General features: G+C 35.8%; 6 protein-coding genes and 1 long non-coding RNA gene across 8 annotated transcripts in view; 4 read left to right on the forward strand and 3 right to left on the reverse strand.

The window, feature by feature from the left end:
- Positions 1-1337, forward strand: part of LOC105345279 (hypoxanthine-guanine phosphoribosyltransferase) — an 8497-nt gene extending 7160 nt beyond the window's left edge. The window contains exon 8 of the mRNA XM_034462451.2: positions 1-1337. This exon is cut by the window's left edge and continues 148 nt beyond it. The gene's annotated coding sequence lies outside the window, so the exon portion shown is untranslated.
- A 2797-nt stretch (positions 1338-4134) lies between these two features.
- On the reverse strand, positions 4135-9390 carry Secernin-1 (secernin-2). The gene is made up of 6 exons (XM_034462448.2): positions 9263-9390; positions 7265-7411; positions 6744-6925; positions 6115-6311; positions 5061-5288; positions 4135-4957 (listed from the first exon to the last, which is right to left on the reverse strand). Exons 2-6 carry the CDS (start codon positions 7403-7405, stop codon positions 4509-4511), a joined length of 1197 nt encoding a protein of 398 aa, XP_034318339.2. The 5' UTR covers positions 7406-7411; positions 9263-9390; the 3' UTR covers positions 4135-4508.
- LOC136272089 (uncharacterized) lies at positions 4858-6742 on the forward strand. Its single transcript, XR_010709995.1, has 2 exons — positions 4858-4988; positions 6670-6742. It is a non-coding gene; the product is annotated as an uncharacterized lncRNA (long non-coding RNA).
- Positions 9391-13086: 3696 nt separating the features above from the next.
- LOC105328869 (citrate synthase, mitochondrial) lies at positions 13087-24261 on the forward strand. Its single transcript, XM_034462447.2, has 10 exons — positions 13087-13227; positions 13918-13968; positions 16061-16168; positions 19101-19316; positions 19656-19826; positions 20432-20631; positions 20991-21120; positions 21808-21909; positions 22329-22538; positions 23519-24261. The coding sequence occupies exons 1-10, from the start codon at positions 13180-13182 to the stop codon at positions 23687-23689; spliced, it is 1407 nt and encodes a 468-aa protein (XP_034318338.2). The 5' UTR covers positions 13087-13179; the 3' UTR covers positions 23690-24261.
- An 11497-nt stretch (positions 24262-35758) lies between these two features.
- On the reverse strand, positions 35759-45094 carry LOC105328870 (kinetochore protein Spc25). The gene is made up of 7 exons (XM_034462446.2): positions 44975-45094; positions 42583-42753; positions 40754-40819; positions 39962-40108; positions 38817-38921; positions 37381-37479; positions 35759-35906 (listed from the first exon to the last, which is right to left on the reverse strand). Exons 1-7 carry the CDS (start codon positions 44991-44993, stop codon positions 35776-35778), a joined length of 738 nt encoding a protein of 245 aa, XP_034318337.2. The 5' UTR covers positions 44994-45094; the 3' UTR covers positions 35759-35775.
- A 63-nt stretch (positions 45095-45157) lies between these two features.
- On the forward strand, positions 45158-51252 carry LOC105328871 (ras-related protein Rab-18A). Its single transcript, XM_011429908.4, has 7 exons — positions 45158-45300; positions 45757-45812; positions 45904-45965; positions 46331-46403; positions 47583-47701; positions 48311-48436; positions 49994-51252. Exons 1-7 carry the CDS (start codon positions 45227-45229, stop codon positions 50096-50098), a joined length of 615 nt encoding a protein of 204 aa, XP_011428210.1. The 5' UTR covers positions 45158-45226; the 3' UTR covers positions 50099-51252.
- An 8017-nt stretch (positions 51253-59269) lies between these two features.
- LOC105328883 (disintegrin and metalloproteinase domain-containing protein unc-71) lies at positions 59270-97801 on the reverse strand. Of its 2 annotated transcripts, XM_034462444.2 has the most exons (25): positions 97613-97801; positions 92649-92785; positions 92455-92537; positions 88046-88112; positions 83389-83471; positions 81209-81269; positions 78697-78751; positions 78251-78336; positions 77258-77326; positions 76821-76892; positions 75119-75285; positions 74265-74434; positions 74055-74081; positions 72079-72130; positions 71022-71133; positions 70735-70806; positions 70492-70587; positions 70319-70399; positions 69889-70115; positions 67822-67938; positions 67444-67615; positions 66716-66944; positions 65626-65725; positions 64880-65002; positions 59270-64125 (listed from the first exon to the last, which is right to left on the reverse strand). In XM_034462444.2, the coding sequence occupies exons 1-25, from the start codon at positions 97695-97697 to the stop codon at positions 62481-62483; spliced, it is 4188 nt and encodes a 1395-aa protein (XP_034318335.2). In that variant the 5' UTR covers positions 97698-97801; the 3' UTR covers positions 59270-62480. The 2 variants fall into 2 exon arrangements, with proteins under 2 accessions (XP_034318335.2, XP_034318336.2); XM_034462445.2 differs by lacking the exon at positions 74055-74081.
- Positions 97802-144179: the final 46378 nt, after the last annotated feature.

Raw genomic sequence — 144179 nt, forward strand, 5'->3', positions numbered from 1 at the left:
TCAACCATTTTATGGAGGGAAATATAAATGATACTTACAGATTTAGGAAACAATTTATCACAGAAATATTCCCAGCACTATACTGTGGAAATCGGTGTAGAACAATAAAAACTTTATAAATAACAGTGGAATCATATAGACAAAAAAGTCAGATTTTGTTCGTGTTCTGTAATTACAATTATTAATGGGAAAAATGTCCCAATTAGCAGCTTTGTAAGTGCTTATTGCTATTCCATGAAATTTTGGCAGTGATTGGAAGAAATAATGCCCAATTGTTTATGATGATTTTCACTACATAGTTTTTTTATTATCATGATTTTCATTTGTTATATTATATTAGATAGGGGAGTTGTCATATTTTGTATACTGGCTAATACTGCTATTAGATTTGTTCTGTATTCATAGGATTTTATGCCAACATAGTACGTCAATGTAGTAATCTTGGCGTAGTAACGTCAACATAGTGATGTCACCGTAGCATGATATGTCAATTGAGTTATGTCAAAATATCAACATAGTAATGTCGGCATAGTTATTCCAACATATATGGAAGATGACTGACATAAAAAATCTGAGGAGTTTATTTATAATTATTGTAAATCTTAAATTGAACTGAATATCATGTTTATAAGGAGGCAATGTCTTTGTTTTGCATTTAATGCACCATTTTATATTTTTTTACATGTTTTATGACTGCCAAATTCCAATTCTTTCTTAAAGTATATCCATTGTCTCTTCTTATAACGATACATTGTATTATTCTCTGAGAATTGACATCATTCCATAATTATCATAATAGGGACTCTGTTTTCTCCAGTTAGCAGAGAAACTCTATGATTCTACAAGAACGGTCATTTATTAGATTACTAGACGTATCTCACATACTGTTTGCTGGTATCCATTGCTTAGCAGAGAAATTGTATGATTCTACAAGAACGGTCATTTATTAGATTACTAGACGTATGTATTTCACATACTGTTTGCTGGTATCCATTGCTTAGCAGAGAAATTGTATGATTCTACAAGAACAGTCATTTATTAGATTACTAGACTTATGTATTTCACATACTGTTTGCTGGTATCCACTGCCATTGTTAATGGATAACAGGAAAACTGGCAGTTTCAAACGGGAGTAAATCTAGCATCCATCTACCATCCTTCATACTTTTTGGGGGGTTGGTTTTCAGTCATGCACGAATTTAACTATCATCATTGAGAATTAATTTATCACTTTGTGAATTTCAATGCATTTCATGATTTTATTTCTATTACAATGTAAACACGTAGTCAACCTGTCCATGTAAGATGTGATTGAGAACTAAAGATGTCAATCGAAACCCCCATTGTGTTGTGGTCTCTTTTGGAAGTCGAACTCATGACTTACAGATACGTAGGTAACGCTCTAACCCCGGGCTTCATTGGATTGGATCACGCCCAAACCAGAATTATCACCTTATAATACTAAAAGAGTTATTCGTTATTTCTTAAATTCAATTCATTTCAGCGTATTTATTCATTATTCATTACTAACAGTGAATTCAAAGTGAGTGTTACTGTACAGTGAAGTACTGAGTATTGAACAGTTGATAGGATGTGAACCATTTTGTGTGGAACCTTGACATCAAACATCCGGCTTTCTTTCAGTTGAAGTAGGAGAGATGGTGAAATATTTCTAGTGATTTTCACTTCTTAACTTACCACGACATAAATCCATGGTAAAAATAAAAATGACGGTCTTGATAACCATTGTGACGTCGGAATGATGGCAGACTGTCTCAAGCTGGGGGAAAATGGGATGGGGGAGGGTGTGCAATATTTTGCAGATTTGTCGATATCCCCCTTAGAGGTTTAGATGTGTTGCTTTTTGACTTTGTTGAATCACCGACAGTCTTCCATCTGTTGACTGACTTTCTCGTTCTTGCGAATAATCCATTCTCAGTTTCGATTTTCTTGAAAGAAATTCCGCAAATGGCGTTAAGGTGGTATGGGACACTTCCATATTGTGACGTATTTCCGATCGAAATAAACAATAAAATCAAGCATAATTTGATAAACTTTTTCTTTCCAGAAATTGTTACCTAAAGGTGTAGCTCAATGGGTTAGAGCGTTACCTACGAATTTGTAAGTCATGAGTTCGAATCCTGTTAGGGATTTTATAATTTTACCTTTCCAAAACATTTTAAAACATATGTTTTGGTCAAATATTGTAAAATTAGAAAATATTAAAACAGTGAAAGTATTTTGATAACAATGTACTTTTATCCACATTAATATTGACAGGTGTCCCATACAACATTAATTTCTTAGCAAATAACTATATTTTTTGTAAGATGGTCTTTGTTTGTGTACTTTAGAGACTTAAGAGTTGGTGGACTAATTGAAAATGACTTATAGTTAGGTCTACGGTGGACTAATTGAAAATGACTTATAGTTAGGTCTACGGTGGACTAATTGAAAATGACTTATAGTTAGGTCAACGGTGGACTAATTGAAAATGACTTATAGTTAGGTCTACGGTGGACTAATTGAAAATGACTTATAGTTAGGTCCACGGTGGACTAATTGAAAATGACTTATAGTTAGGTCTACGGTGGACTAATTGAAAATGACTTATAGTTAGGTCCACGGTGGACTAATTGAAAATGACTTATAGTTAGGTCTACGGTGGACTAATTGAAAATGACTTATAGTTAGGTCTACGGTGGACTAATTGAAAATGACTTATAGTTAGGTCTACGGTGGACTAATTGAAAATGACTTATAGTTAGGTCTACGGTGGACTAATTGAAAATGACTTATAGTTAGGTCCACGGTGGACTAATTGAAAATGACTTATAGTTAGGTCTACGGTGGACTAATTGAAAATGACTTATAGTTAGGTCTACGGTGGACTAATTGAAAATGACTTATAGTTAGGTCCACGGTGGACTAATTGAAAATGACTTATAGTTAGGTCGACGGTGGACTAATTGAAAATGACTTATAGTTAGGTCTACGGTGGACTAATTGAAAATGACTTATAGTTAGGTCCACGGTGGACTAATTGAAAATGACTTATAGTTAGGTCCACGGTGGACTAATTGAAAAAGACTTATAGTTAGGTCTACGGTGGACTAATTGAAAATGACTTATAGTTAGGTCTACGGTGGACTAATTGAAAATGACTTATAGTTAGGTCCACGGTGGACTAATTGAAAATGACTTATAGTTAGGTCTACGGTGGACTAATTGAAAATGACTTATAGTTAGGTCCACGGTGGACTAATTGAAAATGACTTATAGTTAGGTCTACGGTGGACTAATTGAAAATGACTTATAGTTAGGTCTACGGTGGACTAATTGAAAATGACTTATAGTTAGGTCTACGGTGGACTAATTGAAAATGACTTATAGTTAGGTCCACGGTGGACTAATTGAAAATGACTTATAGTTAGGTCCACGGTGGACTAATTGAAAATGACTTATAGTTAGGTCGACGGTGGACTAATTGAAAATGACTTATAGTTAGGTCCACGGTGGACTAATTGAAAATGACTTATAGTTAGGTCTACGGTGGACTAATTGAAAATGACTTATAGTTAGGTCTACGGTGGACTAATTGAAAATGACTTATAGTTAGGTCCACGGTCAATAGGCTTATGTGAGACCGACCAATGTATGATTTCTGGCGATAATGCTAATTATGAAGGACGTTGTGTTAGTACTTATTTTAAAAAAAACGGAATTCGCCGGGCCCTCTCCTTGTCAATATGAATCTAAAAGATCCTATCAGTGACCTTTAATTTTATTTTTAGATATGTTTGACTACATATGAACAACCGGTAGTTGATCTAAGTTTAAGGTGGTCAAGCGCCGTAACACCCCCCCCCCCCCCGTTTTTCTTTCTTTCTTCGATCTATTTAACCAATAATTTTATTTTTAGATATGTTTGACTGTATGAACAGCTGGTAGATGATCTAAGTTTAAAGGTGTCAAGCGCCGTAAAATTTCCCCCGTTTTTTTCTTTCTTTCTCCGATCTATATAACCAATACACTGACATATTATATACAAATTTCTTTATCTTTTTCATCTCTCTTTCCACAAATGTACTTTCTTTACTCCTTTTTCTCCCTTTCAATTTTCAAAGAACATGCGACAGTTTTATCAATAGCTTTATTTTCTGTCATTCTGCTATAAACTTTGTCTTTTTTCTGAAATTATAAAGCAGAGAGCAAAATGCACATCCAGTTTCGCTACTTTGAATACACTAAGGCCAAACAAAAATACGTTTATAGGCACCCTATTATTCCTTTAGTTCGAAAATGTATGAAGGCCATTTTACAAAGCGTTTGTATAAGCAATGCATGTTTGCTATGTCCTGGATAAATTTACATGAAGCGTTTATAGCTTTACTTCTAAGCTGCGGGTCTTCAGTGAGTTTTTGGTAAAAGTGTGGTCTTTGTCAATTATTGTGTAAGCATAGTTTGTCACATCTTCGCCAATTATTATGTAAGCAACGTTCAACAAATCAAAGATAAAACTTAATCTCGGATTCACAAATATCCTTGAAAAGTTCGTCCACATCTGAAATATTTTCCACAGAAAACTGCTGACAGAATTCATCCATTTCAACAACACATTTTCCTTCCAAACTCCTCATAAGTTGAGACAGAGCCTCGCCCTTGGGTGACCCACTAGCCATTAACTCTCGCGCTTTCTCGTGATACTTGTAGAGAACATGGCGCTTGTCGTCTTTGGAAAGAGAGCGGGTGTAATCACCAATGTCTACATTGTCAGAAAACATGAAGGGTTTGAAGACGGATAAACTCGGACAGGGAGTACCTGTGAACCAATGCCTGTCGGGTAAACCAGCAGACGACAGAATAGTCACGTGACTTCCGGTTGTTTGTAGCAGACGACTGTCCTCGATCGCCATTTTTCTTAAAATTTCAAACATATCTTTGGTGGAAAACGATCCTACAAAAACATTTGTATTTCTTAATATAAGGTACATTTTCAATAGGATGTCGGTAGCCATTTTAGAGTACTGAAATTATATATAAAGGATTTTGATGTTTACCTTGGTTCGCGATATTCTTCAGCAGGTCACTTCCGGTACTGCGACGTTCTGTGGGGTTCGTACAACCGATCTCAGTTGGGGGGTCGTCTCCAAACGCGACAGCAAAATCTACTGGTCCCTTTTCTGAAGACCAGTGTCCCGACGTCACGCTTTGTTCTTGGAGGTTTGATGACGTCATGGTATAGTCCGTAGATATTGAGAGAGAATTTGAAATAGTGCATGTGCCCTCTGGTAAAAAGATTAAAATTAATTAGCTCCCCTATAAGCTTATAACGGACTGTCTGTCTGGCATAACTTTTAAAACTTATCTTTATTTCAAAGGAATAATTTTCTATCCTTCTAGCGGAAGTTTTACATTTTATTTTAATTTTACATTGTGCATGAAATTTGGTTTCGTCTGAGTGGAATAATTCCGTAACAACGTATAACAATTACCGATATTAGAACAATTTTACCAAGACCTTGGACTTTCAGTAGGACGTAACTATCAATTAGAACCATTTTACCAAGACCTTGGACTTTCAGTAGGACGTAACTATTATCAATATTAGAACCATTTTACCAAGACCTTGGACTTTCAGTAGGACGTAACTATCTATTAGAACCATTTTACCAAGACCTTGGACTTTCAGTAGGACGTAACTATCTATCAATATTAGAACCATTTTACCAAGACCTTTGACTTTCAGTAGGACGTAACTATCTATTTCTTGCGTCAAAACAAGTTAAAACTGACGCTGGTTTCATGTGAAATATGCACCGATTGCGTAGTCTTTGCTCAAAAGCCAGACAAATCTAGCAATGGCAGAGTAGCCTTCAATGAAATAGACAGGCCTACGCCACATTGCTGCTTGCAGCAACTACCCAAAGTCCAAGCTCTTGTTAAAATGGTTCCAATATGCAAAGGAATTCTGTAACAGCAATGGGGGGAGGGGGGGGGGGTCAATGTACGGTAAGCTAACTTTTTGAATTTAATAATAATACTTTTCCCGGGATGGGACCGGACTGCCCTAACGCCCCTCTCTAGATCCGCGCCTGTTACACCTGCATTCACCTGTGATTTGTTTTGCGACCCATGACTTCCCGGCACAATCCACCACCCACGCCTCGTCTCTGTCTGCGATCAGGAAAACGCCACAGTAAGGCCGGGGGTTGTCTACTCCAAACCTCCCTCCCTGCCCATTCTGATCTATCAGTGACGTCACAGTCAGAACAGCGGACTTAGCGGAACCCGATCTTTCTAGAATCAGTCTGAGAAAAAAGTCTTCGTTTGAAATCATTGGTATTTTGAATGTAAATTTGAATACAAAATCCACTGAAGTTTAATAAAAACTATAAAAATTAAGGAATTTGGACACTGTAATTGATCAAATTCATAACTTGTCAAGACACGTCTCACGCGTCTAGTGATTGATAAAATCAACAAAATAAATACATGTTCTTATTTGGCAGAACTGATGTACATGTATAACATGTGTTTTTATAACTTTATATTAAGAATAAGTACTTGAAGGATACAAGTATTAATAAAGAATAATACTGACACTGTGCGTTTCTAAGAGGTTTCTACACAAACTTCTTAATGGATTATTTTTTATTTAAAACATAGAATTGGTGAAGTATTCCTATATTCCGTAAAGAAACACAAAAAATGACCAAGTTCACCGGAAGTAGACTGTTCACCTAGTAAGATCGGATGGAGTCAGCATGTTTCCTTCTAAGCTGGATAACTTAGTGAAAACGGAAGTATATCCTGCGCAGACTCCCTGGTCGTTGGCTCCCATTTCCGCTCCCCATGACCCCGCCGTCTGGCTGAGAACGCATGCGTGGGTTCTACTGACTTGGTCTATTTCTAACATTGTCGTCTTAAAAATTGATTTGTTGGAAAATCATTTAATGTGATATCTCATGTTAATTATGTTTAATCATGTAGTAAAACATGTGTTATCATTATTGTAATTGTATACAGATAATACTACATATTCATAGCGTTATCATGTCAATTATTCTGTTAATTGTACCGAAATATATATTTATGATAAACTTGTTTTCATTAAGAAGGACATATCTGACGAAAATTTCCTCTTTATTTTATCCTTTTATCAACGAAAGAACAAAAAAAAATATTAAAAACATAGGAATAAATAAATATGGACTATGGTGATGATAAAAAATGCCTCTCAGTTTTGCTTGGAAATATAAACCTTGACTTTACTTCCGGTTGTATAATCTGCGCCTGCGCAGTAGATGACTTGTTGTACGTCCGTTGGTGGTTGATTGGCGTTTTTTCCAAATATGACGCAGTCTTTGGTGAATGGGGTGAGCGCCACAAATATGTCGGCCATCTTGATCTGCAAGGAACACAAGAAAATTAAATCGCATTCAATGACAACTTGATATAGAATCCCCTTTAAATTGGCGGAACAATGCTTTCTGTAAGACAACTGTATAATTTGACTGGGCAAAGATAGAAAAACGTATGTTATATATATACTCGTATGTCACCGGGTTCACAGGTGTGTGACTGTCTGTCAGTATATCGGGTCTCGTGCAATAGCTCAGTGGTTAGAGCGCTGGCACGGTACGCCAGAGACCCTGGGTTCGAGTCCCGATTGAGACTTGACTTTTCACCACCTGTGACATTTGGCGCCCAACGTACAAAATCCCACGGTCACTCCCTCGGAACATGTTTCACAACATTTCCTTAACTCGTAGATCGAGTTCTACTCGTAAATTCGAGGACGAATTTCTACCAAGAAGGGAAGTATGTCACCGGGTTCACAGTCAATATATCGGGTCTCAATAGCTCATTGGTAAGAGTGCTGGCACGGTACGCCAGAGACCCTGGGTTCGAGTCCCGGTTGAGACTTGACTTTTCACCACCTGTGATATATCTATACGGTGTAAGTCGAACGTGTACACTGTCAGCTTGTTACCTTTTCAATCAATTGTTAAATATTTGGCATTCCGTACATAGATAAATACAACCCCTTCCCAAATAAAAAAAATAACACAATTGTTTGAATATTCGACAGACGTATATATGTACAAGCTTGTACAACGACTTATTACACATCATGTACGTTAATTGTTTGTTTAACGGTGCTTAAGCTAGCTTTATATATATATATATATATATATATATATATATATATATATATATATATATATATATATATATATATATATATAATAAAAAATAACAGAAAGCCGATTCAAAACTCTACCGGTTTCATTATAATCTTCAGGAGTATAAACTCCTGAAGATTATAATGAAACCGGTAGAGTTTTGAATCGGCTTATAATGAAACCGGTAGAGTTTTGAATCGGCTTTCTGTTATTTTTTATTATTTAATACTTGTGTGGATTAACTTTACTCATTTTGGATTATATATATATATATATATATATATATATAGCTTAAGAAATAATATCTTAAAATATTAGACAGATCTGATGATTTGTTTCTTGACCATCCGGACTCCTTTTATATCTCTGTTTGTCTGTCTCTCTGTCTGTCTGTCTCTCAATTCTCTCTCTCATTTATATCTCTCTCTCTCTCTCTCTCTCTCTCTCTCTCTCTCTCTCTCTCTCTCTCTCTCTCTCTCTCTCTCATTCTATGTAGTACTTAATTGTATACGTTTGAAGCAGCATGCCCGATTTCAGAAAAATCAATCCGTATAATTATATTAATCAGTGCGAGCCCAGACTGTAAAGATCGATATATTTATGCTGTGTCGGTCCTACACAATCTAGACACGCTGAAGTGAACGAAGAGTGCAGGTGCCCAAGCTGTCTGCCCTAAGCTTGTTCTGTTGAACATTTTACAACGAACGACCTTATGAAATATCGCGAATTCCTCTCAAATTGTTGGCACAGTGAGAGAAGGCGCGTGTTGGTGGTGGTGGTAATGGGGGGGGGGGGGGGGCTTTCCGGGGCTATCGATGTCTATAGATACCCCCCCCCCCCCCCTAGTTATCTCATCATGTCGTATGCTAACAATATGATAATAAATGAATTGATATCAAATACATCCCATTTCTGCAACAACAAAAAAACCCCAGTTCATTGATTCAACAAAATATGTCTACCTGTTCACACACCTGAAATGTTCATTCACCAGGTGAAAATGAGTGGTTAATTCAATATCTAAATCTCTCCCGTGATGTTGAATATTAGCAGATATAAGTATATATACTTACGTTATGTAATCTTCACGACAGCTGTATGTTAATTCTTTCCCGACGAACTGCCGCAGTCAGAACAACGCATGCGCCAGTGTTGTGTATTGATTGTAATTTTACTAATGTTGATATGAGAGAGAGAGAGAGAGAGAGAGAGAGAGAGAGAGAGAGAGAGAGAGAGAGATACATAGTTAAAATTTATTGATTTACGACTAAATTGTTTTTATTTTTTTTGTTTTGTGCTTCGTGCTTATATCATATTATGAGTATTTGGCTATTAAAGTTATAACGTGATTTTGCATTAGGTTATTCTTTCGTAATTTAATAAGTTTTTTGGTTCGGCTATAGACAATCAAATATAGTAATATTATATAGGAGTATTCGTTGTTAACTACATTTCACTGAAGTTAGTATTTTTTCTATGGCAGCACCTCGCCTTTTTAATACGTACTATAATATAATGACAATACAATTATATTACATTTTAATGTTATAGATAATATTTGTTTTTGATAATGAAAATATTTTTATTTTCCGAGTTTTTTCTTCGCCTCCGAGATTGTGTAAATTATTATGTCTAATCACCGCACAGTTTAGTAATATCATTAATTTTGATAAATTCATAGATCCCTTAAGTTTAATTCATTATTTAACTTGTGCGTATTATTAATCTTTTTGTCCTTTACCAATTTTTAATCTAAAGGTAAAAATTATTCCATGACAAACCAGACATGTAATAATTTTTAAATTTAGATTACAAAGTTACAAATTAGTAAACGACATTTTAGTAATTGATTACTAGAAGTTTCTGAACATATAGACCCCCCTCCCTCTCCCTATCTCAATTGATGTAAATTCTGATTTAGAAGTGATGTAAATATGATATATATTGCATGGTTTGAATAGTATTATCACCTTTTCTTTGAATTATGTAAATGCAAGAAATAATGTATTTGAATTACTTTTTAATAGGCTTTAAGAAACAAATTTAATTAATTCACATTTGCTTCTTTTGAATAGTGGCAATTTGTCTTACAATATACAAACTGCTTTATTTTTTCAGCAGTCCAAATTTGGAAGATTTAATATTCAATTTTCTTTTGGTATTGCTATTTTTATACTGTATTTCAACACTATTTACTAACGTCATAAATTCGCAAATACTTTGTAAATGCATATTTATGAATATTACTATTAATATATTACTTTTAATATATTGTTTATTTTATCATTTTAGGAGGGGAACATGTAAGTTGTAAGATTAACTTGTTTTCAATCCTCAATGAAATTTGTTCGAATCAGTAGGTTTCGTAACACACGAATGTGGCGTCTTGGGACAATCGGGTGTTTATAATTTTTTCTTAAACTTAAAATGCTTATTTAAAGCCATTTTTAATCTTAATAGTATAACTACCTGCTTAGAAATCGCTTATTTAACAGAATTCTGTGCGACGACCGTACTTTATTTCTTATAAACAACACCCTATCAATATTTGATTGAAGTAATCCTCTTCGGCATCGATCCGTTCTTTATTTTTTTGAGTAAGCATGTGGAAAATTAAAAATGTACATAAAGCAGTATCGCTAAATATACAGATTTTTAAGGTATTTTCTTCTTTATTTGTTAATATTTACATTTTCAAATTTCTTTGTCTATGATAGCATTATGAATCCATCAACCCCAACACCCTATAACTTCATAAAATTTGAGTGACACAAAATGGTTGTCTTATAGCATAACCGAAAAATAGTCTTGTCTGTGCCGCGTAGTAATACATAGCATGTGCCTCATAAAAAAATACTGGTTTTAAAATAATGCTGTTTTAAAGTGTACAAATTGGAAGTAATATAAATATAAGTAATGAGGAATCATTCTCTGAATATTATGAGGTGGTAATTTCAGTCGGAGCGTGGTCAAATCTATCATAAAGCCCTTCAGGCTTTATTGGATTTGACCACGCCCCTACCGAAATTATCACCTTATAATATTCAAAGAATGATTCCTCATTCCTTAAAGAAAATCGGTTGTAGTTCATAACGTTTTGAACTGACAGGCCGAAACCTATGCGAATGCATTCGTTTTACTTTAAAAAACTTCTTTCAAATATATCTTGTTTAGCTGATTAAAAGTAATGTACTAGAGTACCCTTCACATACATGGAGAAATCAGCTGGTCCTTCTGTGTTCCTTTCTAGTCGACAATATTGGTAATTTACGTATTTTAAATAACTTTTTGTGGATGATTTTAAATGATTCATTGTTTTAATGTTTTCAAGAATTGAAATTCTATCACAAAAAAAAAACGTGAAAAAGATTCACATGAAAACCAAAATGAAAATGTACATTTTTTCAAAACTTTCCTAAATATGATCTTGCATAAGTTATTTCTGCACTAGTGCCGGGTGATGTAGGGCACCCATTAGGAGACCACATCAATTAACACGTCAATTTGAAAGACTAAAATAGTTTCAGAATTATTGAAACTTCAAAGAGATAAGAAAAATCCCCAAAAATTCTTTATTATAATAGCTTCTCGGAATTTGTCTGAATATATATATTTTTTGTTTCTTAGGTGACCTTTTCTATTAAGCACAGACGTGCGTTCCCTTTGTTGGAACCTTGTTAATTAAGGCTAAAATTTATACAAATCATTCTTATCAAAACCAAAACGCTCAGCAATGCGTAATGTGCACTCTAATGTTGAAATAGTAGTAGCTATTGACGAGATAAATGTTGCATTTTACTCGCGGAAAATGTCCAAAAAGTCTTTGGTTTTTTTTTTTGACGAATATGGTTTTGAGAATTTGCTTAATGTGGAATGAGACACATCCATATTATGACGTACTTCATATCTAAATAAACAATAAAATCAAGTATAATTTAATAATGTTTTTCTTTCCCAACATTGTTACCTAACGGCGTAGAGCGATGGGTTAGAGCAGTAACTACGAATGTGTCATGAGATCGAATCATGGTGGGGCTTTTAAAAAGTTCACCTTTCCAAAAGTTTAAAAAATATATATTTTTTGCTCAAATATTGTAAAATTTTGAGATTCTAAACCGATAAAAGTATTTTGTTTATAACTTACTCTTATTCACATTTCATGATATCGACAGGTGCATGTAATTTACCACCTTTCCTCCTTTTTGTTTGCAATAATGTAGCACTCTCCGAGAGGGGAGGTTACATTATTGCAGCTAGGGAGGGTGAGGTGCCCGGGATGGGTCTCGTGGTTTTGGTTTCTCCCGACCTAGAAGAATGTTCTATACTCAGACAATGGGTTTGCGAGTTTTCTTCTCGTGGATCCATTCATAACTTTAACAAATTAAAAAAGCTACCAAGGAATATTGTAAACGAACCAATAATTTTTAAAAGCAACGCTCAGACCCAGATTTTGTTTGGAACACGTGTGAAGGACACGTTGCTGATTTGTTGGGGTGCCGCCGCAAATGATCTATTCTTCCATGCTGTTGTCCAATGATCTATCCCTCTATTCTGTTGACAAATGATCTACATGTATCCCTCCATGCTGTTGACATCTACTATCAGGATTTGCGTTTAACTTGGCACCACCCCCACCCCCACTCCCCCAAAATGAAATAATTCAATTCAATTATTGACCATGCAATTAAGGACCCTTAAAGGGCAACAGAAAAATTGTACATTGTATGTTCATATTTCTCAATAAACACATGTATACACAAGAGGGAAAGAGTTGTATGATACTTATCTTTAAAATTATGAGAGGAGATGCTAAAAAACCCTTTAAAACCAAACAATGTCAGACATCAAGAAAATAAAATAGGTCAGGGTTTCCAAATGGAGACCCCAAAACAATTTTTTTCGGTCGGGATCGGAGTAGGCGATAGATCACGTGACTGTGACGTCACAGTAGTGGTGTCGACCTTGGTTAGTATCCGATCCGGTGAAGATTATGTCGATGTTTCGGACGGTATCCTCTCGTCTGCTCCGCCAGCACAAGGTAACTTAAGCCACTCATTGAACAGATTCTTGTTTCTGTTTTAATTTGTTAATAAACTAAATTGAAAATGGCAACAAAAGCGACGAAAAACGAAAGTATATCTGAGATCCAATGTTGTAGAGTGCAAGGTGCGATTCTTTCAGGTTGTTTTCTAAAAGTATTGACCTGTACACGTTGATAACACGTTGATTATGATTGATGTCCACGATGGGTTCGAAAACTGGGATAATACAATTTGCTGTTTTCGTGTAAAACGCGAAAACATATATAATGAGTTCGAATTTCCTCAGCTTCAACTCGCCCATTATTTTTGCATCATGTTGTTGTTTGTTTGTTTTTGGAAAGGGTGGGGGATACCATAATGATTGATAATGTGTCTTTGAAGTGTTTAGTAATGTCCCTGCATAGAGTTCCCCATGTGTCTGTAACTGACTTTGAACCACAAAGCCTTGGTGAAGGGTGGGCGATTATAGAAAATGCATTACCATTTGTTTCATCTCTTGAAATTAAAGAAATATATCTTTCAGTTATATTAAACTGTTAATGAATTTTATCTTCCAGTGATATTAAACTGTTAATGAATTTTATCTTTCAGTGATATTAAACTGTTAATGAATTTTATCTTTCAGTGATATTAAACTGTTAATGAATTTTAACTTTCAGTGATATTAAAATGTTAATTTCTTTCAGTGCGTGCATCCAGCATGCTTCTATGGAACACAGACTTCTTCATCGTCAACAGTAAGTAAAGAATTACAGTGGTTTCATTCATATTCAAGGGTATCAATTTTTGTGGATAAAAGTGAAAATCACAGTTTCAAGTATACGTTAATTAGTGGCCAATGACCCTATTAATCAATACAAAATGTTCATGGAAATTGCACTTCCATGAACATATAATTTCGTGGATCAATGAAATCCACAAAAATTGATATTCAATGAATATCGATGAAACCTCAGTATTTACCATTTTATTTAAAAATCTCAACTTGTGCTGTAGAGTTTTTTTTACCTCAGTCTAATTATCCCCCTTTTGCTGACACTTGATCTCGGTGAGGATACTGAGAAGTAACAGAAAATTTAACTGGGAAAATAACATTACCACTACAAGCTTTAAAATCCTTGTAAACAAGTCAATAACGCTTTTGATAAATTATATGTATCATCTTAGGCCAGCATTTTTTTATTTTTAGGTTTACAAACCCGCCGCTCGGTTTTCTGAGTTTTTAGAAAAAAAATAAAATTACAAAAAAGATCTTTTTTTTCTCCCCGACAGCAATTTTTTTCTAGTAGGAAAAGTGTATCGTCATTGTTATCACAGAGGTATAAAATCTGCTCTTTTTGTGTCATGATAGCCTAAAAATTTCTTACGCATCTTTTTCTCGTGCTACATTCTTCAGAGAAGCTTCTACAAACACTCTGCTGTAAGTTTCATACTTTGAAGTTTTACCGACAGTGTTGACCAGTGGCTAGACGAGATAGTCACACCTCACTGAACATGGCTTCGATAGTTACCTGTGCAGCTGTTTTCAAGTACATCACTGTAAAATTATTCCCTTTCTTTTTGTGTTGAATTGGCCCATATGTATTCATTGGCTTTTTTAAAAATTTATTTTACAGAGAGAGAGAGAGAGATGTATTAGAGATATTCTGCAGTAACTATTCTCATGAACACATTTTAAAGTAACCTGCCTAGTGAATTAAAAAAAAAATCATATTATTGTTTGTGTATTTTCCGTTATTTTCAATTAAAATTTACCATTACATAATTAATTGCATAGTTGTACTTTGTACATGGAAATTCAACAGGATAAAATACATGCACACATATAGTTGCAGTGATTTTATAGAGTCTGTTCACATTCACAATGTTATGTTTGAGTTTTCTCACATGTAAACACCCAAACCAATTTTGTAAAAAAAAAATGTGAGAGATCAATGAAGTTGAATATTTTTTAACTGCAGAAAACATGAAAGTAATAAATATTTTGTATATTAATAATTGAATACTAATATCATACACGGGAAAACATTACTTTATGTACATAAAATTTAGGTTGTTTTTTTTTTTAAATGAAATGTTGACATGTCCTACAATAGTTTGACTGGTAACTTTGAATCTTGGGCTAGTAACTTTGTGGTCAAATTTTGTAATTGCACACCCCTGACATTGCTATATGTACATGTAATATTAAAGCTGTATGTCTAATATTCTATTGTACTATTTCAGAGATATGTTACACAGATGACATACTTTTCACATGCTACACTTGATGCAGTTACACACCACTATCATGAAGTTGTCATTCATTATATTAATATTAGAATAAAGATGATGTCATAAAAGGTTTTTTTCTCCTACACAACTTTACAATTTTGTGGTTCGTAAACCTAAAAGTAAAAAAATTGTAGGTCAAAAGAGATTTTTTTTTTTATTTTTTCCTCCTCCTACGGAACTTTATCATGTTGTGGTTCGTAAACCTAAAAATAAAAAAATGCTGGCCTTATAGTTTTGATGTATCATCATTTGCAAATAATCCTGTTCATATATTGATGATTTCAACTACAAAAAGATGTTATTTACTGGTATATCAAAGCCTAAGTGCTGAGAAACTGTTTTACAGAAATTGAATCTAGAAAGTGTGACTTGAAATACATGAATTGATAATTTCATGTATAAAAAAAGAAAGATGTTGAAAGTAATACTATTCAACTCTGTCTCATTAAATCTCTACTGATAATCATGATAATCTTTCTTACATGATAATCTTACATTGAATATTGCATTGCATGGAAAATTTTGAGAAATATTTTTTACAAAATGCTTTTACAGAACCTTAAAGAAGTCTTGACGGTAAAAATTCCTGAAAAACAACAGGAAGTGATTGCATTCCGCAAAGAGCATGGCAAAACCAAGGTCGGGGAGGTCACAGTGGACATGGTGAGTGCAGAAAGGTCACGTGAAAAGTTTGAATCTTAATTATGTGTTGCTGACAGTATACACAATTTAATGAGGAATATATCCTGCTAATTTCAAGGTTTTTTTTTTTTTTTTAATTTTCGCTCACATGTATGCATAACTTCAGATAAATAATAAAAGGTTTATGAGACTTAGAAAATAATAAAAGGTTTATGAGACTTAGAAAGGTGTAACTTTGATATCACAATTTCAAAATATTTTGTAATGCTGCTGATTCTTTGAATGTAGAGGACACATCCTAGCAACTGTGTTCATTTCAAGCTGTGCAGTTTCCATATGTCTGACATTTTTTCTCTTCTGGCCCAACAACTTTCATAATTTTAATCTTATGAAGTTAAGTTAATGTCATACAGCATTTATTTTATTACCAATCTTACTGCTAAAACTCTGTTTAACAGAAGTTCAGCTTTGAAGATTAGATACTGGTGTTTGTAGCGGAGTTACCCACCACATGGATTTTTCCCAATTTGAGTTGCCTCCAGTAATTACATTGAAAGCAACGAAACAAAAAAAAAGAAAAAAAAAACCAAACCAGCAACCAAGAAAATCACACAAAAAATTTATGTTAACACATTTATGGCATTTTTTTTACTTTTATATTACAAAATTTGTATTGGTAAGCAAAATCCTTATCTTGAACACAACCAATAAAAAAAACTGTGCCACGCCCCCTTTATTTCCCTGAGTGTTCTAACAAAATATCAAAGCTTTTAAGGGTTAGATATCTATTATATGCATACACACAAATTATATTCCTGTCAGGTTAAAGAAGGTAGAGTAAGAAATAAATTCTTCCTGGGATTCTGCACTTCATCAATCATATCTAATGTATTTCATTTAATTTTTATGCAGGAATATAAAAAATGCCCTGCTTATTACATGATATGTGTTTTAAAAAACAATTTTAAATCATTAGAAGAGTTTGACCAACATATCCTAAATCTTATTATATGGAAGTGTAATGTTTAGAGAGGTCTTGTAGTTTTGATATTGTAAACATGGACTTTTTGACAAGACACAGGGTTCTGAATAATTTGCGGTGTCAGACCATTTAATTAAAAAAAAGAACTTTACTGAGCTTTGTCCTATAGTCTAAAGTTTTTTACTTTAAGTCTTAGAAAGAAATGACTTCTGGAGTTCCCAATTTTTTTCTGTATACAGGTGACACTCGATGACTTGAACTTCGATCGCTCGAAGTTCTTGATCTCTCGAAGTGAACTCACGGTCCCCATTTTTTTCTCTATATAACTAAGCAAATTTGCTCTTGATCTCTCGAACTCCGATCTCTTTAAGTTCTTGATCTCTCGAAGTAAAACCTGGGTCCCGTTTTTCATATTTCATTGTTTTTCACCCTTGATAACTCGAAGTGGTTGCTGTGTTCACATGCGGCCGACAAAGCGTATAATTATAGCTCCGCGTGGACCTTACCTGGATGGTTGAGTGAACTCCTGGGGGCTAGCGTGGTAGTGTTAATTGGTTGATTACGTAATTGACACTACTCCTTGCCTCCTCCAAAGGGTAGATAGGTAATTTGTAACTGATCTATTAATTTCAACAACCTGTGAAAGTTACGGTAAACTGCTCTGTATTAAAAATAGTCTAACGTTATGATTAAGAAAACATAATATGCTTAAAAGTTTTTTAACGTGAAAAAATATAATTAATAACCACACAACTAAGTTCTGTATTGTTTAAATTGAAGTAATGTAGCAGAAAATACGATTGAAATCATGTCAGACTATCCTTCCATGTTATAAATATAAATTTCCGGCTACTATAATTTTAGAACCAAAATGACCAGAACAAAAATTTCCGGATTTTTTTAAAACTTTCTATCTCTCGAACTCTTGATCTCTCGAAGTTTAATCATGACCCCCTGAAGTTCGAGTTATCGAGTTTTACCTGTATTAATAATAAATCAAAGTACTGAAGAACTGACGGGAGTTGATTTTGTCGATGTTTATTAATTTTAAAATCAATGATATGTTATTTTGCATGACAAGTACATGTTTACGTAGTTTCTAATTTGAATTACGCATATTTTTATAATACGAATTTTTGAACTTTTTCGACTAGAATGTCGAGAAACCTCCATATGAATCATGTTAAATAAAATATTTAAAGATAAAATTAATTCAATCAAACTATGTATCAGTGGTAGAAATATTTCTCGAAAATTGTATGGATCCAAGCAATTATTTTATATTGAACTCTAGTCTCGTTCAACCAAACGCTCGGCAGACACCGTAAATCTCCGACAAGGGTTTACGGAGACAGCCGAGCGTCGAGTTGAACGAGACTATATTGAACTCTGGCGTAGGAATACATACGACTACAAAAAATATTTAAATTGTTCGTACCATTTAAAATCTGACTATTTTTAAGGTATTTGTAAATAAGTTTCCTTGAAAAACAATACTTTAGCATACATTACATCGAATTCATCAATTATTTTCAAGAACTAAGTCTTGTCAGGAGCAATGATTTATGCTCAGGTCCAAACAATGTTTCACTTTCGGTTTGTCCGAGTGACTGCATAGGAGAGTTGATTAAAAATCAACTCCCAAAAACCAATCATATCTGGTATACAGGAACCTTTAATGCCTGGCATACCTGTATCCTTGATCTGCATACCAGTGTCTTCTTACTTGTATCCTTAATCTTCCTATCTGGATCCTTGATCTTCCTATTTGAATCCTTAATCTTCCAATCTGTATCCTTAATCTTTCTTTCTGGATCCTTCATCTTCCATTCTGTAGATACATTTGACTGTATCCTGTATTATTTTATCTGTATCCTTTAACTTTTTATCTGTATCCTTAATCTTTTAATCTGTTTCCTTAATCTTATACCTATATCCCTAATCTGTATGGTTCCCGTGTCTGTTATGTAGATGTACGGAGGGATGAGAGGAATCCGGGGACTGGTCACAGAAACATCTGTCCTTGATCCGGATGAGGGTATACGATTCCGTGGTTACAGTATCCCAGAATGCCAGAAACTGCTTCCGACGGCCAAAGGAGGAAAGGAACCTTTACCGGAGGGCTTGTTCTGGCTGCTAGTGACCGGGGATGTCCCGACCCAGCAACAAGTGGAGGCCATCACTAGGGTAGGTACTGTCACCTGGAGGCATCCACGATATGAGACTGATTGAGGCTCTTTTATCATGAGAATTCAGTAGTCTGTTTCCTTGAGACCAAGGCATTTATGTTTCTGTGCTTTGTGAAGGGTGAAGTTGAATTTCTTGTTGTTGATAGATATATCTCTAAGAGAAAGAAATGATCTATAAATCTTCAGTCAAACAAACAATTGTTTGTGATTACTTTTGTTGCAAAAGAGATCAAGTGTATCTGTGGTAGTCTTCACCAGTATACGAAATGTAGAGCTATATTTGATTCAAAACATCTGCTAATGTAGTAATGTACAATATTTATCTCGTTTCTTTCAGGAGTGGAATGAAAGATCTCCTCTCCCCAACCATGTGATCACCATGCTGAACAACTTCCCCCACAATCTCCACCCCATGACCCAGTTTAGTGCCGCCATCACCGTTCTGAACAGCGAGAGTAAATTTGCCAAGGCTTACTCAGAAGGAGTCAACAAACTGAAGTACTGGGAGGTAAGACTGTTAAACGGAGGATTTATCTTCTTTTAGTCTACTGGTAGTCAATGTTTTGTCTACTGGTAGTTAATGTTTTGTCTATTGTCTACTGGTAGTCAATGTTTTGTATTTACTGTCTCCTGGTAGTCAGTGTTTTATTTACTGTCTACTTGTAGTCAGTGTTTTATTTACTGTCTCTACTTGTAGTCAGTGTTTTATTTACTGTCTACTTGTAGTCAGTGTTTTATTTACTGTCTCTACTTGTAGTCAGTGTTTTATTTACTGTCTCTACTTGTAGTCAGTGTTTTATTTACTGTCTACTTGTAGTCAGTGTTTTATTTACTGTCTCTACTTGTAGTCAGTGTTTTGTCTATTGTCTACTGGTAGTCAGTGTTTTGTCTTTACTGTCTCCTGGTAGTCAGTGTTTTATTTACTCTCTCTACTTGTAGTCAGTCTTTTGTCTACTGTCTACTGGTAGTCAGTCTTTTGTCTACTGTTTGTCTGCTCTGTTTGAAGTCAACTGTCAACTAAGTCAATTTTTTGTCTACTTTCTGTGTATTTGTAGTCAATATTTTATTTACTGTCAGTCTATTTCTAGTCAATATTTTATCTTCTATTTCTAGTACGTTTACGAGGACTCAATGGACCTAATCGCCAGGCTGCCCACCATTGCTGCCATTATTTACAGGAACCTGTACCGCGCCGGGACCTCCGTCGGTGTTGTTGACATGGACAAAGACTGGAGCTACAACTTCACAAGCATGCTGGGATACGATGAGCCCGATTTCACTGAACTCATGCGTCTTTACCTCACCATTCACAGGTGTGAGAGAGAGAGAGAGAGAGAGAGAGAGAGAGAGAGAGAGAGAGAGAGAGAGAGAGAGAGACAATAGAACAGTTACAGCTTGGTCACTGAGTGATATATTTTATATAGACAAATTCTAATAAAGCTGCTTCTGTATTTATACAGTCATTGAAAGATAATTTTTGTTTTTTTATTTCACGATTTTTAGACAATAAAATGAAGTCTTTTTTAAATGATGTTTTTGTTTTCCAACTCAGAGGGAAATGGCTTTCCACTGTTAAATCATTCTATATATGTACATTGATGTTTGATTAAAGTAACAACATTCTATATAATTATTCCTGTCCTGCTGACTGTATATAGCTGTTTGGTTTCAGTGACCACGAGGGGGGTAATGTGAGTGCCCACACCACCCACCTGATCGGTAGCGCCCTCTCTGACCCCTACATCAGCTTTGCCGGGGGAATGAATGGCCTCGCTGGACCGCTCCATGGACTGGCCAATCAGGTGAGAGGTTACATATGACATTGGAGCAGACATATTACTGTTTGTTCAATGTTCAACATTTGTCAAGAAGACCTATATCATATTTTATGGCTTTAAAACTGAAATGCCATTATTTTACACGTTTAATGATCTACTCTGTTTTGCAAAAACCTAAGGATCCTCCACACACCCGCGGAAAATTTTGCATACAAGCCCGTTCTTTTAAAATACTTGAAGATATGGATTTTTAGTTTGTGTTCAACTTGAAAATGAACACAAAAACTTTCAATTTTGGGGGGAAATCAACTTTTCAAATTTTACCGCTCTTCATAAAAAATAAAAATTCCTGCAGTATTCGAACTCGGGACCTGGGGTTGGTAGTCCGCCGGTACATCCGTTACGCCACGGAGAAGGTAATCAAACTTTGGCGATATAAACTGTTTCTGAATGCATTGAAATCGCCAATTTGTGATGTACTGTCATAAAAAGTAGAAGTCACGGGGTGTCGAGGATCCTTAATACATGCTATATGTTGTTTTGTAATGATGAAGATTATGAATTTGATTAAGAAATACACATTAAAGAGGAACTTTACTGGTACATCAGCAAAGAAAATTGTTAAATCATGTAAATAAGGAATAACTTGATTGATAAACTGTAGAGTCTGTAACGTCATTTATTTATAACCGTGCCCGGCGTTTGTTACAGGAAGTCCTCGTCTGGTTGACCCAGGTCCAGAGAGAATTGGGAGACTCTGTGTCCGACGAAAAACTCCGTGACTTTGTCTGGAACACGCTACAGTCAGGAAAGGTAACCCTGTTTTGTTTTGTTGTAAATGAAAACTTAACATTGTTAGTTGAAGTGAATACTTATCAAAGAACCCATTGTATTTCCTTACACATTGGAAGTAGTTAAGCATGTTTTACAATCATTCGTGTTCTCTGATTTAAAGACTTGCTCATATATTAGAAATCAGAGGGAAGATGAAGCATACAAGAAAAATAAGAAGTGAATTGTTTTACATGAGAGAACACTAATTTATGTGCACCAGACATGATAGATTTGTTTACAGTATCAGTACATAATTGACTCCTGAAAAGATGGCTTGCTTTTCAAATGAAAAATTGAGATGAATAGAGTTTTGCACAGCTATTTGTTAATGCTGTGTTACAGGACTTGGAGAAGCGTTATAACTTAATTGTACATATTTTGCTGACGTCTCCTTACAGGTGGTTCCTGGGTACGGTCACGCGGTGCTGAGGAAGACAGACCCCCGCTACATGTGTCAGAGAGAGTTCGCTCTACAGAAACTTCCCAACGACCCCATGTTTAGACTTGTCTCTCAGCTCTATAAGATTGTCCCCGACGTGTTGTTGGAGCAAGGAAAAGCCAAGAACCCCTGGCCCAATGTTGATGCTCACAGTGGTGTCTTACTGCAGGTATGTTGTCTCGTATACTCACAGTGGGGTCTTACTGCAGGTATGTTGTCTGGTATACTCACAGTGGGGTCTTACTGCAGGTATGTTGTCTCGTATACTCACAGTGGGGTCTTACTGCAGGTATGTTGTCCCGTATACTCACAGTGGGGTCCTACTGCAGGTACGTTGTCTCGTATACTCACAGTGGGGTCTTACTGCAGGTACGTTGTCTCGTATACTCACAGTGGGGTCTTACTGCAGGTACGTTGTCTGGTATACTCACAGTGGGGTCTTACTGCAGGTATGTTGTCCCAAAGGTTCTGGAATGGGTTGTCCTGAGGGTTGTTTCTTTGTTAAAGCTGTTATGTTTAGATAAGGTTTTTGTGCCTGGACATAAATTGGAATTTGTTAAAGCCATAAAGTCAGTATTGATTTAAAAGAAGTTCACATGTAGAATTTGATCCTTAATAAGATAATTTCAAGATTTAATTGCCTTGTAATTCCTTATATTATGCGAGTACCTAATTCTTAGATCAAATTGTTTTCTATCAAATCACAAGAATATAAAATCGCAAATGCGGAAATTTTCTCTTATATCTTTAAGTTTTCAACTCTCTGAAAATAATGGCAAGATTTTAGAATCTGCAAAAGGTGCTTCTTGCGATTTTACAATAATATTAATTCCTGGCATTTAATTAGGAATCTAGAGTATCACTGCATTGCTTAAAATCTTAAATGCTAACCTAAGTTAATGATAATTATTCATACTGTAGTATAGAGTTTATTTAAATGCTTTTCTCATTAGATAACTATTCTATAGTAAGACTCCACAGCTGATGTTTGTCTTCATCTAGTGAAGTCGCCATGCGCCAACAATTTTACATTGTTATCTTTATCTTGATAACTATGCAAATTGTGAAACATCTTATACATAAAATAAACTTGCAAAGCAATTGCCAATTTTTACTTTGTTGCTACAATCTATTTTGTATTTATTACAGCACTATAAGATGACCGAGATGAACTACTACACAGTCCTGTTCGGAGTTTCCCGCGCCCTCGGATGTATGGCCTCCTTAATCTGGGACAGATCTCTTGGACTGCCGATTGAACGTCCCAAGTCGTTCGATACCCCCTCACTTAGGAAACTAGCCAGCCAAGCTGCCAAGTGATGGACTAATTAATCAATTAACAATACAGGGAGTGATTGGGGGGGGGGGGGTGTAAGGCCTATGTTTGATAGGAATTGTTAATGTATTTTGTTAACTCTTCTTTGATATTTATCTGTGTAAAGCTGTACATTTTCTGTTCTTTTGATAGTGTCTGCAACAAGGTATGGAACAATCTGATAATGTGAATATTTACAATGAACTAGAGAACCTGTGTATGTCCCGTTTGTTCAGTAAATGGATGTAGATTACCAATCAGTCTGTATGCAGTGTTTGTTGATTTGTGGCTTTACAGTCTCTACACACCATGGCTATTTATTGGAATTCACGATCTCAGGACAAAGATGTTAACTTCTTCGGATGTAATGAATACCCATGATGTGTGTCGGCTGTGCTATCTATCAAAACAAGCTTATGTGCCATGTAATACAGAGTCATCTTGTAGCTTAACATTAATTTACTAATTAAAAGAGGACATACTTTTACATAAATATGCAGATTATCATTTTAAGTTAACATTACCATCCCTATAGTGATAATGATGTGATTACGAAAGAAGAAAAACCTTTAAAAAGCTTTGTTGTTTTGTTTTTCAATAATATTAGTCTGATACTCAAATGTGTTCACACAATGGAAAATGATGCCCTTGTCATTTACACTATGTAGGAACTTGTTCTGGTGCTGGACACTAGAGATAGCCTTAATCATCACTAAAGATGTTCAAAACCAGAACACGGTAAAATATGTTCAAAACCAAAACACGGTAAAAGATGTTAAAATCTGGACCAAATTAAAGATGTTCAAAACCAGAACATGGTAAAATATGTTCAAAACCAGAACACAGTAAAAGGTTATCAAATCTGGACCAAAGTAAAGATGTTCAAAATCAGAACACGGTAAAAAGTGTTCCAATACTGCAACATGGATAAAGGTGTTCATTACCAAAACCCAGTAAAAGGTGTTTAAGACCAGAGAACGGTAAAAGGTGTTCAAAACCAGAGAACGGTTAAAGCTGTTTAAAACTGAGAGTAAACCAAAAGTAAAAGCACAATAAAAGAGAACCCAGTGAAAGAAGTTATGATCTTTCTTACAGTAAACACATATTTTGGTAATATTACAGAAGCTTGCCAATTGTCTAATATTTTGGCTACAACAGTATTTAATAATTTTCCATGCAAACCAGTTATCTTAGAAACTTATTTAACCCAGCAGAATTGGTCCCTTTTTAAAGATAGAAGTAAAAAATTCAAAGTAAAAAAAATATCTTCTGTATGTAATTACAAAACAAGAGGCCCATGGGCCACATCGCTCACCTGAGGAACAATAGGTATGATAAAATCAGCTCAATGGAGTCATAATACAAACTATCTGGACAATATACAATATATTCATGTAAATCCTGTATAAATAAAATCCATTTTCCCCTGGATATTCTTATGTTTAGTCCCTTTTCTAACAGGATGATTTTATAGTCATATCATGTGTTGAGTATTGCAGTTCTCAAAAAAATCCCTAACAATAGTTTATATATGGGATATAAACGTACAGTAAACTCTCAACCTTCTCGTGAGGCCAAAGAATTGTCCTGGGGCCAAAGTCTTAACAATTATAAAGAATCATCTGGCTGATTAGTTTCTGAGAAGATTTTTAAAGATTTACCCTGTAAATTCCTTTGTTAAACTTTGACCCCCCCCATTGTGGCCACACCCTACCCCTGGGGATCATTATTTTCACAACTTTGAATCTACACTACCTGAGGATGCTTTCACACAAGTTCCAGCTTTCCTGGCTGATTAGTTTCTGAGAAGAAGATTTTTAAAGGTGACTCTGTTTATTCCTATGTAAAACATCGACCTCCCATTGTGGCCCAAACCTACCCCCAGGGGTCATGCTTTCCACAAATTTGAATCTACACTAACTGAGGATGCTTCCACACAAGTTTTAGCTTTCCTGGCTAATTAGTTTCTGAGAAGAAGATTTTTAAAGATTTACTGTATATGATCATATGTTTAACTTCAATCCCCCATTGTGGCCCCAACCTACCCCCAGGGGTCATGATTTTCACAACTTTGAATCTTCACTACCTGAGGATGCTTCCACACAAGTTCCAGCTTTGCCTTCGAATTAGTTACTGAGAAGAAGATTTTTAAAGATTTACTGTATATATTCCTATGTTAAACTTCGATCCCCCATTGTGGCCCAACCCTACCCCCGGGGGTCATGATTTTTACAACTTTGAATTTACACTACCTGAGGATGCATCCACACAAGTGTCAGTTTTCCTGGCTGATTAGATACTGAGAAGAAGATTTTTAAAGATTAACTGTGTATATTCCTATGTAAAACGTCGATCTCCCATTGTGGCCCAAACCTACCCCCGGGGGTCATGATTTTCACAAATTTGAATCTTCACTACATAAGGATGCATCCACACAAGTGTCAGCTTTCCTGGCCGATTAGTTTCTGAGAAGAAGATTTTTAAAGATTTACTTTTTATATTCATATGTTAAACTTCGACCCTCCATTGTGGCCCCACCTTATCCCCAGGGGTCATGATTTTCATATCTTTGAATCTACACTACCTGAGGATGCTTCCACACAAGTTTCAGCTTTCCTGGCCGATTAGTTTCTGAGAAGAGGATTTCTAAAGATTTACTCTATATATTCATTTGTTAAACTTCGACCCCCCCCCCCCCCCATTGTGGCCCCATTCTCAGGTGAGCTAAAAAGTTAAGTTTACAATTCAATAAGTTGGTTTCTGGAAGAACAGATTTTGAAAATTTTCGTAATAAATATTGACAATTTTTTTACTTTTTAAAGCGCTAAGCATAGCTCAGCCCTTTATTGTCGTTAGACATCAACTTCCGGTGCATCCAATAACCGCCCCGTCTAAGCAAAAGTATACATCATTTAAACTGGTTAGGGAACCAGGTTCAGGGGTTTATGCACATAACTGCACGGGCTATTGTGAATCTAATTTACGGGTTATTGTGAAATTAATGTACGGGGCTTACATACATCATTGCAGGGACTGTCATGCAGTGATGAGGAAATATAGTGCGTATACAGAAGCTGAAATGCTATATACATATATCTGTTATATACATACAGAAGCTGGGTTAGCGCTTTTCAGTACTATCAGTACTTTGATTTAATCTTTAGCTTTTAAGATCTGTGTACAAACATAGAATTGTTAGCAAATCTCTGTATCTTGCTTATAATTCGAAGCAAACACTCAAAAATGGTTAGTAAATAGAAATTGTTAACAATTAAACACAAGAAACATGCACTACATGTATAACAAATAAAGAACACAATTTATTTTTTCGAAATGAATCATATATATACATGTATATACCTACATATTTCCGTAAGCGATATCAAACTCTATTTAAACTGAATAAACTAGAGAAAATGCCGAGCATCTCAACAAAAACCTATTGCATTAATCTACCATTACGCAAAAAATAATGCCGAACTACCGATAGAATGAATTGTATTTCAGTACTCCTACATCAGATTTTGCGCAGGTAAACAGTTAACGTAACTGTTTGATTTACCGAAGTCTCTGTTTGATTTGATACGTAAAAATCACGAAATACAGACGACAGTTTCCAGGTTACAAAGCATAAATAATGAAAACGAAACGAAAATCAGAACAAGCTAACATCAACGTCATGTGTGAAAACTGTCAACGCATTGAAATATTTAGCCTCAATTTACTTCACAAAATCGGCACCAATATATTTTTCATGTTTCAAAAATTTCCCTTCATACGCGAACTGTTGCACAACAAGCAAATTCATCATAGTCAGATCGACCCTTTTTCGTATAATGTCATGGCTGCTTTAAACAAAGAACCTCGTTTTAGAAGTATGGAATACGAGTCTTGGTAAAAGGGGTAAGCAAAACCGGGCCGTGGCAAAATAAAAGCCGGGGCAGATCGGCAATCGTCAATTCCAAATACGCATTATTTTGCAGCAATATTTACAGCAAATACATATATACTGGTCCATCAAATATCCTGAAATTTTAATGAGATTGGCAGATTAATAACTGCTTATCTTTTGTTTTGCCCAGGCCAAGTCTTGTCTACCCATTTTACCGGATGCCGAATCCGAGGCTATTAAACTGATTGAAACACGCCTTTCCTTTATTATTATTTTCGTAATGTAACGTTTCTGAGTTCGATATGGGATTCGGCTGCTCTGCCTGAGCAAATCAAAGAGTGAATTAAATGATCTATTTCCTCAATCACAGATTTAAATTTGAAATATGTACAAATAATATCCCCCGGTTCTCTGTGGCGCACGCACTTCAAACTACGATTGCGTATGCGCTGCTCGGAGACAGGAGCGCACGCGCCGTTCCGGGACTGTAGCGTACTAACTACAGTCAACAAGCTAATTTGTATATTTATTACTCCAAATATACACCTATAGTCTCGAAAGCCTATTACAGGCACGTAAGACTACAGACAGGTTATTCTTACCAACCTTAATTTCCTTCCTGGCTTCGATGTGTTGATGTCTCGGCCGTCGAACACAGACTTCCCGATCCTACTGATTTTCTCGGCTTATATACCCTTCGGGTATCACGTACGTGACCAGCTGAGGATCGAATGGGATGAGTACATGAAACCGGAAGTCAGTCAGCACAATTCTACCACAGGGAACTGAAGGGATATTTTCGATTTTGATCATAACTTTGCTTCACAACCCACACCTCCGAGAAATGCGTCCCGCATTCTCACAAATCAATATCAAAAAGGAACAAGATTAAACAACACTATACATTTTTTTTTTAAATCAATTTTCTGTTTATCTAAGACAGTAACATATATTTTCAGATGCACTACATCTAATTTTCAAAGCAAACATGTAAGGGTTAATAGTAACAACAGTGCAATATCTTTGCTCTCTAGCTTGAAATTGACCAAAAGTCATCTTAAAACCACTCTTCATCTTCATGAACTTCTATCACCGATTCTCCACCAACTTGATACGATTTCTGAACTCGATCTAAGCGCCTCCTCTTAGTTCCTTCTGTCTGCGTGTCAACATTTACTCCCGTTGAAGTCAAGGTCTGGGTAGATGCGTCCACGGTAAGTATACCAGCTTGAACAGCAACGGCCCTTAAGGTGCTTGGTTTGGATGCAGAAGCAGTAATGGTGAGGTCTTTAGCTGCTCGCTCACGTGGAGTTATCATCGGAGTCGCAAAAGGACTTGGAGCAGTTGGAACAACGGCATCAGGGCTCACTATGGCCTTTGCTCTAGGAACATAAACTGGAAGTGGTCTCGTGGGTTTCCTCTTCGTCACTTCAGGGGTAACAGGGATTGTGCGCAGGATGTCAGATTCACCTACGACGTCAGAGAGACTCCCAGGATCCAATGATTCCCACTCATGATCAGACTCGCTTTCTGCTTGTACGGTTCCAGAACTACCACCGTGCCGTGTTCTCTCGTGTCTCTGCATATCACTCTTCTTGTTGGTGGCGTAATCACACTGCGTTCACTCAAATCTTTTCTGGCGACGCTTCCTTCCACACTCTATAACATGTTTTTCCCAGGAATTCTCTTCCATAATGCGCTCATTGCACATACGACATCGGTGTCCCTCTTTTCTAGCAGTGGTCTTAGTGTTAACCATTTCCTACAACATAAAATAACAAAACAAAACATTGAATTCTGTCTGCTCACTATTTACACAATTTAAACAATACAGATATTATAACTGAACTATATTTTGTATTCTACCACAAAATCATCATGCCAAGCAGGTGCGCGTTTCTGGCGCAGGGGTCTACTTTTAAGGTCTGCGCTCGCGCTTTCTAAATCATTATCACACAAATTCGCATTGTCATCAACAGCATGCAAGTTGTCAGCCTCACACTCTATTTCATCTCTCTCTACTGACAGTTCTTGTTCTTCACCTGTCAATATCTGAGATTTACACTTTCGCATGCGATCGCAATGAATAACACCACTCTTGCCTCGAAATCTGCATGCTACTATGTAAAGAAAATCAGACAACTTTTTCTCTATGACAAAAGGACCTTTCCAAAACGATGTCAGTTTTGGCGAACAGCCGCTTTTTCTAACCGGAAAATACACATAGACCTTTTCACCGGGTTCAAATATTGACCATGCTACTTTCGCATCATGATATTTCTTCTGGCGTAGCATCTCTTTTTCTGTATGTTCTCTAACAATTTTGTGCGCGGTTTCCAGGCGTTCACGCAAAATCCATACCCACTGATTAGAAGGTATGTCTTTTATATCAGATGGCATCTCGTACATCAGGTCTAACGGAGTAGTCGCCTCTCTACCCAACATCAACATGTTTGGGGAGAAGTTAGTTGTCTCGTGCGCTGTGGATCTGTAAGCCATTAATAAATAAGGGAGATACACATCCCAGTCACGCTGGTTTTCTTGAACATAGGTACTGAGCATCGAGAGCAGTGTACGGTTAAATCGTTCCACCATACCATCTGATTTCGGGTGATAAGGTGTGGTACGTGTTTTTCTAATACCCAATAACCGACACATTTCAGAAAACAGCTTGCTCTCGTATTGGCGCCCTTGATCAGAATGCAGAACTGATGGTACGCCAAATCTGGCTATAACTTGCTCCATGATTGTGCTTGCTACGGTTTCAGCATCCATACTTTGTAGAGCGAAAGCCTCTGTCCACTTTGTAAAATAATCGGACACTACAAGTATTTGGCGATTTCCTCTGTCCGTCTCTGGCAATTCGCACAATATATCAGTTGCAATCCTCTCCATTGGAGTACCGGAACCAGCAATTTGCATAGGAGCTCTTTGCTTTGGATTTGGATTCTTGCGCATGGTGCATTTTTCACAACCGGAAATATACTGATGGACATCTTTCTGAAGCCCAGGCCAGTAATACTTTTGCCTTATTTTGGCCAAAGTCTTCGTAACACCTAAGTGTCCTGATGTATGGCTGTCATGGCACATATTAAGGACTCTCCGACGCTCTTCATTGGGGATAATAGCCTGGAATGTTTCCTTGTCTGAGGGTAGCAGTATCCATTTTCGCATTAACAGCCCTTCTTTTATGCACAGGCGATCAAATTGATTCCATAGTGATTTCACTACAAACCCTTGCTGCGTTATCTTAGAGTTACAAGGTCTTTTCCCACTTTCAACCCAAGAACGAACCAACTGAATGTCCTTGCTTTCACTCTGCGCCTCTTTCAAAGTAAGGTCATCTTTCTCGCTCGAGTCTAGATTTGCGTACACAGTTCGAACTTTTTGCACTGTTTCAGGTTCGAAACCACACTGGGGACATGGTATTCTACTGAGTGCATCTGCGTTACCATGCTTTCGACCAGGGCGGTGCTCAATCTCAAAGTCGTACGTACTGATCACTTCCAGCCACCTCGCCATTTGACCTTCCGGATCCTTAAATCGTAACAGCCATCTCAGTGATCCGTGGTCTGTCCTGATAAGAAAATGACATCCATAAAGGTAGTGTCGAAAATGCTTGATGAAGTGAACAACCGCCAATAATTCTCTCCTGGTAACGCAATATCGCTTTTCAGCTTTAGACAAGGTTCGGCTTGCATATGCAATCACGCGTTCTTTATCATCAATTTTCTGCGAAAGCACAGCACCGATTGCCGTTCCACTGGCATCCGTATCTAGTATAAATTGCTTTGTTACATCAGGTAATGCTAAAATTGGCGCACTGACCAATCGATCACGCAACACCTCAAAAGCTTCTTGGGTCTCTTTCGTCCACTGAAACTTCCTTCCCTTCTCAGTGAGTCGATGCATGGGCTTGGCTATGGAAGCAAAGTCTCGTATGAAGCGCCTGTAGTAGCTGCAAAGGCCAAGAAAAGATCGAATTTCTGAGACATTACTTGGTATCGGCCAATCAGCAACTGCTTTTACCTTTTCCGGATCAGTAGCAATACCATCCTGAGATATTATATGCCCAAGGTACGAAACCTTCTTTGCAAAAAGGTTGCACTTTTTAGCCTTTAGTTTGAGACCTGCCTGTCGCAAACGCTTGAACACCTCTCCGAGATTTTCTAGCATGTCTTCAAACGATTTCCCGACAACAATTATATCGTCCAGATATACCAAGCACTTGTCCCATTGAAGGCCTGCAAGCACTGTCTCCATGAGACGTTCGAAAGTGGCAGGTGCGCAACACAAACCGAAGGGCATAACTCTAAACTGATATAACCCTTTGCGCGTAACAAAGGCAGTCTTCTCCTTGTCTCCTTTTTCCATGCCGACCTGCCAGTACCCACTGCTGAGATCTAGTGTAGAAAACATAGCATGCCCTGAAAGATGGTCAAACGCTTCCTCTATCTTTGGAAGTGGATATGCATCTTTCACTGTAACTTCGTTTAATCGACGATAGTCAACGCAAAAGCGCATTGTCCCATCTTTCTTACGAACTAGGACAACGGGTGATGCCCACGGGCTGATAGATGTCTCGATTACCCCTTTATCAACCATTTCATTGACTTGCTTATCAACCTCTTGAGATAAATGTAGAGGGATTCGTCGAGGCGCCTGTTTGATAGGACGAGTTCCTAGTTCAGTATTTATCTTGTGTTTCACAACATGTGTCCGCCCTAAATCATAGTTCGATGTTGCGAACAAATCCTCGTTTTTGTGCAAGAATAGTTCTACCTTCGAAAACTGCGCAGGAGACAGATTAAGTTTGCACCTGTCAAACAACTCCCGCAAATCACTGCGTAATCCCTTAGCACTATTTTCAGCCTCACCAGCGGAAGCATTTTGTTCTTCCACTGCAGTCGTTTTTGCAATCAAAGTACCACCATGAATTTGCTGAACGCTCTCAGTGATATTCATGAGACAAACTGGCACAATATTATGTCCCTTTACCAAAGTTCGGCCAACCAATGCGCGTCCACTCTCAAGAAACTTTGGCTCGGCCTCTACCAAATAGTGTGCAGAACCAAATGTATTTTCTCCCGGTACCTTAGCCTGAATTACAACTTCACTTCTCGGTGGCAGGCACACATCCTTATCCGCCGTTACCCTATAGCACCCTAATGTACCTTCCCATGAGAAGCAACACTCCTCGTTATTCAATTTCAGAGAACTTTGTTCGAAGTTTATATCTCCTTTGCATGCTCTAAGAAAATCAAGACCCAGTATCCCGTCTACACTAATATCCGCTACCATTAGTTTCACCGTTTCCCTTGACCTTCCTATCTCTATAACGAAATCGGCTTTTCCATACTGACAAAGTCTTGAGCCACTGGCACTCGTTATAACTTGTCTACTCTCCTCTAATACGGGCTTGTCTGTTAGTTTGTCATATATTCTCTTAGATAACAAAGTCAGGGATGCACCAGTATCAATGAGAAGTTTTGTTTTAAGGCCGTTTACTTCTGAATCTATAAAAATACCTGCTTCCTCACATAGGTTGCTTGCCCCTACATTTCCTTTAGAACTCTTTCGATTTTTTCGCCCCTGCTTACCGCGAATTCGACGCGCATTCCCCTCTTTAGGCTGCTCACTGCGTCGAGTACTACTGTCGCGCTCTCTCTTCAATTTGGGACAATTTCTACGGATGTGTCCTTCTTCTGAGCATTTGTAACACTTCACTTTCCCGCTTCTTTGTGTATTGGCAAATCTGTGACCTTCAAGAACGCTTTGATTTTTACCTTTCTCCTCAATGCGCTTCTCTAACGATTCTATCTTATCCTGAAGTGTCTGCATCATTTCAAATAAATCTTTGGACTGCGATTCATTCTCACTAGTGGGCTTTGTGAAGTTCACACTGTGCACATGGCTTCTCTTTTCAGTCTTATAATATGCGTCCAACTCAACTGCTAAGCGTATTGCTTCATTTAAATTCTGAGGTCTACTTTGCTTTAAGCGCAATCGCATGTCGGAATCTACCAGCGCATCTATAAATGCCTCTTTTCCAAGCGTTTCTCTTACCTCCATTAGTACTGAAGGATAAGCCAGACAAGTAAGTCTCCTAATTGCTTGACCTAGTTCTGTCAGTGTTTCCGAAGCTCTCTGTCGTCTCTCTTTCAATTGCGGACGGTAAAGCTCAGTTTGATTCGGCGGCGCAAATCGCTCCTCCAGTGCTTCAACCAACAGATTATACTGTTGTCCCGTCTCTGACGAGACATTCCCAAGCACCCCTTGCGCAGCACCTCGCAATGATACGGCTAAATAGAGTCCTTTCTCTCTATCAGACCAGTTATTAATGGCCGCACAAGCGTCAAAATGAGACTTGTAATCAATCCAAGAATGACTACCGTCAAAAGTCGCAGGTTTTATATTGCATTTTGTTGCATTCCTGTCGGTGGTGATTGGCATTTGCGTAGGCGGACGACTGTTAAAACTCCTTCGCGCAAAGTCGTTATTTCGTCTCTGGCCCACACAATCTGTAACTGTACTCAATTCACCTGTAGCTAATTGTTGTTGCGCTTGTGCTGGCACTGGTATCTGCGAATGCACTTGCAGTGGTAAATGGTGTTGCGCATGCATACGATTTTCTTGCGGCGCACTCGCTGTTTGTAGATGCGCATTTGATGCGTTTGATAGCCTATCAGTCACGGCTACCGGCGCATCCGCTGAATACTGTTGCGCACTTTCATAATGTGCATTCTGTGCAGAAGCAGGCTTTCGTTGTGCCGTTTTTCTTAAAGTAACACCATCAATGTAACTACCCTCCGCCTGAGAGTTTTCCGTTTGCCTTAAATTCACGCTCACCACTGTATCATTCGCAACTCCTTCTGGTAAGCATTCCCGAACTACAACTTCCTTGGGTATAGTAGCAATGCCAGAATCGCGCATCGATCTATTTCTCACTACTGGTGTCGACTGCTTTTCTATTTCAAGGCGCAATCGCTCACAACTCTGTTCAAGGAAAGAGATTTCCTCATCCAGCATTTCATCCATTGCGCTCATCATTTAACAAATAAAAGAGAAACAAACAAACAGTACTCTATTTTAACAACTAATTTTAAATGTGATTATTTCTTTTATTTGCCGAATCCCACCGCTCGCTGCCACCAAATTTATGTAACGTTTCTGAGTTCGATATTTTATCCTTTTATTTCTGCAATTTATATTTGCCCTCCCATAAGGATGCTTTGTGCCAAATTTGGTTGAAATTGGATAAGCGGTTTTAGAGAAGAAGTTCAAAATGTAAAAAGTTTACAGACGGACAGACAGACGGACGGACGGACAGACGGACGACGGACAAAAAGTGATCAGAATAGCTCACTTGAGCTTTCAGCTCAGGTGAGCTAAAAACAATTGCATTGTGGGAATGTTTAAAATAGGGACCAGTTCGGTTTCGTTTTCCGATTGATTGACAGCTGGGTTCATTCAACCTGCTATTATTCATCAATTTTAAACTAGACAAACCACAGGACTGGAATAATAAAAATATATACCAAGGTTTTATTATTGATTAGCCAAAACAATTTGAATTTAATCCGTTTTTTTATAATTTTTTTTATAGCGAATGTCAGTCGTTATACGATTATTCCCGGTATTTCCCACCTTGATGTTGGGGCAAATCATAATAAACATTACCATTTTATATGTAGTATGTTTTGTTAACAAATTTTATTTATCATTTTGCCTTAGGAATATGGCTTAATTTACTAGAAAAACTATGACATTGCCAATTTTTTATACACATTTGAAGTAAAACTATTGTATAATAAATGGGAATAATAAATGAGAAGATAAAATTTTATAACAATTGAGTTCAGTCCTTTTTGTTAGTCTGAACAGAATGCACATCGTTTATGAAGTTCAAATAGGTAACTTCCAATATTATGTCATATTGGTAAAGTATCAAGGCTCCTTGATATTCATCATTTAACTTTAATTCATACTATAAAATATGTTAGAACATGTTCAGAGATTTCTGCCCATGTAGAATTTGAGTGACTTTTTCCGGGTGTGTTATTCCACCTTAAAGAAACCGTTGATTTTGTAAAAAAAAAAAAATTTGAAGTAGTCTGTAAATGAAGTGGGTATATTCACAATTCTCCGAAAAGGTCTATCATATGACATTCATTTAAAAAAGTGACAGTTTTCATAGTTTTATTTTGAAGGATTCAAAGCTTTCACAAATTTTTTTCTCACTGCTACAATAAAAGATCGCAGATCATTGGTTGAATTCAGTTTCTCTTCAAGTTCTTGGACACCATCCAGCTCAGGCGAGAAATCAGACACTGAAAAAAAAAATATGTGTCATCAAAATCCTCAGGAATATTGACACAGAAATGAACCAACACTTTTACAGAAGTATTGAATAAGGTATAAATAAACCTTATTCAATTGTGTTTATCCTTAAAGACTTTATTAAATTGACATGCTCATATTTTTATTTTGATTTTAATACAGGTATCATGATTTAGCGTTTCTAACTGTTTATTGTATTCCATAAATGATCCTATGACAGCAAAAACTTTTTAATGAGTCATGTTTCTGACATCACATGATCACTGTGCGCATTATAATACATATAGAGTTATTGTGGTTTGTTTAATATTCGTGGGTATCAATTTTCGAGGATAAATTGAAAATTGCTGTCTCAAAGATACTTAAATTCATGGCCAATGATCCTATCAATACAACATGTTAGTAAAAATTGTACTTCAATAAACATTTAAATTCAATATTGATGAAACAACAGTATATGAATGGTTTGTCTTTTATAAACATCAATATAAACCAACAGAGCTACCCGGCTTGGTATTCAAACCGGTCTAAACAAAACATTAGTGATACACTCAGCAATGTTTCAAAGTTTATCAGGATATGAAATTGGTTGATAATTAAATAATCTTCTGTAAAGGACTCATGGCTTCACAGGTTTTGATCTTACCTGTGTAAGTTAACACAGTATACACGTATACCTGAATAAAATGTCAATAGAATGATTCATCTACAAACTACAATAATTTTTTAACTTATACTTGAAGTGTACAGTTGTTCACTCAATGATTTACCTGTACAAGTTGTTCACTCAATGGTTTACCAGTACAAGTTGTTCACTCAATGGTTTACCTGTACAAGTTGTTCACTCAATGATTTACCTGTACAAGTTGTTCACTCAATGGTTTACCTGTACAAGTTGTTCACTCAATGATTTACCTGTACAAGTTGTTCACTCAATGGTTTACCTGTACAAGTTGTTTACTCAATGGTTTACCTGTATAAGCTGTTCACACAATGATTCACCTGTATAAGTTTTACATACAATGATTAACTTGTACAAATTGTTCACACAGTAATTTACCTGTACAAGTTGTTTAAACCATGATTTACTTGTGTAAGTTGTTCACACAATGATTTACCTAATGATTTACATGTACAAGTTGTTTAAACAATGATTTACATAAATAAGTAATTTATCTGTATAAGTTGTTAACACAATGATTTACCTGTTACAGTACATGTTGTCAATTATATACCTGTACAAGTTGTTCAACCAATGATTTACCTGTACAAGTTGTTCAACCAATGATTTACCTGTACAAGTTGTTAACACAATGATTTACCTGTACAAGTGTTTAGCACAATGACATACCTGTACAAGTTGTTAACACAATGATTTACCTGTATAAGTTGTTAACACAATGATATACCTGTACAAGTTGTTAACACAATGATTTACCTGTACAAGTTTTTAACACAACTTACCTGTATAAGTTCGGTCACCATTAATCTTCAGACAGAAACAGCAGGTTACATCAGGATTCTCTTTATCCACAGAGGAAAAACAATACTGCAGACGTCCACCTGTATCATTAACAGACAGAAAGCCAATGTTTTCTCATTCATTGACACAATAATGATGTCAGGTTGTTTTTGGAATCATGAAGTAATGTATTTTATATGTTTCTGTTTAAGTTATTACATGTATCAAGGCTGTCTTGGAATTTCATGGACCTAATATTCTTCTGCTACTACGTGGACTGGCTTTGATACTTCTGTTATTGCATGGACTGACCTGATATCTTATGTTATTACATGGACTGATCTGATATCTTATGTTATTACATGGACTGATCTGATATCTTATGTTATTACATGGACTGATCTGATATCTTATGTTATTACATAGAATGACCTGATATCTTGTTATTATATGGACTGACCTGATATCTTCTGTTACTACATGGACTGACCTGATATCTTATGTTTTATTATGAACTGACCTGATATATTATGTTATTATATGGACTGACCTGATAACTTCTGTTATTACATGGACTGACCTGATATCTTTTGTTATTACATGAACTGACCTGATATCTTATGTTATATTATGAACTGACCTGATATATTATTACATGGACTGACCTGATATCTTTTGTTATTACATGGACTGACCTGATATCTTATGTTATTACATGGACTGACCTGATATCTTATGTTATTATATGGATTGACCTGATATCTTCTGTTATTACATGGACTGACCTGATATCTTATGTTATTACATGGACTGACCTGATATCTTTTGTTATTATATGGACTGACCTGATATCTTGTTATTTCATGGACTGACCTGATATCTTCTGTTATTACATGGACCGACATGATAACTTCCGTTATTACATGGACTGATCTGATAACTTCTGTTATTACATGGACTAACCTGATATCTTATGTTATTACATGGACTGATCTGATATCTTTTGTTATTATATGGACTGTCCTGATATCTTATGTTATGACATGGACTGACCTGATATCTTACGTAATTACATGGACTGACCTGATATCAGTCCTGATATCTTTTGTTACTACATGGACTGACCTGATATCTTCTTTATTACTTGGACTGACCCAATGTCTTCTGTTATTACATGGACTGACCTGATAACTTCTGTTATTACATGGACTGACCTGATATCTTCTGTTATTACATGGACTGACCTGATATCTTATGTTATTACATGGACTGACCTGATATCAGTCCTGATATCTTTTGTTACTACATGGACTGACCTGATATCTTCTTTATTACTTGGACTGACCCAATGTCTTCTGTTATTACATGGACTGACCTGATATCTTCTGTTATTATATGGAGTAACCTGATATCTTGTTATTTAAATATATGGACTGACCTGATATCTTCTGGAAGTGCACGTCCAGTCGGTCGCGGTAGAAGCCCAGGGCCTGCTCGAGCTCTTTGTGGGTTTTCTCTGTGTCTTGGGATGTTCCTTTGAGTGCTGCAAAAATATTTTAACTTACTTTCATTCATTCAAAGTAAGCGAATCAAACTTGCCTATGTATTCTCTTTGACATAAAAACAGGCTTATAAATTCAGATTGATTTGTAAACAATACACAATGCTTAAAGCAAGTCATGTGATCAGTTTTTGTTAATAATTGCAGAAGTACATGAAATATGTGTGCCTTTGGAAATCTATAAAAAGAAAGTATACTCAAACCTTGTAATCTGAAAATTGACAAAGTTAACAAAAATAGAATTAAGTACAAGCCTTATCATAAACCTTAGGTTGTTGTTCATGGCTCAGTGCAGTGTAGAAAGGGTCGTTAAGCAATGCGCATGTGTTAATTTAGATTGTCTGAGGTCATCAAATTAGTACATTTCATCTGATAACTACAACTGTCTTAATGGGACTAATACTAGTACATTTCATCTGATAACTAGAACTGTCCTAATGGGACTAATACTAGTACATTTCATCTGATAACTACAACTGTCCTAATGGGACTAATACTAGTACATTTCATCTGATAACTAGAACTGTCCTAATGGGACTAATACTAGTACATTTCATCTGATAACTACAACTGTCCTAATGGGACTAATACTAGTACATTTCATCTGATAACTAGAACTGTCCTAATGGGACTAATACTAGTACATTTCATCTGATAACTACAACTGTCCTAATGGGACTAATACTAGTACATTTCATCTGATAACTACAACTGTCCTAATGGGACTAATACTAGTACATTTCATCTGATAACTACAACTGTCCTAATGGGACTAATACTAGTACATTTCATCTGATAACTAGAACTGTCCTAATGGGACTAATACTAGTACATTTCATCTGATAACTACAACTGTCCTAATGGGACTAATACTAGTACATTTCATCTGATAACTACAACTGTCCTAATGGGACTAATACTGGTACATTTCATCTGATAAAAATCTTTTGGTGAGAAAAGAAATTATGCAACTTTAGAGGTATCCAAACAGTCTTGCCATTTTATCTCCATAATAACAATACCTTCGTTTCTATGGTGGATGTTTTGCTGGGTGTTGGAGATTTCTGAGTGGAGTTGCTCCCCCTGCTGTAAAGCTGACTGGGTCTGAGTCGTTAGGATCTTTAGCTCCTGTCTGAGATCTGTCAGTCGCTGAACCTGGTCCTCGAGGGCTGTAATATACAATAGATAATATCAACCCACAACGAACAATACAACATGCTATAAGATATAGATCTGTCAGTCGCTGAACCTGGTCCTCGAGGGCTGTAATATACAATAGATAATATCAACCCACAACACAACGAACGACAAACCATGTCAGCATACATCACAACTTGTCCAACACATCACAACTTGTCCAATATATATCACAATTTGTCCAATATACATCACAACTTGTCCAACACATCACAACTTGTCCAATATACATCACAACTTGTCCAATATACATCACAACTTGTCCAACACATCACAATTTGTCCAATATACATCACAACTTGTCCAACGTACATCACAACTTGTCAACATACATCACAACTTGTCCAATATACATTACATGTACAACATAACATGTCAACACAACAGCCAACACAAGCTACATGTACAACAAGACACAGATCTGTTTGACACTGGGCCTGGTCCTCCAGGGTTGTAGCAATTCAATATTTAAAAAAAAAGCATTATGAAGCCAGTGATGGACTTTGGTCATGGTTTGCTGCCATGACATTTAGAGATAGACATTTGAACCTTTAGGTTTACTGACTGACAGCACATATGGATATGATAAATAATGCCTGGCTTCCTTAATAACTTACCTTTTTTGTTGTTTTTGGCTAGACCCTGGATTTTCTTGATGTTGTTTTCATGACTGCCAATCTCATCTGTATTTAAAACAATTTTTTTGTTCATTTTAAAACAAAATTCAAGCAAATCAGAGTGAAATATCTTTGATTATCACAGTCATGTGAATTCAACATAATCTACAGTACAGATAAAGTTAAATTGCTAAATTGTAGAAATATTATACAATTGTTGCACGATAGTGTGGATAATAATATTCCCTTAAAAAAATCGGATTTCCAGAGGACATCTGTTAGTACATACCTTGATAATGCTGGACCTTCTTCTCTCATTGATACCTTTGTTTTACCTGTATGTATACATACCTTCTTCTCTCATTGATACCTTTGTTTTACCTGTATGTATACATACCTTCTTCTCTCATTGATACCTTTGTTTTACCTGTATGTATACACACCTTCTTCTCTCATTGATACCTTTGTTTTACCTGTATGTATACATACCTTCTTCTCTCATTGATACCTTTGTTTTACCTGTATGTATAAATACCTTCTTCTCTCATCGATACCTTTGTTTTACCTGTATGTATACATACCTTCTTCTCTCATTGATACCTTTGTTTTACCTGTATGTATACATACCTTCTTCTCTCATCGATACCTTTGTTTTACCTGTATGTATACACACCTTCTTCTCTCATCGATACCTTTGTTTTACCTGTATGTATACACACCTTCCTCTCTCATTGATACCTTTGTTTTACCTGTATGTATACATACCTTCTTCTCTCATTGATACTTGGTTTTACCTGTATGTATACATACCTTCTTCTCTCATTGATACCTTTGTTTTAACTGTAAGTATACACACCTTCTTCTCTCATTGATACCTTTGTTTTACCTGTATGTATACACACCTTCTTCTCTCATTGATACCTTTGTTTTACCTGTATCTATACACACCTTCTTCTCTCATTGATACTTGGTTTTACCTGTATGTATACACACCTTCTTCTCTCATTGATACCTTTGTTTTACCTGTATGTATACACACCTTCTTCTCTCATTGATACCTTTGTTTTACCTGTATGTATACACACCTTCTTCTCTCATTGATACCTTTGTTTTACCTGTATGTATACAGACCTTCTTCTCTCATTGATACCTTTGTTTTACCTGTATGTATACATACCTTCTTCTCTCATTGATACCTTTGTTTTACCTGTATGCATACATACCTTCTTCTCTCATTGATACCTTTGTTTTACCTGTATGTATACACATCTTCTTCTCTCATTGATACCTTTGTTTTACCTGTATGCATACATACCTTCTTCTCTCATTGATACCTTTGTTTTACCTGTATGTATACAGACCTTCTTCTCTCATTGATACCTTTGTTTTACCTGTATGTATACAGACCTTCTTCTCTCATTGATACCTTTGTTTTACCCGTATGTATACATACCTTCTTCTCTCATTGATACCTTTGTTTTACCTGTATGTATACACACCTTCTTCTCTCATTGATACCTTTGTTTTACCTGTATGTATACACACCTTCTTCTCTCATTGATACCTTTGTTTTACCCGTATGTATACACACCTTCTTCTCTCATTGATACCTTTGTTTTACCTGTATGTATACATACCTTCTTCTCTCATTGATACCTTTGTTTTACCCGTATGTATACATACCTTCTTCTCTCATTGATACCTTTGTTTTACCTGTATGTATACATACCTTCTTCTCTCATTGATACCTTTGTTTTACCCGTATGTATACACACCTTCTTCTCTCATTGATACCTTTGTTTTACCTGTAATGTATATATACACTGTACCTTGATAATGCTTGATCTTCTTCTCCTGTTCCTGATCAAGTCTCTCCAGGTGACCTTTTAACTCCGTTCCGATCCATTTCTGCGACAAAACACTGTATGTTTCATCTAGGTTGCTGCACAAGGTTGTCAGTTCACTCTGCAGGAAATCTTGTAAGCTTTGTCCAGTCAGATCTAACAATATTCAATGAAATCTTGTAAGCTTTGTCTGGTCAGATCTAACAATATTCAATGAAATCTTGTACGCTTTGTCCAGTCAGATCTAACAACATTCAATGAAATCTTGTAAGCTTTGTCCAGTCAGATCTAAGAACATTCAATGAAATCTTGTAAGCTTTGTCCAGTCAGATCTAACAATATTCAATGAAATCTTGTACGCTTTGTCCAGTCAGATCTAACAACATTCAATGAAATCTTGTAAGCTTTGTCCAGTCAGATCTAAGAACATTCAATGAAATCTTGTACGCTTTGTCCAGTCAGATCTAACAACATTCAATGAAATCTTGTACGCTTTGTCCAGTCAGATCTAACAACATTCAATGAAATCTTGTAAGCTTTGTCCAGTCAGATCTAAGAACATTCAATGAAATCTTGTAAGCTTTGTCCAGTCAGATCTAACAATATTCAATGAAATCTTGTAAGCTTTGTCTGGTCAGATCTAACAACATTCAATGAAATCTAGTAAGCTTTGTCTGGTCAGATCTAACAATATTCAATGACCAGCCAGATCTAAGCAGGTCCAGTACAATCACTAGATTTAGCTATGTACTAAAAGCATTTGTACTAAAAGTCGCACTAAAGTGCAGCAGTAATTTTCAACTTTCAACTGATCTGAAAATAATTTATAAAAAAATCACTCTTAAAACTGCTGCTCTTTTTGCGCAAATGCAGTCAAAGTTTTAAAAATTTTGGGGCTATGTATAACTGTTTATGTGTAAGCAAACAGCTATTTTCTAAATGGAACAACAAAGAAGAACAGTTCTGGTTAACATGATGATTGATTGATAACTCAGCACAATATGAAGTAATCACACTTATTCATGCCTCATCGCACACAAGGTATCATACAGTTAATCAAACAATAGAAATGCATGTGTTTCTTAAAACTGCTCAAATGCAGCGATGTTTTAACTATTTTTGCTCTGGGTTGCTTTCATAAAACTACACAGTACAAATATAGATTGACAGTTCCTTGCGACTTTTTGTCTGTTTTACATAAAATGCGAAATTGTATGAAGGTAGCTAAATATACCTACTTCAGGTTGGTGAATAAAGCTATGTAGGAAAATCAAGCTACGTAGCTAAATCTAGTGATTGTACTGGACCTGAAGTACATTTAATTAACAGATTAAAACTTCTGCATATTTATTACCCCCCCCCCCCACCCCCACCATTACACTCGTATTTACGATGTAAACGGGCCGGTATACGAACATCTCGGCCCAACGACACCTCGGCCAAGGGCGTTTGACACCTCGGCCCAGACAGGTCGGCCCAAATTTATTGACACGTCGGCCCATGTAAAAGACACCTCGGCCCAATGAAACTTTCGGTTGTACTAAAAATAAATATAACTAGATGCTGTCATTAGACAGTAATACCCGCACCATGCGTTTGCCCCTAAATAACACTGTTTTGTACCAGTTTAATTAAAAATGAAGGCTATATGTAATCATTGAAAGGATATATATGGACTTTGGTGATTATCGTCTTATAATTAACTGCACGTAATTAAATCTTCATTGTCACCCGTGACACGCGTTTGCGACTCCAAAGGAGAGTGCTGCATCCTCTTGTTTGCTTAAATATTTAGCGTCATTGTTGTTGTCGAAATTGTCGTCATTTTCTTAATTTTACTTACTTGTTTGCTTAACAATTAGAACTTAATGGTCTCATTTTTTTTTATTAATTCAATTTCATTTACAAGTATTTGATATGTAATATTTTGATAAAATATATATGTAAATAAAATAAAAACATTTAAATCAAATATATTTTTTTTTAATTTTGCTTGAACCGAGATGTCTTTTACGTGAGCCGAGGTGTCTCAAATTTTGGGCCGACCCGTCTTGGCCGAGGTGTCCTGGGGCCGAAGTGTCGTTGGGCCGAGGTGTCGTTGGGCCGACATGTCTGACATTCAACGGGCCCGCCCCTGTAACGACAAGCAGTGCGAGAGCTCTGGAAGAGCTTTAAAATTAGAGAGACATTTAACACCTTAAAAAAAGTTAATCATGCTCAAATCAGAAACTTAAACATTAAGTTTTGTAGCCTACAACGCTAATTTACACTCAACTCAGTAAAGTACACCTTTTGAGTTGAAATTAATGCGATTAACAATAACTATATAAGCTAAAAAGGTCAGAAGATTGATATGCCGATACAAAAAACAGCATACCTTGGTTTATTGCATCCATTTCTTCTGTTTACTAATTACTACTTCGGTCAAAACAACCGCCTTGATACTGCTTCCTGTTTCTATCTTCCAATCAAATTGCGCGTACTTTGTTTTTGTTCGGAATTTGAATATACGCATTAACTGATGACGTGTAACACATTCAGTGTCATTAACTGCGCCATTGACGAGTGACTGTGACTCACAAAATAAAGAATAAATCGAAAGTTTGATCGTAAGAGTTAAATCTACTTGATGATGGGGGATACGGAAGTCCTAACTACTCTGAAAATTCTCATAATAGGAGAAAGCAGTGTTGGAAAATCCAGGTAAACAGATTTATTCCCCTCTGTCCTGCCATGTTTACATTTCTCTTGTCGTCAGCGAAGCGGAACATCACAACAATTGATCTGTACTCTGCCTAAGGACATGAGGAATATTCGATACTATAGTCTGTCCCAAGATGTTAAAGTCGCACATTTATATGATTTTTAAAAATAAAAATACACAGTTGTATACGTGAAAGAAAATCTAAATGAAAGGGAAAATATCCAAGATAAATTCATGCACACATTATAATATTTGTGTCTTGATATACTAGTACTATAACTTGAAATAGTGTTTTTTTTCTGCCAGTTGCCTTATCCAGTTAAATGCTGCTGGGACTGACTTTGGGAGGGGGGGGGGGGGGGCGGAGTGCTCAGCTGTTTGTAAGATGACATATTGTGTACTGTATAGCCTTTAACTGAGATTGTAACCATATGTTATTTGATTTTTGTTTTCAGTCTGCTGTTACGATTTACAGATGATACTTTTGATCCAGAACAGGCTGCCACTATAGGTCAGTATGTATAACAATGCTCCACTGTAACTCTGTTTGTACTGACCCAGTCATGTTTGGATAAATCTTTAAAAGAGTTTTTGGAATTTAGGTGTTGATTTCAAAGTAAAAACTCTTCAAGTGGATGGAAACAGGGCAAAACTAGCCATCTGGGTAAGTGAGCATTGTGATTGATAATAGAGATTAATAGTTGGTATTCACTTTCATGTCTTAAATTTCATTTTGTCCTGCTGTATTTTACATGTGTAGCCTATATTTATAAATTGATGGTATCTGCATCAGTTTGTCAATGCCTGCTGCTTTTCTTTTAAAATTGAACTTGAGGAATAATCTATTGGTGGAGTATTTTAAATGGACTATCCAGTTATTGGTGACAACACTCTAGTGAAATGTAGTCCCACTGTAGATGTTAATTTAAATGCATAGATTGATAAGCATTACATGTATATGATAGTGCTTCATCATTTATTTATTTATTTAATATTGCGTTACTATTTAATCATTAATAATTTATTTAGGATACTGCTGGACAAGAGAGATTCCGAACACTGACACCAAGTTACTACAGAGGAGCACAGGGGGCTATTCTAGGTAATCTGTCACTAATACTCAAGTTACAACAGAGGGCACAGGGCTATTCTAGGTAATCTGTCACTAATCCTTAAGTTATTACAGAGGGCAGAGGGGGCTATTCTAGGTAATATGTCAATAATACGCAAGTTACGACAGAGGACACAAGGGGCTATTCTAGGTAATTTGTCAATAATACGCAAGTTACGACAGAGGGCACAAGGGGCTATTCTAGGTAATTTGTCCTTAATTTACAAGTTACGACAGAGGACACAAGGGGCTCTTCTTGGTAATCTCTCACAAATACACAAGGGGATTTGTCACTAATACACAAGTTACGACAGAGGACACAAGGGGCTATTCTAGGTAATCTGTCACTAATACTCAAGTTACGACAGAGGACACAAGGGGCTCTTCTTGGTAATTTCTCACTAATACACAAGTTACGACGGAGGACACAAGGGGCTATTCTAGGTAATTTGTCACTAATACACAAGTTACGACAGAGGACACAAGGGGCTATTCTTGGTAATTTGTCACTTATACACAAGTTACGACAGAGGACACAAGGGGCTATTGTAGGTAATTTGCCCCTAATTTACAAGTTACGACAGAGGACACAAGGGGCTATTGTAGGTAATTTACCCCAAATACACAAGTTACGACAAAGGACACAAGGGGCTATTCTAGGTAATTTGTCACTTATACACAAGTTACGACAGAGGACACAAGGGGCTATTCTAGGTAATTTGTCACTAATACACAAGTTATGACAGAGGACACAAGGGGCTATACTAGGTAATTTGTCACTAATACACAAGTTATGACAGAGGACACAAGGGGTTATTCAAGGTAATCTGTTATTAATTTAATAATCAAATTACTATAGAAGGGCACAGGGGGCTTCATAGAAATCATTTGTTTGTAAAATATGTCACTATTTGACATTCTGACATTGTTGACAGTGTATGTGTACTAATAGATATTCTGATTTTGTTGACAGTGTATGTGCATGAAATAATATTCTGATTTTTTATCGTGTATGATGTGACTCTAATTGACATTTGTCTGGTTTTGTTGATAGTGTATTTGACATTTGTCTGGTTTTGTTGACAGTGTATGACATGCCACTATTTGACATTCTGATTTTGTTGACAGTGTATAACATGCCACTATTTGACATTCTGATTCTATTAACAGTATATGATGTGACAAACAGAGCCTCCTTTCAGAAGCTTGATGTCTGGTTGAATGAACTGGAGACATTCTCAACCAAACATGACCTGATTAAGATGTTGGTTGGAAACAAAATAGATCAAGTAAGTGTGAAAGTACAGTAGTGTAATAAAGTGGGCAGTTAATATAACGGCAGGCCAAGTATTAAATGTAATAAGCTGGGCAGTTAATGTAACAGCAGGCCAAGTATTAAATGTAATAAGCTGGGCAGTAAATGTTACAATAGACCAAGTATTAAATGTAATAACCTGGACAGTTGATATTAGAGCAGGCCAAATATTAAATGTAATAACCGGGGCAGTAAATTTTACTAGTAGGCCTGATGATCTAAGCTATGTCTATGAACAGTCACCCAAATCTGTCAATTGTAGGGTGGAAATGATGAATATTTACATTCAGTATACCCGATATACATGTATATCTCCCCATATGTTTAGGTTGGAAATCAGCAACTTTCAATTTCCTATGGAAACACTTGGTCTATTCACAAAACATGAGCACAAAAAAAAATACTTCATACAAATAAACAACAATACGAATATAAATATAAGCATTGAATGCTTATTTTTGGATAAGGCGGAGTACTTAACTTGTCTCATAGCCTTGGTGTGTGAAAGTAAATTGATACTAAAGTATAATTATGTCATGATGATTTAGTAAAGGACTTGTTAAGATTATTAATTTCTCTGCAGGAAAATCGCGAGGTTAGCAAGGAGGATGGACTGAAGTTTGCGCGGAAGCACCACATGCTATTTATAGAAGCCAGCGCCAAGACCAGGGAGGGAGTGCAGTGTGCATTCGAGGAACTCGTGGAGAAGGTCCGTACATATACAACTCCACAATCAAACAGTACATGAAATATTTCATCACTCAGTAATAACTCTACAATGGAACACTGTATGTAATATTTCATCGCTCAGTAATAACTCTACAATGGAACACTGTATGTAATATTTCATTGCTCAGTAATAAGTCTACAATGGAACACTATATGTAATATTTCATCGCTCAGTAATAAGTCTACAGTGGAACACTATATGTAATATTTCATCGCTCAGTAATAAGTCTACAGTGGAACACTATATGTAATATTTCATCGCTCAGTAATAAGTCTACAATGGAACACTATATGAAATATTTCATCGCTCAGTAATAAGTCTACAATGGAACACTATATGTAATATTTCATCGCTCAGTAATAAGTCTACAGTGGAACACTATATGTAATATTTCATCGCTCAGTAATAAGTCTACAATAGAACACAACATGAAATATTTCATCACTCACTAATAACGTACAATGGAACACTACATGTAATATTTCATCGCTCAGTAATAAGTCTACAGTGGAACACTATATGTAATATTTCATCACTCAGTAATAAGTCTACAATGAAACACTACATGTAATATTTCATCACTCAGTAATAAGTCTACAATGAAACACTACATGTAATATTTCATCACTCAGTAATAAGTCTACAATAGAACACTATATGTAATATTTCATTGCTCAGTAATAAGTCTACAATGGAACACTATATGTAATATTTCATCACTCAGTAATAAGTCTACAATGAAACACTACATGTAATATTTCATCACTCAGTAATAAGTCTACAATGGAACACTATATGTAATATTTCATCACTCAGTAATAAGTCTACAATAGAACACTACATGTAATATTTCATCGCTCAGTAATAAGTCTACAATAGAACACTACATGTAATATTTCATCGCTCAGTAATAAGTCTACAATGGAACACTATATGAAATATTTCATCACTCAGTAATAACTCTACAATCGAACACTATATGTAATATTTCATCGCTCAGTAATAAGTCTACAAAAGAACACTACATGTAATATTTCATCGCTCAGTAATAAGTCTACAATGGAACACTACATGTAATATTTCATCGCTCAGTAATAAGTCTACAATGGAACACTATATGTAATATTTCATCGCTCAGTAATAAGTCTACAATGGAACACTACATGTAATATTTCATCACTCAGTAATAAGTCTACAATGGAACACTACATGTAATATTTCATCGCTCAGTAATAAGTCTACAATGGAACACTACATGTAATATTTCATCGCTCAGTAATAAGTCTACAATGGAACACTATATGTAATATTTCATCCCTCGGTATTAACTATTCAAACACTACATTTATTGTTTTATCACTCATTACCTGCAGTTTTATCACTTTATGAAGTTTTCATCTTTTACATGCTGTAAAGATTTACCTGTGTATAAATCTATAATTCATCATTACCTGTAAGACACAAACCCTTATATACACATTTATTACATGTAAGATGCAAATGCAGATGATAATAATGTTTGTTCGTTTGTTGTAGATCATCCAGACGCCCGGTCTGTGGGAGACCAGTAATCGTGGAGTTGACATCAGCCAGGGGGGTCAGGCTGCGTCCGCCTGTCAGGGATACTGTGCTGTCATTTGATTGGACAATATGTGTCACATGACAGCAGTGGTTGTGTGCCAACTTACAAAAGTCTTTCAGAGTGAACTCCAGGACTGAAAGAAAAACACACCTGGAGATATATGTACATTATATGTGGATATTTTTGGTTCAGGATAAATGTGTAATGGATTATTTTAGGAGATATCACAGCATGGAAAAATGGCCAAGTCTGTCTTACTAGATTATGTCTGAAGCACTGAATTAGTGTCATGTGATTAATCCAACCAATGACAGGTCGGGATAGACTTGAATTTGTGCATCACATTAACAGATATTTGACTTGTGTGATGTCAGATTCAGGCCAGAAACTTAACAAAAACATCAATTCTGACTGCTTATTAATTAGAACAGGACCAGGTCCTGCTTCACCATTTAAGTTATCTATAATTGTAAGTTATGCATTAGCTTGTATTTACAGATTTGTTAGAGGTATGTACCTTATATAATTGGTACATTACCCAATGTTATTGCTGTGTTACCTGTGTATCAAGGCTGATGCTTGGTCTGTCCCTCAGACATGTAGGGGTTGGTGCCACTTTAGAGACTTGATCTGTGTTGGGTCGGTAGATTGTAGGGGGAAGGGAGACTTGATTTGTGTGGGGTCAGTAGATTGTAAGGAGGGGGGTCAGAGATAGGTGGGTAGGGCTTATGTATTATTCTGTATAAAACCTTATTTGTACCTTTAGTGAGCAAGTGTGTGTCTGGTATGAAAGACTTGACTTTTTGGAGGGGAAAAAAATAATGCATCAATACTTGTAGGAAAGGTTCAAGTTAAACGTGTGGTGTTGTTTTGCTGGTTTTTAATTATTTCAAGTTGGTATTTTAAGTTACATGACTGTGTAACAATTTATATAAAGACATAGAAATTGAACATACTATAATACAGATATTCACTGTGTGTGACAGAATGTAACTCTAGTTCCATTAGGGGCATCCTTTAAGTTTGTAGCAGATGTACTATTGACTGACACCAGAGTATTCTCTCACAGGGAACTGGACAGAGTATTTCCTCACAGGGAATTTGGACTGTACATCTCATTCCTGGAGAAGAATCTTTTATCATGTATATCTTTATTGACCGTTTGATTTTACATGTATGTGCAATTGAATGATGATAAATATTTTAAGTAAGAGTCTAGTGTGTTGATTCATCAAGATATTTGGACTGTGAACAGATTTACTTATGTTAACTTATCTACAACATGTTAAACCTCTGAACTATTGTAACATATATACATGAAATAGACCAGTACATTTACTGGAATACTATTGTTATACATGAAATAGACCGGAACATTTGGTAAAATATACTGGATCAAGGGTAACTGCATTTTCCTTGCATTATCCATAGAACAAACGTATCAGTGTATTACATGTATAACATTAATATGTACTGGTGTATTACATGTGTAAAATTAATATGACTGGTGTATTACATGTGTAACATTAATACTTACTGTTGTATTACATTTGTATCATTAATACATTCTGGTGTATTACATAAATATATACATGTATAACAATACATACTGCATGCTGGTTTACATTAATACATACTGATGAATAATGTATATACTGGTGTATAACATGTAGTACATTAATAAGTACTGATGTATAAAATGTATTACACCAATAAGTACTGGTGTATAACATGTAGTACATCGATAAGTACTGGTGTATAACATGTAGTACATTGATAAGTACTGATGTATAAAATGTATTACACCAATAAGTACTGGTGTATAACATGTAGTACATCGATAAGTACTGGTGTATAACATGTAGTACATTGATAAGTACTGATGTATAAAATGTATAACACCAATAGGTACTGGTGTATAAAATGTATTACACCAATAAGTACTGGTGTATAAAATGTATAACACCAATAAATACTGGTGTAAAACATGTAGTACACCAATAAGAACTAGTGTAAAACATGTATTACACCAATAAGTACTGGTGTATAACATTAAGTACATAAATAAGTACTGATGTATAAAATGTATTACACCAATAAGACTGGTGTATAACATGTATTACATCAATAAGTACTGGTGTATAACATGTATTACATCAATAAGTACTGATGTATAAAATGTATTACACCAATAAGAACTGATGTATAAAATGTATTACACCAATAAGACTGGTGTATAACATGTATTACATCAATAAGTACTGGTGTATAACATTAAGTACATAAATAAGTACTGATGTATAAAATGTATTACACCAATAAGACTGGTGTATAACATGTATTACACCAATAAGTACTGGTGTATAACATGTAGTACATTAATAAGTACTGGTGTATAACATGTAGTACATAAATAAGTACTGATGTATAAAATGTATTACACCAATAAGACTGGTGTATAACATGTATTACATCAATAAGTACTGATGTATAAAATGTATTACACCAATAAGACTGGTGTATAACATGTATTTCATCAATAAGTACTGGTGTATAAAATGTATTACACCAATAAGACTGGTGTAAAACATGTATTACATCAATAAGTTCTGATGTATAACATGTATTACACCAATAAATACTGGTGTATAACATGTATTACACTAATAAGTACTGGTGTATAACATGTAGTACATTAATAAGTACTAGTGTATAACATGTATTACACCAATAAGTACTGGTGTATAACATGTATTACATCAATAAGTACTGATGTATAAAATGTATTACACCAATAAGTACTGGTGTATAAAATGTACTACACCAATAAGTACTGATGTATAACATGTTGTACAATAATAAGTACTGGTGTATAACAGGTATCACACCAATTAGTACTGATGTATAACATGTAGTACATTAATAAGTACTGATGTATATAATGTATTACAGCAATAAGTACCGGTGAAGTACACCAATAAGTACTGGTGTATAACATGCATTACATCAATAAGTACTGATGTATAAAATGTATTACACCAATAAGTACTGATGTATATAATGTATTACACCAAAAAGTACTGATGTATAAAATGTATTACACCAATAAGTACTGAGGTATAACATGTATTACATCAATACGTACTGATGTATAAAATGTATTACACCAATAAGTACTGGTGTATAACATGTATTACATCAATAAGTACTGATGTATAAAATGTATTACACCAATAAGTACTGGTGTATAACATGTATTTCATCAATAAGTACTGGTGTATAAAATGTATTACACCAATAAGACTGGTGTATAACATGTATTACATTAATAAGTACTGGTGTATAACATGTAGTACATTAATAAGTACTGGTGTATAACATGTAGTACATTAATAAGTACTAGTGTATAACATGTATTACATCAATAAGTTCTGATGTATAACATGTATTACACCAATAAATACTGGTGTATAACATGTATTACACTAATAAGTACTGGTGTATAACATGTAGTACATTAATAAGTACTGGTGTATAACATGTATTACACCAATAAGTACTGGTGTATAACATGTTGTACATTAATAAGTACTGATGTATAACAGGTATCACACCAATTAGTACTGATGTATAACATGTAGTACATTAATAAGTACTGATGTATATAATGTATTACACTAATAAGTACCGGTGAAGTACACCAATAAGTACTGGTGTTTAAAATGTATTACATCAATAAGTACTGATGTATTACATATAGTACATTTATAAGTACTGGTGTATAACATGCATTACATCAATCAGTACTGATGTATAAAATGTATTACACTAAGAAGTACTGGTGTATAACATGTTTTCCATTTTACATACTGGTGTATAACATGTATAACCATAATTCTATTGTTTTTGAGCTGATTGTGAGCTTGTCATTTATAGAAGTCAATGATAAACAACGACCCAGTGTTTGGCAAGTGTTTATAGAGGTCAATGATAAACAACGACCCAGTGTTTGGCGAGTGTTTATAGAAGTCCATGATAAATAACGACCCAGTGTTTATAGAAGTCAATGATAAACAACGACCCAGTGTTTGGCGAGTGTTTATATAAGTCAATGATAAACAACGACCCAGTGTTTGGCGAGTGTTTATATAATGTTTGGCAAGTGTTTATAGAGGTCAATGATAAACAACGACCCAGTGTTTGGCGAGTGTTTATATAATGTTTGGCAAGTGTTTATAGAGGTCAATGATAAACAACGACCCAGTGTTTGGCAAGTGTTTATATAATGTTTGGCAAGTGTTTATAGAGGTCAATTATAAACAACGACCCAGTGTTTGGCAAGTGTTTATATAATGTTTGGCAAGTGTTTATAGAAGTCAATGATAAACAACGACCCAGTGTTTGGCGAGTGTTTATAGAAGTCAATGATAACAACGACCCAGTGTTTGGCAAGTGTTTATAGAAGTCAATGATAAACAACGACCCAGTGTTTATAGAAGTCAATGACAAACAACGACCTAGTGTTTATAAAAGTCAATGATAACAACGACCCAGTGTTTATATGAGTCAATGATAGACAACGACCCAGTGTTTATATGAGTCAATGATAAACAACGACCCAGTGTTTGGCGAGTGTATATAGAAGTCAATGACAAACAACGACCCAGTGTTTATAGAAGTCAATGATAAACAACGACCCAGTGTTTATATGAGTCAATGATAGACAACGACCCAGTGTTTATATGAGTCAATGATAAACAACGACCCAGTGTTTGGCGAGTGTTTATAGAAGTCAATGACAAACAACGACCCAGTGTTTATAGAAGTCAATGATAAACAACGACCCAGTGTTTGGCGAGTGTTTATAGAAGTAAATGATAAACAACGACCCAGTGTTTGGCAAGTGTTTATAGAAGTAAATGAAAAACAACGACCCAGTGTTTATTGAAGTCAATGACAAACAACGACCCAGTGTTTATTGAAGTCAATGACAAACAACGACCCAGTGTTTGGCAAGTGTTTATAGAAGTCAATGATAACAACGACCCAGTGTTTGGCGAGTGTTTATAGAAGTCAATGATAACAACGACCCAGTGTTTGGCAAGTGTTTATAGAAGTCAATGATAACAACGACCCAGTGTTTGGCGAGTGTTTATAGAAGTCAATGATAAACAACGACCCAGTGTTTATAGAAGTCAATGATAACAACGACCCAGTGTTTGGCGAGTGTTTATAGAAGTCAATGATAAACAACGACCCAGTGTTTGGCGAGTGTTTATAGAAGTCAATGATAAACAACGACCCAGTGTTTGGCGAGTGTTTATAGAAGTCAATGATAAACAACGACCCAGTGTTTATAGAAGTCAATGATAACAACGACCCAGTGTTTGGCGAGTGTTTATAGAAGTCAATGATAAACAACGACCCAGTGTTTATAGAAGTCAATGATAACAACGACCCAGTGTTTGGCGAGTGTTTATATAAGTCAATGATAACAACGACCCAGTGTTTGGCGAGTGTTTATATAAGTCAATGATAAACAACGACCCAGTGTTTGGCGAGTGTTTATAGAAGTCAATGATAAACAACGACCCAGTGTTTATAGAAGTCAATGATAACAACGACCCAGTGTTTGGCGAGTGTTTATAGAAGTCAATGATAAACAACGACCCAGTGTTTATATAAGTCAATGATAACAACGACCCAGTGTTTGGCGAGTGTTTATATAAGTCAATGATAACAACGACCCAGTGTTTGGCGAGTGTTTATAGAAGTCAATGACAAACAACGACCCAGTGTTTGGCGAGTGTTTATAGAAGTCAATGATTATTAACGACCCAGTGTTTGGCGAGTGTTTATAGAAGTCAATGATTATCAACGACCCAGTGTTTGGCGAGTGTTTATAGAAGTCAAAGATTATCAACAACCCAGTGTTTGGCAAGTGTTTATAGAAGTCAATGATAAATAACGACCCAGTGTTTGGCAAGTGTTTATAAAAGTCAATGATAAACAACGACCCAGTGTTTGGCGAGTGTTTATAGAAGTCAATGATAACAATGACCCAGTGTTTGGCAAGTGTTTATAAAAGTCAATGATAACAACGACCCAGTGTTTATATAAGTCAATGATAACAACGACCCAGTGTTTGGCAAGTGTTTATAGAAGTCAATGATAACAACGACCCAGTGTTTATAGAAGTCAATGATAACAATGACCCAGTGTTTGGCGAGTGTTTATAAAAGTCAATGATAACAACGACCCAGTGTTTATATAAGTCAATGATAACAACGACCCAGTGTTTGGCAAGTGTTTATAGAAGTCAATGATAACAACGACCCAGTGTTTGGCGAGTGTTTATAGAAGTCAATGATAACAACGACCCAGTGTTTGGCAAGTGTTTATAGAAGTCAATGATAACAACGACCCAGTGTTTATATAAGTCAATGATAACAACGACCCAGTGTTTGGCAAGTGTTTATAGAAGTCAATGATAAATAACGACCCAGTGTTTATAGAAGTCAATGATAAACAACGACCCAGTGTTTGGCGAGTGTTGATAAAAGTCAATGATAACAACGACCCAGTGTTTGGCGAGTGTTTATAGAAGTCAATGATAAACAACAACCCAGTGTTTGGCAAGTGTTTATAGAAGTCAATGATAAACAACGACCCAGTGTTTATAGAAGTCAATGATAACAACGACCCAGTGTTTGGCGAGTGTTTATAGAAGTCAATGATAAACAACGACCCAGTGTTTATATAAGTCAATGATAACAACGACCCAGTGTTTGGCGAGTGTTTATATAAGTCAATGATAACAACGACCCAGTGTTTGGCGAGTGTTTATAGAAGTCAATGACAAACAACGACCCAGTGTTTGGCGAGTGTTTATAGAAGTCAATGATTATTAACGACCCAGTGTTTGGCGAGTGTTTATAGAAGTCAATGATTATCAACGACCCAGTGTTTGGCGAGTGTTTATAGAAGTCAAAGATTATCAACAACCCAGTGTTTGGCAAGTGTTTATAGAAGTCAATGATAAATAACGACCCAGTGTTTGGCAAGTGTTTATAAAAGTCAATGATAAACAACGACCCAGTGTTTGGCGAGTGTTTATAGAAGTCAATGATAACAATGACCCAGTGTTTGGCGAGTGTTTATAAAAGTCAATGATAACAACGACCCAGTGTTTCGCGAGTGTTTATAGAAGTCAATGATAACAATGACCCAGTGTTTGGCGAGTGTTTATAAAAGTCAATGATAACAACGACCCAGTGTTTATATAAGTCAATGATAACAACGACCCAGTGTTTGGCAAGTGTTTATAGAAGTCAATGATAACAACGACCCAGTGTTTGGCGAGTGTTTATAGAAGTCAATGATAACAACGACCCAGTGTTTGGCGAGTGTTTATAGAAGTCAATGATAACAATGACCCAGTGTTTGGCGAGTGTTTATAAAAGTCAATGATAACAACGACCCAGTGTTTGGCGAGTGTTTATAGAAGTCAATGATAACAACGACCCAGTGTTTATATAAGTCAATGATAACAACGACCCAGTGTTTGGCAAGTGTTTATAGAAGTCAATGATAAATAACGACCCAGTGTTTGGCGAGTGTTTATAGAAGTCAATGATAACAATGACCCAGTGTTTGGCGAGTGTTTATAAAAGTCAATGATAACAACGACCCAGTGTTTATATAAGTCAATGATAACAACGACCCAGTGTTTGGCAAGTGTTTATAGAAGTCAATGATAACAACGACCCAGTGTTTGGCGAGTGTTTATAGAAGTCAATGATAACAACGACCCAGTGTTTGGCAAGTGTTTATAGAAGTCAATGATAACAACGACCCAGTGTTTATATAAGTCAATGATAACAACGACCCAGTGTTTGGCAAGTGTTTATAGAAGTCAATGATAAATAACGACCCAGTGTTTATAGAAGTCAATGATAAACAACGACCCAGTGTTTGGCGAGTGTTGATAAAAGTCAATGATAACAACGACCCAGTGTTTGGCGAGTGTTTATAGAAGTCAATGATAAACAACAACCCAGTGTTTGGCAAGTGTTTATAGAAGTCAATGATAAACAACGACCCAGTGTTTATAGAAGTCAATGATAACAACGACCCAGTGTTTGGCGAGTGTTTATAGAAGTCAATGATAAACAACGACCCAGTGTTTATATAAGTCAATGATAACAACGACCCAGTGTTTGGCGAGTGTTTATATAAGTCAATGATAACAACGACCCAGTGTTTGGCGAGTGTTTATAGAAGTCAATGACAAACAACGACCCAGTGTTTGGCGAGTGTTTATAGAAGTCAATGATTATTAACGACCCAGTGTTTGGCGAGTGTTTATAGAAGTCAATGATTATCAACGACCCAGTGTTTGGCGAGTGTTTATAGAAGTCAAAGATTATCAACAACCCAGTGTTTGGCAAGTGTTTATAGAAGTCAATGATAAATAACGACCCAGTGTTTATAGAAGTCAATGATAAACAACGACAAGTGTTTATATAAGTCAATGATAAACAACGACCCAGTGTTTGGCAAGTATTTATAGAAGTCAATGATAACAACGACTCAGTGTTTGGCAAGTGTTTATAGAAGTCAATGATAACAACGACCCAGTGTTTATATAAGTCAATGATAACAACGACCCAGTGTTTGGCAAGTGTTTATAGAAGTCAATGATAAATAACGACCCAGTGTTTATAGAAGTCAATGATAAACAACGACAAGTGTTTATATAAGTCAATGATAAACAACGACCCAGTGTTTATATAAGTCAATGATAACAACGACCCAGTGTTTGGCGAGTGTTTATATAAGTCAATGATAACAACGACCCAGTGTTTGGCGAGTGTTTATAGAAGTCAATGACAAACAACGACCCAGTGTTTGGCAAGTGTTTATATAAGTCAATGATAAACAACGACCCAGTGTTTGACAAGTGTTTATAAAAGTCAATGATAAACAACGACCCAGTGTTTATAGAAGTCAATGATAAACAACGACAAGTGTTTATATAAGTCAATGATAAACAACGACCCAGTGTTTGGCAAGTGTTTATAGAAGTCAATGATAAAAACGACCCAGTGTTTGGCGAGTGTTTATAGAAGTCAATGATAAACAACGACCCAGTGTTTATAGAAGTGAATGATAACAACGACCCAGTGTTTGGCGAGTGTTTATAGAAGTCAATGATAACAACGACCCAGTGTTTGGCGAGTGTTTATTGATTGTAGCTGTTTGTTTACAACCTGGCTGTTTTTGGTCTCTACATCAAACTGACAAATCCAGCAAAATAAATTCTGTCTTACAGATGTAAGAAAACCACAGACAGTGACACATGGCATGCTATGTATATAAGATCAATAAGCAGTACATAGAGATAAAGACCATAACAGATTTACTGTAAACATCAGTTATCATACAAGTACATATCAAAATGTCATGGTTTACATGAGACAGCCAACTTTATTAAAAGTGGTCAAGATCTGACTACTGAATACAACGCTTTTTACAGCAATGATTACAAAGACACTGATCCGAGTTCATCCTCACAGAATACAAAGCTATCAGAACTTTTCACAAACTCCTGCAATGAAAGCTGTGTACATAACCAGTTATTGTAAGCAGGGGAATCCCCACCCCTTTCGAAGTTAATGTTGCTTCCAAGTCAAAAAGCTAATTTAAGATGGGCTAATTGACGATACAAGTCTATGAACAATTACTTGATATTTAAAACTTGACAAATCTTTGACAGGTGTAATTTGTTGAAAATAACTCCGGCAAAAATACCAATAACCTTCTGTATACTTGAAGTACTGTTGTTAGAATAAGACTCCATCTTATTATACTTACAAGAAATTGTACTTGATAGCATCACACATATTAGACACACATAGCAATGGTTTCAACACAAGACTACATAGTCAGAATACAGTGTGGATATTGTCTCTTTTCACAACACACAGGGCAAGTCTGAACTCTTCAGATTTCTGACAAAATGATTGTAAACATCTTGAATACGGTTCTAAAATAACATGGCATCTCTGAGACAAAAATTACATCTCAACTCTGAGACTAAAAAAACTACATCAATTATTTGTGAGATTAAAAAAAACATGGCATCTTTGAGATTAAATTTACATCACATATTTTGTGACTAAAAATCTGCATGTACATGGTAACAAAATCAGAAAGCAACAAGCACCAAATCGTGTGTAGGCAAAAGAACAAGAAAACACACAATGGAAGTGTTATAAGAAAAACGTATAAAAACAACCTTATTATATCAGGGTCAGGAATTGCTCAAACTCCGACGTACAAAATGTAAAGAAATACACAGAAGCCATTAAATGTTGGAGGAATACCATCTTCTTCATGAATGACATTGTTCTGGTACAAGTACATAAAACCACACACACACCAAGCAATGTAAACTGATAAAAACTTCACAAATCAGACCCAGCTAAATCTACTCTAGACTTGTGCACATGAATTTCATGTATGATACTAAACTGCAAAATTAAGCCAAATATAGCACCCCCGAAAAATCCAGTTGGTACAAATACCGAGATTGCCTTATCTGGATATAGGATAACTAAGAGTCAGCTAGGAAACAATTTTCATTGTATACATTCAGTGTCAGCTATTAAATTGAAGTTCACTTTGCTAGAACCATTTTCACTACATACATTGCATAAATACAGGATATACAACATACAGGCCTTACATTTACACATAGTACATGTATAGCTATACTGGCACTGTACCAGTTATCGGCTATAATTTTACGTTTCCTTTTCGTGTTTCCTTATTTCTTGATATATTTGGATAAAACTTGACATATTTTAAATGGTGAACTCCTAATCTATCAATCTGTTAGATTATATTATCATTTAGAACCCAAACATATTGTTTTTGTGCTATTTAGCACGCTCCGAATTTGCTGAGTTTTTATGATTTACTGTACCAGTTATCGGCTTCGTGATAATAACACAGTAAAATCCCTTTGCATGTTGATTTTATATTCTGCAAAGTTTAAAATTGAATTATGTCCCTTGCGGGGTCAACCTATAGGTCGTAGGGGTTACTATACATAAACAAAACTCATAAAATTATCCGTTTATCATCATACGTTAATACATAAAAACGTATGCTGTTCAATACATAATTGTGCAATCAGGCGTTCAACTGCACCATGAATCTCTCAGAATTTAGTGAATTTCTTTTGTTTAGAAATTTTATATGTATTGATATTATATGTCAAATCAAAGAAGGGATATAATAACGTATCACAAAGAGGTCATATTCTATTTTTAACTTATTACGTCACTTTTCCTTTAGCTGAAAGTGCAAAGATGTAAATCAGCGGTAAACAATGATCGTTAAAGCTCATGTTTAAAACATATTCAAGAAAGTTTTCAAGCAAACTTACTTTTCTTTATACGAAACAGACGACTGAATTAAAAAATCTCGGATAGTCGCATGCTATAAACCCGAACCCTCAGTTTAGCCGATAACTGGTACAGTACCAGTAGACAAAATGATTAACAATTACACATAGTATAGCTATAGATGAAATGATTCATGTAATGGAGACTGTGGAGATATACAAATGATGACATTATACATGTACACACACATTAAATAGCTTAACGGAACTTAGCCTTACATCGGGACATTTCAAACGAACAGAGGAGAGAAAACAAAGGCTGAATGAACATATCACAACTACTGTACAATAATTCTAACAGAGGAGAGAAAATAAAGGCTGAATGAAAATATGACAACTACTGTACAATAATTCTTCATAAAAGACAAGAAAAAATGCCTCCAAATATAACATACCAAAAATTGATTGTAGAAATTGCATAATTAAAACATGGCAATAGAATGTCTGGTAATAATTTATTCTTTTAGAAGCTATATGATTGGTAGATAGTATGCAAATTAAATAAATCACAAATCCTCCTGTTTAAAACAAAAATATATTCCAATAATAAATTCCGTTTTGTATATTTAGATTTAATTAAATTAAAGACATACATATTGCACATTATCTCCCATCTGTCCTACGTAAAGATATAAACAATGAAATAAAATGATAAAATACATTTTTTTTCAAAATGAAATGTATAAAATAAAAGCTTGCAATGGTGTCAAAAATAATACTTAAAAATTTGGTCTCACAACCAGTAAATTAAACTTAAAAAATAAACGCCTACAAAATTCACAAAAAAACCCACACAAACCAGCTGATTCACTACAGGTGTAGGTTAATAAAATGTCAACAACAAAAAATATGATCAAATCTAGAATAAATAAAACAATGAGATCTAACATGCTCTAACACAGTAAGATACTTCCTCCAGGAAATTCAACTTCTTGAAATCGAATGTTTCAACGGCACACAGTTGGTATTCATGTTGTCATAGCGACAGAGTTTGGACTGTCTACAATATTGCGTGTCTGCTCCGCCTTCCTCCGCCCCTGCTTCTTGCACTGTTTCAGCGTGTGGGGGATCGACTCCAGACTGCAGTCAATACACGGACCACTGTCCATGTCAAGGTCATTCGTATGACCTTGACATTCACTGCTTTTACTCATTTTCTGGAAAGCAGAGTCCTTCTGATTGTCAAACATGTGAGAATTATCCGAGGCCTCTCTTTGAATAAATTGACCTAATTTTTCGGCCATATCTTTTGAGTAGCCAATCAGAGGGAACCTCTCCTCTGAGTTATTGATGTCACTGTGACCTACATAAGATGTATCAGAGTTTGTGAGGAGAGGGCTGTCCTCCTTCGTAACACTGGAGTCCTCTTTCACATAAGACTGACATTTGCCCGCCTCTTCCTCTGGCCCGTGTTTGTTGTTGCTGATTAAGGGGCTCCGTTCGTAGGCACCTGCGTCGATCCTGGGGAGTTCACGGAGAAGTCGCTGTAGACTCTGGTGGTCGTCCAATCCACTCTCCTGAAGTCTACGCACAGGAAGTAGCTTGATCTGGTGAGGTCCGCTACGAAGCACTGCACTGTAGGCGGGGGGAGAGGCAGACCCAGCCCGAGACCCCGGGCCCGAGTCCAGACTGAACCTGTCCCCAGGGTCGTGCTCGCTGCCGTACCCAGAACTCTTCTCATACCCGCACCGCGAGTTTGTGGTGCCGTTTATTGAGCACCCGTCCATCTGACTCCCTATGGGTGTGTCATTAAACTCGCGACCCAGTACTCCTCCTCCCATGTTGGAGAAGTTGATGCTGCGTAAGTGTAGTGGTGACATGGGAGGGGGGAAGTTCGGCATGGAGGAGTCGATGTCATAGAGGGGGGTGGAGCTTAGCTTGGCCCAGTGACTGAGCGGGAAGTAGGTGTCCCCCCGGGTACTGCTACTGGTCAGTGACTGGGGGCTCGGTCCAGCGGTGTAGGCAGGGTCATCTGTGGAAGAACTCCTGACCTCCTCCGATGTGGTGGGGGACACCTGGGCAGTGAACTCGTCGGGGGAGGGAGACAACTCCACCGTGCGGTGTCTGTCTATCTCTTGCATCAGTTCATTGAAGTTCATGCGTACGATCTTTGACTTGGGCGGTGACAGTTTGGGGCTGTTCTTCCACAGTGTGGGGCGTTTGGCTGCTGTGCACGGGAAGTCATACATGTGATGTTTTCGTGGAGATTCCGGTCTGCTCCCACCCAGTCCAGGGTTTGGGAGAACAAAATCAAAGCTGGAGGTCTCCTCCGCCAACTGATCCAACATTTCCATTGACTTCTCGGGGTCAAACAGGTCGTTACCATGGCGACTGAGTATGTCCCTGACCTCTGTGGCCTCAGCGTCGTCCTCGTCCTCGTAAGGCTCACGCTCATCGTCATGGTCACACGTAGACTCTGAGCGCTCTGTCTGTGAACTACTTGAGCGTCGCTCGTCTGAGCTGATTTTAACCTGCAGGTTTTTAAGGATTCCCCTCTCCGGTCGGGCACTGTCTGGGTCACACACGATGATTGGTGGAGGAGGTAGATCTAGGTCACTCTCCTCCTCACTGGCCAGCGACCTCTTCTTCCTCCTACCGAACAATCCGTCCGACCTGGAAGTCCAAGGGAAATTATTGATTAAAACCCAACCATCCAAAAGTGATTTATTCCCATAAACAATGTTCATATTAAGTCAGTTTAAAATAGTAGTTTGAAGATGCAAGTAGCTATTTATGTACATATTAGGTTGATAAACTTTAAATGATATACCTCAATATGATTATTCTACATAATACGACATTTGATTGGTCTAGACAGTCACGTGACATGACAAACAAAATGTCTCGATCCCGGGGAATAAATATCTCATTCTTTATATTCGAAAATCTCGTGAAATTTAATTCCAAAGGTATGAAAACGCCAATTTGAGTATACGATGTAAAGAAATATGATTCAATCAAAATTATTCAATAATTAGAATTCTCTTTATATCACAAAAACCAATTTAACTATCTATGATTCAAATTTATGAAAGGAAAGAGAGACAATAATATAGAAAACCAAACAATCACAACACTGTTTTTGAAAAGTCGAACAATTACAAGAAATCGTCCTATTTTGTATAATCATATGTTGTATTATAAAATGTCTATTGCATGAATGCTCAGGATTTATCTCCCCAGAAAAATCAAATTTCCTCGAGCAAAGCGCTTGGGAAATTTTTTTTTGGTGGAATAAATCTTCATATCTCCCTCACCATCATGCAAAAAATGTATGAAATCCTCAGACTGATTGAACCATTATAAATCCATTTGACGTCATTTACTTTAATCATGACCATGCCCCTTTAATTGTTTAATTCCTTACTTATAGGAGGGCATGGATCCAAACTTCAGGTTTTTATTGCTCTCTGAGTTGTCTCCCTTTGATTTCTTGTTAAAGCCCAGGAATCCTCTTTTTGAGCCACTCAGTTTGACTGGGGTCTTCCTTCTGCAAATTTCCCAAAAAAACAATCAACCAAAATGAACATCAGATAGAGAATCAACCAGATCAGATCGACCTATATCCTTATATCAGATAGAGAATCAACCAGATCAGATCGACCTATATCCTTACATCAGATAGAGGAGCCTTGCATTAGACAGAAAGAGATTCTGGTTACCCGCTTCTAAATGCATTGAATAACCTTGATAGAGATGATTTGTAGTTATTCATTAAAAAAAAAGGTGATTTGTAGTTACTGTGGAATAATTATAATTCGTGGTGGCTTAATTTTCGTGGTTTTCGTGGGTAGACCTCCCCCATGAATTAACGTCCTCCGCGAAAACAAGTTTTGTAAGAGTTAGTTTCCTTACTTAAACTGAAAACAAGCACACCCACGAAATTACATCCCCACGAATAAGCAAAATGCCAACAATCCACGAAAATTGGCCCCCTTGAATTTAAATGATTCCACAGTATTCATTGATAAAGAGGTGATTTGTAGTTATTCATTGATAAAGAGGTGATTTGTAGTTATTCATTGATAAAGAGGTGATTTGTAGTTATTCATTGATAAAGAGGTGATTTGTAGTTATTCATGGATAAAGAGATGATCTGTAGATAAGAATTACCTGTAACACAGAAAGGTGAACACCAGAAAGAAGACGAGGCTGAGGACCACGGCCCCCAGTATCACCATCAGCCACTGCGTGCTCAGTCCTCCCTCCTCCGCTGTAAACAGAGACATAGATGTAAGTTATTAACTGAAGTTATATGTACATCAGTACATCAGTACAGGTAGACATTCAGGTAGAAATACAGGTACATCAGTACATCAGTACAGGTAGACATTCAGGTAGAAATACAGGTACATCAGTACATCAGTACAGGTAGACATTCAGGTAGAAATACAGGTACATCAGTACATCAGTACAGGTAGACATTCAGGTAGAAATACAGGTACATCAGTACATCAGTACAGGTAGACATTCAGGTAGACATACAGATACATCAGTACATCAGTACAGGTAGACATTCAGGTAGAAATACAGATACATCAGTACATCAGTACAGGTAGACATTCAGGTAGAAATACAGGTACATCAGTACATCAGTACAGGTAGACATTCAGGTAGATATACAGGTACATCAGTACATCAGTACAGGTAGACATTCAGGTAGAAATACAGGTACATCAGTACATCAGTACAGGTAGACATTCAGGTAGATATACAGGTACATCAGTACATCAGTACAGGTAGACATTCAGGTAGAAATACAGGTACATCAGTACATCAGTACAGGTAGACATTCAGATAGATATACAGGTACATCAGTACATCAGTACAGGTAGACATTCAGGTAGAAATACAGGTACATCAGTACATCAGTACAGGTAGACATTCAGGTAGAAATACAGATACATCAGTACATCAGTACAGGTAGACATTCAGGTAGATATACAGGTACATCAGTACATCAGTACAGGTAGACATTCAGGTAGATATACAGGTACATCAGTACATCAGTACAGGTAGACATTCAGATAGATATACAGGTACATCAGTACATCAGTACAGGTAGACATTCAGGTAGAAATACAGGTACATCAGTACATCAGTACAGGTAGACATTCAGGTAGAAATACAGGTACATCAGTACAGGTGAAGGACACATGTACATGACCTTGACCCCTAACCCACATTCACTGACAGTACTTACCAACATATACAGCAGGCACTGGGTTGTCAGGGGTCACTGCCGTCTCTAGGGGAACCACGACCGGCGGTCTCTCTGTAGTGGTGGAGAGGATGGGGCTGGGTTTGATCGTGGTCCTGGGAGTGCTGGACAGTGACCACACCCCTGTCGTCATGGTAATGGGAGCTGGTTTAGAGCAGTCGGTACCGGTTCTTCCTGGGCGACAGAAGCAGGTGCCAGCCTTAGTGCAAACCTTGATGATTAAGAAAGTTTGATAAGTGATATAAATTAAATCTAGTTAGTAATAGTGGCAATAGATTTGACCAGCTATGTTAAAACAGCATGTGTTTTTTTACCCCAAGCATAAACTACAAGTGTTTTTTACCACAAGCATAAACTACATGTATTTATTTACCTCAAGCATAAACTACATGTATTTTTTACCTCAAGCATAAACTACGTGTATTTATTTACCCCAAGCATAAACTACATGTATTTATTTACTCCAAGCAGAAACTTCATGTAATTTTTATCCCAAGCATAAACTACATGTATTTATTTACCACAGCCATAAACTACATGTATTTTTTATCCCAAGCATAACCAACATGTACATGTATTTATTTACTATAAGCATAAACTACATGTATTTATCTACGCCAATCATAAACTTCATGAATTTATTTACCCCAAGCAAAGCATAAACTTCATGTAATTTTTATCCCAAGCATAAACTACATGTATTTATTTACCCCATTTCCAGAACATGCAGCATTTCCTTTAGATCCTGGACAAAACAAGTTTGGACTGGTAGTCATGGCAACACACTGCTTATTACGACAAATTTTTCCTACGCCACATTTTGTGCCCTCTTGTACAAGTCCAAAGTGAGGCAGGGACATTACCGCTGGTCCATAGATCGCTCTACAACAACCACAAATGACTTAAAATAATAATACTACAACAACAATAAAATAACACAAAATAAAAAATTCTACAAACATAAATAACTCAAATCCACTAAACATGATATATTTAGACTAAGGATTCCCTAGACATTTCTGATGCATTCAGACTTACTTGCAGTCATACACTTACTTGCAGTCATAGACTTGCAGTCATACACTTACTTGCAGTCATACTCCTTGCCATTACTGAAGACGGTGGTTTTGGAGAAACTCTTGTCAAAGTTCAATAAAGGCAGCTTATTGCCGCCCTCACAATGGAGAAGTCCACACTGAATGTTCCTGATGATGAAAAATGGGATATTTAGACTGTACACAATACAGACTGTCAATTCAGGCTTATTTACAATGAAAATAACATGTTTGTCATGTCTTGTTTCATTCAGTGCAGTAATCCTTAGCTCAAAATTCAGATGAATAAAGAAATTAAAAAAGGATATTTCAAGAATCCTAATAAAACTTTACTTAGGTAGCAAGGGACAGTTTCGGATAAAGTACCCATCAATATTTTTGTAAAATTGAGAGCTGCTGTACTTGAAGGCTTATGAGTGTTGCTAAAATTCATGAAATGATTTTTAATGATTATCATTAGTTAGAGGGGTGTCTCTTGTTGAAATTGATATGCAATATGTAGGCCCCATATGTTAGGTACATGAGAATCAGAAGTAAAATGCCAAACCTGCAGCTATGACTGTTGTGTTGACGTTACACAGTGAAATTGCAAGTTACAGACGGAAGGGTAAATAACACAATAAGTAGGTGGATGGGACATTGTAAACTATACACCGGTAAGTTTCTGACATGTGATAGTGCAAACATGCACGCGGTACAGAAGGTCAACCCTCTGCAGGGAATTAGCTGGGAAAGATCTAAAAAGCTGAAAAAGTCATGGAAAATGAGCAAAATATGAAAGGGTCAAAATCTAATAAAATCCAGTATGTAGATAATTTTACAGGTTGTGACTAGTAATTTTCTCCAGAAATTGGTGATTGGCCTTATAAAGAGTGAATTAAAGTTATTTGTGCTGAATGGGAACTGAGGAAATTCTAGTTACAGAAGTCCGAAGACATGCATCCCTTGGCTGCAATGAATTGTATAAAAAAACTGTCCCGTGCCACCTGAGCTCCATCACATTGCCCTGACATTAGCATGAGCTGTGACAGCTCACTTAGTCCTGACATTAGCATGAGCTGTGACAGCTCACTTAGTCCTGATATCAGCATGAGCTGTGACAGCTCACTTAGTCCTGATATCAGCCTGAGCTGTGACAGCTCACTTAGTCCATATATCAGCATGAGCTGTGACAGCTCACTTAGTCCATATATCAGCCTGAGCTGTGACAGCTCACTTAGTCCTGATATCAGCATGAGCTGTGACAGCTCAGTTAATCCTGATATTCAGCATGAGCTGTGACAGCTCAATTAGTTCTGATATCAGCATGAGCTGTGACAGCTCAATTAGTCCTGATATCAGCATGAGCTGTGACAGCTCAATTAGTCCTGATATCAGCATGAGCTGTGACAGCTCAATTAGTCCTGATATCAGCCTGAGCTGTGACAGCTCAGTTAATCCTGATATTCAGCATGAGCTGTGACAGCTCACTTAGTCCTGATATCAGCATGAGCTGTGACAGCTCAATTAGTCCTGATATCAGCATGAGCTGTGACAGCTCAATTAGTCCTGATATCAGCCTGAGCTGTGACAGCTCACTTTGTCCTGATATTCAGCATGAGCTGTGACAGCTCAATTAGTCCTGATATCAGCCTGAGCTGTGACAGCTCAGTTAATCCTGATATCAGCATGAGCTGTGACAGCTCAATTAGTCCTGATATCAGCATGAGCTGTGACATCTCCTCAAGTCCTGATATCAGCATGAGCTGTGACAGCTCAATTAGTCCTGATATCAGCCTGAGCTGTGACAGCTCAATTAGTCCTGATATTCAGCATGAGCTGTGACATCTCCTTAAGTCCTGATATCAGCATGAGTTGTGACAGCTCACTTAGTCCTGATATTAGCATGAGTTGTGACAGCTCACTTAGTCCTGATATCAGCATGAGCTGTGACATCTCCTCAAGTCCTGATATCAGAATGAGTTGTGACAGCTCACTTAGTCCTGATATAAGCATGAGCTGTGACATCTCCTTTAGTCTTGATATCAGCCTGAGCTGTGACAGCTCACTTTGTCCTGATATCAGCATGAGTTGTATCAGCATCAGAACGGAAGGACTTACTCTGGCTGACATTTTGAAAACCACCCAGTCTTCTCATCTCTTCCACAGTGTCCATTAAAGTTTCCTGTGGGGTTAAACTTCTCAAAGCACTGAATGTCTGCGCCCTTGGACTCCTCCCCCCAGATGTACTGGCACTGCTCCTTGAGGGTGGGGCAGATTCCACTGATGCAGTAGCCAGAGTTGTTGGCACAGGGGTAGCCATCAGCGGCATAGTTATTAGCTGGACACTGAAATATAACACAAAAGTAGGATAGTTATTGACAGAATACAGGGGTATAGTTATTGGCAGGACACTGAAATATAACAGTTATTAACAGAAAACCATCCTTCCATGACATGATAGTTGACTGGATGATGCCATATAACAGAGAAGAAGAGGTTCATGGGCCCCATTGCTCACCTGAGCAACATAATATAAAACAGTACTCACCTCGCCACTATTTCCTGGACACATTTCTGGAACATCACAATCCGTGGATTGTTCCCGACACACATAGTGATTGGGTAAAAACTGGAAAAAATAAAACAGCACAGTTCATATCCAAAACAGTCAGCCTGCATTTGTTTCTTCTGATGGTTCTATAATCAAGTTCAAGGACTTACTGTACAGTTGTGACAGCATGAACCACTTTTACACTGAGCCCAGGACTTGAGCAGACAGGTGCTGGGGTCACAACACGGGTCAGACATCTCACATTGCTGAAACATCAACACTCAAATCAGTTAACTTCTCAAGATCCAACATACATGTAAATACTTAGTACATGTATCACATCGAAAACAATTATCAAGAGGATTTTAAGGAATGATAACTCTGATATTTGACCTTGACCTAGAACTACTGACCTCTAGAGACCCACAATCACATTCCTCTCCCCGCTCCACAATCAAGTTCCCACAGTTCTGACTGAAAGTTTCCTGCAAACAAAAAATGTAGACTAGAACTGAATGTCAAGTGGATACCGGGAGAAAATTGGGTAATCGAAGTTACTACAAATATACATTTAGATACAGTGGGAGTATTAAAATTAAGTACTCTTAGAAACCACACAAATAAATATAATGTTAATTCTCTATCTCTTTTTTCTCTCTCTCTTTCTCGTTCTCTCTTTCATGCTGTATACTAGCTGTACCTCTTTTTCTGCCTCTTCATCCAGACAAGAGGCAACATCTACACTCAGAGCAACTTCTAGATCCTCATGGCTACAGGAGGAGAATTTACGGGACTGTAATCCATTTCTTGTCCTGTGTATATAAAAACAAAGACTGAGATAACTGAGATCTTGTTTTTACCCTGTGTAATATAAACAAAGACTGAGATAGCTGAGATCTTGTTTTTACTATGTGTAATATAAACAAAGACTGAGATAGCTGAGATCTGTGTATTATAAACAAAGTGATAGCTGAGATCTTGTTTTTACCCTGTGTAATATAAACAAAGACTGAGATAGCTGAGGTCTTGTTTTTACTATGTGTAATATAAACAAAGACCGAGATAGCTGGGATCTGTGTATTATAAACAAAGTGATAGCTGAGATCTTGTTTTTACCCTGTGTAATATAAACAAAGTGATAGCTGAGATCTTGTTCTTGTCCTGTGTAATATAATTAACCTGATTGGCCTGTGTAATATAATTTACCTGATTGCCCTGTGAAATATAATTTACCTGATTGGCCTGTGTAATATAATTTACCTGATTGCCCTGTGTAATATAATTAACCTGATTGGCCTGTGTAATATAATTTACCTGATTGCCCTGTGAAATATAATTAACCTGATTGTCCTGTGAAATATAATTAACCTGATTGGCCTGTGTAATATAATTTACCTGATTGCCCTGTGAAATATAATTAACCTGATTGGCCTGTGTAATATAATTAACCTGATTGGCCTGTGTAATATAATTAACCTGATTGGCCTGTGTATGACAAAGTACTAAAGTTGGTTCTAAAGTTTCACTTGTCTGAATGAAAACATACAAGTTTATCTGAAAAACTGTGTATGAACAAGTAAGACTGTTTACATTACTATGTGTGTCTTTCAGAGACTGTACATTTTCTAGCACTACCTACAGACTGACAGGCATTTACAATACACAGTGTGTACTTACAGAACATTTACAGACATCTATACTACAGTGTGTACTTACAGAACATTTACAGACATCTATAATACACGGTGTGTACTTACAGAACCTGAGTAGACATGATACATCCAAACTCATCCTCACACGAGCAGCCTCCTGAAAACAACCAATACATACTGCTAATTAAATGTAGAACAAGAAGTAAAATTAATGTAAAAATGAAAATGGAGTATGTATGGTGTGATACATTGCATGCAGAGCCATCTTTAGAATCAATTTCATCACAACACACAGAGGTAGGAGGAGTTATGTTATCTTAACCAAACAAGGGAGGTAGTCATGATGTGCCAGGGCCATCAAGTGTCTAAATTACAGACCCCAACAAGGACTGATATAACATTGAGTTACAAGGGAGGTAGTCATGATGTGCCAGGGCCATCAAGTGTCTAAATTACAGACTCAACAAGGACTGATATAACATTGAGTTACAAAGGAGGTAATCATGAGGTGCAAAGGTCATCAAGTGTCTAAATTACAGACCCCAACAAGGACTGATATAACATTGAGTTACAAGGGAGGTAATCATGATGTGCCAGGACCATCAAGTGTCTAAATTACAGCCCCCAACAAGGACTGATATAACATTGAGTTACAAGGGAGGTAGTCATGATGTGCCAGGGCCATCAAGTGTCTAAATTACAGACCCCAACAAGGACTGATATAACATTGAGTTTAGGCCCAAGGGCCATAAAACGTAGACTAGCTCACTTTTGTTATCAGTCTCACATTGACAAAGTAATATACAGTGATTGGAAAGTCTAGAGGGCGATCACAAGTGAGCATGGTTTATGGCCCTGGTGACAGATGGTTTATGGCCCTGGTGACAGATGGTTTATGGCCCTGGTGACAGATCACAGGGTCACATACCTTCATGTTTTAGTTAATTAACTTAGAGAGTCACATACAATTCTAAAAAATTTATACAGAGAAATATATTTGGTTTATTAATCCCTTAGACAGTGTGGCAAAGTCCGTAGTCAGTCAGTAACAAACCTATAATCAGTGCCAAGATATTTATGCAGCACATTTGGGCAATTTTAACAAAAATACATATATTTGTGAAGGAAGTGCTATTGAATTGATCAAAGGGAAATATTTAAGATATCTTCATTGACAAATTATCATTTTTCACTCCAAACATTCACATCTAATGGATATTTATAATTGAAAATATTTACATCTTTTCTCAATTCGGAAGTCACTCGGAATATCTGGCACAATTTTTCAACATTATTATCAGGGTATTTTAATCTCTTTTGCAATTCAAAAGCCCCCCCCCCCCCTTTTTTTTTAGCCATGTACTAAAACCTGACAAGCTAATTTAATACAGTTGAACTCTTCAAAATTCTTATTCTCACCCTTCAAACTGTCTAAAAATCTCTGCTGCACCCTTGTTCATTTACAATGCTTTGTTGTTATTTCATTTTGAACATCAAGTCTTTATCCCTTTTCTCCTCAGAAATTTGAGCAAACATTGACGCTACCATTTTATTTTGCTCCAGACACAAAAATGTGATGTCAATTCAAAGGGCAACAGTAATATCAAGGGAAACTCTAAATATTCTAAGAACTTACAGAATGTGGTTTTTGCATTGGATATTATGAAACATTGAGATGAAAGTCGGCCATATTGCAGAATATTAAATCTTCCTAGATGGACATATATAGATAGAGATATATCTGGCAGTTATGTTTAAACCAATGAAAGTGTGACGTATCAGACCAACAGAAAACAAATTGGAAAACAAATTGTGATACACTTAGATAAAGTGAAATAACAATAGAATTACAGTGTAAATATAAATATTCCTCAAGAATATATTTTTCTTTAAAAGACGAAAAATTATAATTATAACCATGCAAACTTAAAATTATGAAGCAACATTTGTTACGATGAACATTTCACAGAGAACTGAATAAATTGAACTGGGTTTAAAACCATGCATGGAAATAATTGGACACTGAATGAATACATTGGCAACGAAAAAAGCCAGGACAGTATGAAGATCTCCATGGTTACCTTGATGATAAACGAACCGCCCACCGACTGAGGATTTTAAAAATAGAAAAAATGGCTGAGTCTAAACATTATATATGAATAAAAATAAATGAAAATTTATCTACATAGTATTGGATTAGTTTAAAGCAATGATGGAGTCATGTCATAAAAGAGATAAACTTGTCAATCTGTAGAGTGAAACAATCTGTGATGAGGATCCATTCTACTTACCATCTTCATCATGCTTCAGGCCCAGGTTGTGTCCGACCATGTGTGACAGCACGGTCGCTAGTTTCTGGGGCTCTGTGTAGGAGGGGATCTGACTGACCCCCACCGCGCGCTCCGTGCACACCGAGTCAGGGATAGACATCCCCAGGGAGCCGCTCTGTAGAGGTTCTCCTCTGATAAAAACAAGCAACAAATGTTAACAACTCCTAATACATGTCAATCTATTGTTGTAGAGGTTCTCCACTGATAAAAACAAGCAACAAATGTTAACAACTCCTAATACATGTCAATCTATTGTTGTAGAGGTTCTCCACTGATAAAAACAAGCAACAAATGTTAACAAGTCCTAATACATGTCAATCTATTGTTATAGAGGTTCTCTACTCAGTCTGATAAACAATCAACATACTATGTTAACAACTCCTGATACATGTCAATCTATTGTTGTAGAGGTTCTCTACTCAGTCTGTCAGTCTGATAAACCCAATCAACAAATATTAACAATTCCTGATACAGTCGTAGAGATTCTCTACTCAGTCTGATAAACACAAGCAACAAATGTTAACAATTCCTTATACATGTAAATTTATTGTTATAGAGGTTCTTCACTGATAAAAAGAATCAACAAATGTTGTAAATTCCTGATACATGTGAATCTATTGAACAGCTCAGAAAAGGTTCTTCACTTATAAAAACCATGCATACCAATAAAGTTATCAGTATGAATGGATTCAAATACAACAGAGGTTCTGAAAATATTTAAGTATACATATAACTGAGGATATAGGTAAAATGAAGATATAAGTTTACATCAAATCTGATGATTTTACTTTAACTTCCCATCAAATAAAACTCACGTGACAAGATGAAGCAGGGTGTGGGGTTTATCTGTCAGTGTAGCAGCCTTATATTGGAGTAGCTGTTTCAATGTTTCTCGGAGATTGGAGGAGACAGGCATCAGGTTGCCACGGTTCCAGAGTTCCAGATAAACCAGGGACATCTGGATTCCTAGATCTCTGTAATACTAAACACAGGAAAAGATCCGTAACATGTATTCATCTGTAACATGTGTTCATCTGTAACGTGTTCATCTGTAACATGTATTCATATGGTCATGTAATCATCTGTAACATGTAATCATCTATAACATGTATTCATCTGTAACATGTAATCATCTGTAACATGTATTCATCTGTAACATTTATTCATCTGATCATGTAATCATCTGTAACATGTAATCATCGGTAACATGTATTCATCTGTAGCATGTATTCATCTGTAACATGTAATCATCTGTAACATGTAATCATCTGTAACATGTATTAATCTGTAACATGTATTAATCTGTTCATGTATTCATCTGTAACATGTATTCATCTGTAACATGTAATCATCTGTAACATGTAATCATCTGTAACATGTATTAATCTGTTCATGTATTCATCTGTAACATGTATTCATCTGGTCATGTATTCATCTGTAACATGTATTCATCTGTAACATGTATTCATCTGTAACATGTATTCATCTGGTCATGTATTCATCTGGTCATGTATTCATATGTTCATGTATTCATCTGTAACATGTATTCATCTGGTCATGTAATCAGCTGTAACATGTTTTTATCGATAACATGTATTCATCTGGTCATGTAATCATCTGTAACATGTATTCATCTGGTCATGCATTCATCTGTTCACGTTATCATCTGTAACATGTATTCATCTGTTCATGTATTCAGCTGTAACATGTAATCATCTTTTTATGTATTTATCTGTTTATGTAATCATCGGTAACATGTAATCATCTGGCCATGTGATTATTTCATTGTAACATGTTTTTATCTGTAACATGTTTTTATCCGTAACATGTTTTTATCCGTAACATGTTTTTATCTGTAACATGTTTGTATCAGGTCATGTATTCGTCTGTTACTGTATGTTACTTGTATTGACCATTTAATGTATTAACAGTTATATGTTCTTTTCATGTATTAAAAGTTATATGAACTTTTCATGTATTAACAGTAATATGAACTTTTCATGTATTAACAGTAATACGAACTTTTCATGTATTAACAGTAATATGTACTTTTCATATTCGGTATACAGATTTTGTTTGGACATGTAATATACAGATTTTGTTTGGACATTTATACAGATTTTGTGTGGACATGTATACAGATTTTGTGTGGACATGTATACTGATTTTGTGTGGACATGTACAGAGATTTTGTTTGGACATGTATACAGATTTTGTTTGGACATGTAATATACAGATTTTGTTTGGACATGTAATATACAGATTTTGTTTGGACATGTATACAGATTTTGTTTGGACATAAACACAGATTTTGTTTTGACATGTAATATACAGATTTTGTTTTGACATGTAATATACAGATTTTGTTTGGACATGTATACAGATTTTGCTTGGACATAAACACAGATTTTGTTTTTGTAATACACAGATTTTGTTTGGACATGTAATATACAGATTTTGTTTGGACATGTATACAGATTTTGTTTGGACATGTATACAGATTTTGTTTGGACTTACCAAATCTATCATGTTGACTGTCTGTAAGGCATACTCCATGGTCCCTGGGAGGGAAAGGTTTAGTTTGGAGATCTGGAAACCAACAAATAAATTTATCATATGTAAAATAACAAATAAATTGTAAAACATGTAAAACATATGTAGGTTGATACATCATTTACTGGTAAGTTGTTAAATAGGTTAACAATTTTAATGCAAACAAACAACCTGGTACTGGTACTTAAGTAATAGATTGACTTACCAATACACTGTCCAGAATAAGCCCTAACTTAGGTGATAGATTGACTTAGCGATACACTGTCCAGAATCAGCACTTAATTAAGCAATAGACTGACTTACAGACACACTGTCCAGAATCAGCACTTAATTAAGCAATAGACTGACTTACAGACACACTGTCCAGAATCAGCACTTAATTAAGCAATAGACTGACTTACAGACACACTGTCCAGAATAAGTCCCAACTTGACGGTCCTCACTTTCTTTTCCTGTTCTGGTTGTTCTGCCTTCAATGATATATTTAGAATTCATGATTTAGTTTTATTATTGTATCACAGTTGTAATATCTTAATATCCACATGTTCTGACTGTTGGTTCAATTACTGAAATAAAATAACTTTTATTTGCTATGCATCTATTACATGATTTACAAGATAAAAATGGTTTGCAGTGACTAATTTTCCTGAACAAAAATAGGTTACAAAAGACATATGATGACTAGATTTTGATGATGTATTTCTCGAAGATAACGCTCTTGCAAAAAAAATTCTTGCACAACAATAAGTGTTGTTTAACAGTTTTATTGCCCTCCAAGAAAAAATTGTATTATACCAGAAAAAGTTATTTTGTGATCATGAAACAGTTACGGTACATCGCCCTTGGTTATATACAGTAATACTGGTACCTGCATTTACTGATGTTGAATCAGTTATATTTACATTCCACATAATTTTTGCTTGTAAAGTATGTTGAAAGCTACAGCAGTTACAACACCGAAACATACACAGGGTACTCAAAGGTTAAAATGACAAGTTTCATTATGATGTTACAAACTGCAACGGCACAAGTGAAAATCAAACTTAACGCTTTTGGCTGTTTCAGTGGCTATTCTATTAATATGAACTTACCCTTAGGATAAAATAGGAGTTTTAAGGTATAAATCACATTTGTAGACAAGGCAACAAGTTAAAAAATGTAAATATAAGCATTAAATCCTTATTTTTTTAAAGATACAGTCTCATAACTGCAGTGGTGTGTGCATACTAATTTTCACAACACGTTAACACACGTTAATTTATTTGTATGCACACAGCGCTGCAGTTATGAGACTGTATCTTTCAAAAAATAGTGATTCAATGCTTTAATATTAGGTTTCATTGCCCTGATCAAACAGTAATATTGCCCAAAGTTATATAAGTAATATTATGTACCTGCACTGCCCTGATGTAGCTGACCCTCTGTCTGAATTCTGCGGGGTGAAGTTGCTCAAACGGTTTCCACTGTCCAAAATCATTTCCTGTTAAAAGAAATCCCATCCGTTACATCTATACTGTATTTGTATAATAAACAAGACTTATCCATAGAGTAAGCATTTAACCCTCCCATTCTCTTCCCGATACAAATTCATAAACTCTACAAATGCAGGTTATTGTTCATTTTTTTTATCTTCAATAGATTTAATGCATATAAATTAGCCTTTTTTTCCAAAGTGAACTGATTTTTTTTAAATTTCTTATATTGAGCTTTGTGTTTGTAAAATTAATTATATCAAAACTAAATGAAGATAAACAACATATCAGAACATAGTTTACCAACCAATTTCAATTGTTACTGTTGTCTTGACTTTGCTGGCAATTCTCGGTACATGTGTACTTACCACAATTCTGCAAAACCTCTTTCGTTGCCTTGAATACCAAATGAGGATGTCGGGTCTGTAAAATCAAAGGGATTTATTCACTAAAGATGCATACACTGTAAACCAACCTTAATCACTCATTACTCATGGAATGTTTTGGGGCAACTTTATTTCAACAAGTAAAAGCATGAAGGGAGTGCTTCAGGATGAGAAATTATAGATGTTAATATTGGCAAAGTTTTGTTGCACACATTTAAAAGTTGGGGTAAAGTATATAAACAGAGGCTTATACATGTCAACATGGTCACTATTCAAAGGGTGAATGTTCTGTGAAATCCTCATTATTTGTAGTGACACAATTATCCTGGACTTTAAGGGCACCCCTTACCCATAAATCTACAAGAGCACCCCTTACCAATAAATCTACATGGGCACTCTAACCCATAAATCTACATGGGCACCCCTTACCCATAAATCTACATGGGCACCCCTTACCAACAAATCTACATGGGCACTCCTTACCCATAAATCTACAAGGGCACCCCTTACCCATTAATCTACATGGGCACCCCCTACCCATAAATCTACAGTGCTGCTATCCTGAAAGTTGACAAGGATAGGATAGGATAGGATGTTGGATACACGATACATGATAGAAATATTAAAGTTAAGTTCTATCCTATCCTATCCTATCCTGCATCCTGTAGCCAATCAGATCCGAGTATAAATTTTAGAGTTATTTTGCGAAACGAAAATTGGCTTAACAATGTATTTTCAATGTCAATTTAATACGTTTTACAAGTTAAACCATTTAAGAATAGTTATTGTATCAAGAACGCGGTGCATAACATTGATGCGCACTAAAATGTCGGCGCTACATCTTTGTCAATTCGTACGCAAGTACAGAGTTACTGCGAGAATTCGATGCAACATTTAACAACGTCAGATATAGATTTCTGTATTTACTTCATTTAAAGTCTGCAAAGTAATAAAAGCTTGAAATTATAAACGACCAATTGGGCGTTTTTAAAGATAAACATGTATTCAAGAAACAGACATTGCTTCACGTTTCATTGGTTTCTTCGATGCCCCAAAACAGGGACGCATATTTCTGTCCGATATTAAGCTGAACATATCGAATTAATAAATGTTAGCTAGCAATAAATGCTTAAGAGTTTATACTTTCTAGCAATAAATGCTTAAGAATTTATACTTTAAAAATAACTCCGCGTGGTTTAACTATAAACAATATAAACTTCCTAAAGGAATTATTTATTTCCAGATCAAGTTTACATTTATCGCCGAACGAATCGCTCCAATAATGATAATTACGCTCAGTTATATGTGATAAGAAAATAATTTGATTAAAAAATGTGACTAAACAGTTCCTCAATGAGTGCATCGAAGTTATTTATCTGTTTTTTTTATGAATAAATATAATAAAATCAAAAATCGAATCGCTTACCTGTTTGTTTACGTTATTGTGTCCATCCCGCGTACCATTTAATTTTATCGTAGCACAGGTAAGTAAGTTATCCCGCTCGAAGAATATTTGGTTATAAGATTTAATTATTCATTCTGAGTACTACATTAATTGATAAAAACATTTAATTCTTAAATTTCGTTTCATTTAACTTGCATTCCTATATTTTGAAGGTATGGGATAGGATAGGATAGGATAGAGCTTATTTGCAGGATAGGATGCAGGATACAGGATATAGAATAGGATAGGATAGTTTTGTCCACTTTCAATATAGCAGCACTGTATATGGGCACTCCTTACCCATAAATCTACATGGGCACATTAACCCATAAATCTACATGGGCACCCCTTACCTATAAATCTACATGGACACCCTAACCCATAAATCTACATGGGAACCCATAACTCATCAATCTACATTCTTAATGACAAACTTGATCTTTATTCATAATATTATACGAAAAAGTAATCAAAATTACAAACTCCCACAAACCTACAAAAGACTGAAATCCAATTTAATCAAGTTAAACTGATAACACATTTTTGTATGGTACCTACCCCTAGGTCTCCCATTTTACTGATATTTGTATGGTACATACCCCAAGGTCTCCCATTTTACTGATATTTGTATGGTACATACCCCAAGGTCTCCCATTTTACTGATATTTGTATGGTACATACCCCAAGGTCTCCCATTTTACTGATATTTGTATGGTACATACCCCAAGGTCTCCCATTTTACTGATATTTGTATGGTACATACCCCAAGGTCTCCCATTTTACTGATATTTGTATGGTACCTACCCCTAGGTCTCCCATTTAACTCATATTTGTATGGTAACTACCCCAAGGTCTCCCATTTTACTGATATTTGTATGGTACCTACCCCTAGGTCTCCCATTTAACTCATATTTGTATGGTAACTACCCCAAGGTCTCCCATTTTACTGATATTTGTATGGTACCTACCCCTAGGTCTCCCATTTAACTGATATTTGTATGGTAACTACCCCAAGGTCTCCCATTTAACTGATATTTGTATGGTACCTACCCCGAGGTCTCCCAGCAATGGGTGAATGATGTATGTCACATTGTTCAAGTTGATGATTCCCCTAAAACAATTAAAGACACAAGTCACTTTAACAGTAAAAAATACATTAATACAAGACAAGACATAGACAGGAATTAAGCATTTTTATAAACAATGACCCAGAACTTGCTAAAATGACCTTGGATCAAGATCATGACACACCTTTAGGTCATAAGTAAACTTGTGTGAAATAAGTACTTTTAATGTTTCTACAAAAAAAGATATAAACCAGACACAATTTTTCCACTTTTCATGCCTGTGACCTTGACCTAGCTTAAATGACTTTTGGTCAAGGTCATGACACACCCTCAGGTAATAAGCAAGATTTGTATGAAGTAAGAACTTTAAAAGTTTATCCATTAAAAATATATGGATCAACAAGAATTTTGCACTTCTCCTGCCAGTGATCTTGACTTTGCACAAGTGACCTTGGGTCAAGGTCATGACATACCATCAGGTCATAAGCAATCTTTGTGTGAAGTAAAAACTTCCAATGTTTATCCATTAAAAAGATATAGACCAGACACAAATTTTGCACAGACAGACAGACAGACGGATGGACGGACAGACAAGGTGATTCCTATTTACCCCCCCCCCCCCTTTTAAATAATAAATGGACATTACAATGAAATGTAATACTTACACATGGGCATTACAATGAAATGTAACACTGGCAAATGGACATTACAATTAAATATAGCACAGTTGCAAGGACATTCCAACAAAATATTACACTAATGCAGTGACATTACAATGGAATGTAACGCTGCTTCCTAGGACTAGGTTAATCAATATTTTTGAGACAGATCTATATTGATATCTAATAATGTTTAGAGCTACAACTAGACCAGTTATTTTATTTTAACCCTAACCCTGCTTGTTAAAGGGACCTCCATCTTCATGCAGCTATAAATACTGGGTCAATCCAAGATCAATGATGAATTAATGTGATCTAATGTCCATCTCTTGGTACACATTGTCCAAGGTCAGTCTTATACATAGGGGTATTGTTAATTGAGGCTTTCAGATGATATATAAGGGAGATGCCCTGATATTGGTAACACATTAATATTTACTTAATTAATATACTGTGGTACACCTCTGTGATATAATTTGGAGCATTAAGCCTTCAGATTTTCCTCTATTAGTTACCAGTGCTATGGTTAAGAGCTTACACCATCTGTGTAGACAATTAATCTCCTATCTCCACCAAGTTCACATTCTGAAGATAACTTGATGAAACGCCAGCACTTTTATCCAACTATTACAAACTTCAAAGTAGTCCCTGCCCCTGCTGACTTCTAAGCAGTGTTAACACAGCCTCACAGGGGAGAGAGGATGTGTTTACTTTGAGAACCAAGCAACTGATCAAGGAGTACAATCAGAGCCATATAGTTCATGTAGTTATCAAGGAAACTTTCTATTCTTCAGCACATCTCTGATTATTATCCTTAGCTCAAATTAAATAAGAATTTTAAAAACATTAGAATTAAGAAGTTCATTCACACTCCTTCTACTGCAACAATAACACAAACATTTTACCTTCTTCATGTTCTCAAAGGGACAGACACGATTTGACTTAAAATTTTCAAATTTTATTTTTCCATTTTCAACATATATAATGATAAATATAGAAGTTAATAATGCTACGTCAAAATTTGAAAGTCAGATATCAAGTTATAAGCAAGATACAGAGTTCATAATTCTTTGTTTTGTAAACAAAATTCGATTATTGTTATTGTTTACTTATATGTTGCATTGGTGTAAGTTTCAATCAAATGTAATGTTCTTTTGTTGATAACAGTATTTATGAAGATATTGAATCAGTTTAAATTGTTTTGTAAACAACCATAAGACTTGAGCTTTGTTTACATAAGAATCAATACTTACCTCTGTAACTCGCTTGTAACTTGACTTTAACATTCAATATTTTGGCCAATCATTAAAAATGCACCAGTGAATACATAAAAATTAAAAATAAAATTTTTGATCTCAAATTGTGTGTAAGTCCGCAAAAGTATCTAACCCTAACCCCTAACCCTGTTCTTATATATACCATGTAACCATAGTTTCATTATCATTAACAATTTTCCTTTATTTTTCTGTGACGATGTTCTTAACAGTTTGACCTTTGACCATACCTTATTCCGTTACAGGTGCTGACGGCTACGCTTGACCAACCGTCACGCTTCACTTCCCCCTGATAGTAGCAGTGTTCCACAGTCTGTAAATAAATCACACCATTGTTACCATAGTAACCATACATATAATACAGCTAGAACCATTCCAGGATCTATGTGTACACTTGTACAGAGTTAAAAGCCACTAGTTTTGTAGGAGTGTACTTGTATTTATTGAAATAATTTGTATACATTTAATCTTTTTTAATATATCAAAATAAAATATATGTTTAGATACTTTGAACTTATGATAAATTATTTAACTAGTGTATGAAAGGTTCATTGTGGCAAACCACGACCAAGATCCTCTCCCATCTGGCTGTGGCTGTATGAGGCAAAAATATCTTGTTGTTCACTAAGATACTGACCCAAGCAAAGTCGGAAATTAACCTTTGATGTGACCTTTCATCATCCAATCACAGTTTACGCAGAAAATTTTGTTTTTGCTAATGCAGTAGGAGCGCACTGTGTAATAGCTACAGATGACACATGAATATCAGCTTTATGATACTTTGTGTTAAAGCATCTATGAGAAGGAGAGAGCTATGCAGACACTGGATCATGGCTTAAGAAGATAATGAAAGGTTATACGCAACTGACATAATATTTATAGTACATGTTTATTTACAATATAATCAAACTATACATCATATATAACTTAGCACTGACTTTTTTTTTAATCTCCATTCTGCATTGAAACAAAAGTATCATCTTGTTTTTCTGAGCTAAGAACTTAGAAGTCTGACAGTTTTAAGAGTCTTTAACAGCCACTCAGAAATCTGTAGTCTTTTTCCCCCTCTTGTTCGCTGTGCAGGCTTTCTGCCTGATCTTAACTTTAAGTGTTCTCAGATGCCGAGTTTGATCATATTCAACAAAGAGATTTGAATGTTTGTGGAACCCTGCCAGGAGACAAACACTCGAGTGATGCCTTCAACATGTGGCAATTGCATTCCCAACAAGAAATTAATAGAAAGCAAAAATCTAAATGAATGCTAACTTTTTCATTAATTCATTACAAAATTCCAATAATTCAAGTGTAAAATCCAAAAGCATGCTTCTTTTTTCATTACTTCATTACAAAAATTCCAATAATCAATTCATGTATGAAATCTGAAAAGCAGGGTTACATTTTCCTGAGCTCATTACAAAGACTCGGAGAGTCAACTATATGTGGTTTTCTTTCTCCTGAGGCACTGTATAACACTTCACCGTATAATTACTAATCATACCTTTCATTGAGAATATTGAAGATAAAAAGTTTTAAGGACGGCAGATCCAATTCACTTCTACAATAGTGATTATCATGAAAATTTTATCTGAGGTAGAGCTACTAAAGATATATTCAAATCAATCAAAAAATAACATGAAAATCGAATTTGATTTTTTGTAGGGACCATTTCAAAGAATGTTTGTATGTCTTCTTTTTTCAATTGAATATAATGGGGAAAAGCATTCTTGTGAGAGAGAAAAATAATAAAAAAAAAAATTCTGCAATAGAGACTATCCAAATTGAAATATGACACTTATATGATGATTTTGAATTAATATCATTTAAAAAAGGACCATGTCATCGACTTCGTTTTTAAGAGGGCACATGCCAGAGTGCGGTGTGACGTAATTTTCCTTCAATTTTCATGAGAAGTACTGCGCAAACTCTAAGAAAAAGATCATGTACATTATTTCGAGGTTGATTTATAAACAAAACAACTATCAGAGTGTGTTAAACATTTGTGTGTGAAAAAATACTTCAAAACCTAAGCACATGGGCGGTTTTACTGTATTTTCAATAGAAGTATTGAACGGAATGAAATATAAATGATTTGTTCACTGGCTCAAACTCTGTTAACTAGCCTATGTATATGGTTATTATTAACTTGAGTTAATATAAAAATCACTACAGTACTTGACATCCCCTGAAGAAAATTTGGGCATGTTAAATAATGTTGAAAAGCGTATTTTAGCCTGTTAAATTACAGCAAGATCATACATACTACATAATACAGTGCATACATGCACTACATTAATAGAGTATTGATGACACTGAACAGCTGTGTATTGTGTCATAAGCAATTTTTCATTGAGTTTTAGTGATTGTGACGTAATATTGAGAATTAAATGTTCATAACAATCACTCCTCCCTGCGCAATATATCTGCACAAATGGAATTGGGTCCGTCGTCCTTAATAGTTCAATGAAATTTCTGGTTTGAACATCTTCAATGCTTAAAATGCTTAAACACTAAACAAAGATGTAACCATTGAAAATTTGTTACTAATGTAAACATGATATCTAAAATAACACGGTTTCAATTCTCCATCTATCATTTATAGAGTCAGGAATTATGTTAAAAAAGTAAAACCAGGAATCAACTTCTTAACAAGAACATAAACATATAAACATTATCATGATTCATGGATTATGTTCTCAGGTAATTATAGTAAATGAGATTAATTACAAGATGTACTCAGGTAATTGTAGTAAATGAGATTACTTGATGTACTCAGGTAATTATAGTAAATGAGATTACTTGATGTACTCAGGTAATTGTAGTAAATGAGATAAATTACAAGATGTACTCAGGTAATTGTAGTAAATGAAATAACTTGATGTACTCAAGTAATTGTAGTAAATGAGATAACTGGATGTACTCAGGTCATTGTAGTAAATGAGATTACTGACCTTACTCAGGTAATTGATGTAAATGAGATTATTGGATGAACTCAGGTAATTGTAGTAAATGAGATAACTGGATGTACTCAGGTAATTGTAGTAAATGAGATTACTTGATGTACTCAGTTAATTGTAGTAAATGAGATTATTGGATGAACTCAGGTAATTATAGTAAATGATATAAATTACAAGATGTACTCAGGTAATTGTAGTAAATAAGATTACTTGATGTACTCAGGTAATTGTAGTAAATGAGATAAATAACAAGATGTACTCAGTTAATTGTAGTAAATGAGATTAATTATAAGATGTATTCAGGTAATTGTAGTAAATGAGATTATTGGATGTACTCAGGTAATTGTAGTGAATGAGACTAACTGGATGTACTCAGGTCATTGTAGTCAATGAGATAACTGGACTTACTCAGGTAATTGTTGTAAATGAGATAACTAGATGTACTCAGGTAATTGTTGTAAATGAGATAACAAGATGTACTCAGGTAATTGTTGTAAATGAGATAACAAGATGTACTCAGGTAATTGTAGTAAATGAGATAACTGGATGTACTCAGGTAATCATAGTAAATGAGATAACTGGATGTACTCAGGTAATCGTAGTAAATGAGATAACTGGATGTACTCAGGTAATCGTAGTAAATGAGATAACTGGATGTACTCAGGTAATCGTAGTAAATGAGATAACTGGACTTACTCAGGTAATCGTAGTAAATGAGATAACTGGACTTACTCAGGTAATTGTGGTAAATGAGATAACTGGACTTACTCAGGTAATCGTAGTAAATGAGCAGGGGTGTGCAATTACAAAATTTGGCCACTAGCCCAGGGGCTAGTGGGAGTACCAAAGTTACTAGCCCAAGATTCAAAGTTACTAGCCAGACTATTTCGGACATGTCAACATTTCATTTTATAAAAAAAAACCTAAATTTTATGTACATAATTTTTTCTCCTGTATGATACTAGTATATAATTATTAATATATGAAATATTTATTACTTGCATGTTTTTTGTGGTTGACTAGTTCAAAAATATTCAACTTCATTGATCTCTCAAATTTTAGTTACAAAATTGGTTTGGGTACTGTTTATATATACATGTAATAAAACCCAAACATAACATTGTGAATGTGAACAGACTCTATAAAATCACTGCAACTATATAATCTATGTGTGCATGCATTTTATCCTGTTTAATTTCCATGTACGAAATACAACTATGCAATTAATTACGTAATGGTAAATTTTAAATAAAAATAATGGAAAATGCACAAATAATAATATGCAAAATATGAATATTTTTTTAATTCACCAAGCAGGTCACTTTAAAATGTGTTCATGAGAATAGTTAGTGCAGAAATTTATAATATCTCTGTAATGCATCTCTCTCTCTCTCTCTCTCTCTCTCTCTCTCTCTCTCTTAAAAAAAAATTATATTAAAAAAGCCAATGAATACATATTAAAGGAAAAGGAATCATTTTACAGTGATGTCACGTGAAACAGCTGCACAGGTAACTACGGAAACCATGTGCAGTGAGGCGTGACTATCTCGTCTAGCCACTGGTCACGTCAACACACACTGTCGGTAAAACTTCAAAGTGTGAAACTTACAGCAGAGTGTTTTTTCTCCGAAGACTGTAGCACGAGAAAAAAATGCTTAAGACATTTTTAATCTATCATGACTTAAAAGGAGCAGATATTATGCCTCTGTGATAACAATGACGATACACTTTTCCTACTAGGACACTGCAAATTTATCGGCATATTTTGCCAACTCTGGTTATGATTTACTAGCCCGACGGGCTACCACAGTTAATGTTTTAGCTAGCCCGACCTCTAAAATCGGTAGCCCCGGGCGTCGGGCGATGGTAATTGCACACCCCTGATGAGATAACTGGACTTACTCAGGTAATTGTAGTAAATGAGATTACTGACCTTGGAGATGATTTGTTGATTCTTGGTCAAGAAATGTTTAACACTGATTCCATTAGACAACAAGGCACTGAAAAAATAAGTATAGTAACAATAAAGAATAAAAAAATGGATAATTAAACACTGTTAAATATTAATATCTATAGTATCAATAAATCAAGTGTGGTAAAAAAACCATGAGAAAACTGAACACTGACTTAATGTCTAACAAGCAAATGTGTTGAGGGTAAGTCACAGGCATCTCTTAATAAGTCACAGTGATCTCTAAATAAGTCACATACATCTCTTAATAAGTCACAGTGATCTCTAAATAAGTCACAGGCATCTCTTAATAAGTCACAGTGATCTCTAAATAAGTCACAGGCATCTCTTAATAAGTCACAGTGATCTCTAAATAAGTCACAGGCATCTCTTAATAAGTCACAGTGATCTCTAAATAAGTCACATACATCTCTGAATAAGTCACAGTGATCTCTAAATAAGTCACAGGCATCTCTTAATAAGTCACAGTGATCTCTAAATAAGTCACAGGCATCTCTTAATAAGTCACAGTGATCTCTAAATAAGTCACAGGCATCTCTTAATAAGTCACAGTGATCTCTAAATAAGTCACAGACATCTCTTAATAAGTCACAGTGATCTCTAAATAAGTCACAGGCATCTCTTAATAAGTCACAGTGATCTCTAAATAAGTCACAGGCATCTCTTAATAAGTCACAGTGATCTCTAAATAAGTCACAGGCATCTCTTAATAAGTCACAGTGATCTCTAAATAAGTCACAGGCATCTCTTAATAAGTCACAGTGATCTCTAAATAAGTCACAGGCATCTCTTAATAAGTCACAGTGATCTGTAAATAAGTCACAGGCATCTCTTAATAAGTCACAGTGATCTCTAAATAAGTCACATACATCTCTCAACATGACACAAATGTCTCTAAATAAGTCAACTGCATAAAATCATAAACATCTCTGAATAAGTCACATTTATCTCTAAAGAAGTCTAATATATTTTTAAATAAGCCCCATGTAATTATAAACATGATAAATAATTTACATGTATCTCTATATAAGTCAATGTATATCTAAGTAAGTCACATGCACCTCTAAGTTTCATGCAGGAGACAGAGAGAGATGAGTGTCTTGGTTGAAGAAGACAGTGGGACAACACCAGACAGTTATATAACAGTCTCACCTAGGGATGGGACGATCCACCGATGCATCACGGTATTTATTTTGACGATATTTGGATCGATACATTTACCATTAATACAACGATACCTAAGCGAACTTTTTTTATTTTCCAAAAATATCGGAGCTTCATATATCTGCTATTTTTAGTCTGTGAGCCTAATATGAAAGTACAAAGATGGCAGAAAACCTCGTAAAGTTGTCAAAACTGTTAGGAAGCTAAATCTGGAGTGTGGACAACTTTTGGATTACTTGTTTATGAAAAAGTGTATATGAGACTTAAGTAATTTGTAAATTGTGCAACGCTCATTTTAAATATATCAAAATAACTTTGGACATGCGGTAATACAACGACAGATTGAATAGATTTTTAACCCTTATTCATGTTTTCATTTAGTTGCAATGTATCATGATATGTATCGTATCGCATCTCATGTATCGTGATATGTACCGAATCGGCTTAGTACAGAATTGTCCCAGTCTTAGTCTCACCTGTTTCTCTGTAGTTTGATTTTGTGGTACAACACCAGACAGTTATATAACAGTCTCACCTGTTTCTCTGTAGTTTGATTTTGTGGTACAACACTAGACAGTTATATAACAGTCTCACCTGTTTCTCTGTAGTTTGATTTTGTGGTACAACACCAGACAGTTATATAACAGTCTCACCTGTTTCTCTGTAGTTTGACTTTGTGGTACAACACCAGACAGAGTTATATAAAACAGTCTCACCTGTTTCTCTGTAGTTTGATTTTGTGGTACAACACCAGACAGTTATATAACAGTCTCACCTGTTTCTCTGTAGTTTGATTTTGTGGTACAACACTAGACAGTTATATAACAGTCTCACCTGTTTCTCTGTAGTTTGATTTTGTGGTACAACACCAGACAGTTATATAACAGTCTCACCTGTTTCTCTGTAGTTTGATTTTGTGGTACAACACCAGACAGTTATATAACAGTCTCACCTGTTTCTCTGTAGTTTGATTTTGTGGTACAACACTAGACAGTTATATAACAGTCTCACCTGTTTCTCTGTAGTTTGATTTTGTGGTACAACACCAGACAGTTATATAACAGTCTCACCTGTTTCTCTGTAGTTTGATTTTGTGGTACAACACTAGACAGTTATATAACAGTCTCACCTGTTTCTCTGTAGTTTGATTTTGTGGTACAACACTAGACAGTTATATAACAGTCTCACCTGTTTCTCTGTAGTTTGATTTTGTGGTACAACACCAGACAGTTATATAACAGTCTCACCTGTTTCTCTGTAGTTTGATTTTGTGGTACAACACTAGACAGTTATATAACAGTCTCACCTGTTTCTCTGTAGTTTGATTTTGTGGTACAACACCAGACAGTTATATAACAGTCTCACCTGTTTCTCTGTAGTTTGATTTTGTGGTACAACACTAGACAGTTATATAACAGTCTCACCTGTTTCTCTGTAGTTTGATTTTGTGGTACAACACCAGACAGAGTTATATAACAGTCTCACCTGTTTCTCTGTAGTTTGATTTTGTGGTACAACACTAGACAGTTATATAACAGTCTCACCTGTTTCTCTGTAGTTTGACTTTGTGGTACAACACCAGACAGTTATATAACAGTCTCACCTGTTTCTCTGTAGTTTGATTTTGTGGTACAACACCAGACAGTTATATGACAGTCTCACCTGTTTCTCTGTAGTTTGATTTTGTGGTACAACACCAGACAGAGTTATATAACAGTCTCACCTGTTTCTCTGTAGTTTGATTTTGTGGTACAACACTAGACAGTTATATAACAGTCTCACCTGTTTCTCTGTAGTTTGATTTTGTGGTACAACACCAGACAGTTATATAACAGTCTCACCTGTTTCTCTGTAGTTTGATTTTGTGGTACAACACTAGACAGTTATATAACAGTCTCACCTGTTTCTCTGTAGTTTGATTTTGTGGTACAACACCAGACAGTTATATAACAGTCTCACCTGTTTCTCTGTAGTTTGATTTTGTGGTACAACACCAGACAGTTATATAACAGTCTCACCTGTTTCTCTGTAGTTTGATTTTGTGGTACAACACCAGCCAGTTATATATAACAGTCTCACCTGTTTCTCTGTAGTTTGATTTTGTGGTACAACACTAGACAGTTATATAACAGTCTCACCTGTTTCTCTGTAGTTTGATTTTGTGGTACAACACCAGACAGTTATATAACAGTCTCACCTGTTTCTCTGTAGTTTGATTTTGTGGTACAACACCAGACAGTTATATAACAGTCTCACCTGTTTCTCTGTAGTTTTATTTTGTGGTACAACACTAGACAGTTATATAACAGTCTCACCTGTTTCTCTGTAGTTTGATTTTGTGGTACAACACCAGACAGTTATATAACAGTCTCACCTGTTTCTCTGTAGTTTGATTTTGTGGTACAACACCAGACAGAGTTATATAACAGTCTCACCTGTTTCTCTGTAGTTTGATTTTGTGGTACAACACCAGACAGTTATATAACAGTCTCACCTGTTTCTCTGTAGTTTGATTTTGTGGTACAACACTAGACAGAGTTATATAACAGTCTCACCTGTTTCTCTGTAGTTTGATTTTGTGGTACAACACCAGACAGTTATATAACAGTGTCACCTGTTTCTCTGTAGTTTGATTTTGTGGTACAACACCAGACAGTTATATGACAGTCTCACCTGTTTCTCTGTAGTTTGACTTTGTGGTACAACACCAGACAGTTATATAACAGTCTCACCTGTTTCTCTGTAGTTTGATTTTGTGGTACAACACCAGACAGTTATATAACAGTGTCACCTGTTTCTCTGTAGTTTGATTTTGTGGTACAACACCAGACAGTTATATGACAGTCTCACCTGTTTCTCTGTAGTTTGATTTTGTGGTACAACACCAGACAGTTATATAACAGTCTCACCTGTTTCTCTGTAGTTTGATTTTGTGGTACAACACTAGACAGTTATATAACAGTCTCACCTGTTTCTCTGTAGTTTGATTTTGTGGTACAACACCAGACAATTATATAACAGTCTCACCTGTTTCTCTGTAGTTTGATTTTGTGGTACAACACCAGACAGTTATATATAACAGTGTCACCTGTTTCTCTGTAGTTTGATTTTGTGGTACAACACTAGACAGTTATATAACAGTCTCACCTGTTTCTCTGTAGTTTGATTTTGTGGTACAACACCAGACAGTTATATAACAGTCTCACCTGTTTCTCTGTAGTTTGATTTTGTGGGTCTGTTCATCCACCACCAGCTGAAACGTCACTTGATCCAGATGTTCATATGTTCCCTACATCAAGCATATTCAGTTTGTTCATTTTTTGATCGTATATTATAACATTTAAACAGAAACAATAAACTCATGAATATTCATGAATATCATCGATTTCTCTATACTCACATGGTGTCCAATTTTAGATTCCCGAGTTGATATCCCAGTTGCCATTCCTTTGGCTACGACACGCTTTGGAAAAATGATTTCATACGGGAGTGGAATGTTGGCAGGAATTTGTTTAAGGAGCTGAACATAGTCATATCCTGAAAAGAATAAAACAAATGAAATAACTTAAAGGTGCTTAAATACCATAAATACAGTCAAACTTCGTTATCTCGAACTAGATGGGACTGTTTGAAATCTTCGAGATATCCGAGTATTCGAGATATCGAGGGTAAAAAAACTTTAAAAAATAAGTGGTTGAAACTTAAAAATCTTTTCGACATATCCATTGTATTCGAGATATTGGTGTTCGAGATATCGAAGTTCAACTGTATGATGAAATGATTGTAAACATGGTGAAAGAGGGATGTTACAGTAATAAAAAGACGAATGGTATTATCATAGGCATCGGAACCGGGAGGGCTCACGGCTGTGGGGGGGGGGGGGGGGGGTTTTGACCTAACCATTAGGAACATAGCATCAGGGAGGGTTCAGCCCCCCCCCCTTTCTCGCAGCAAACAAAATATACCTTAAAAAGATTGAATTATTAATAGTGATATTAAAAATTGGAGTCATAGTAGGTAAACTAGCCTCCCCCTTCATCCCACCCACCCTGGGTAACTAAGTTATAACATGATAATATGATAACTGGTTAACTTTATATTAATTAAGTTATAACCATGTTAACTAACCAAGTTATCTAGGTCTCAATGCCCTCAGTTTTACAGCACAATTACCATATTTACAAAAACGTGTATCTCCACATATCAAAAGTGAAAAAATACTGCAAAAGTTGTTTTTCTTTATTTCCATTCTATTTGATTAATCACTACCAGTATATGTATGTATTAAGAAATGAAGATAATAATTTTTCTATTGATCGACGTATCAAAGAAAAAATTGACCGGAAAACTTCATCAATGCGCGTAGCGCATTGATGAAAAAGTTTTCCGGTCAATTTTTTCTTTGATACGTCGATCAATAGAAAAATTATTATCTTCATTTCTTATCATTTAATAAAACATTTTCAAATAAAAAAATGTGAAGTGTCATTGATTAAAAATGTAAATAATGTAAATGAAGCGGCGCGTATGAATACAAAACAACAACAGCAACAATATTCAAAATGGATTCGCCTTCAGCTGATGCAAAGCTACTGGGCTGAATTTAATGGATTAAACACAAATAGTGAGGTAAAATCTGAACCAGCTGAATTGAAAACGAAAGGAAAATACATGCGATAGCTTGTGATATCATTCACTGTGCAGAAAAACTCGTATTAAAACTACATTTCATGTGAGATCGCTGGAATATGCAACTCGACATAACCATTCAAGGAAAAGCGATCGTGGACGAAAATAGCTGATTTGTCGACAGAGAATAGTATGTATAAGCGACTTTTGTAAACTTTGTGGTTACTAGATAGCCAGTGATGCACTTAAATGGTATATCAGCCGCTTGGAATGCGCAGAAGGAGTTGATGCATCGCTCATAGCTTTTCTTTACGACGCTTATTTTGATGACCGATCATCTACGTGTGTAAATGTAAAAATTATCGTTACCAAATTTGAACAGCAGTGTTACCGTGAAAGTTTATAGGCCTATATGTTCGTTATAATATTCCTGGAAAAGGAACAGCCAGCCTCGCTGTAAATGTTGATTGATCTCAAGCAGACGAAATCGTGAGAAGACGCTTAATTTTCTATTTCGTGAATCAAACAAAGTGTTTTGTTTATTTTTGAAGGTTAAACTTTCAAGTTTTTATATTCACAAGTTTGCATTTTGTTTGCTGACAATAAAACAGACACAACTTTACATTTTGTTGACAGTGTTTATCTTGGAAATTCCCGTTCTATAAATAGTGTTAGATCAGAGCAGTTGAGAAAAGTAGATCCGGCTAAAATTTTATTGATGCAGGTATCAAAGAAATTTTTCAACCAATCAGAAGCGCCGATATCTCATCAAACGAATAAATATTAAATGATTTGTTATTACACTAAGAAAAATTTGAATAATGTGCATGTTGTGTATTACTACATTGTACCAGCAATAAATTGTTTGTACCAGCTATATTGTGTACATTGTACCAGCATTAACATTATTAAAAGTGTTTGTACCAGCTATATTGTGTACATTGTACCAGCATTAACATGATTAAATTGTTTGTACCAGCTATATTGTGTACATTGTACCAGCAATAAATTGTTTGTACCAGCTATATTGTGTACATTGTACCAGCATTAACATGATTAAATTGTTTGTACCAGCTATATTGTGTACATTGTACCAGCATTAACATGATTAAAAGTGTTTGTACCAGCTATATTGTGTACATTGTACCAGCATTAACATGATTAAATTGTTTGTACCAGCTATATTGTGAACATTGTACCAGCATTAACATGATTAAAGTGTTTGTACCAGCTATATTGTGTACATTGTACCATCATTAACATGATTAAATTGTTTGTACCAGCTATATTGTGTACATTGTACCAGCATTAACATGATTAAAAGTGTTTGTACCAGCTATATTGTGTACATTGTACCATCATTAACATGATTAAAAGTGTTTGTACCAGCTATATTGTGTACATTGTACCAGCATTAACATGATTAAAAGTGTTTGTACCAGCTATATTGTGTACATTGACATGTTGTACCGGCAATACTATGTACATTGTACCAGCTTTAACATGAGGCCTATAAAAAAAAATTGTGTGTTTAGGGTAACACTGATGAAAAAATTAGGTTAGGTAGGTCAAGATTTTTTTTATTTTATCAGATTTTTTTCTGCATGAATCCTAAGAATGTTTGTTTGTGTCATATTCAAAAACAGACTTTTTAATAGAAATAATATAAACTTCACAATCGGATAAAAACATCTAAAAATGGTAGGATCTGAGCGTTTTTGTAGGTTAGGCCTAACAAAAAAATAGGTTTGTTTCCGCTTTCCCGACCGACCCTAACTTAAACCCGCCGACACAAACAAAATTTTTCCTAGTTTTTTTCCGTAAATTTCCGTTTTTATCCGTTTTTCATTAAAATTTTGTTTTTTATCTGATAAAAAATTTATTGTCCTCTAAATTTAAGTCATAAAAACGCTTGTAGAAGTTATTTAGATGTCATCAGTGTTGTGTAGATGTTTGTTATTTTCAAATAGATCATAATCACAGCTTATTATCAAAACAATATAAGTTGTAATTGATTGGTTGTGATCTATTTGACTGTTCTAAAAATGGTATATCCAGGTAAACAGTAAAAACCTGTAAGAGAAATGAAAAGTCACAAAGTGTCTTTAAATCAATTTTATTTCATGTATAAATAGAATATTTATAATGCACTCTGACCACTGTTCCTTGCATCTAACAAGGTCTAGCCAGTGTATTCGCCATTACATGACCAGTCACCTGTTGATTCGCCGTGTGGTCAATGTTGATTTTCGGTGTCAGAAGCATGCACTGTCCTGTCGGACTTCACAGTTTATGAGTATAAGAAGATAAGCAATAATTATCATTTGATTAAAAAATTATTAATTTACTTTATGTCCCATTATGTCGTAATTAGTTTGCATACAGATGGACACTTTAAAAATAGACCGATCATTTGTATGACTTGATAATGACCATAAACAACTTATACAGACGTTTCATCACAATTTTATTTTATGATTATCAAATAATTGGATTAATTATCAATTAAGTAAATACCTTTGTTGGTTGTTCTCATTTAGATTCACAAATGTATGTTAATACTTTAAACGAATTGAATACACTATGTAAGCATGCATAATATACACAGATGCATGTTACACACGAAAACTGGCATTGTAATGAAATCAGGCTTATTTTCAAAACAGGCTTATTTTTTGAGGAATTTTCAGTGCAAGAAATAGGTTGCTTAATTTTAAAACCAGCTCATTATCAAATCCGGCTAATTTTCAAGGTTTAAGGGTATATTGTGCAGCATTTTAATGAATAATCCACCTTTTACATGTTGGATTTTGTAATTCATACATCTCTATCAATAGCATGAATAATGGATGCATTATCTTATTAGTATGAAAATGTTTAGCATGTATCACATTAGAAAACTAAATTAAATTGCATCAAACATGTCAAAGGTATTGATTACATGAATGACATGGTTTATAAAATCACTGTTACATCGAAAGAGTAATTTAGCCTGCATCAAGGCATTGTTTACATTAATGGCATGCTGTTTAATAAAATCCCTGTAAAATCATCCATGACCTCATAACAATATCAGATCAGACAGAGTCCAGTGTACAGACACTGGCTTCAGATTCTGTATTGATTCAATATTCATTTTTGCCCATCATGGAAGTCTGAATGAACATGATTAAGTTTCCTATTCGAATAGGCCCAAGAAATTAGTACTTATATAGAATATAAAGACTATATATACATGTTATGGCGATTCATACAACTGTTTTTAAAAATGCTAGAACTGTAACATGTGTAATAGCTAAAAACAAATGGGGTTGTGTAGAAAAAAAAACATAGTTAACAAATTCGGTACCCCTGAAAAAATCCCCCTAGGTACCAATCTTTAAACGTTTTTTTTTCTTTACAATTCCCGTGATTTAAGTGCATAATTACTATGATGTACCCACTTTTTTTAACGATGCTTTTTTACACAAGCCCTTGTGGCTGAAACAACACAATTATGCTTCGGTATGTTCGGCAAGAAAACTTTCTGATAATTTATGCAATACTGTTTCACATTGAATTGTCAAAATACAAAACGTGTTTTGAACATGTAGAAGAGAGTGATGTTTTTCGTTAAAATCTACCACCCTCACGGCCGAGTTAGCGGCACCATTGTATTCACAGACAACCAGTGACTCATCTCCAACATTTCAAAAATAGCGAAAATCGATGACAATAGAAAACCTCAAAACTCACCGATCTTCTCTGCTTTAGCGACATAATCCACACCGATAATACACAATATCACATGGAGAACACAAAGGACATTGATCGTCCCCATCTCGTATATTTGGTGTTAGCTCCACTACATCATAAAATCTTGTATTTACATCTTTCGCTTTACATCTCCTGTTAAAATGCTTTAAACATCTGCGTCACTGTGACGCTTGATATGCACAGAATGGTAGACAACTCTTACAGGTTTTCCTTTCTTTCTTCTGTCTATTTTTTGGTGTGTGTGTGTGTGTTTTTTTTTTTTGGGGGGGGGGGGGGGGGTGACTTTTTCATTTTGTAGTACACAGGCGCTTCATATTGAACTGAGACATGTAATTTTACTTATTCAAACACAAAACAACATGGGGGTGGGAGTGGGGGGGGGGGGTGGGTTTGCAGGGAGCCCTCCCCCAGGTATTACTCCCCCCACTGATATGCGCCTCGATACATGTATACATGTATTTGGGGAGCATGTGAAAATATTATACGGTTAATATTAAAAAACAAGTTTTATATGGAACACTCCCTCCCCTCCCAACCCCTGAATATTTAGAAAATTTGCGATTCTTTTTTTTTTTTTTTTTTTTTTGCCTATCAATATTTTGAATATGTCTGGCCCTCCCCCACTTTCAGATATACATATTTAGTGTCAATAACGAAGATAAAACCGTTTTATGAGAAAAAAACCACCAAACACATTCGAAACATTGACTTTATTTAAGGAATAAGGACTTATTCTTTGAGTATTGTGGGGCGATCCAATACGGTCGGGAGTAATCAAATCCAAATCAAAGTACTGAAAGTACTGTTAAACGGTGGTGCCGTTTGAAAATGGCATATTGCATGTATGTAAATTATTGTTGTCGAAAATCCACAGCCAGAGTCTCATACATGTACTAGCACAACTGGTCGTGAGTTACTTACATGGATAATTCTGTTGAAATCGTAGTTGTGTTCACAATCCACACTTTACAAATGCTGCGTCTCTTTATCGTCATCTTTTGGGGAAAATCCATAGATTTATCACAGTAGCCTTTGTAGTATAGAAGTTTGTATCTATAAGTTTGTATCTATATGTTTGTATCTATATCAGTTGATATTAAAACTCCGTTTTCGGTAATACATGTACTACACAAATGTATTTTGATTGCCCCAGAATGACTCATGAAATATGTGGGTTGCCACCACATATTGAATGAATAAATCAAATCCAAAGCGATTTCATCACAGTACGCCAAACTTTTTGATTGTATATAAAAGAAGGGGAAATTTGGTTTTTTCCGTTTTGACCATTGGGTTGACCCTGCAAAGGGGAACAACTTTTGAAAAGTGTTGATTGGACTTTTGTGCTTTAAAGATATTATAGATTTCTTAAAGTAACGAGAACAAATAAAGCTTTAGTATGATAAAATACTTATCAGGTTTTTACTAACTATTTGGGCATACATGTAGTATGTTTATTGTCCCTCTCGACAGCATTTTTCCTCAATTTCGTCACGGGGAAAAAGTTGCATCATCACACTTGCTTGTGGACCATCACACTTGCTTTTGTCCTCATAGTCAGTTATACATTTAGGTGTACAGAAAACGGAATGGTTTGCAAGAACCTGTTTGATAAAACTGGTATTGCCTTTGGAATGCACGTCATCATGAAACAGAAGAGTCAATCACTATTTTATCTTCAACTGTAGTGGATTATTTCCATTTGCTCACAACGAAAGTGAATAAAAGTTTAAGAAAAAAAATATCATTCAATATTCAGTCGCGGCAGTTTCATTAATCAACGTTTTAAAGTACATTTGTCTAATTGTATTTAGCTATAAATTTATTCAAATCATTTGACTGAATTTGGGAAAGTCACATGTATATTTTATCGCTTCTCAGTACACGCAAAATTTACTTGCAACATTAAACTTTTCTAGTAAACTTACAAGAAATATAGATTAATTATTCAAAAACCTACAAACAAAATCCAAATTAAACGCATGTTTTTCTGACCGTACAGCTGTGTATATAAATTTCATTTTATTCTTTGCATGTACTATATAGTATATACAATAGATCTACGGTCCGCAAATCCCGGCAATATTTCCGGAAAGCTATAGTTCTGTAGCTCAGCAGAATACTACAGTCATCTATGAAGCACATTCTTTACCTTCATGTTTCATTATTTATCGCAAATATAGCATGGATGTATACGCTACGGCCGATGTAGCATTTCGTTGAGTGATGACACTTATTTCGATTACAAGTCGCAACAAACTGGCGCATATATATAGGCCCGCCTATTTGTAAATGGAAACAAATGTCGAAGAAAGCTCATAATAGAGTTGTACTCGCGAGTTAAACATTATTTGAGAACAAAACGGGTGATATTTACGTACATGTGTAAATAATGTTATCTGTTTGCGTAAAAATCCCCCTAAACCAAAGAAAATGTTCTCTAGTAGCAGAGACGGGTGCATATGGATTAAAGTCACAGATTGTACTTCGCTCATCAAATTGCGTTTTTCAGTTAAGCGTGAAAAATTCGTCAGAAACTGTTAAGTGAACAAAATTATTATATCTTACATTACCGTTCACAATGTACCATAAATGTATATGGACTATTGCATGAGTTGAACCGATTGTTTTTTCTCACAAAAAAGCTAGCGTTTGCTGCAAATTAGAGATACAAGAGCTGATACGCCGTGAAATCCATAAGACGTTTTACAGCATGTCTTTAATCCCTTATTTGCTTACAAAAAATCTGAACTGAAAATCTTTGAAACATCGTAAAATGTTGTTTGTTTATACATGTACATGTAAAATGGCGACTTCATTTGCACGTGAATTTTACAATCCGAGGTCGATCGATTAGCGTGTTTGATGGAAAGTCAGCAGCAAGTAAAGCGTCAACATCATTAGTAAATATTGTCTGATGAATATTGAGGTGCCTCTAAAAATATTAATGTTCCTACAGACTGAGTGGGTTACAAAATTAGGTAAATCACAGGATAGTCCAAAATTAAACACATTTGTATCGTAAATTTCAAGTTTTTTGTTTGTTAAAAGAACACGTGAACACTTGTAGAAGAAAGTGTGCCATTGATCGGTTGAAGTTCAATAAAATGTAATTAATCTAATATTCATTATCAGTATCTGTTGTAAATTCTTTAGAATAAGCTACAAAAAAAAAATATTCTTCCTCAACTAAAATTAATGCGTTGAAAATGAATGAATTAATCGATGAAGCATACTTGCTGAAATGTGAAATGGCAAACCTTTTTAAATTGTGTGTGTTTCTGACAATTTTTTACATCATAAAAAAAACATGAAGCGATTATTGTGAGATCTCTTCGCCAATTATCGCAGTGATATAGTTTTTGCAGTCCTGATACAGAGTTTAACGTCACATCTGGCAGTCGGTGCATAAATTATCGATACCGCGTAAGCAGACAGGGTAACGGCTCATTTAAAATAAAACACAATTTCATAAATAATTTAAATATATGTACAAAATGATAAGCAGCTATAATGCTTAAAATATCTGATAAGATTAAAATTAGTTATCATACTGAAATCGACACATAGATAAACATTGCGTGCAACACTGCATACCTAACAGAGTTATCGTTCGTTATCCGCTAGGGTCCCCGTGAGAAATACTCTTCCGGTCAGGACCGTAGCAATAGACCGTGGCTATTTATAGCCACCGTCTAAAAAAGCCCGAAGGTCTTTATGATAGATTTGATCACGTCCGACCGCGTATTTTATCTCCTCATTAAATTCAAAGAATGATTCGCTATTACTTATATTTATATAATTTTCAGCAATTGTACGGTTAACAATCGATTCGTAGTATTATCACAGAGACACTGAAAAATGTAAATTTGCCTTTATATAAAAAAAATATTCCTATGACAATTTTGATCGAATTTAAAATTTGCACGCACCGCTCCATAATAAAATCACCGGTTTTCCCGTAAAGCGTTGCAAATAACAGGAGTATAGATAGAACGACGAACCTTATTTTATAGAGGTTTAAAAAGATTAAATCTGTACATAAGGGGAAGTTTCCCCGGGAAGAGGGTTTTCTTGAGGGTATCATGTCGGAGAAAACGGGGCTTGGTTTCTTTTGGGGGCATCAAGCTAGAATTAATTGTAGTGATATTTCACCATCAATTGTATAAACCCGGGATTTATTCACCACTGTTGTTTAGAAATACGATTATAGTAGAGAGAGAGAGAGAGCTTCATAAGCGGACACAATTTTTTTGGGGGGTGGGGAGGGGGTTCTAGGCCTACATGTATTTTCAGTAATTTTACTATGTAAATTTAAGCCTCAATTTTTCCGAGGAAAGGGGGTGTGGGGGGACGTCCAAACCCCTTGCCCCCCTCCCCTCCCCTCTTGATCTGCGCATGAAAATTGTTTTCTTAAATGTGTTATAATCTAAATAAAATTTATCAGTCCGGTTTCAACAATAATTTTTTTCAAAATGTTAAGACTCCTTTTCCTAAGTAAACAGCTAATTATGAATCAAACTTCAATATAGAAAGAAACATACATGTATTCTATATGATCAAAGGTATAGGGAGAATAGGATGCTGATTTGTTCACAATGCCGATTTCATGTGTAGAGAACAATAAAGCGTTAAAAATTTGATTGCATGTATTTTTCAAAATTAATTGTGTACGTTAAGTAACTCTCTACTTCACTAAAGACGCGTTACATAAACCCTGCAAAGATATGATGCATTACCACTTTGTCGCTACACACACACATAACACCAAATAAAGAAACTGTGTGTGATGTTCTCTCAAATATTCATGCAGTGCAAAAACCAGAAATTGTTTTAAAGTATCGCACGGACCAAAATAACGGAAGCTACTGGGTAAATGGAAACTTTCTTTTCATATCAATATGCATTAAGTATAAAAACAAACATTCTTAGATTATTGCACAAGCAATACGTGTCCCAGCACCCCCCCCCCCCCCCATTTGACACATTATTCGTTTTATTTATATCAGGTGTGGTGAAAATTTGGTTCAGGTTTTTTTTTTAAAGGAGAGCCCAATTAGTATTGAAAAACGAGTTGAGATGTTTAAAATTAATTTCGTCATCATATTTAGGTTCATTAGGGTTTATTTTGGACCCATTTTGGTAAATAGATGCACCAGCGCAGCTCTAATCAGATAATTTAATAGAAAATTTTTCAAAAATTAATAATTTTAAAACCAGTGGATGAAAAGTAACGCAAGTCAAACTTGATGAGTGTCGATTGCTGTTGAAGCGGAAGTAGTAAATGAAAATCAAAGATTCCTTTCGGTTCTCTATAGTAAGTTGTATGACTTCCTGTTTTGAACTCCATGCTGTTCTCCGAGGCTTTAGTCACGTGACAGAAGGGTATATAAAGCGGAGAGAGAATGCTAAGAGTCAGTGTTAGAGTTGAAGTCGACGGAAGAAGATCGAGATAAAATAAGGTAATTGTAATAGCTATAGGTCTTACGTGCCTGAATAAGGCTTTCGAGACCTGAAAATAAAGCTTTGTACCTATGATATAGTCGACTTGGCAATATATATATATATATATCTTATTCGGGGTTGCGCACTTATATATTAGTGCGGTTATACATAAGAGCGCAGTAGCAAGCGCTCGCGCTCTAGAGAGAAGAAAAGAATAGTGTACATATTGTTGATTAAAATTTGTGATTGAGAAAATTGATTTAATATTCATCATAGCTCAAGTAGAGCAGCCGAATTAAAAAGAACTCAAAAACGTTACATAAATTTGGTGGCAGCTTATGGGGATTCGGCGAATTGATTTCTACTATAAATTTCAATTTTATTTGTAATTATTTATCATGGATAGAATGATAGATGAAGAGATTTCTTTTCTGGATGAGAGCTGCGAACGATTGCGCTAAGAAATAAAAAATCGGTCAACTCCGATTGGTAATACACGAGTGCGCGACTCGGGTATTGAGACAATGGTAAGTGCAAGTGGTAGTTATCACCATGCACATTCGCCAGCAGCCGAGGATACGGTAGTTTTGCTTGGCATGAGACAGTCTGATAGTCCAGCGATCATTGGGAATTCGGATGGAGTAACTTTGAGGAAAGCTGGGGCGCAGAAGAAGAGAGGGCCTGCGAGACATTCAGCAAATGCGCAATACTTGGAAAGTATTGTAAACCACACTGAAGCGCAACCGCTGAGAGCTAATGCGCTTGATCATTTAACGGCGGATGCGCTACATCAAACACCAGCGCATACACACATGCCATAAGAACGGGCGGAGCGGTTTGAAGTAAACGCTGATTCAGAGAGCGCATTCCCTCGGCGGATAGACCGCATTGTTGATAATGAAAAGAGAGACCAGGATAAAAAGACTACGGCCAAATTTAATATTAAGCCTGCAACGTTTAATGGGACTCATTCGTGGCTAGATTATAAATCCCATTTCGATGCGTGCGCGTCTCTCAATAACTGGAATTATAAGGAAAAGGGTTTATACCTAGCTGTGTCGTTAAGAGGAGCGGCGCAAGGGGTATTAGGAAACGTTTCTGCAGAAACCGGACAACAGTACGACTTGCTAGTCAAAGCGCTTGAGGAGAGGTTTGCACCATCTAATCAAACAGAGTTATACCGCGCACAACTGAAAGAAAGGCGGCAACGCGCATCAGGTAGCAAGGGACAGTTTCGAATAAAGTGCCCGTCAATATTTTTTGTAAAATTGAGAGTTGCTGTACTTGAAGGCTTATGAGTGTTGCTTAAATTCATGAAATGATTTTTAATGATTATCATTAGTTAGAGGGGTGTCTCTTGTTGAAATTGATATGCAATATGTAGGCCCATTATGTTAGGTATATGAGAATCAGAAGTTAAATGCGAAACCTGCGGCTATGACTGTTGTGCTGACTTTACACAATGAAATTGCAAGTTACAGACGGGAGGTAAAATGATTATCATTAGTTAGAGGGGTGTCTCTTGTTGAAATTGATATGCAATATGTAGGCCCCTTATGTTAGGTATATGAGAATCAAAAGTAAAATGCGAAACCTGTGGCTATGACTGTTGTGCTGACTTTACACAATGAAATTTGCAAGTTACAGACGGGAGGTAAAATAAGACGAAACGTAGGTGGATGAGACATTGTAAACTACAAACCGGTAAGTTTCTGACATGTGATAGTGCAACATGCACGCGGAACGGAAGGTCAACCCTCTGCAGGGAATTAGCTGGGGGAGGTCTGTAGTGCGCCATAAAATCAACACAGAACAGGCTAAGCAACCCATTAAGTAAGCTCCTAGAAGAATTCCGAATCATTTGTCCCAAGAAGTTGATGCGCAAGTAAAAGAAATGCTCGAGAAAAATGGGATAGAGCCCTCAAACAGTCCCTGGGCATCGCCAGTAGCCCTAGTACGCAAGAAAGACGAATCGATGCGCTTTTGTGTAGACTACCGTCGACTGAATGATGTAACCACAAAGGGCGCTTATCCTCTTCCAAAAATTGATGAGGCGTTTGATCATTTGTCAGGACACGAGATGTTTTCCACCCTTGATCTAAACAGCGGATACTGGCAAGTTAGCATGGAAGAGAGCGACAAGCCCAAAACTGCATTCGTAACTCGTCAAGGATTGTATCAGTTTAAGGTAATGCTTTTTGGCTTGTGCTGCGCGCCTGCTACGTTTGAGAGACTCATGGAAACCGTGCTTGCAGGACTCAAGTGGGATAAATGTCTCGTATACCTTGATGACATTATTGTCGTGGGCAAATCATTTGAAAATATGATGGAAAACTTGCACAAGGAGCCTTCGAGGTCTTGCACAATAAACTTATAACAGCGCCAATTTTAGCCCTTCCTGATATTACAAAACCACTTGTATTGGATACGGATGCTAGCAACGAGTCAATAGGTGCCGTTTTGTCTCAAAACATAGAGGTATTCGATGTATAACGACCACATTATGTACCTAATAAATGAATGGTCCAATATTCGTACTCATGATATCATTTTGAAGGTGTTATCAAATAAAAATACTCAACCAAAGGAATTTTAAAAATACTAATTATGGTCCAACTAACTACACCTTGAATTTTGCATTGAAGTTTATGGGCAACATATGTTTTAATAAGATATTGTAAAAAGTAACTTAAAATTTGTAAAACTCTCTTGGTTAATACATGCATAAACTTTCTCTTTATTAAAATAAGAAATAACATGAATCATTTACCGCAGAAATTTTGACGAAATTAAAATTTTCTTTTTTTTTCAACAAGGGGAGATAACTCTTTAAATAAATTTAAGGTGCAAAATGACCGGCTTCTTATATGTTGTCAGTCATGTGAATTTGGTTCATTTCACTTTCATTGTTATCTAGCAATACATATTTAACTAGTTTAAAATGATTCAAAATTGTTCAATATTCCTTCATTATACATTGAACACCTTAATGGTAAAGAACGCGTTATAGCATATGCTAGCCGTACCTTGACAAAGTCAGAGAGAAAATATTGTGTGACTAGGAAGGAACTATTAGCCGTCGTCCACTTTAGGAAACACTATCGCCATTATCTCTATGGTAAAAGGTTTTTCCTCCGCACAGGTCATGGGTCATTGAAATGGCTGCTAAGGTTTAAAAATTCGGAGGGTCAGTTAGCTAGGTGGTTAGAAGTCATTAGTACTTACGATATGGAAATAGAATATAGACCCGGTAAAAAGCATGGAAATGCGGACGCGCTAAGTAGAGTGCCATGCGCTCAGTGTGGTTTTGATCCTTCTTCAGAAAATCATACACCGACCATTGAATCATCGGTGAGAACTGTGCAGAAATCAAAAGTAAAAAACGACCACATTGAATGTTGTCATCAGGAAGCTCAGGAGCAGAATAGAGACATTCAACTTGTACAAGAATGGGTCGGAAAAGAAGAGCGACCGAAATACGGTGATATCGCTATGCAGGGATATGTAGTAAAGTCTCTGTGGAATCAGTTTCCTAGACTCATTATGAAAAATGGGATGTTAATGCGCAAGTGGTCTTTGCTCCCCTCAAATAAAGAAACATATCAAGCCATTATACCTGACCAAGAGCGCAGACGCGTCTTGGAAATGTTTCATGACAATGAGACCTCAAGACACTTGGGAGTGACAAAAACGTTGGCTAAGATACGCCAAAGGTATTATTGGCCAGGACTTCAGAAGGACGTATATCAGTATGTTACAGGTTGTGACAAATGCACTAGGCGTAAAAATCCAAGTCCTAAACATATAGCACCAATGCAGATTACTGGATCAGATGTGCCAATGGAAAGAATTGCGACCGATATATTATGTGAGCTACCTGAAACTGATAGAGGTAATCGCCATATTTTAGTTGTGTCTGACTACTTCACTAAGTGGACAGAGTCATTTGCTATGCCAAATATGGAGGCTGAAACGATTGGTCGCACTATTGTTGAAGCAGTCTTTGTAAGGTTTGGTATTCCCTTCACATTTCATTCGGACCAAGGAAGGCAATATGAGAGCAAACTCTTTCTCGAGATGTGTCGGCTGTTTTAGGGATCAAAAAGACCCGCACAACACCCTACCACCCGAAATCCGACGGGATGGTGGAGCGTTTTAACTGCACGTAGCTCTCCATGCTAAGCACTTATGTACAAGAAAATCAACGTGATTGGGATCTGCACCTTCCTTACATACTTATGGCATATCGTTCTACTGAGCACGAGACCTCTAATTTCTGGCCAAATATGCTCATGCTGGGACGCAAAGCGACCACTCCATTAGATGTATGAAATGCCTCCCGACATAAAAGATATACCAGTTAGTCAGTGGGTTTAGGTTTTACGAGAACGATTAGAGTCTGTAAAAGTATAAGCTGGTCCGAGAAAACATACAAGGTGAAATGCTGCGCCAGAAAAAATTCCATGACACAAAATTCTCATGGTCCTCGTTTAAACCCGGATATATGGTATATGTGTTTTTTCCCACAAGAAAGAGTGGATGTTCTCCTAAATTGACATCGTTTTGGAGAGGTCCTTTCTTTATTGAAGAAAAATTATCTGACATCCTACATAAGGTTGAATGTGGAACGAAAGAGAAAAACACTGTAATTCATTGCGGTCGCATGCGAAAGTGTAAAGGGCGGACACTGCAAAGGGGAAATGATGTTGATATATCAGAGAGTGAAAACAGTCAGGAATATGAGATTCCAGAAATGTTTGAAGTTCATAAAAATGAAGATAATACAGAAATCAGTGGAAACGCAAGTAATAGCGTTTTAGATAGACCAAAGCGCACTAGAAATGTACGTGCATGGCATGATGATTATGTTGTAGAGTATAAGTGTTAGGCTGTTTGATCGTGATAGTCTTGTTTTTAAGCAGAGACTTATCGTTTTTATTTGAGTTTTCCTAAATCATTTTTGCTGATTGTTGATCGTTGTATTCTGTAGATCATGACAAACACCAAAACCACAAAAAGAAAATAAGGACACCTCCGCCCCATGTGTTCATTGCGGATTCAAGAAGAATCTGAGTGGGAGAAGCATGTAGTTGAATGTGGTAGAAAACGGAGACAAAAGCGGCTTGAGTGCAGTCATTGTGAGTATGCGACAAACAAGAAGAGCGACATGGACAGGCACTGCCGGACGCGCCATGGCGTATACGCTAAAGCTGACAGTGAGAGTGAGGAAGACTGGGAACAGTTGGATCCCGGGACCCTCTCGGTTGTTTTGGGTGAAACAGCTTCTGAAACTTCTCCAGAGGTGACACAGAGGAAACCAACGAGACCTGATCCCGTCCACACTCCAAATTCTAAGCTGTTGAGCAAGCGCCCTATGATGCCAGTTGCACCAACTCCATTCAAGCATCCCATGACAACTATGAAAGAGAATGTTCCATCGGCGACTATTTCTACTATTATACAGGATCGCAGCGTGCAGGCAGCCTTCCCTTCCAATGGAGTAGATAAAGGTACTCAGACTCTTCCAAGTAGAGCAGGCTACTCAAACAGACGGGTCAAAGAGAAGGCGTCTTGATCGTATCCAGGAGTCTTACCAAAGAGATGGAAAGTCGATTGTGGAAATACATGAAGATGAATATTAGTTTTAGTTATTAAACTTTTCCTGATTTTGCAAGTAGCAAGTTTCACATTCTGGAAGACTAGTTTAATACGGTTGGAACATATTAAAGCGTTGACACGAATAGTCAGAAAGCCCTTTGTATTTTGTGTCATTATAAAAATTGGGCATTTCCTTTATTTTGTTTTCTTTATTGTTTATAGTATCGAAAATGCGAGACGCATTTCTTGGAGGCGTGGGTAGTGAATCAGAAGTAGTAAATGAAAATCAATGATTCCTTTCGGTTCTCTATAGTAAGTTGTATGACTTCCTGTTTTGAACTCCGTATTGTTCTCCGAGGCTGTTGTCACGTGACAGAAGGGTATATAAAGCGGAGACAGAACGCTGAGAGTCAATGTTGGAGTTGAAGCCGACGGGAGAAGATCGAGATAAAATAAGGTAATTGTAATAGCTATAGGTTTTACGTGCCTGAATTAGGCTTTTGAGACTTTGAAAATAAAGCTTTGTACCTATGATATAGTCGACTTGGCAATATTTATATCTTATTCGGGGTTGCGCACTTTTATATTAGTGCGGTTATACACACGAGCGCAGTAGCAAACGCTCGCGCTCTAGAGAGAAGAAAGAAATAGTGTACATTGTTGATTAAAATTTGTGATTAAGTAAATTGATTTATTCATCATAGCTCAAGTAGAGCAGCCGAATTAAAAAGAAGTCTTTTCTTTTCTCACATGCATTTTTGGAATACTAATCCGTTTGCTTTTAAAATTATTTAATGTTACGTGTTATCTTCGGGTTCTTTTCAAGGAAAAAGGGTATTATATATATTAAAAAAAATTTCTTTACTCTACCCGAGTATCAATGATTCGTTCTCAAAATAATAACTATAGGGCGAGGTGTGTGAAGATGTGTGTTCTAAAGCCGGGCACCCTGCACCGTGTAACTTGTGTAATAGGAAAGGAGGAGTGAGCATATAACACATTGAAACATACGGCTGGACCGGGAATCGAACCCGGCATCCCTGCAACTCTAGTTAGGAGCTCTACCTCTTAGCTACCCAGGCCGATATCCCCGTCCATATAGCCCAAACTACTACATTCATCCCTCCTTAAATGATCTTCGCCCTCGAAGATCACCCAGGTTCTTCCCCTGGCAGGAGTTAACCTGTCAGTTCCAGGGGCAGGTCACGGCACTAAATGTAATAGGAAAGGAGGAATGACCATATAAATATATGAAAATAAATGGCTAGACCGGGAATCGAACCCGGCACCCCTGCAACTCTAATCAGGAGCTCTACCTCTGAGCTACCTAGGCCGATATCCCCGGTCCATATAGCCCCAACTACTACACTTGTCAGAGTTCCTATTGTGTTAATGGGGTACCAGGTTATTTCACCCTTATTCCGGATTACTTCTCCTAGTACCCCACCACAATTCTTGTTGACTTCTCGTACTACTGGTGTAACTTACTTCTACCCGTGCTTTATTCTATCTTCTAGTACGTCTGCTCACTGCAAGCTTCTAGACGAACTCTCGCTGAATCTTAGCGCTTCCTTATATTACATTGGGCTATTCCACCCGTGAAAGGGGTAAACAGCATTCTGGGTCTCCTCAGACACACTCCTTTGTTAATAGTCCCCTTTATTTTTCACCGTTACACTACATACGCTTCTATATATGCGTCTCGCATGTCAAATATCAGAGTTTAATTATTTTTCTATTTATTAACTTATTTATTTATTTTTTATTTTTTGTGAATTACTTCCATGCCAAAAATAACAATGGGGTAAAACAAAGTGTTTTAATACAGGAACATCTTTCCTTCCCCATTAGTAACAGAATTATCAAAACAAAACAAGAGCTCTAAAATGATGACATTCAACTTTCAACATTGTTTCTTGTTACATCGCATTTATCAACACAGGTTCATGCTTTCCAAAAGTCCTCCTTGAACCTTTCAACTCTTTCCCCGTCCTTCTGATATCTTCTGATAACTGGCATTGTTCTCTGGTGACTGCTTCCATCCGTCTGTTTGCTAGTGTCTTTCATGGTAGCTTAAGTCTTGCAGCAGGAACAGTTAAATGGAATCAAGGGCGCCTCTTGAGGTCCAGTTGTCTCTGCATTCCCACTTGATGCGGTAGGCATTTCTTTGTCTGGTGTTCGGGTGCCTTACATTTGAGTCCAGGCAGGGAAGACGTCTTTTGCGAATATTCATGCCGCATTCATAGTCAGGTTCATTTATGAGCCCACTATGGTCTTCAGGCCATTCTTGGTCATCGTCTGACTCTGTAATGACAGCGGTCATAAAGCTACTGGGTGTCTCTGGCGTGTTTACCGTGTCTTTCGAATAGTGGACTCTTTTCTGGTGTCGAACAGTGAAAAAGAGATTTGGCAAAGACCTTGTCACACTGAGTACATTCAAATCATAGTTTCTTCGTCTTCAGACGGACGCATAATGATATGCTTTCGCTTCTGTTTATTAGAGGGTAATGACAACGGGTCGGAACATATCATCTCACTGATAGGTGGTAGGCATACAGTTTCTTTCAAGCTGACACACCCCAAATGTCCATTCAGTTGCAGTTCATGTTCCGATTCTCCTACGCAAACATGGAAGTCTGGACATTGCTACCGCAGTAATAAAAGAGGGCACTGGAGGAGAGACTGTACTGAGAAAATGGATGTGAATAAGATAAGTTAAAATTTTCTTAATTAAATCATTTGATAAGAAACAAACGTAAATGTAAAAACAGTTTTTGATGATTCAATATGTACAAATCATTCATTCATGAAAAGTAATTCTCCAGTTGGTTGTTTGAGAAGAAATAAAGTAATGTATTTAGAGGACGGTATCGGAGGGGGATCAAGTTTGCGAGAAGCAGAAAGGATAAGTTCTGAGATTCCGATAGATTTAGAGAAATTGGGGTTTTTAGTTGCTATTGAAAAGTGTCACTGGGAACCAACACAAAAGTTAGAGTGGCTGGGTTTAAGCTAGAATATACAAGAAATTAAAGTGCGTGTATTTAAGTGTAGAATTGAAAAGTTAGAAAAGAAACATTATTAGAGCACAACAGGCGGAATGTGTTTGGTTTGAGGTCAATGGCATAGCGTCTGTGGTTGGTCAGTTGATATCAACACAGGTAGTGTTTGGCCAAGAGGTCAGATTAAGGAACTAGGTATTTGCATTTTTGTATTTTAAACAGATCTAGTTGGAACTTCTTTAGTAGTCAGCTCAGAGGCAGTAGAGGAGTTAGAGTTTTGGTTTAAAAATTCAAAGGCAATGAACAAAAGAGGTATTTACTTGAGTCAGTTGACAGAAAAAAACTAGATGCTGTCATTAGACAGTAATACCCGCACCATGTGTTTGCCCCTAAATAACACTGTTTTGTACCAGTTTAATTAAAAATGAAGGCTACATGCAAGCTCCGGTAATTTAGGTAAGCATAATACATGTAGTAGCAGTAGCAGAATATAATGAGATGCCAGCATAACGTTATATGTCTATGCATACATATATAAGTTCTACTTTCACTTTCTAAATGTGATCTCCCTTTGACAGCATACTGTATCATCATCTTTTAATATTTTTAAAAATAAGCTTATCATCGTTACCTATCCTATCGCATTTGTAAAGTTTCTGTCATTTTAGTTGCAAAAGTTAATTTTTTCATTTGTCAGACTGCATGCACTATTGAGTTGACCCCATATTGACCCTGTATAAACAATTTTTAGTTAAATTTGTATATTACATGTGAGTAGGTGTAGACACTTATCATTTTTATATGAGTTATAATAGGAAGGATGGAGTATTTCTTTCTTAATGTATTATAATGCATCAAATACAATGTAGGTCATGACCTTATGGGACTGTTCTGACCCCACGAAACAGGAACATACAAAATATCTTCTAATGTCATTATGATGCATCAAATGGTGTAAAGTACATTAATGACCCCCAGGTGTTGTCTTTAACACCCCCCTGCCTTTATGAAATAGGAAATGATATGATACAATGTATATTTTGTTAACTTCTGAGATCTGAGATCCTCATCCCTAAACCATATAATTTATTTTTGCTCTTTGTGTCATTGCGCGTAAAATTGTATATAGATTATGCCCCCTTGGAGACACCCTGACATCTTTAGAACGAGAGATAATAATGTATTTTATCTTATTCATATGTTATACAGTAGTGTTTGATCCATGTGAGTAATTCCTAGCCTAATGATGTCATTGCTTTGTTTAGGAGACTTTACAATTGCCCCAAATAAGCGAATACACATGGAAGTGATGCATATAACATTTTGTTTATAAATCTTAAAAATTGAATTAAGCAATTTCCAAAATGTTAATGTGAATCACGAGAGAAAAAGCAATCAAAAAATGATTTAAAAATTGCTACTGTACACATGTAAGAATGTATTCAGAAGACTGAATCTTTATAACCAGGTTAGATTGGGTGGGGGGGGGGGGTGAATGTGGAGTATAAACATTTATAATTTGAATCATTTTTTGTTATTAATTTTAACTTGTCAATGAATACTACTTATTGATCCCAAGGTAGAAATATGACCTCTGATCATATCTCAATAGATCATTTGTCAATTATGCAAGGTGTAATATAATTTTTTTTAAGAATAACATTTTTTACCAGTTTATAAAAGTTTTTAGACACCCAAATTATATTTATATTTTAATAGACCAGTCGCCAAGGGAGGGGAGGGGGGAGGGAAGAAAAGTTTTTATTTGAGTTTGTTTGGGAGTGGGGGTTCCAAGTCATATATTTGTCACTACAGTCATGAACATGTATAGTATAGAACAAAACACAAACTAATACATGTACATGTATACATTGTATATCCCCCTTCCCCGCATTGACGCATTTTAACGCATATACCGTTTCCTATACGTCACGCAAAATCACGCATATACCGTTTCCCCGCAATCACGCATTTTCACGCACTTTTAATATTGTACTTATTATGACATAAATCTTCAATTTCGTAACGTTTTATTTCTTTTAAACTTATCTAAAACGTAAACGAATTTTTATTGTACGAAATATTACGTCATAAACAGTTTTTAACGTCAGTTTTGAGCATTGATGACGTAGATCTGTAAGGTTTTTGAGTCTCAGCAGAATTTGTTCAAAGACGCCTGTTATGGCGAATTCAGATATTTTTTGGAGTCTTTGTGACTCCGACACAGACTCAGATGAAGGAGAGACCGACAATGAGAGTCCATTTGATTATGACTCGGAAACTTCCAACGACGGAAATGATGAAAACGAAGACATCCCACCTACCTGGAAAGCAGATTTTAGAGAAATTGACGTACCGTCATTTTTATGCACTACTGGACCTAAACATGATCTCGGGTTAGGCGCAAAAGAAATAGATTTCTTTAATCTTATATTCGATTCCGAATGCTTGAGATTATTGACGACAGAAACAAACAAATATGCCGCTAAACAGCAAAGACAAAATGGTAAGAAATAAATGATTTAATTATAAGCAGATGACAAGTTTCATTCATACGCTCAATTATGTATTTTTATATTTCTGTTATTAATCAAAAGCCCCCCCCCTCTCTCTCTCTCTCTCTCTCTCTCTCTCTCTCTCTCTCTCTCTCTCTCTCTCTCTCTCTCTCTCTCTCTCTCTGGAGATAACAGAATAGTAGATATGACTGAATTAATGTATAAATTAAATTAAAACTAATAAAACTAATAGTATCGAGACATATTGAGCAGAATACATAGTCAAAACAATGGAAGGTTCATGCATTATGAAATTGAAGTCTTATATTCTTAATTCTTGTACATTGTTTGTTAGCCCTAACCCTTAACCCCTAACCCTAACCCTAACCCTGATAGTGTTTTGGCGGGACCGTCTCCGTGTTTGCAATTTAAAAACGATCTAGTAAAATACAGTATTCCTTTTTTCACGGTATTTTATAATCATAATACTGTATATTTTCTCCTAATCATATGTGTTCCTATTTTTTTTTATAATAATTACTGACTGTATCAACACAAATGCGTAGTCATAATTCTAAAATTAATATGTTAAACAATGATATGTTAAACACTGAACTATAACTTCACTTAGATATAAATGTTTCTGTGAAAGATTTTTTTAAAGTTTGTTTTAAGACAACAACTGATACTTCAATACAGTGGCTACAATACAGAATTCTTCCAACAAACTATTATTTGAAAAAGATTAATGTTATTTCATATGATGTATGTACTTTTTGTAAGGAAAATGTGGAAACAATTCAGCACGTATTTATGACATGTTCAGAAATACTTTCTATATGGAATAATCTTAGTGTGTATATTTATAGAAAAACTTCAAATAGAATTGGCTTTAATGTTAAAAATGGACTATTTGGTGAATTTCCTTTTAGTGGTTACAACAAAGTAGTTAATTTTATAATTCTGTACTCCAAGCAATACATTTTTAATTGTTCAAAACAAGACAAAAAACCTGACATTGTTGGAATATTACATCATCTGTCATTCAAATATAAAGTTGAAAAATATATAGCTATCAAATCATGTGAGATTACAAAATTTAATAAACTCTGGGTAAATTGGAAAAACATATTTGAGATATAATTTTAAACATGGTAAACAACTGTACTATTTATATTTGTATATGTGCGTATATATGTAAGAGAGAGAAAGAGTGTGAAAGTGAGAATGCCAAAAAAAATTCTTATATATATTACCTTCTTTATGAAATCATATATGATTGTGAAAATGAAAACAAAAAAATAAATTATAAAAAAAATATGTTAAACAATAAAAACGAACAAAAGTTAAAAATTCTGAAAAATTCATTCTACTGGAGGGAGTGACAAAAAGCACAAAGATTATGCCCCTCCCCCGTTTCTCTCGCTGCGACTATCCCATGAATTGTAAAAGAAAAAGAAAAAAAAGAAAGAGTTCTTTACCACCTAAATAATTATTGCTGAAATATTTCTGACTTGCAACAACAAAAACCCCAACCCAAAACCTTTTGAATTATTTACAAAACCCATTTCTGTCTATCGTTTATTTAATTTCATTTAATTTTGAGATATTGAGTGGAGGGAAGTTAATTTACATATGCCCTTTCTCCCTCTCCTTCACGAATATTACATTAAGGTGGAATAACACATTATCACAAAATGGCTGTCCTCTGATCAAAACGGCATTTCTTTTTATTAAAAGGGTTTTCTCGACAAAGTATGTGACTTCCTCTTTAGCCGAGTAGATAAAGTGTCGGGCTTGTGTTCCGTACATCTCGAGTTCGAACCCCGCAGGTGCTTTTGCTGTTATTTACTGAATTGAATTTTTTTAGATATTCATTTTTATACCCAAACTGCAAAATGTTCGCTCATTTTACATATCTACAGTTAATTATAATTATACATTTCATATTCAAATACTTTACAGGTAGTTTGAGTGTTTCTTTCTAGGTTTGTTATTCCATCTTAAATTAATTCTAAAATAATATTGTTTTAAATAATTCATATATTGATTCGAGCTTTAATTTCCATTTCTAATGACGTGCATAGAGAGTGCCAATATATGTATAATTATATTTAAATTACAGGTCATGATCCACAATGATACGATTGTACAATTGAAGAGATAAAAGCTTATATTGGACTACTGATTTTGATCGGCATTAACAAATTACCAGACTATAAGCTTTACTGGAGTAAAAACAGGTTTATGGCAACCGCCGGTTTTCAACATGTCATGCCAGTAAAACGCTACGAAAAACTCACACAGTATCTACACTGTAGCTCAGTTACTGAAGACATCGACCAGTTGTGCAAGATCCGCGAATTGATGGATATGATTTCCCTAAACATAAGCAATTCTTACAGTCCCGTGCAGTTCCAAACTATTGACGAGGGAATGATTGCATACAAAGGCCGCCATACGGTCAGCTTATTATTTGAAATCAAATTAAGTCATTATTGAAAATCATGTAGGCCCCTAAATAATCAATATTTGTGAACAAAATGTGTTATAAAGTAAGCTTTTTCTTTTAAAGTATGTAAAATGACATTTTGATTAATCATGATAAAATATGTGTTTATTATAGGCAAAACAGTATATACCATCTAAACCTGTACGCTCGGGTCTAAAAGTATGGTGACGTTGCGACAGTTTCTCCGGTTTTTGTCACCAGTTCGAAGTGTACATGGGAAGAGCACGTGGTCAGCGACAGAGCATTCCATTAGGCCAGGGCGTGGTAGAAAGACTTACAGAGAGTCTGGTTGGAAAGAATTTTCATGTATTTTTGGACAGCTTCTTCACATCGGTCAGTCTTGCTAGAGTTCTTTTGGCTAGAAGAATCTTCTCCTGTGGAACTATTGTAAGGAACAGAAAAGGTTTTCCAAGTGACCTGAAGTCGCTCCCCCCACTCAATAGAGGAGATTTTCTTACAAGGTATAAACGTAACTCATCAAAATACATGTACACGTATTTGTTAATTATACATTTCGAATTGATGTACAACTATTCCAATGATTAACTAAAAATGGTAAGGTTTAAGTAAGTTTAAGCACAGTTTCAATATATTTATAGACAGGATGGAAATTTAACGGCGACTGTCTGGATGGATACTAGACCTGTGGCTGTTTTAGCCACAAATTCCTCGCCGCTACAGGAAAGTGCCCCCGTCTCACGGAGACTCAAGAACGGATCAACTGTTGTTGTTCGCAGACCCCAGTCTTTTGCAAATTACCAAACCTATTTTCGTGGGGTTGACCTTTTTGATCAATTACGATCAAAGTACAGCATAGGCAGACAGAGCCGGAAGTGGTGGAAATACCTGCTGCATTTCCTCATCAATGTAGCCATCATTGATGCCTTTATCATTTTCAAAGAGAGTGGCCAGTCAAGGAAAAACCGATACAGTCAACAGGATTTTCGATTAGCATTAGCAGAGGAGCTGATTGGAAATTTTTCTAGTAGAAAGGAACCAAAACCAACTCACAAACCATATATTTGTCAGGTTGGGTAGAAACAGGTCATACTGCAAGCGGTGCTGCGTATCTACCCCAAGAAAAAGGAAAGACACTTGTTATGGGTGTGCCGTCTGTAATGTTCATCTGTGCAGCAATGCTTGTTACAATGAATATCATAGAATTCACCAACTTCAAGAAGAATGAGAGAATTGTTGTCGCATGTGAACTGGGTTTATTCATTTTCAATTATTTATCAATACTCACGATGCGGTTTTTTTTGATAAGTAGCAGGAAGTTAGATCTCAGTGTAATTAACTGCTGAAACCACAAAAACAAAAATGATTCCACAAGAATAATTGCTTTACAATCGTAAATGCGATAAGAAGTGTGATAATGTAACCTAAAGTTACCTTGTTGAGATTTATGCATATGTATCAATTAGTCGTGATACCTTTGTGGTTGAATAACATTCTAATGAACAAATGATTATAATACAAACAATACTTTAACAAAAATGAAATTGCGTGTATATAGCAGAATGTTAAGCGTATCAGTATTCAACGAGTTTACAGAACATCGAAATTGAGAACTGAGAAATGTGAATGTGTGATAATAAAATTAATGAAAGTTTTTTTCAATTTTTTTTCCATTCCGCACAATTGCGATTCACCGCAAAATAATCCTTTTAGTTTTACGTATTTTAGTAAAATACATGAATATAGTTTGAATTTTAAAAGAAACTCTGTGAAATAGCGTTTTAAAAATTAATTTCATATCGCTAATGTATACAAATGCTATCATTATCGTACTCACTCCCTACCCCACCCCCTTTCGAAGCTGTAATTAAATCGATTAAAGGTACAACTTTCAATCATTTCAGTTGTTTACTTTTCAATAAAGTTACAAATGCGCTAGATATGTGCTTGCGGGGAAAAGATAACGTCATAATTTATGACGTGAACAATAAGCATATATTGCGTCATAGATCAGTAAGTTGTAAAGAGTTAATTAAACATAGGAAGTATTACAAAACAGATGATTGATTTATATCTGGGTTCTTAAATTGAATCATATATCATGTACATATTATATTATTGTTTCTTTGTTCAAGGCATTTAAGATTGTATGTATGTCATGATCCCAAGTGCTCTTCCCGAAATTATCAAATATCATAAAAACCATTGAGATCCCCACCTTAATCCAAAGATAATATTCCTCCTTAGGTCATGCAGGCGCATCAGATCATTATGGCATGTAATCTGTCATCCTGACCCCCTTAGACTCAGAAATTGTCAATTATCTTTAAATTATTGATGTTTGATGATCCTATCTCTATTTAATCTTTATTATTAAGTCTCTCGAATGAAATTTGGAGACTTATTGTTTTTGTACGGTTCTTAATACATGTATTATTATTCTTCATCTTCTTTTTCTTCTTTCCTGCTCTGAACTTGTTTCTCTGAGATGGCTGAACAGAATTGTACAAAACTCTAGGATATGATAGGCCTGTATATCTAGTTGTGCACCCTGGTTTGATTTTTCTCATTTTGGGTTAGACAACCACTTTTCGGGGGAGGGGGGTGTCAAAAGGGTGTGGGGTCTAACATTGAACCTTGTAGGAAGAATCGTAGACACTATTGTAAATGGTAACTTGAAAACGGACAAAGATAATAATATAGGGTTTTCATAATCATATATTGGCTGTTACTGGCAATATATAGGGTTTATTACACTACGGCCAACGCGGTTTGCGTATTTACCGCGAGTCCTCGTGGTATGAAATTGATCGCGGTTTAGCACAGGTAGCTCAGGTAAAACCGCGCATCCTCGCGGTACGGCTTCTCATCTTGGCCACACCGTCGCGGTATTGTGAAACCAGTCCCAGGTGAAAACTATTGTTGTTTTTTAACGCGAGTTACCTCCCCAATATCTTCTCATACGGGAAATATGATTGAGAGATTTAATGAATATTAATTCATATTCCTTTATTTTATAAAAGGAGCTGATTGTTACAATTTATTATTATTTTAAAAAAGTGGGAGAAATAAAAAGAAGGTGTAATTATGCTAATACAGAATTTTGTATACTATTTTGTTTACTCGATGGCCTTACATATAAATTAATCTTGGCACGTTCATCGCTGACAATTCTTGGTTATCAATTATATACCCGGTTATAAACACTTCACCAAAATATCTTATTTCGCCTCGAGAAAGGGATACTAATTAGCGTTTCATTTACAATCTTTCATATTTAATTCTTACCTTTAAAACATAGCTTACACTTGGTCATTTCTCTTAAATACAATTCGTTTAATGAATAACAAAATACATGTAGATATAGAATGTTTTAAAGTGCACTCGTTTATCACCGCTGCAACCCGAGTTCTATCCCCGCGATCGACATTAGTTGAATAGACATGCTGGTTGCCCGCTTTGACACGTGGGTTTTCTCCGGGCACTCCGGCTTTCTTCCACATCGATGACCTCCTCGCGTTAACATCCGTGCCAACGAAAGCTATTAATATAAGTTGTATAACTTCTTTATCAAACGTTTTTAAATAAAAAAAGGTTCAATCAGTTTACGAAAATGCTAATGTTAAAATCGTGTGTATTTAAAAATTGACTTTCCTATCCGATCTAGCAAAAGTATGATGTTCAGTGGGTCGCCCAATATTTATATGTTTGTCGTTCAAAACCCGGGATTTAAAAATATGAATGATCATTTATTCTGGGGTATCCATCACATGTTAAAATTTCGCAGTGTCAGTTGACCAACAGAGGGGGGTAAATTGCGTAACATTACGTATGTGTATATAGAATTTTGGGGTGGGTGACCTGCAGCAATTAGTGTGACTAGGGGTCCGCTAAATTGAAGTAATAGTCCGTTCTTTCAAACAGCAAACTTTTCTTGATAGAATAATTTAATTTCAAACGAATGAAAATTTGTTTTTAATTTAAATTAAAGGAACTTATTCTGCGTATTCATAACACAGTATTTACAAAATACATCCATAAAATTACCTTTTAATGATATACCGTACACTCGATTGAAATACAATTAACGAACAGACTATAATCAGGGTTTATCAGGAATGGAGAGAGTAATTGAAAACACAGCTAAAGTAAATTTTATATACACATCTTGTATTTGTACTTTTTAAAATGGTAAAAATGTGATTGTTTGAATGAATGTAAGTTTTGAATCATTATGGGAATCAAATGAACAAGATGTGTGTTTGTGTGCATAAGTACAAAAAATCTTCTTTACGCGATATGTGGCATATCATTTATTCCTCTAGCCATGTAAAAATTAAGAAAGTTTTAAATTTCAATTTTCTTAGAATTTTATATATTTTGATTTTGGAGAGAGAGAGAAAGAGAGAGAGAAAGAGAGAGAGAGAGAGAGAGAGAGAGAGAGAGAGTTGTCTCAACTTCTTACGGCACGTGGTCAGAGCACGGGTGCTGTCACAGACAGGAAGTGGTATGTGATAGTTATACACACCCGTAAACACAGGGATAACTTTTCTATAAATTGTGCTGTACTTGTCATTTTCTATATACCTGTCTGAATCAGGCATTATTTATCTCATGCAGTAAAGATAGAAGGCGCCTATGATCAGGGACTTTTATCTCTACGTCCCTGGTATGATTTTTCTAAAAACGCCCGTTACGAAAACGTGTGCTATTATGTGCATTTCAATAAGAATGCCGTTACGGCTACATGTATTACATACTTTAGCAGTTCACATAAAACATTAGTTATTTGAAATGAGAGGGGGGGGGGGGGGGAGAGAGTCTCAGCATTCAATAAATTTCTTCACGGCACGTGGTCAGAGCACGGGTGCTGCCATGGTCAGGAAGTGTTATGTAATAGTTACACACCCGTAAACACAGGGATGACTGATTGTCAATGTACCTGTCTGAATTATGCATTATTTGTTCGAAGTGAGTCTCTGGTCCATATCCTCCAACCACTAATATTACCAAGTAAATCTACTCTCTTGATCTCTCAAAACCTTTGATCCCTCGAGTAAAACTGCAGTCCCAGTTATTCATAATCTGTTGTTCTTTTACTCTCGATACTCCAAGTGGCCGGAATATGCAAGCGTTACCTAAGTTTAACACCTACTTTGTCATTTAAATGGCTCAAGGCATTAGACGCGGGACCCGTGTTACGGGATTTTCTTCAGGTAACACTTGTCCTGCAAGGTGATAATTGTCCATGATTGACCATACCGTTGCCTAGACTATAATTAACACCGATCGTCCTACATGTACATATAATCGTATTTATTTAAAACGAGAGAGATAGAGATAGAGAGAGAGAGAGAGAGAGAGAGAGAGAGAGAGAGAGAGAGAGAGAGAGAGAGGCCGGAAAATATTTAATGAGTTAAATAAGAGTAAGATTGAGGGAAAACATACACGTTGCGTTGATGCCTACGGTAGCGACCTTATAATAGTACATCGCGGAATATTTGTCTTCTTTAAATCTGTGGCATATTTTCAACTCATCATTTGCAAAAAGTGATACTTTAAAATATTACTAATTTTCAAGTACACGTATATGTATGATTTTGTAATACATTGCTATGTTTGGGACTCTTGAACAACATTAACAAAATACATGTAGCAATAGTTTTCTCGAAGTTTTTGTTAAAAACAATTCAAAGAGAATAATGAATTTTCTTCTAATAATATTTATATCTAAATTCAAAAATAGTTAAACAGCGCTTGTTTTCTCCTTCTTGGTTTAATCCCTAATACAGATAAAACGCCTGTTACGGTGTCTTACACCATCGCGGTAAAATCGTGACCCCGCGATCACCGCGATGAAAATACCGCGACGGTGTATCGCGGAAAAGATTAAAACACCATCACGGTGTCGCGGGAAAATACGGGATCCGCGTTGGCTGTAGTGTAGATCTGACCCCTGGGGTCATCCCCACCCCCCACCCCCACCCCCCCCCCCCCCCCCAGGAATTTGAAATTACCATATATCTCAGAAACTGTTATAATCATGACCCATAAACCATATATATTCATGTTTCTGATGTCAAGGGGTATCAAATGTTATGTAGGTCATGAGCCCCGTGGGTGGTCCTGACCCCCTCAAACAGCAAGTCCCTTAATATCTTCAAAACAGTTGAGATCCCCATTCTTAAACCATATATATTCTTGTTCCTTGTGTCAAGGGGCATCAAACGGTATGTAGGTCATGGGCCCCGGGGGTGGTCATGACCCCCCTTGAACAGGAAGTGCACGAATATCTCGAAAACGGTTGAAATCCCCACCCCTTAACCATATATATTCTTGATCCTTAAAGGGCATCAAAAGGTATGTACAGGTAGGTAATGGGCCTCAGGGTTAAATTTAATTTTTCAAAACCGTAATGCACATCTATGGAACAGTCCCTATCATATCTCAAGATATGATGTGTCTATCCATTAAATCATAAAAGGAGTTCTAGGATCTATGTTTTTTTGAAGTGATAAACGTCAATTTTCTGCTACTTTTTGACTCCCTGGATGAAATTCAAATTTTTAAAACCTTACTGCACATCTATAGAACAGTCCCTATCATATCCCAAGATATGATTGTCTATCCATTAAATCATAAGAGGAGCTCTTGGATCAATATTTTTTTTTAGTGATTAACGTCAATTTTCTGCTACTATTTGACTCCCTGGATGGAGCTTGAATTTTTAAAACCTTGCACATCTATAGGACAGCCCCAATTATATCCCAAGAGATGACGTAGCTACTCCAAAAGTTGTAAGAGGAGTTCTGGGAACCAAATTTTTTTTGCAAAAAAACGTCATTTTTTGATCCCCTTAATAAAAAAAATATTCTGGAACCTGATCACGCCTCAATATGACACCCCCAATCATATTCTAGAAGATCATTTGGCTACTGCCAAAAAAAAGACGTTTTGAAACCAGTTTTTTTTTTAAAAAAAGTCATTTTTCAGCCATTAAATGAACCCCAGGATAAAATTGAAAATTCCGAAACCTTTTTGCGCATCTATAGGATACCCTAATACATATTCCAAAAGATGATTTGTCTACTGTTGAAAATGTAGGAGGAGTTCGAGGAAGAAGTTTTTTTGTGAAAAAACGTCATTTTTACCAATTCTTTGACCCCCAGGACTAACAGAGAATTTTTGAAACCTTTTTACAAAACAACATGATACCCCAATCAAACTCCAAGAGTTCAGTTTGCTGGTTTATAAGATGTAAGAGCAGTTTGAGAAAGTAAAACGTGACAGACGGACGGACGGACGGACAGACAGACGGACGGACGGACGGAACAGGGTAACAACAATATACCCGAACTTTCTTTAAAAAGTGCGGGTATACATGTAACAATGTTCAGATTCTCATATATTGATATATATGATGCATCTGATACTGTTATGACTGTAATTTGACAACTAACTCGGTGGATGAACAAGCTTTAGATTGTTATGGATTCTGGAACGGTTAGGAAAGAAGGCAAAGCTCTACTTGGAGAGAGCTGAAGGCTATAAAAAGAGTATTAGAGCCGTCAGTTGACAGTGTTAAAAATAGAGAAGTTAAGGAGAACCTTCAAGAATACTGTACAACAATATACTCCAGAAGTGGTGTGAATCAGATGTGGATACAAAAAAACTCTAAAGAATTATTAGAAACTTTGAGGTCACAAAATCTAACCAAAATCAATAGCATCAAAACGTACGATTTTTCAACGCTTTATACAACCATTCCCCACGACAAATTTAAATCTAGGCTTTTTGATCATCGACAGTTGTTTCTTCAATAAAAATGAAGGTCGTAAAAATGCTTACCTTGTCATTGGAAATCTAAAAAACTATTTTTTAAAAAACATTCTGATTGCACACATAAGTACTCTGAACTTGACATTAAAAAGATGCTTGAGTTTCTGATAGACAAAATTTATGGAGTTTTTGGAAATCAATCCTTCCAACAATCTGTTGGAATTCCCATGGGTACCAATTGTGCCCCATTGTTAGCAGACCTATTTTTGTATTCGTATGAAGCAGAATTTATTAAAAAACGTGAAAAAAATAAATCACTCGCTGTGGCTGGCCTTCAACTCAACATTTAGGTATATCGACGACGTATTATCAATTAACAATTGTTATTTCCATACTTACGTCGACTCGATATATCCAAGTGAACTTGAAATGAAAGATACCACATAGTCAGCGTCATCTGTTTCATATTTGGATATTTTACTGAAAATGGACATTGATGGTAACCTAACGACAAAACTTAATGATAAACGCGATGACTTCAATTTTTCTATAGTCAACTTTCCTTACTTATGTAGCAATATACCTTCATCACCTGCATATGGTGTTTTTGTCTCTCAGTGAATTCGATAAGCAAGGGCATGCTCTTCGTATGAACAGTTTCTAAGACGAAGCAAGCTACTGACAAACAAGTTGGGCGGATTGGAGAGGAAAAGATGAAATAGACATGAAGTTTATGACATGTAACCGGAATTGTTACTTTGACCAGTTGGTTAATAAACCTACAAGATATCGAATAAACCAGAAACCACCAGTCCTAGATTTGTACAAGTGAATGATAAAAATCGGGCATCAAAAATTGTGTTTGACAATCCACTGGGCTCCAGTGACCACTGTGTTCTTTTGGACTATAGATGTTACATTGACTATGAATCTATCACAAGTGAGAAATACAATTATTTCAAAGGCGACTACGATAAGCTTCGGAATGAATTAGACTTTGATTGGCAAAAGCTTTTGAGTGGAAAGTGTTCTGAGGACATGATAGACATATTCCTGTAGAGACTACTGGAATCGATTGACAACTGTATTCCAAAGAGAAAACGAGGTAATGAAAAGGGATAAATGCCGCTATCAAATGATACTATAAAATGTATTAGAAGGAAACACAGACTGTGGACCCGTTATATGGAACACATCAAAGTCGACGGAACTCCTTTTGTTGCTACAACTAACTCCGAGAAAGCAAAAGTACTTGCAAAATTCTTTAGCAGTGTATTCACGTCAGAAACAGAAAAACCCAATTGATTCTGTAAAAGGTAGTGTACTGAAACATCATCTGATTCGCCTATCACCCAAGACGACATAAATAAGATTTTGAAGAAAATCAACACGACCAAATCACCTGGTCCGGATCAAGTACACCCGAAAATGTTCGGAATGGGGGATGTTATTGATGCCCTGCTTTGCCTGATTTTCAACAAAAGTTTTAATAGCGGAATTGCGCCACAACAATGGAAAATTGGTCAAGTATAACCAATTATTCAAAAAATGAGATAAATCTCACCGTCCAACTACCGACCAATCAGTCTCACAAGTGTTTTATGCAAGGTTATGGAGAAACTAATCCGGAAGAAGACAGTAGAACACATGAACATTCATAATCTCTTCAGCAACAAACCGTTTGGGTTTATTGGCGGCAGATCCACCTCACTACAACTTTTAAATGTTCTTGACAGATGGACACAAATCCTAGATAAAGGAGGGACAGTTCATTCCATCTACGTAGACTTTATGAAGGAATTTGATAAAGTCCCTCACAAACGCCTGTTGTTGAAACTAAAGCAATATGGTATAAGCTTAATGACATGCCGTTGGGTTGAGAGTTTCCTGGGTGAAAGGAAACAGCGTGTGCACATTCTGCAGGGCTCCGTCCTAGGTCCCATTTTGTTCGTCATTTTTATCAATTACTTACCTGAATGTGTAAAATCAGAAGTTTTTCTCTTTCCTACAACTACAGATAAATTATAAGGAAGTATGACGGAACTTCATGTACACCAATTCTAGAATTAGTGGAATCAGGAAAGGATATTGGGGTCAACATCGATAGTAACTTATGTTTTGTTAAGCATATAACAACACAGATTAACGAGGCAAATCAGAAGTTGGCATCCGACGAACATTCTGCATACTAGATTATAAATCATTCTGCTTTTTTAAGGCGTTTGTGCGATTTCATCTAGAATATGTGAACAGCGTATGGAACCCCTATAAATGAACGTAGGTAAACGTAGGTAATAAAGAAGATGTTTTATGGGCTGACCTCAGTGCAATAGATGCCAGAAGGGAATTACTTAGAGAAGCGTTGAAAAAATTAAAACTAACATTGAAGACTATTAAGTCTTCATTGGTACAAAATTCTGGAATTGATGTCAGGCAAAATATCTTTCTTAATAGTTTGAATAAATTAGTCTATAGAAAACCAAGGAACAAAAGAGATAGACTTGGACACATGAGATATCCAGAGCCCGGTTACACATTGTACAAAGAAAAACAGGCTGACAACAGAAATGTTAAAAAGAAGATGAAAATAAATTGTCAAGTTTCGGTACACAAAAAGCCAGTTTTAACCGAGACATTCCTGACGCCAACTTCTTCCTTAAGTACTCGAAGTACTTTATCTTCATTAGTCACATCCACCTCTACATGGTCAAACAAACACAACCCAGTTCATGAACATGAACCATTATATGGACATCTCTGTAGTCCTGGTATACCATTGAGTTACAATGATCCAAATACCATACCCCCCTCCCAAAAAAAGGTAATGAAACCAACAACTTTCAATAGATCTAGGTCTTGTATAAATTTTGAGACTTTTTTTTATGCAGTGACATCAACTCCTGGAATTCACACCAGAAATGCTTGTACCTAGCAGACTTATTTAAGGGACAGGATTAAACTGTTCTTGGTAACACGAGAACGGGTTCAAATGGTACCTAATCAGAGTTGTGTGATGCACCGGAGTCAAGGTTTAAGTCAGCAAATAAGACTGATGAACTTTAGCGGGCTATGCTGAAAGAAAAACAACAGAAAGCAAACGAATCTTTACCAGAACGTGCTAAAAGCATTCGGCTTTTAGTAGATCTCGTTTATCCAATAGCTTCTGAAGAAGTTACAGAGATTTTAGCTAGAGATTAGTTTGTAGATGCACTTACTATTATATGCGACTTCGCATTCAGCAATCCGGACCCAAATCCTTAAATGATGCGATACTTTTTAAAATAAAAATTGACAAACAATTGAATACAACATGTATCACATATATCTTATGCATATTTGAAAATATGCCTTTAATTATTTTTTTGTTCATTGTTGATACAAAATCTCTTCCCGAATTACCCTCTTCAACTGATTATCGTATTTTTACAATCTTTTTAAAAATTGCATTAATTTTGCAGCTCCAGTTATCTGATGAAAAAAACAGAGATAAAAAATACATGTAATTTTTATTGTTGCAAATATCATATAGACAAGTTTGTTATTCTCCTGTAAATGGTTCTCACTCACTGCAGCTTTAATTGTTTCTGAAAAGGAAACAGAGAGAATGTAACACTTTTGAAGATGGTTTATAAGTTTACTATTGCCTCAGTCACTCATTATTAAAACAAAAGTTTAAAGAGTATCAAGATCAAGTTGTAAATACAACATGAGTTAAGTTTTTTTCATTCTGACCCTAAAGTAAATTTTGTTGAATATTTAAATTATTTGTAAGTTCTGGAGAGAGAGAGAGAGAGAGAGAGAGAGAGAGAGAGACAGAGATAGAGAGAGAGACAGAGACAAAAAGAGACAGAGACAGAGAGAGAGAGAGAGAGATTTATAACTGTTACAGTACCTTTAATGCATTAATCCCACTTTTTGTCCAACTTCTTTTTCGATGTGCTGTTTATCATTTGACAAGTCAAGTCTAAACTTCTGTCTAAAATGTTAATACAAATGCAAGTACAACCATCAGACCTTTTAAAATTTTGCAAATTAAGTAGTGGAAAACCCTTAATATATTTGTGTTATTTCTACAAAGTGAGATTTTAAAATCTTACAAAAAATGATTAGAACTAAAAAAAAATTATAATAAGCATCAATCATACAGTCAGAACCATATTTAGATTTAATTACCATAACTTGTATAGCAAATGTAGTGCAGCTATCTTTGAGCTCAGGACGAATATCTTTTATCACTTCATCGTCCTCAGACTGCATCCAAGAAATCTTACAAACTACTACATCCATTTGCTACAAATTATAATACTCTGTCAAACAGTGTCACTCATTATTTGATATTCATTGAATCTAAACTTTACTACAATAATATTTGAAGTTTAAAAAATATACATCATGTTGCAGGTTTGAAAGTTTAAGAATTCTTTATAATTATGTACTTACTTCTTCACAATCTCTGACACTGTGTTATTTGATGCCATCTGTGATGTATCCACCAGTCACTGCATTCTTAAAATAAAAACACTTTTTTCAATTAGCATGTAATAAAAATTACACTATCAATATTGATAAAAACTTTTAAAAAAGAAAAATGAATTGAATTGATATAAATATTTTAATGAAAAGATATAAATCATTGTACAATTTGTGATGACACAAAATAATTCATTAGGAATTTCCCTGTGGGATTGTAAAGACTTTTTTCATTAATAACTGATTTAAAACAGCAATAGAAGACATACTCGTTGCTTTGCAATGAGCTTTGCTCTAGTTTTGGGGCTACTTTCACTTTCCAAGTTTTTAAATGCGTCGGATCTTAATATATCTTTCAAATCTACATTTTTATGCTTGTTTACCATTAAACTTGTTAGGTCTAAATAAACTATAGACAGTAAGCTGTTGAGTTGTAGCTTTGTGTGAAGAAATTTACAGACCTAAACCTTAAATCTGAGATATTCTACATGATGACAATGATGACCGTCGGTTGTTGACATTACATTATTTTATGCTGAAGGCTACAGTAGGGTTTTTCAATCCGAATTTTCTAGAAGAACACAACTACAGCCCGTAGATTGACTCATTGCCACTATATAATTTTAAATAGGTAACTGAAAACGCATTCTTACCTTATAATTACCGTACAAGTTAAAATCCATGCTGCAGATTGATCTTCTGCCTCCGTGACGTAAAATATGACGTATGTTTATGAACGCTAAATCTAAAACCGATTCAGGCTTAAATACGGATTTGTTAACGAAACACTTCATAAAAAAAAATGCATGGCTAATGTTGATTATATAATTTGTTTATACACGTATTCATTACTACATATAAACATTTTAGCCAACCAACATGTCTAATCAACATAACGCAAATTGAAAACATATGCTGATCATATGTTTTAAACAAACATATGTTCAAAATATGTTAAACATACGTTGAACATATGATTACCACAAATATATGTTCAACATATGTTTTGAGTCTGTAATATGTTTAATGTATTTTTCAAACATATGTTAACAATATTTTTTAAACATATGTTCAACATACTGTGAAAAATTCATATGTTTAACGTATGTTCAACATATGTTACTCGAAACATATGTTGAACATATGTTGCAATTTTACTTGTGTACCTATATGTTTAATTTTTTTTAATCAATTCAAATTCATAACCATACAAAATTATCAACATTGATTTTTAGGCGGAAGCGCCTATTGCAATTGCTTTCATGACCTTCTACGTCAAAGGTCAAATTCCTGCCCTTTTTCGTGGTAGATATATCGGATGTAATATAAACTAAGGGCACACAACTCTACACCCCCCCCCCCACCGTTCGACCCCCGTTTAAACATCGTTTTTGATAATAGAACTGTGGTACGTCTCTAAATTTTTACTTCATCGTTTTTAATTATCTATTGAAAATGCCTTAGCAAAGATAACAAGTGGAAGATCTATGAGTTTATATTTTTGATAGTACAAGAACAAACAATAACTCTTGCGATGGTATGCAACATAAACAAAGGATAAGCACGGAGTGCCTGTAGATAAAATTGCGAGGGAAAAATAGTTTAATTTAAAATTGCGTGTTTATGAGTACAGAAGGAAAAATTGATAGGGAAACAGGTAATGAATGCTTTTTTAAAAAAACAACGGTGTGTATAAATCTATTTAAAAAAGATTATTAGAATGATACCATGCCTATAAATTATTTGTAAACATACCAACGTTTCGCTTAGTAATCTCATACAATGCTGCATATGCAGTGTAAAAATGTTGTCAACAAACCCACGTTGAGAACAACTGGTGACTGTTCATCGTCGACATAGTAAAGTAAGTGAGGTAACTAATGTGTTATTTCTCATTGTATAAACGTTTGCCTCATCATTTTATATTCTCGGATCACAATAATGGTGACGACGTTTTTTTGATCGGGGAGCTGGTACTTTCTTAATCCAAAATTCTTCTGACTCTAATCCCCGCTTGTATATTGTGACGTTCGGAGGAGACATGTCACAATATAAAAGCGGGGGTTAGAATCAGAGAAATCTCTGATAAGTACATAAATTTTATGAAAGAATTTATATTGTTTGTGCAAGGCATTCATCGATAATTCTGAAATGTTGGTCTATAGTTATGAATATTGTACAAGGCGAGGCCTATATGATTTCTTTAAAGATTAAAATTTAGCGCAATGGAATCGCATATAACGGAAGATAAAGTTTCCTTTTTATATGTTCATTTGGTGATTTTATAATACCTTACGAACTGCACTGTAGGATATAGAGTTCATTCAGTTTCTGCTTTCAAAAAATTACAATATTCAGCATGGTTTTAAAATGACTCGGGGGTTAGAATCAGAGAAATCTCTGATAAGTACATAAATTTTATGAAAGAATTTATATTGTAACAATTGTAATAATGCAAACGGATTTTCTCTAAAAATATCTCAAATAAAGCTTATGTTAACCAACAACCCCTTACCCACCATAACACTGTAGGTTAACCTAAAACCCCTTATCCACCTTAACTCAGTAGGTAAACCTACAACCCATTACGAACAATTACCTTGTAGGATTACCTAGAACACCTTACCAACCATTACACAGTAGGTCAAGTAACAAGTAACAACCCATTACCCGACATAACGAAGTATGTAAACCAACTACCCCTTACCCACCATTACAAAGTAAGTTAACTTACAACCCTTACCACCATTACACAGTAGGTTAATCAACAAACCCTTACCCAGCATTACCCAGTAGGTTAACGAACAACACCTTACCCACCATAACCCCGTAGGTTAGCAAACAACCCCTTACTAACCATAACCCCGTTGGTTAGCCAACAACCCCTTACCGACCATAACCATGCAGGTTAACCTACAAACCCTTACTCACCATAACCCTTTTGGTTAACCAACAACCCCTTACCGACCATAACCTAGTAGGTTTTCCTACAAATCCTTAACAATTATAACCATGTAGGTTAATTTTAAACCTCTTACCGAACATTACCCAGTAGGTTAACCACCAACCCCTTACCCACCAGTTATATAATAGTGTTGTGTTGTGCATGTACTATGCCTAAATAGTAGTCAGGGTTTGAGACATGGTGCACGAGCCGGAGGCGAGTGCACTATGTATCAAACCCTCACTACTATTTAGGCATAGTACATGCACAACACAACACTATTGTTATTATTATGCCGACTGTTGAATATACTGACGTGCTTTGCTATAAATAGCTGTGACGTTCGAGTGTTGACAAGTCCCTAAAAATAATCACTTGAAAAGCAAACGTTTGTGGGTTTTTTCTTCAAATTAATCAATTGATTTGATTGTTTATTTAATCAACAAGTTGTTGTACAATTAAAAGTCAACAAAGGTTTATGTTTGAAGAAATGCATGAGAGACGTTTGGCCTTATCGAGAAAACTCGAAATGTTTAGCAGACGAAATCTCATTGAATTTTTTTCTCGTACATTCTTCATCAAGCGTCATTTAAAAAAGTGTTTTTGTGATTCTCATATAGAATTTCTTTGAAAAATGTTCAATCAATTTGTTCAAAAGTTTATAAGAAACTTTAACTTTAATATTACCGTCAATAATGAAGTGTTTTTGGAAAAATGAATAATTTTAATTGCTTGATGTCAGTCGTATATATCTACGTTTTATATATATAAATACCGTTTGTTATAAGAACGGCTAATTTAGCGTAGTGGTAACGCGTTGGGCTTCAAGCTGGAATGATTTTAGCGTCGTGAGTTCGAATTCCGCTGTCGGCGCTTGAAAGATTTTCGTTGAAAACATTTTCCATGCTTACGCTATATAAATCCTTTGATACTATGCGAAAAAAGATGAGCATTGAATATATAGTGACAAACTGACAGAAGGCATAATAATACCCAATAGGTTAACCAGCAGCCCTTTACCCAGCTTTACCCGGTAGGTTAATCAACAACCCCTCACCAACCATAACCTGGTTGGTTAACCAACAACATCTTACCAACCATTACCCTGTAGGTTAACCTATAACCCCTTACTCACCATTACCCAGTAGGTTAACCTTCAACCCTTTACCCATCTCTATATTTACAATGGACAATTTACCCCCCATCCCCATTTGTATACCTTCAAACGGTTAGCTTTAATTAGCAAAGGTTATTCTTGAACCCTTAATCCAGCATTATACCCGAGTTATTCAACAATTCACTCACCATCACCTGTTGGTTAATCTTTTACCCTTTGCTTACTAATATAACTGTATAAACTTTTACCCTTTACCCAACATTACCCAAGGTTATTTTTTTCCTTTTTCCCAACATATTCTATGGCGTAACCTTCAATGTTTAATTAGCATGATCTATGTGTTAATTTTTATGTCTAAAGGCACCTGTAACCATGTTTTAATCTCCATTACCCCTGTGTTACAATTCAATTCTTTGTCCACCCTTAACCATGAGTTAACTTTCAACCTTTTAGCAACAAGTTCACATTACTCACATTAACAATTGTTAACATCATATCCTTCCCCATCAGATATGATGTCAACATTTATTTATTAACTATTATCTACTCTCTTAAGATCATCCTGAAATCACTTTAGATCACACAAATAATGAATTGTAATGTCTTAATTGTAATAATTGTAATGTTTGCGTACAAAGTTATGCTTGCAATGTTTACAGTAAGCTCTAACTGCATTTTTCTTACATTTCAGATGGAGAACAACGATGAAGAGCAAGACTTCTTAGATAACGCAGAAGAAAATGCAAATTTTTACAAATACGTTTGCTAATTATGGCCCTATTGTCCAATTTTTACAACGGAGAGAACGTGTATACGCCAGAAGTATGGCACTGACATTAGCTGAACAACACACGTTTTTAAAAATGGATACTGACATTGATGGTTGTGTTGTCGAACTCGCTACTTTGAAAGCCATAAATATCCCAGTTAGACATTTAATACTGTGCCCAAAAGGACAAATAAATGTATCAAATCTGAAGACAGTTTTGAAAAAGCATATAGATTTGACAGCATTTACACAAGCAAATTTATCTAACTTTAACAGCTCCGCAGGATTTCAACTATTTTATGAGAGCGGGTGGGAGTGTTGGGTTGGTCTTTTACCGTTTCGCAAAGTCCACGTTTTACCAAAGATTATATCCGACAAGCAAGCATTCAACATTTCCAAATGTTAAAAATCAATTTACGTCTAAAATTTGCAATTTTGGCAAAACACCAAAATGCTCTAAAAACTCTTAAGAAAAGTGACATTATTGACCTTGGAAGGATTTTTGTACTACCAGATGATAGTTGTCACATACTATCAGCTGTTCAGGAAGTGCTGGATAGCTTTACCGACAACCACTTTTCGTTTATAGTATTTTGCTTCAGGTTTGGAGAAAAAATGAGCGGAGGATTAGACTTGAGATGTTTTAAAAGTGAGCACGTAAAGAAATTACAGTTCATTCAGCGGTTAATATTACGTCAGATGTTGATGATATCGATTTGATGTGGTCGTCATCTGGAATTCAAGAGGTAGTTGGCAACAGAGGAGTGTTACGAACATGTCTCTCGTTTGCTGATTGCGGGGCCTTTCAGAGTAATTTAGACGGCCGTCCACTTGACGTTAAGGACGACTTGAGGAATGTGGCTTTACATCCACACTATGTTCGATTTGTACAGCTATATGCCGATGTTCCTCATTTGAAGCCAAAATCGCGATTTCATCCTGTTTCTGGTTGTGTAGCCGGTGGAAAATGTTTTCCAAAACCAACGTCTGATGCATTTTATTCAAACGCTAAGCGATATATCTCAACAATACAGAATAACTATTAAATTTTACTATATATTCTTACCAAAATTACGCAACTTTAGATGCGGGTAGCAAGTTTTACACAAACTTCTGGGAAAATTCCTCTTTACAACTTTTAAAACAATTGTTCCTTACCAATTTAGTAGCAAAATTCACACAGCCATCCACTAAGGCACGAGAGTTTGTTGACATCAGGGTTAGGGTTAGGGTAGGGGGTTTGGGTTAGGGTTAGGGTAAGGGTTAGGGTTGGGTTACGGTTAGGGTATAGGCACTTTGACGAGATGCGTGTGCGGGAATGCAGGACTCCGCCTATTAACCCACGTGACTGTCAATCATTTCTTTCTATAAATATCTGATGATTTGTTTTTTTATCATTCTTTTGATTGTGACTCTGTTGGATTATATGGATTTTTCACTTGTTAAAGGTAATTGCATCTTTTAATATCATTATTTAATAGCTCATTATCCTGCATTCAAATGTTAAGTAGCAATAGATATGAAATTTTATAAAAATGGTAGTTATTGCTGGTAGTAATTGATAGACTATTGAATTGATCTAAAGTTTACAATAAAATTTCAATTGTAGCAAGATATTCATCAAATGTAGTGAATGATTGATATTAATGAAACTTTTTGATATACTTAATTAAGATAATTACGTTAAAAACTTTGGCTCATTAAGCTTAAGGTCTAACATTGTTTTACTCTGAGTTAAACCCGTGTATACACTGGGTTCAACTAGGGTATACCCTGGGTTTACCTTGGGTTTTCCCCGGGTATACCCTTGGTGTACCCCGGGTATACCCTGGGTTAAACCCGTGTATACCCTGGGTTAAACCCGGGTATATCCTGGGTTTAACCCGGGTATACCCTGAGTTTACCCCGGGTATACCCTGGGTTTACCCCGGGTTAGGGTTAGGGGCATAGTCCTGATGTTAAATTGTAACCTGAAAGCGTCCTGACAGGTTGCTTTGCGGGATTTGGTAACATTGGGATGCGGGATTTGGTAACTAGTAGTTAAATAGTAACTTTGTAGCGAGGTATTTGGTAACTTGGAGAGGTATTCTGTAACGCGGTATTTGGTAACAAGGGAATTGGTAACTGGGTATTTGGTAACTTTCTGCGGCATTTGGTAACTTTTTCGGCATTTGGTAACTACCCTAACCCAAATCTCTTTCTGAAGGATCTAGGATATTATGCATGATATTATGTAAGTATTTTGATCGTTCTAACCAATGTATTGGACGAATACTTGGTTTAGCGTTCTGTTTAATGTGTTTTCTGAAATAAGACTTCCTTCCCGTATTTGGCAACACCGAAAAAAAACCCCATTTTTGGGGTTGTGATTTCTATACGATTTGGGTCATTTCCTATCCAAAAAATTGGATCAAATTTTGTTGATATTGTATTTGCAAGCGGGAAATGGTAACTTGCAATTACCTCCCTTTGACTGCTGAAATTTATCAATAAATCCAAAAATCGAGTTTTTAGTCTCCGACCGGAGACCCACAAGTTACCAATTAACGCCGGAGTTCAAAATTACCTCTGGGGACTACAAATGGTAGTTTATGGATCTTTTAAAGCCCTAGCATATATTCAAGCCATTTACATGCTTTTGCGATTGTCCAGACTATTTTATGAATATTTATTATCCTTCTGTGCCATAAAGACTGTTGGGAGGGCCTTATCGTCTTGTGTAACACTCTGTTTTGTTTTGAATGGCTAGGCTATGTATTTTTATCAGATCTTTTGGCATCAAAGTCTTGATGGCCTCTCTGTCCATAATCCATAATTTGAAGTCGACAAAGGGAAGTGTTGGTCATGATAATAGGTTTCAAATGTTTTTAGATGGGTAAAAGCCATGCTTAATGTTGTTGATACCGTGATACAAATGTAATGTACATTTTATTTATAGTGAATGACAGTTCAGACTATGTGGGGCCACTAGGCGATCTGGCCACTTTGCACCAGCGTTCTCTTCAGTAATGCCTAGGGAGGAAATCGAACCCTCGTACAGAGTCATCGAAATAGGAAAAGGAGAATGGTGTGTATTTTGTTTCTATAAGACAATTTGATTAACCATTAATTCCATGTTCATACATGTAATGCTTATTTTCATTCAACATTTCAGAGTAGGATGGTTACGACGATTTTTTCCTGCGAGCCAGAACTACTGAACTACTGTACACTTTATAATGAATGTGAAACTTCCACTTTTGTTTGAGTTGTTCTAATTTTGTTTTAAGATAGATTAGAGGAGAATTGAGGGTTTCCGAAATGCTAGTATTTTACCAAGGGGTGAAAAATATGGATTTACATGTAAACATAAATAAAATGTACATTTGTTAATAGTGAATGACAGTTCAGACTATGTGGGGCCACTAGGCGATCTGGCCACTTTGCACCAGCGTTCTCTTCAGTAATGCCTAGGGAGGGAATCGAACCCTCGTACATAGTCATCGAAATGTAAAACTTATACATATAAGCAAGAGTAATTGATGCTTTTGTGGTAATATTTTAAGTGCTATTTTTTATAATAAGTAGTATGCTAAATACCTTCTGACCCCCACTAAACCATTAGGTATTAATATTACTACCCTATTTTATCTTAATACACATTACAATTAAGGATTAAGCACCATTAGTTTAAAGAAAAACCCCTGGATTATGAATTTATACCACTTAGAGTATACCGAAAAATTTCAATTTGACGTTAAATATATTGGATACTAAGTCCCTCCTGACTCCCACTAAACCTTTAAGTATTAATATATCTACCCCATTTTATCTAAATCCACATTAAAAGAAAGGATTTAGCAGCATGAGGTTAAAGAAATACCCCTGGATTATGAATTTATATCCCCCCTGAGTATACCCATACATTTTCATTTGACGACTAATATATGGTATACTAAATCCCTCCTGACCCCCTCTAAACCTTTAAGCATTAATATTTCTACTCTATTTTATCCTAATACGCATTAAAACAAAGGATTTAGCAGAATTAGTTTAAAGAAATATCCCTGTATTTTGAATTTTTACCTCCAACAGAATGCCCAAAAAATTCCAATTTGACGTTTAATATAATGGATACTCCATACTAAGTCCCTCCTGACCCCCACTAAACCTTTTAGCATTAATATATCTACCCCATTTTATTCTAATACACATTAAAACAAAGGATTTAGCAGCATTATTTTTAAAGAAATACCCATGGATTATGAATTTATATCCCCCTGAGTATATTCATAAATTTTCATTTGACGACAAATATATGGTATACTAAATACCTCCTGACCCCTCTAAACCTCTAATTATTAATATTTGTACCCCATTTTATCCCCTAATACACATTAAAACAAAGGATTTAGCAGCATTAGTTAAAAGAAATACCCCTTGATCATGAATTTATACCCCCAGTTAGTATCCAAAAATTTCAATTTGGCATTAAATATAATGCATATTAAGTCCCCCCTGACCCTTTGTAAACCTTTAAGGATTAATATTTGTACCCTATTTAATCCTAGTACACATTGAAACAAAGGATTTAGCAGCATTGGGTTAAAGAAATACCCCTGTATTATGAATTTATACCCCCAAGAGAATACCCAAAAATTTCAATTTGACGTTAAATATTATGAATACTAAGTCCCTCCTGACCCCTTCTAAACCTTTTAGCATTAAAATTTTTACCCTATTTTACCCTAATATACATCAAAACAAAGGATTAAGCAGCATTATTTTAAAGAAATACCTCTGTATTATCAATTTATACCCCCAAGAGAATACACAAATATTTCCATTTGATGACAAATATATGGTATACTAAATCCCTTCTGACCCCCTCTAAACCTCCAATTATTTATATTTCTGGGTTAGGGTTAGGGGAATGGGTCAAAAAGCACAGTTTTTGTAACTTAAAGGCACACTTTCTGTAACTTAAGAAAAAAAGTGTGCTTTGTAACTTAAAAAAGTGTGCCTTGTAACTTAAAAGTGTGCTTTGTAACTTAGATTGTGTTAATCGTAACATAAAGTTTCGGGGTTTGCCGACTTTGCCCGTTTTCATTTTTGACCGTTAGGGTTAGGTTTAGGGTTAGGGTTGGGTTAGGGTTAGGGTTAGGGGGATGGGTCAAAAAGCACAGTTTTTGTAACTTAAAGGCACACTTTCTGTAACTTAAGAAAAAAAGTGTGCTTTGTAACTTAAAAAAGTGTGCCTTGTAACTTAAAAGTTTGCTTTGTAACTTAGATTGTGTTAATCGTAACATAAAGTTTCGGGGTTTGCCGACTTTGCCCGTTTTTATTTTTGACCGTTAGGGTTAGGTTTAGGGTTAGGGTTAGGGTTAGGGTTAGGGGGTTAGGGTTAGGGTTAGGGGGTAAGGGTTAGGGTTGGGTTAGGGTTGGGTTAGGGGGTTAGGGTTAGGGGGTTAGGGTTAGGGGGTTAGGGTTAGGGTTGGGTTAGGGTTAGGGTTGGGTTAGTGTTGGGTTAGGGTATAGGCACTTTGACGAGATGCGTGTGCGGGAATGCGGGACTCCTCCCCTTTACTCACGTGACTGTCAATCATTTCTTTCTATAAATATCTGATGATTTGGTTTTTTATCATTCTTTTGATTGTGACTCTGCTGGATTATATGGATTTTTCACTTGTTAAAGGTAATTGCATCTTTTAATATCATTATTTAATAGCTCATTATCCTGCATTCAAATGTTAAGTAGCAATAGATATGAAATTTTATAAAAATGGTAGTTATTGCTGGTAGTAATTGATAGACTATTGAATTGATCTAAAGTTTACAATAAAATTTCAATTGTAACAAGATATTCATCAAATGTAGTGATTGATTGATATTAATGAAACTTTTTGATATACTTAATTAAGATAATTACGTTAAAAACTTTGGCTCATTAAGCTTAAGGTCTAACATTGTTTTACTCTGAGTTAAACCCGTGTATACACTGGGTTCAACTAGGGTATACCCTGGGTTTACCTTGGGTTTACCCCGGGTATACCCTTGGTGTACCCCGGGTATACCCTGGGTTAAACCCGTGTATGCCCTGGGTTAAACCCGGGTATATCCTGGGTTTAACCCGGGTATACCCTGAGTTTACCCCGGGTATACCCTGGGTTTACCCCGGGTTAGGGTTAGGGGCATAGTCCTGATGTTAAATTGTAACCTGAAAGCGTCCTGTCAGGTTGCTTTGCGGGATTTGGTAACATTGGGATGCGGGATTTGGTAACTAGTAGTTAAATGGTAACTTTGTAGCGAGGTATTTGGTAACTTGGAGAGGTATTCTGTAACGCGGTATTTGGTAACAAGGGAATTGGTAACTGGGTATTTGGTAACTTTCTGCGGCATTTGGTAACTTTTTCGGCATTTGGTAACTACCCTAACCCAAATCTCTTTCTGAAGGATCTAGGATATTATGCATGATATTATGTAAGTATTTTGATCGTTCTAACCAATGTATTGGACGAATACTTGGTTTAGCGTTCTGTTTAATGTGTTTTCTGAAATAAGACTTCCTTCCGGTATTTGGCAACACCGAAAAAAAACCCCATTTTTTGGGTTGTGATTTCTATACGATTTGGGTCATTTCCTATCCAAAAAATTGGGTCAAATTTTGTTGATATTGTATTTGCAAGCGGGAAATGGTAACTTGCAATTACCTCCCTTTGACTGCTGAAATTTATCAATAAATCCAAAAATCGAGTTTAGTCTCCGACCGGAGACCCACAAGTTACCAATTAACGCCGGAGTTCAAAATTACCTCTGGGGACTACAAATGGTAGTTTATGGATCTTTTAGAGCCCTAGCATATATTCAAGCCATTTACATGCTTTTGCGATTGTCCAGACTATTTTATGAATATTTATTATCCTTCTGTGCCACAAAGACTGTTGGGAGGGCCTTATCGTCTTGTGTAACACTATGTTTTGTTTTGAATGGCTAGGCTATGTATTTTTATCAGATCTTTTGGCATCAAAGTCTTGATGGCCTCTCTGTCCATAATCCATAATTTGAAGTCGACAAAGGGAAGTGTTGGTCATGATAATGGGTTTCAAATGTTTTAGATGGGTAAAAGCCATGCTTAATGTTGTTGATACCGTGATACAAATGTAATGTACATTTTATTTAAAGTGAATGACAGTTAAGACTATGTGGGGCCACTAGGCGATCTGGCCACTTTGCACCAGCGTTCTCTTCAGTAATGCCTTGGGAGGAAATCGAACCCTCGTACATAGTCATCGAAATAGGAAAAGGAGAATGGTGTGTATTTTGTTTCTATAAGACAATTTGATTAACCATTAATTCCATGTTCATACATGTAATGCTTATTTTCATTCAACATTTCAGAGTAGGATGGTTACGACGATTTTTTCCTGCGAGCCAGAACTACTGAACTACTGTACACTTTATAATGAATGTGAAACTTCCACTTTTGTTTGAGTTGTTCTAATTTTGTTTTAAGATAGATTAGAGGAGAATTGAGGGTTTCCGAAATGCTAGTATTTTACCAAGGGATGAAAAATATGGATTTACATGTAAACATAAATAAAATGTACATTTGTTAATAGTGAATGACAGTTCAGACTATGTGGGGCCACTAGGCGATCTGGCCACTTTGCACCAGCGTTCTCTTCAGTAATGCCTAGGGAGGGAATCGAACCCTCGTACATAGTCATCGAAATGTAAAACTTATACATATAAGCAAGAGTAATTGATGCTTTTGTGGTAATATTTTAAGTGCTATTTTTTATAATAAGTAGTATGCTAAATACCTTCTGACCCCCACTAAACCATTAGGTATTAATATTACTACCCTATTTTATCTTAATACACATTACAATTAAGGATTAAGCACCATTAGTTTAAAGAAATACCCCTGGATTATGAATTTATACCCCTTAGAGTATACCCAAAAATTTCAATTTGACGTTAAATATATTGGATACTAAGTCCCTCCTGGCTCCCACTAAACCTTTAAGTATTAATATATCTACCCCATTTTATCTAAATCCACATTAAAGGAAAGGATTTAGCAGCATGAGGTTAAAGAAATACCCCTGGATTATGAATTTATATCCCCCCTGAGTATACCCATACATTTTCATTTGACGACTAATATATGGTATACTAAATCCCTCCTGACCCCCTCTAAACCTTTAAGCATTAATATTTCTACTCTATTTTATCCTAATACGCATTAAAACAAAGGATGTAGCAGAATTAGTTTAAAGAAATATCCCTGTATTTTGAATTTTTACCTCCAACAGAATGCCCAAAAAATTCCAATTTGACGTTTAATATAATGGATACTCCATACTAAGTCCCTCCTGACCCCCACTAAACCTTTTAGCATTAATATATCTACCCCATTTTATTCTAATACACATTAAAACAAAGGATTTAGCAGCATTATTTTTAAAGAAATACCCATGGATTATGAATTTATATCCCCCTGAGTATATTCATAAATTTTTATTTGACGACAAATATATGGTATACTAAATACCTCCTGACCCCTCTAAACCTCTAATTATTAATATTTGTACCCCATTTTATCCCTTAATACACATTAAAACAAAGGATTTAGCAACATTAGTTAAAAGAAATACCCCTTGATCATGAATTTATACCCCCAGTTAGTACCCAAAAATTTCAATTTGGCATTAAATATAATGCATATTAAGTCCCCCCTGACCCTTTCTAAACCTTTAAGGATTAATATTTGTACCCTATTTAATCCTAGTACACATTGAAACAAAGGATTTAGCAGCATTGGGTTAAAGAAATACCCCTGTATAATGAATTTATACCCCCAAGAGAATACCCAAAAATTTCAATTTGACGTTAAATATTATGAATACTAAGTCCCTCCTGACCCCTTCTAAACCTTTTAGCATTAAAATTTTTACCCTATTTTACCCTAATATACATCAAAACAAAGGATTAAGCAGCATTAGTTTAAAGAAATACCTCTGTATTATCAATTTATACCCCCAAGAGAATACACAAATATTTCCATTTGATGACAAATACAGTAAAACACGGTTATAGCGAACACGCTTATAATGAATTGACGCTTACAGCGAAGTGAATTTCATTCCCCAAGACTCTATTTCATGTTGTAAATTTGACGGATTTCACGAATTACGCTTATAACGAAGTTTAATTGTCCGTCCCTGGGGCTTCGTTATAAGCGTGTTTTACTGTATATGGTATTCTAAATCCCTTCTGACCCCCTCTAAACCTCCAATTATTTATATTTCTGGGTTAGGGTTAGGGGAATGGGTCAAAAAGCACAGTTTTTGTAACTTAAAGGCACACTTTCTGTAACTTAAGAAAAAATGTGTGCTTTGTAACTTAAAAAAGTGTGCCTTGTAACTTAAAAGTGTGCTTTGTAACTTAGATTCTGTTAATCGTAACATAAAGTTTCGGGGTTTGCCGACTGCCCGTTTTCATTTTTGACCGTTAGGGTTAGGTTTAGGGTTAGGGTTGGGTTAGGGTTAGGTTTTGGGTTAGGGTTAGGGTTAGGGGGGTTAGGGTTAGGGTTACGGGGGGGGGGTTAGGGTTAGGGTTAGGGGGGGTTAGGGTGTTAGGGTTAGGGTTAGGGTTAGGGTTAGGGTTGGGTTAGGGTTAGGGTTAGGGTTTGGGTTAGGGTTAGGGTTAGGGTTTGGGTTAGGGTTAGGGTTAGGGTTGGGTTAGGGTTAGGGTTAGGGTTAGGGTTAGGGTTTGGGTTAGGGTTAGGGTTAGGGTTATGGTTTGGGTTAGGGTTATGGTTGGGTTAGGGTTAGGGTTAGGGTTTGGGTTAGGGTTAGGGTTAGGGTTGGGTTAGGGTTAGGGTTAGGGTTAGGGTATAGGCACTTTGACGAGATGCGTGTGCGGGAATGCGGGACTCCGCCTATTAATCCACGTGACTGTCAATCATTTCTTTCTATAAATATCTGATGATTTGGTGTTTTATCATTCTTTTGATTGTGACTTTGTTGGATTATATGGGTTTTTCACTTGTTAAAGGTAACTGCATTTTTTAATATCATTATTTAATTGCTCATTATCCTGCATTCTAATGTTAAGTAGCAATAGATATGAAATTTTATAAACATAGTAGTTATTCCTGGTAGTAATTGATAGACTATTGAATTGATCTATAGTTTACAATTAAATTTCAATTGTAGCAAGATATTCATCAAATGTAGCACTGCACGAAAAGTCGCGTTTAATATAATTTTATAGATTCGTTTACCAAATTATATTTCTTGTTTTTAATATAATTTGTGTATAACGTTATATTATATGCAAAATATAATGTCATTTACTTGATTGGATTTTATAATAAAGTATAATTAGATTTAATGCGATATACAACAAGAATAATGTAGTTTAATAGAAAAAATTATACGTTTCGTTTAAGAAAATTGACATTCATACGTAAA

The sequence above is a fragment of the Magallana gigas genome, chromosome 10 (genome assembly GCF_963853765.1).
Source record: "Magallana gigas chromosome 10, xbMagGiga1.1, whole genome shotgun sequence".
NCBI lineage: Eukaryota > Metazoa > Mollusca > Bivalvia > Ostreida > Ostreidae > Magallana > Magallana gigas.

Excerpts from the sequence above, each read along its gene's own strand:
- LOC105328871 (XM_011429908.4), top strand. The coding sequence starts at position 45,227 with ATGATGGGGGATACGGAAGTCCTAACTACTCTGAAAATTCTCATAATA. Across the intron at positions 46,404-47,582 it reads AGCACAGGGGGCTATTCTAG|TATATGATGTGACAAACAGA; the intron begins GTAATCTGTCAC and ends TTCTATTAACAG. Across the intron at positions 47,702-48,310 it reads TTGGAAACAAAATAGATCAA|GAAAATCGCGAGGTTAGCAA; the intron begins GTAAGTGTGAAA and ends ATTTCTCTGCAG.
- Secernin-1 (XM_034462448.2), bottom strand. The coding sequence starts at position 7,405 with ATGGCCGACATATTTGTGGCGCTCACCCCATTCACCAAAGACTGCGTC. Across the intron at positions 5,289-6,114 it reads GGTCGCAAAACAAATCACAG|AGGGCACATGCACTATTTCA; the intron begins GTGAATGCAGGT and ends TCTTTTTACCAG. Across the intron at positions 4,958-5,060 it reads GAAGAATATCGCGAACCAAG|GATCGTTTTCCACCAAAGAT; the intron begins GTAAACATCAAA and ends ATGTTTTTGTAG.
- LOC105328883 (XM_034462444.2), bottom strand. The coding sequence starts at position 97,697 with ATGGGGACGATCAATGTCCTTTGTGTTCTCCATGTGATATTGTGTATT. Across the intron at positions 78,337-78,696 it reads AGAGGTTTTGCAGAATTGTG|GAAATGATTTTGGACAGTGG; the intron begins GTAAGTACACAT and ends TTCTTTTAACAG. Across the intron at positions 76,893-77,257 it reads TTATTCTGGACAGTGTGTCT|ATCTCCAAACTAAACCTTTC; the intron begins GTAAGTCAGTCT and ends GTTGGTTTCCAG.
- LOC105328869 (XM_034462447.2), top strand. The coding sequence starts at position 13,180 with ATGTCGATGTTTCGGACGGTATCCTCTCGTCTGCTCCGCCAGCACAAG. Across the intron at positions 13,969-16,060 it reads AGACTTCTTCATCGTCAACA|AACCTTAAAGAAGTCTTGAC; the intron begins GTAAGTAAAGAA and ends ATGCTTTTACAG. Across the intron at positions 20,632-20,990 it reads CTTTACCTCACCATTCACAG|TGACCACGAGGGGGGTAATG; the intron begins GTGTGAGAGAGA and ends GTTTGGTTTCAG.
- LOC105328870 (XM_034462446.2), bottom strand. Across the intron at positions 40,820-42,582 it reads GAAGATCAAGCATTATCAAG|ATGAGATTGGCAGTCATGAA; the intron begins GTACAGTGTATA and ends TTTTAAATACAG. Across the intron at positions 35,907-37,380 it reads TGGTGACCGAACTTATACAG|TGTCTGATTTCTCGCCTGAG; the intron begins GTAAGTTGTGTT and ends TTTTTTTTTCAG.